The 144,179-nt window shown below is 40.9% G+C and overlaps 3 protein-coding genes and 1 pseudogene across 7 annotated transcripts; 3 read left to right on the top strand and 1 right to left on the bottom strand.

The window, feature by feature from the left end:
• Positions 1-14,682: 14,682 nt before the first annotated feature.
• LOC124961107 (ATP synthase subunit ATP5MJ, mitochondrial-like) lies at positions 14,683-14,925 on the bottom strand. Its single transcript, XM_047519865.1, has one exon. It carries the CDS (start codon positions 14,923-14,925, stop codon positions 14,743-14,745), a length of 183 nt encoding a protein of 60 aa, XP_047375821.1. The 3' UTR covers positions 14,683-14,742.
• A 37,356-nt stretch (positions 14,926-52,281) lies between these two features.
• Npl (N-acetylneuraminate pyruvate lyase) lies at positions 52,282-91,830 on the top strand. 3 transcript variants are annotated; one of them, XM_047521467.1, is made up of 12 exons: positions 52,285-52,423; positions 55,961-56,044; positions 66,060-66,133; positions 68,145-68,232; positions 76,717-76,774; positions 77,509-77,584; positions 78,306-78,398; positions 80,050-80,198; positions 80,329-80,375; positions 84,072-84,156; positions 88,329-88,368; positions 91,080-91,830. In XM_047521467.1, exons 2-12 carry the CDS (start codon positions 55,977-55,979, stop codon positions 91,262-91,264), a joined length of 963 nt encoding a protein of 320 aa, XP_047377423.1. In that variant the 5' UTR covers positions 52,285-52,423; positions 55,961-55,976; the 3' UTR covers positions 91,265-91,830. The 3 variants fall into 3 exon arrangements, with proteins under 3 accessions (XP_047377425.1, XP_047377423.1, XP_047377424.1); XM_047521468.1 differs by having other exon boundaries at positions 52,286-52,538; XM_047521469.1 differs by lacking the exon at positions 84,072-84,156 and having other exon boundaries at positions 52,282-52,423; positions 91,080-91,215.
• Positions 91,831-93,167: 1,337 nt separating this feature from the next.
• Positions 93,168-93,612, top strand: LOC124962265 (60S ribosomal protein L38-like; annotated as a pseudogene).
• A 5,505-nt stretch (positions 93,613-99,117) lies between these two features.
• Dhx9 (DExH-box helicase 9) lies at positions 99,118-140,299 on the top strand. 3 transcript variants are annotated; one of them, XM_047521037.1, is made up of 28 exons: positions 99,118-99,249; positions 102,278-102,410; positions 102,997-103,137; positions 107,997-108,120; positions 109,543-109,652; positions 110,200-110,348; positions 112,749-112,795; positions 115,238-115,374; positions 115,901-115,990; positions 116,116-116,277; positions 116,381-116,458; positions 116,956-117,147; positions 120,756-120,897; positions 121,253-121,335; positions 124,082-124,238; positions 126,302-126,402; positions 128,360-128,573; positions 128,741-128,835; positions 129,114-129,187; positions 130,678-130,830; positions 132,377-132,537; positions 133,528-133,639; positions 134,207-134,368; positions 134,480-134,607; positions 136,233-136,462; positions 136,588-136,703; positions 137,495-137,695; positions 139,461-140,299. In XM_047521037.1, exons 2-28 carry the CDS (start codon positions 102,300-102,302, stop codon positions 139,966-139,968), a joined length of 3,978 nt encoding a protein of 1,325 aa, XP_047376993.1. In that variant the 5' UTR covers positions 99,118-99,249; positions 102,278-102,299; the 3' UTR covers positions 139,969-140,299. The 3 variants fall into 3 exon arrangements, with proteins under 3 accessions (XP_047376993.1, XP_047376994.1, XP_047376995.1); XM_047521038.1 differs by lacking the exon at positions 139,461-140,299 and adding an exon at positions 138,612-139,423; XM_047521039.1 differs by lacking the exons at positions 99,118-99,249; positions 102,278-102,410; positions 102,997-103,137; ... (1 more) ...; positions 109,543-109,652; positions 110,200-110,348 and adding an exon at positions 111,788-111,924.
• Positions 140,300-144,179: the final 3,880 nt, after the last annotated feature.

The following is a 144,179-nucleotide window of genomic DNA, read 5'->3' as shown; positions in this document are numbered from 1 at the left end:
CATGACAGTGAGCACAGCACACATCCTGAGCTTGTGTTGGGATCCTTGGCAATCAAAGGTCATTCAAGTAGCATAGAACACACAGGCATTGGTGAGCGAGTGGGTGCTTTCCCAGATTACATTCCTAGGATGTTAACCAGTGTTCTGCAAAATTGATGGTTTCCAATTTCAAAGAAATTTGGGGAATTTTGCTGTAATTTGAGCAGAGCAAATTCTCTGTGTGTATCTCTCTGTCTCTCTGTGTCACACACACGCATGCAGACACACACACACACACACACACACACACACACACACGCAATAGAGGAAGCTAGGTTGCCTTTAATGCCCTGAGTCGTGCCCTGAATCCTCTTTTAGTCTGTTGCATTTCCAGGACCTTGAACAAAATCTGTCCAGCAGTAAGCACTAAATAAATACTTGTTAAATGAATAAATGAGCAGTGAGCAAATAAGGAAACAACTAGATGGTAAGATTTTAAAAACCTAGGACAGACTCATACCCTTCACTCCAAATTCTTTCTCTTGCTGGCTAATGTTAAAACTTCAGTAGAATTTAAATCCTTTGGCCACTGACAAGGTGACAGAGAACTTAAGAGTGATGCTGGTCATTGTGAAGCATCTGGACTAGAAATAATTTTATTATTAGAAACTGAATGCTATGTGTGATGTTGGTAACAACTGAAAAATAAGGATGTACTATGGTAAGACAAAGTAAGGCCACCTGAGTAGAGGCTCCTAGAGAATTCTTTGAATCAAAAGCAAGATGGCAGCCACACTAGAAAGGAGCAAGAGTCTGGGCAACTTTGAAGATGCTTTCCTATGGCACATGCCTCAGGTAGAGTCTTGGCTAGACAACCAGATTCCATTATGACTTCCAAAGATCTCAAGGTGAACTCATCATAGCACTACCGAGTTGAATGGTCACTCCAGGAACTTAATGTCCAAAGCATGAGATACACAGGAACACTGAACATGGGGCAAGCACAACTCATGGTTTCATAGTCTGTATGAAAAGGTATTTAAATGCCAAAAGCTGTGAGTGAGGTGAATAGACTTCACAACAGAGTGCTCAGGTATCTACATGATGTCTGACACCCATGTTATATAGTCAGCCCTCCACATCTGTGGCTTGTGTATCTATGAAAGGAATCAACCAAGGTCGGAAAACATCTTTTTAATTATCTGTCCTGAGCATGTACAGACTTTTTTTCATATCATTATTCCCTAAACAATAAAGTATAACTACTGTTTCTATTACATAATATTGTGTTCAGTATAAGTGATCTAGTGATGGTTTAAAGTATATGGGAGAATGTGCATAGGTTATATGCAAATACTAAGGAAATAGTATCTGAGGATTTGGATATCTGTGGGAGATCTTGTCTCAAGCAGACATTGAGGAACAACTGTACAGTTTTTTCTGTTAATTAAATCTCAATTTTGAGGAAAAAGTATTGGTCTTGTGTTTCAACTATTCCCAGGAGTGTTGAATAAGAAATCATATGCCATGCTCAATATTCCAGGAAATTATACAGGAGAGTTCATGAAGGATTGCAAAGATTGTGATTCTGCATTTTAATATCCATTTTCTATTTGTTCAAAGGTTTTGTCAACTGCTAAAACTCATTAGCCATCAAGAGGCATCAGATATCAAATGACTAAGAAATTTGACAGGGTAGGACAAATACAGCCTGCAGGTAGGAATTATGCTAGGACTGGAATTCTGGCCCCGGCACAAGATTGGGTCAGGAAAGGACTGGAACAATGCCTTAGAGTGTCTCTCACATGTCTCAAATCTGATGCTACCCTGGAGGACCAGCCAGGTTCAAGGTAAGGAGGACAATAATGAAAAGAGACACAGGCAGATTCACCTTCAGTGTCTACACTGTTCAGTTGAATTAGGAAGACAGGCAGGCACCTTTGAAGCCTGTGTAATGGCATGGCCAGAAGAACACAATCCTCAATGCCAAATTATTTATTTTGACTTTAGGTTTGGGCAAACAAAAAACAAATCAGTCATGATATGATCTGACTCTCTATGTTCTCCATTGGATTATTTATTAACTGAAGCTAAAAAACTCAACCACATGGCAATAGTTATGATTTTGAATGTGTCACATATGGTGAAGCAGCAGAAAACATCATTATGAGAAAACATCCCACCTGAAGAGATGGTAATACTTACCCAGATAAAAATATCAAAACAGCCAGGTGCAGCAGTGCATGCCTGTAATCCCAGTGACTTGGGAGGCTGAGGCAGGAAGATCGTGAGTTCAAAGCCAGCCTCAGCAACTTAGCAAAGCCCTAAGCAATTTAGCAAGACCCTGTCTCAAAACATCAAAAGGGCTAGGGATGTGGTTTAGTGGTTAAGTATCCCTGGGTTCCATCCCTGGTACCAAAAATTAAAAAATAAAAAAATAAAACCAAACAATTAAATTAAAAGATTCTCATCAACAAGCTCTAGAAAAAGTAATTGGAACTGTCTTGGCATTGCTGTAAACACATTTTAAAGACTGATTCTTCCATGTCCTTCTCTGACTTTGCAGCTGATCCCAAAATTTTTCTGTGTGTTTTTATATTGTCTCATTGTAAGGTATGATTGTATAAGAATAAGACTTGACCACGACAACCTTCCTGTAATAGAATCTACTAATATTAACCCAGGAGTTGAGGGAATTGACCTAAATACCCAAGTTAGGAACCAAGGCGTTGTAACTTCATGTTGTCAGCACTGGGAAGATATTGGGAGGTTCAGAGCCTGTGATCTCTTAGTGTCCAGTCAATAAAAGTTCATCATTTACTACAAGCTGAACTTGAGTATTTTCTAAGGCAATACTGTCCTTAGAAATGTATGTGAGCCACATATGTAATTCTAACTTTTCTAGTGACCACATCGAAACAGGTAAAAAGGAACAAGAGAAATTAATTTTATGGTATATCTTAACACAATGTAACCAAAACAGTACCATTTCAACATATAATCAACATTTGAAATCATTAATACATTTGCATTCTCTTTTTTTATATTGAGATTCAATATCGCAATATAAAATTGTATGTATGGTCCCTTTCAACACATCTCATTTCAAACTAGTCCCATTTCCTGTGCTCGGCCGCCCCATGCACTAGTGGCTACCACACTGAGAAGCTCAGTCCTAAAATCTCAAATGCGCAGCGAACCTCAAATACATAAAAGCCTTTACTGAATATATTTTATGACAAATCAAATTTTCAAAAACATCAAACTGTTTTAACATATGTCTCATTGAATTATTTAGAGAGTTTTACCATCATAAATAACTACGGAAAAGTCACTGCTACATTTCTTTTAAGGAAATTTGATTTTAGACTGAAAAAAAAATGGGGGGGAGGGTAGTTAAAGATATCCATTAGCTAATTTTTGTGGTAGAATGATTCAGCCCCACAGAATCTGAAGACTAATGCTTTGGGATAACATGGGTCATTTATAGCTCTGAAAAATGAAAGCCCTAAGAGCAAGATTTGATGGAGTCAGGGTGGGAGGAAAGGACATAGGAAGGGAGAGTTTCGGGGAGTAACAGGAAGCTACGCTGGTGACACAGAGGACCCTGGTGAGGGAAGGAGAAACACGGCTTCGTCGCCATTGTGTTTTTGCCCAAACCAGTTCTGCTATTAAGTTTGTGCCTCTAGAGAGCCTGGTCGCACCCCTTTGTCATTATTTATTGCTCTGGCCCTTTCTGTTGCTGTTGTTTTCATATTTCCAAGAGACGGAGTAGAAGACACGGCTCACCTGCTCATCTGACTGCCGTCATGACTGACACGGACCCCAGGGTCATGCCCACCCACAGGCACAGGTGATAACCTCCCTAACCTATGGCAGGCCTTTCTCCCCCAAACTGCCTCATTTAGGGTTCCCAGTGACGACTTCTTCTGGGTTAAGACAGCAATTTTCAAACTTCAACCATCCGATTTTGTCCACCGTCATGGCTTTGGCCATATCTATATACCACCTGTACTACAGATCAGATATTTTCTTTAATTGAACTCCCCCTCTTTTACAAAAACACATATAAAAGAAACTTGATATCACTAGTGAAGAGTAAAACCATGCAATTTATCACAAGTAGAAAGTTACCCTAAAGATAAACTTGTTAGAATTTTAAATTCATGGGACACCTGAATTCATTTTCCACTTCCAGTGATTCAGTAATAAATAGTTATTAATGCTTAACAATTAACCAATGTTCAGTTTAATAATTTAACTAATACTTTTAATCCAGTAATAATGCTGGATTAAGATTCTATCTCCCAGGGTTGGGGTTGTGGCTCAGTGGTACAGCGCTTGCCTGGCATGTGTGGGGCCCTGGGTTTGACTTTCAGCACCACGTATAAATAAATTAATAAAAATAAAGGTCCGTCAACATCTAAAAAAATTTTTTTAAATAAGAAAAAAATTTTAAAGATACTATCTCCCTTCAAAAGAGTAACAGCTAAAATGTGAATGTCAGAGAGCAGTTACGAAGCATTCGCAAATACTTTGCTATAAAAATTGCTCCGACAAGGAATAGAGTTTGGGTCAGAGTTCTTATCTTTACTGCTCGTAAGAATCACTTGGGAAACTTATTTAAAATATAGATTTCTGGGTTCCACTCCAGAATGGGGTTGGGGCTGGTTATCTGCAGGTTCATCGAGCTCTTCTGGTGACTAGGATTAGTGGGTCAGCAAAACACACGTCAAGAAGCCCTGGGACACCGAATGACATCCAGTAGGAGACATGGGAAATTATGTCCTAGATTATAGCCCTGGGAGAGCAATGGGACTGGAAGGAGAGGGAAGAGAAGAGGGCACGGGTCTGAAGAGCAACCCTATCAACTCCCCTGTTCTGTGGACTGTACCTCTGCAGATGCAGTAATCTATTCACTTCACATAAAACCCAGAAACAAAGTCACTTCTCTGAGGATAATCATAAATGAACCACACATGTCAGCCCTAGACGTAATATTTCCACGGGGATCTTTTTGTATTTTCTCCTCTTTCAGAGAAGATAAAGATCATATCTTTTTATGGTTAGGATACTGAAAATCTACATAAAACTTCCACTTAATCATGAAAGTCCATGTAAAATATGTGAAATTTCATATTGGTATAAAAAAGAGAAGAAGTATAAAAATGAACTCCTTTCCACAAAATGGAGTGAATCAGAATGGATCCTACAGGAAATAAGCCCATTCCTAACCAAAGTCCTTCAGGTAAATACTCCTCTACCAACGGAAAAAGCCAAAGGCAGAAAATCCTCATTAGAGGTCTTTCTACAATTTAAGATGCTTTCTGGTTTCCCTTACTTCATACCAAATATTGTAGATTGCTGCGTAGACAGCTTCTAAGACAGCCTTCAATGATCCTTGCCTATGTTAGTCAGCTTTCTGTCACTTTTTTTTTTTTTTTTTTGCAGTGCTGGGGCTCGAACCCAGGGCCTTGTGCTTGCGAGGCGGGGAGGTGAGCACTCTGCTGATTGAGCTATCTCTCCAGCCCTGGCAGCTTTCTGTTACTGTAACAAAATCATGAGATGATCAAGTTGCAAAGAGAAAAAATTTATTTTGGCTCATAGTTTTGGAAGTTCCAGTCCATGACTGACTGGCCCATTGCTTTGGATCTGTGATGGCACATCATGGCAAAAACACATGATGGAGAAAAACAGCTCATCTCATGTTTGGCAAACAAAACAGAAAATAATGAAAAGGCCCACAGTGTCCTTGGGTACACATCTTCAATGACCTGAGGAACTCCCATTAGGCTCCACCTCCTAAAGACTCCACCTCTTCCCAGTAACGTCCCACCAGTGTTAACATATGAACCTTTGGAGGACGCTTAAGATCCAACTATAGCAATGTGCTTGTGCATGGGCGGAGCCTAGGGACTTGCTTCTAACTTACAGAACACAGCAGAAGGGATGGGACATTACTTCTGAGGTCAAGTTCTGAAGCTGACTTCTATCTTGCTCACACTCTCTCGGATTCTTCCCACTTGCTCACGCCATGAACCCAGCTGCCATGTTGTGACATGCCCTATGAAGAAGCCCCTGTGGTGAGGGACTAGGGTGGCATGTTATTTCCCCAATCTACTGTAACAAAATATTGCAAACGTGATAGAACAACTGGATACATTTCAAACCATGGAATTGTATTCTTTCAGTTCTGGAGGCCCAAGTCAGAAATTCATTTCCCTGGGCCAAAATCAAGGTGCTGGCAAGACTGTGTTTCCGTCGGATATCTTGCTTCTTCCAGTTTCCAGCGCCATTGGCATCCCTGGACTCGGCAGCATCACTCCAGAATCTGACTCTGCGTCAAGTTGCTGCCTCCTCTTCTCTGTCTAATCCCCCTCTGCCTCTTTCATAAAGACACTTCGGATGGTGTTAGGGGGTCCTCCCAGATAGTCCAGCATAATCTCCTCACCTCAAAAACCTTACCCTAATCTCCTGGTGAAAATGTAAGTCTTAACATGGTAAAATTTATGTTTTTTCCCATGATTTTTAAACAATCTCTCCTTTAACTTTACCACTTAAGATAACACCCACATATTCCAGAAATTCAGACCTGATATCTTTGAGAGCCATCGTTCAGTCACCTGTGGCCCCTGCTAGTGAGGAACAGCCCTGGAGGAACTGAGCCCCACCAACAACTACATGAGTGAGCTTGGAAGCAGATCCTTCCCCAGCCCAGCCTTAAGATGACCACAGCCCAGTTGAAGGCCTGATTGCAGCCTTTTGAGAGACCCAGCTAAGCAAGATTCAGATTCTTAACCCCAAGAAACTGTGAAAAAATAAATGCTATTTTAAGCAACTAAGTTCTGGGAAAATTTGTTACATAGCCACTGATAATTATCAGTTGCTTTGCTCAAGGCTCTTAAAATGATAATTTATTATACTGTAGTCATGGTTAGTTAAGATGACAATCCAGTCAAAATTATTTTATTAATAGAGGCAATCTGATAAGGTGACAAGAGTATAAGCTATAGAGTTCAAAAAAAACTCACTTATTGAGTGACCTTGAGCAAGTTATTCAACTTCCTGAGATTATGGTTTTCTCTTGTGTTGGATGGAGACAATACTTGCCCAATTGTATTGTTTATAATATTTAATAAAATGACATATGTAAAGTGTCTACTTCAGAATCTGCCATATAGTGTGTGTTCAACAAAGAATAACCTCTGTTATTATGTAAGTTGAGAAAATACATATTTTAAAATAAAGTAGCATTAAATATAAGCTTATCAGTTTAACATTTTCAGTGAAATTATAATATCTCTAAGGTCAATTATTTGGTGTTATTTCAAAAGATTAAAAGAATCTAACTTCTTCTCCTAGGGACATTGTCTCAATGGGCTCTGCCAGCTGCACAGCGGGTACCCTTCTTATGGTTAAAACTGTAATTAAGGTATGAAGTCAGAAAATAAAGAAACCAAATTATTTAAGTTAGAATCCATGAAACATTTATTGATGGAAAAGGATGATGTAATCACTTAATAAGAGAAAACCAAAAAAGGACCTTAAGATGGAGTATGAGTCTGGGAAAGTTTAGAGATTAATGGCAGGTCCATTTATGTCTGGGCAGAGTGAAGAGGCCCAACCACCTGGCGGGCCATGGAGAACACCTCAGAAACACTTTGTGGGCCTGAAGCTGAAGGGAATGCTGAGGATATTGAAAGATGTAAGAGCTAGAGAGGTAAAAGGACATTGTCTCTCTTATGGAATGTGAACTGAGTCTCCTCCCTGCGTTTGAAAGGCACCTGTGTGCTCCCTCATCCCTGAAGAAAAGAATGTTGCCAGGTGAGGTGCACCTGTAATCCCAGTTACTTGGGAGGCTGATGTGGGAGGATCACCAGTTAAAGGCCAGCCTGGACAACTTAGCAAGACCCTGCCTGAACTAAACAAAGAGGGCTGTAAATGTAGCTCAGATGTAGCCCTTGCCTAGCGTGTGCGAGGCCCCAGGTTCAATCCCTAGTACTGGGAGGGGAATCTTATCGGATCATCTCCCAGGTCTCTTCTAACTGACATTCATCACTTATGTCCATAGAAAAATGGATTATTCACTCGCAAGTGTGCTGGGAGATGCTCAGCTTCCAGGTGAACCGCGAAACATGCTGGCTACAGGCAGCTGCTGTTGGGCTACACTCTCCGCTCTTTCATCAGCAAGCTACTCCTCAATGAGGAAGAGAGTCAGTGCTTCGTGTGTGAGAGAAAAAGAACATAAAAGATGGCTTTCTGGGGAATCTGTACAGTCTGCTAAGACAATTTAATTTCTCTCTAATGCTGACAGTAAATGTCATTGGGGCATCTAACCTTGAGCACTAGATGGAGGAACTGAGGTTCTTTGGATAGGGGATTTAAAGGCACGCCAGCAGTCACATACACACCCGAGCATTTTCTGGGATGTATAAGGGGTTAAGGTTTCTTTTTAAAGGAATAAGAAAGAACAAATCAAATTCCTCATTCCTTTCCCAGGTATTATACCTTTGCTGGCTTTCGGCTTGAGGATTTTCTTACTATATTCATGTTTTCAGAACTTCCACAGCCTAGAGGAGATCTCAATGGCCCTAATTTGTGTGTATAGACATTGCTGTTTCCATTTCTTTCCTTGACCTCTGCTTCCCCACACCTCCCTCCACTCACTGAGCCAGCAGAGGGCTGACCCAGAAGCCCTTGCACCAGTTGTTACCTGGCAACAGTGACGATCATTCTAACAGGGACAAGATAGCAGTGGAGACCAGAGAGCTCCCTCTTCCAGAATCTAAGAGGGAAAGGGAAGGGGGGGCAGATGGCTCCTTATAAATGGCTTTTCGTTCCCACGCATGGCATGGTATTCTTCTGAATCACATCTTCCCTGCTCCAACCCAATCCCCAATCTCTACCATCATGTGGTAAAAATAGCCCCCAAATGCATCCCAGAGATGCGAATAGACTCATGCATTTGGAACCTCAGTAATTGCCCTTCCCTTAGCCCAGTGTAGAAAACCCAAGAGCTAATCAACCCTAGTTTCCTCCTGTGCACGTGTGGTGGTCCACTCCAGGGATGATGACCCAACTGTCCAGCCGTGACAGAGTCCTAAGTGCTGAAAAGCACTGACAAGCAGTCGCCTTGCTTCTTGTCTCCCAAGTCACAATTTCTACAGCAAGTGCTACCAACAGGGGAGCATAATCACACCAGCTGGTGACTCCCCATGGAGGACTCTATTCACAGTATCTAATCATATCGGCCTCGGCCTCTGGGCTCTGCACAGAGTCCTGTAGAGACACAGCCAATTTTCAAAACTGCCCTATAAAGTCAATAAGATTCTTATCTCCATTGTTCAGATGAAGAAAATTCAGGCTCAAGGTGACTAATTGCCAAAGGTCACGTATCTGTTAAGATATAGGCCAAGATTTGAACTCATACTCTTAACCCCTTTTTTTTTTTTTTTTTTTTTTTTTTTTTTTGCAGTACTGGGGATCGAACCCAGGGCCTTGTGCTTGCAAGGCAAGCACGCTACCAACTGAGCTATCTCCCCAGCCCTCCCTTTTTTATGTAGTTAAAGATGAAAAATGTTAGGATTAGCTAAGAGGGAACATGGAAGGTAAGGAAGAGATGAAAATTGCCAAAATGTAAGAATCAGAAGGTCAAAATTAATTACATTTACATTATCAAATGGAATGTGCTAAAAAAAAGAAAGAAAGAAAGAAAGAAAGAAAGAAAGAAAGAAAGAAAGAAAGAAAAAAACTTACTCCTAAGGTAAAGTGAGATCGTATAATAAACGCTGATTGATCTCCTTTAGTAGAATCCTGGAAAACTATGAAAACACCACGGGTCCTGGAGTATGTTGGTGCAAACTAAGGGAAATGTGACCCCTGAGGACTGGCCATCCTAAGTAGAAGGGGAAAGTCCCCTGGCCATGCGAGTCAGCACGAACAGCATGGGATGTGGAGTAAGACAACCAGAAACAAGCCAAGCTTGGCCGTCTGCTCACTCTGTGACCCCAAAGAGGTTAATGGAATAAACACATATTAGGCTGTCTTGCACAAAAATCTGACTTAGAATTTGGAGAAATAAGATGGGGCCTGAACTTTGGCCTGAAGCAGGTCATGGGCTCATGGAGCAGGAAGACTTGTAGACAATTTCCTACATTTTCCTTTTCTGGAAGACTAGTGGCAACTTCTTAGAGTTGTTGTGAGCATCGATAAGACAGTGATTGTAAAATGACTCGTGGACAGCATTAAAAATAATGTGAAATAGTAGGCATGACCCCTGCCAAGCTCACCAGCTTTGTTTCCCACGGCCTCCCTGCCTTTCTTCTTGGCTGAACAAGGCCACCTGTATTCCTGTCTCAGTCTTGGCACTGCCTCCAGTGAACTCACCCCAGTGTCTGCATGGCTAATTATTTTGTTTCCCTCAGATTTCAAAAAGTTGTAAAAAGTCGAAAATAAATGTTGGAGGTGATGAGAATAGGCCAGTTGTCCTGATGATCACACATTGTATACATGTGTTAAAATATCACAATGTACCCCATAGGTATGTACAATGATTGTGTGTTGCTTACAATAGGAATACATTTAAAAATAAAAAAAGTTATACTCCCCATAGAGGATCCCTCTTCTCATACTATCTAAACACATGCATGCACACATATACACAATGTGCACACACAGGGCACCATATCCATGTGTACATATAAATATGCTATATACACATATTCGTATGCACAAACACACACTCACATACAGGCACATGCGTCATTCTCAATTCCTTATCCTGCTTTCCTTTTCAGATTGCTACCTCTTCCTGAAGCTGTGTTTTTATATGCCGGCTCACATGCTTGTCGCCTGACTCCCCCACTAGCCTGTAAGCTCTGTGAGGGTGTTTTAATCAGCTTTTTTGCTGCTGTGACTAGAAGACCTGACCAGAACAATTGTAAGGGAGAAGTTTAATTGGGGGCTCATGGTTTCGGAGGTCTCAGTTCATAGACAGCAGGCTCTATTCTGTGGTGAAGGGAAGAAGCTCACAGGATGATCATAAAGCAAAGAGAGAAAGATCTCACCAGATATAAAATTTATGCCCCAAGGCCACGCCCTCAGGAGCCACCTCTTCCAGCCACACCCTACCTGCCTTCAGTTACCATCAGGGGATTAATTCCCTGATTGGATTAAGGATCTTGCAACCCAGGACTGGGGATATAGCTCAGTTGGTAGAGTGCTTGCCTTGTAAGCACAAAGCCCTGGGTTCAAATCCCCAGCACTGAAAAAAAAAAAAAAATGGATCTTACAACCCAATCAATTCGCCTCTAAATCTTCTTGCACTATCTCATGCGTGAACTTTTGGGGGACACCTCACATCCAAACCATAACAGAGGATAAGGACTTTGTGTCATTCAACATTATATTCCCAATGTCCACAACCATTCCTGACTCTTAACACTCTTGATAATTGTTGAGGTACAATCATGTGCCAAAAAATTCAACTATTTAAAGTGTACAATTCAATGACTTTTTTATATTCTGAGTTGGGCAACCATCATCATGATCACCAATAGCATGTTATCATCATCCCAAGAAGAGAAACTTTCTTAGCCATCCCTGATTGCTCCCCTGCAATCCGCCCTCCCTCTCCCTGTCCGAGGTTCAGCAACCACTCATCTTCTTTCTGTCCATGTAGATTTTCCTATTTTTCTATTCTGGCCATTTCATATAAATAGAATCAATTGTTCAATATAGGATCTCTTGAATATTAAATTTAACAAATGAACAAATTGTTAGATCCAGTCCCCTGCCACGCCCTCTAAATATAAATGGCCCTTCGGAGTTTCCTACCATGGGTCTTGAGCAACCTAACATTTCATCTAGGGGACAGAAAATCAGTCTCACAAAAACAGCAAAAATCACATTTATTCATGGTGCATTTTGTTTGTTTTTTAATTGTGACATTTTTGACAGGAGCTGAATAGAAGCTTCCTTTTGCCCTATCATCAGAAAAAAGGCAGAGTTGACAGAACAAATAAATACTTAAAATGAAATTCTGAAGGGCCTATTTATTTACTTAAGAGAATCAACTGTTTTCAGACACGGAATTAGAAATTATTTCATTCTAATCTAAGCAGAGACCAGCCAGTCTGGTGCTCTGGGGTACTGATTACAAATCACTCTGTTCATTAAAGCAGAACCTTGAGCAGGCAACTTTGGTAGACATGAGTCCCTGAATCCACGGTCTTGAAAAAAGTAAAACGGTCTCCTATGATTTTCAAACATTTCAGAGTCAACTCCACCAACCAAACTGCTTTCTGCCTTCAGGTATTTTAAATTAACAAGGTTTTAAGTGCATAGATACGCCTTTTTCCAACAAACACTGTTAAGCTACTTGCCATATTTAATTCACATAAGAACAACTGATATCAGTGTATGAGTTAAACCATGACCTAAGTTCTTAGAATTGGACTGGAACTTCAGGTCATTGGTCTAACTTCTCAGCTAGTGCTGGAATCCCTGCCACAGCTTCCCTGGCTGGAACACACCCAGGGACAGGGACAGCATCACTGCAGAAACAGCTCCCTGCATCATTCCAAACAGCGTCCATGCCCAAATATTAGTCCTGATAATAAATTCCCTGAGGGTCCTAAAGATTCTTCCCACATCCACACCACAGTCTCTCTGCACTGACCTTCTTGGAGTTCAAGTTCTGTCCTGTAGGATGAAAGAGAGGAAGACTATTTCTTCTTATTCAGGGCAAGCGAGCCCCTCAAATATCTGAAGACCATTTCCCTATCCCAAATTATTCCCTAGGTCAAACAACCCCCGAGTCATCTCGTAGCCTCTTTCTTGTACTTCACACTATTGCCTTTCCCACTTCCACTTTGAGATAATCTACTGTTCTCGGTACAAACCTGCAACATGGTCATTTAACTGTGAACCTTCGCCCAATGTGTTTCAATAAAAACAGGACGATCCATGCTTTTTGTTAATTACATAAAATAAATGCAAGCACAATATGATGTTGTTGAGAGGATATAAATGAAAACTTCCTTGGTTAGCACTCTCTGTGGGCTTTCCACATTCATTTGTGGTCAAAGGCTGCTTTGAGTTAAAATGAACAGATCCCATTCAAACAAAGGACAATAGCCATTCAGGAGCTCTGACCTGCATCTCCTATCTTTAGATACATGTAATTTTAACTGAGGTTATCATGCATTGAACCAGGAGAGCCAGAACAATTTCAACAGCTGTGAAAACAAAAGAAACAATACCAAGCTACTTTCATTCAATTTGGAGCTTTCTCAAAAAGAAAAAAGTAAATTTCAGTATGCTTTCCATTTAAAGATTCCACACAGAGAATGTTTCGTGTCTTTACAAGTCCGGTGGTCAATGTAAGGGGTAGAATTGACAGTGTGTTTTTGTCAAAGCCTCTGGGGTTTTGGGGGCTTGGGTCTCACCAACTGTGGCAGCTACTTAATTTCTAACCTAAGAGACATCTCTGATGCAAGAGTGAAACAAGAGCAGAAATCAGTTCCCTTCCAACAAGCAACAGCATGCAGAAAAGCAAGCAAGCATTGAAAGGTAGTCCACACAGAGTCTACATTTACAGTCCTACTATTTTCCTGTGTTAGTCAGCTTTCTGTCACTGTGACAAAATACCTGAGAAAATCAATTTATGGAGGAAAGATTGATTTGTATTATGGTTTCAGAGGTTTCAGTCCATGTTTAGCTGACTCCTCTGTTTCTGGGCCTGTGGAGAAGCAGTACATCATGGCAGAAGGGCATGGCACAGCAAAGCTGCTCAACTCATGGCAGCCAGGAAACACAGAGAGAGAGAGAGAGGGAGGAAGGGTCCAGGGACAAAATATACTCTTCAAACACATACCCCCAGCAACCCTCCTCTTCTAAACAGGCCTCCTAAAGTTTCCATCACCTCCAGATAGTGTCACCAGCTAAGGACCAAAACTTCAAACACGAGCTTTCTACACATTCCAGATTCAAACTCCAGCAGTGACTTAGGAGGATTTATATAACCACCCTTGGCTGCTTTTTCATCTAAATATGGGGTTTTTAATACCTACCTCAGAAGGTTGCTGTGAGGAGTTAGGTAGGAAAATACACATAAAATGCTCTAAACAGGGCCAGACACAGTAGGTGTTCATTAGCAGCAATTAACAAACGATAGCTCAGAAAATTGGTGAATACATAGGATTAGAGCAGAGTGTGGGATGTGTTCAAGGACTCGCTCTCACTCTCTCTCTCTCACTCTCTCTCTCTCTCTCTCTCCCTTCCTCCCTCCTTCCCTCCCTCGGGTTAAAGCATTGTCTCTTTCTACTCTATCTACACAATAGGGACCAGTCAGTGAGAGTAGACTGTCCCCTTTCCTTGAGGACAGCAAAGATATGGTGACAGTTCCCATTTTCCTATTTCCAGGCTCCATGGGAACCAATATCCTTCCCTGTCTCTTGTCATTGTAACTCTATCCATTTTTACACCAAGGAAAGTTCAGATCCTTGACTTTATAGATGATTTCTGTTCCTGTCTGAGAAGACAAGCCTACTGGCAACTGTTCCCCATGTCTTAGACTGAATTGCTTCTGAAGGTTTTCTTTTCTTTTCTTTTCTTTTTGGCAGTGGTGCATCTCAGATCATTTATTCACGCCACGTAGTAAGTGGTGCTTATATGAGGGCATGGCGACATTCTGTGTTCCCATCTAACAAAGTCCGCTTACATTTACAGGCAGACAGATGATTCTCTACTCAAGCAAGCTGGCTAATGATGACCATGAGCAGGTGCAGGACTTGAACCTTTCAAAGCTTTACTTCTTTTATCAGCACTCCTGATTTTAGAAACAATGAAGCTCATCAACCCCATTCCTATCCAAATCTCTTGGTAAACCTGGGTATAGTAGGGCTTCAAGGGGATCCGGTATTTTTTAAAAATGGTTTGAAGCATCTCGGGAGAACCAAGGGCTCAGACCACACAAGACCACGAAGTCAATTGCAAAGGTCCTTCTGAAGGTTTTCTATGTTTTTTTTTGTTTGTTGGTTGGTTTGTTTTTTACAAAATTCAGTCACAAAAGGTGACACTTTTTCCTTGGAGTGTCTTGTTCTGTCACACTAAACTCATATGCTTGATGGCTCCTTTGATTGTGGATCTACAGCCCCCCAATTTCCTCCATTGGTGAACAATTAACTAATAAGTGGTACTTTTCAGTATTATCATTCAAAATAAATGCATTGAATGTCTTAGGTTTGTGAAAGAGGCAAAGAACAATGACTAGTCCATGCTTTCAAGAAGTTTACCAGCTAGAGGAAAATGGCACATGCATAAAAATGGCAACAACTCAAGGCAGAATGTAATACTGTAACTGAGATAGGCAGAAAGAGCACAGGAAAAAAAAGAAATCATTTCTGATTTGGTTCCAGTCGAAAGAAAGATTTCCTGGAGAGAGGACATCTGCATCTTGAAAGATGAATGAAATTTGGATGGAGAGAAAGAAGGGGTGAGCATTCCAGAGGGGACACCGGGAAACTGATAGAGCTGTTTGGAGAACAACCAGTAGTTGAGCCGAGCTAAGAATATTGGAGGGAGTGGGGGTAGAGAGCAGGGTCATTTGGGGAAATAACTAAACAGAAAGAAGAAATCAGAACATGGAGAGAAATGAAGTTCATGCCAAGAAGCTTGAGATCTGAGTAGGCAATGTGGAGTCTGTGAAAGATATTGAGCAAAGGGTTGGCATGATTACATTTATACTTTTAAAATAAATTGCACAACCACCAACTTATTGGACGATTTTTAAAAAGAAAAGACCGAACCCTAGAGGCCTACTACTATTTTTATTCATTCATTCATCATATATTTATTGAGTTCCTATTATGTGTCAGGCACCAGGGTCAAATCCAGTGTTTAACAAGACAAACAGTGCAAATGGGGTGGAGGACAATCAGGATCATCAGGGGACTGAAAAAAAGCTTGTTTTCCCTGTCTTCCTAGAGCTGTGATCCAAAGGAACTCAAATGACTTCAGAGTAACATCCTACCACCACATAGATAGCAGGTAAAATATTTTTCTAACGTAACTTTGAATCAACCATTTTCCCTATGATTTAGCCTACAAAAGCCTATATTGGGGGGCTGGGGTTGTGGCTCAGTGGTAAAGCACTTGCCTAGCATGTGTGAGGCACTGGGTTTGATTCTCAGCACCACATATAAATAAATGAATAAAATAAAAGTTTATCAACATCTAAAAACAAAAACATTTTTTAAAAAAAAACCCTATATTGGTCTGCATTTCCCATGAATTTTGTTCCCAGCATTAGATACCTATACTTTCTCACATTCAAAAAGATATATCATTGAATTAGGAATTCAGATATAGAAGAATACATGCTTCCAGCAACAGGCTAGATTATTAAAACTAGGAGCAACTGTCACCAAACCAGGCCCATCTTCCGTGCCACACAGTATGCCAGCCACTGAGACAACAAGTTTTGCCAAAGAAAAAGAATTTCTTCTCAAGGTTGCAAAGCATGGAGGTGGGAGACCCAAGCCCACCTCTTCCATGATAAGGTCTGGGGAAACTTATGGGGTAAAGAAGAAGGGAAAGAGGTGAAGGAAGTGACATTATCAGGGGTCTGTGTGTTATCTCAATCATCGTGACTCCTCATGGGATGCATGTCCAAACAGTGGAGGTGTTAGAATGACCTGAGGGTGACATTTTCAGCCTTCTGACAGCAAAAAATTACCCATGGGACATTTGTGCAGGCCCAAGAGTTCATGGTTTCAACAAAAGTGCCCTTGGAGTCACTGAAAAGTAACATTAGCAGCCATCATCATCATCATGACCTGCACATCAAAGGTGTTGTCAGTCACCAAGTCTTTTACTAAAGACTAAGAATATATTTCTCAACTGCAGCACCTCCAGTATTAGTGATTTTTAAGGTCAGCGGGAAAGCAAGTAACCAAAAGCAAGTGAAGCTAGAGAATTTATTCAGGTTTTCCCTCAGTTTTACAACCTTGAAGAACAGATTAGAAAATGCCTCTTGGCATGCTGTTCACCCTACCTCGCCCCGCCCTTCCTATTGTCTGTCATCCAGACAATCCATTTAGTTAAATTACCTGACCAATTCTTGCCCATCTCCTCACTGAGTCTTTAACCTCCAGAAAACTCAGATCCACAGAGATTCTAACCCATCTAATGTCACAGCCAGTTAAGGACAGAGACAAGACTTCCAAGCCCAAACCCCTCCACTCCATCCCACCCACTGCCATGACAGCAGAAAGGACTGAGCCACCTGATGGGACATTCCCAAGGGATTACCTTGCAACTCTGAAGTGGACTGGCCACAGGTGGTTCCTCTCAGGAACAGCTTTTCCTGGCGCAGGCAGCCTGTTCTCTCTGGGGATGTCTGGTCAGATGGGACAGTGGCAGCTTTGTCCCTTCAGTAGAATTTCCTCCTATTGTGCATCTACAGAAGGGAACTGGCTGTGCGGTAGAGTGACTAAAGAAAGATGCTAAAGTTGGAACTGGGGACAATCCAAGTTGGCGGCGGCTGAATCATGAGGAGATTCTGTGCTGCCTCTCATGTTCTTCCATCCAGCTGGGTGACTCAGTGGTTGAAATTCTGTGGCAAGACACCTGGAAGGCACTTGTCCTTTTTACTAAGGACTCATTCACTGGGTAAAAATGCAGTAATATTCATTGGCCATCACTCCATTATCCTGAGCACCAGATTGCTGCTAATTCAGTGTGGTGTTGATTCAGTCATCACATCACTGAGGCGACATTCTTCTGTGAGAGCTATTTATGTCCCACACCCTTTGAAAGGCCCTGGAGATCCTTTCTGCAATATTCAAGTCCCAGAGAGCCAGCCCAATTTGATAGGAACTGCACAGGATGTGGATCTGAGGACAGCCACATCTGAAAGATGGCCAGCCAACTGGGCAGTCATGACTTCCAGCTCAGCATCCATCCCTTTTATCCTCAAACTGGCCTCAGGACAAATTTCCTCAGATTAAGAGACTCACAGCCCACTTTGGCTCTGGAACCTTCCCTGCTCACTGCAGGTGGGAAGAAAGTAAAAGACAAATGTGTCAGGAGCTGGATGTTTGTGAACACTTGCTCCTGGTTCCCCAGTAGCCCCCGCGTGATAACTTCCTCACGTGCACGGCTTCTCTGGGCCTCAGTTTCCTCAACCAAAATGAGGGTATTTGCCCCAGATTGGAATAAGGCAAATGAATGATGGAAAGAGGATAATTACCTAGTGCTGGGTAGTTGGACACCCAGCATGAAGCCTGTAGAGAGACAATTCTGTAAGTCACTTTGACCGAAAGTAAGTCCTTGGTTTTGCTTCCACCCACTGTCTCCTTCAAAGGGGCAGAGGTCTCAGATAAAAGAGCAACCACCCAAAAGGAAATAATGCAAATATTGTCCTTACTTCCCTCCCTCCCAGCTTCTGGAGAACTTTGAGCTCCTGGGACATCAACACTATGTGAATAGAAAGTGTCATTACACTGCAAAACACTGGAAAATGATTCCCCCTGAGGACGTCATGCACCAGTCAGAGAAGAGATGAAATAATTTCCTTCCCTTTCTTCTGATCTCTGGCTAAAAGCTTCTTAGTCACTTAAGGAGGATTTAATCCACTAGTGGACTGTCCCCATTTGAAGACTGCAGGGCTAAAGTTAGTACTGACCTGAACACAATAACCACAAGGTGGGGGTGGGCCAGAGTTCCTGTCTATGGCTGCAAACTAGTCACCTGCCAGTTTGCACACTGTTCCTTCCCCAGAGGGGAAGGGGAGACACAGTCTTGCACCAGGATGTCTCTTTTGAAATGCAGTCAAGCCAGGTCAGGCTTGGGAAAAATCCCTCCATCCCTCCTTCCCAGCCCTGATTCCTGCTGCATCGCTTCAAGGGGCTACTCCTACCTATTTGCACAGTCTTGCTCTCAGCCATTAGTCATAACCCTCTTGTAAACAGACCAATTTTAAGACTTCTGGGAAGAGTCTTGCCAGGTGCAGAAGAAGAAATTTTGAGTCTGGCAGGCCCACTCTGTACCCATCAAATTATTCCATAAAAGTACCAACCCCCATATTAGCCCATTTCTGAAGACAATGACTGCACCGCCCAGAGAGGAAGGACCAAGAGAGGTAGCAAACACATTGGCATGAATAACTGAAAGAACAGGGTTGCTCCCTTAAGAAAAGGGGGAGCTTAGGGAGATGCACAGGTGCTTTGAAATACGTGGACGCATGTTCTTATCGTTTGGCTTTTATGGTAACAAACAGAAACCCACTTGAGCTCGCTCGAGAAAAGTGAGGTCGTTGTAAGGCTGCTCATGGTACAATAAGGACTCCTGGGGAAATTCAAAAGATGGAGCCATAAGAGTCTTGGGAATCCTGGAGAAATGAGTGGGAGAGAGGATTTGATAAAGAGAACTCTAGACACTAAAGTAGCAGAAGCTCAATCTTTTGTGTAGATAAGTCACTTGAGCATGACTCACCTGCAGGCCACCCCTCCACTTCATCCTGCTCCCTTAACAATGAGCAAATTCTTTCCAAGTTGCCTCATTTAAAAACAATCCAGTGAGAGTCCAAATGACTAGGCTTACTATTTCTTTAGCAGACCACCTGAGTGATAAGTTGCAAAATAACTTACAGAATGCCGTTCACGAGGAATCTGCCAGTTGTTCAATCTGCTGTGACAACAGTATGGAGTTAAGAGATGTGAACAAATCGCTCCCGCCCTGGCCATCGAAGCTAGGCGAGGCAGCAGCAACTTCTCAGAAGAAATGAGCACAGGAGGACATGGAGAAAGAAAGATATTGCAGAAGCCTCGGAAGGAGAAAGTTCCAAGGAGGCATTGAATGGTTTGGCTTTGGAGGCTTCAACAGAAATGGAGAAATACAGAGATGGGAAAAGGTCCTTCAGCACTGGGGGAACACTGGTGACTTCAGTGAGAATTATGACTCTGGGCCATGAAGGGAAAAACCATATTACAATAGATTTCTTACCCTTAAATACCAATATTTGAGGGCTCATAAAATTGAGACACGGATCAAAGATAAAGAAATGGGTTGGGAATAGAGACTTTAAAAGAGGGACTTTAATCTAAGGTCCTCAGATTCCTGCCCCAACACAAACCACCAAGGGAGCTATAGATAAAAGTCAGGGGATCTCTGAACTTGAAGGGGGGGATTACATCTCAATTTCCACCCCCACCTCTAACTGAAATTGTGCCTTTCCTTCAATATGACTGTAGGCTTCTACTTCAACAGTAGTCACCTGTGACTGACACCTATAATAATCACAGCTGCTTTAAAATCACAATATATTGACACAATGTTGCAAAGTACTATTTACAATCATTACTATTTTGAAATTAGAGGCATTATTAGACCCACCTCAAGATCAAGTTATTTAATACATTAATTTAAAAAATACAATTATTAAAAAAAAAAAAAAAAAAAAAAAAACCTGTGCCAGCATGGATGCCCAACTTCACTGATAGAAACTTCTGGAAACTTTTGCCCTGAGCCCTCAGTCATAAAACAGATGATGTCTCATTCCTAATGTACCCAAATGAGGATGGCAAATTTGATCCCTTGCCTCCTAGTCCTTGAAAGTATGAACCAGAAGCAGAGGAGCAAGAGAAGAGACACTGGAAGATGGAAGAAGGAGGAGGAGGAGGAGAAGGTGAAGGAAGAGGAGGTAGAGGATAGAGGAGGAGGAGGAGGTGGAAGAGGAGAAGGAGGAAGAGGAGGAGGAGGGGGAGCAGGCAGAAGTATTGAACAAGGAACTATGGAGTACAGAAGAAGAGGAATCAAAGGTACCTAAAAAATTGCAAAAGGGGACTAAATAAATGGGCCCCCGCCCCTTCCCACCCCACTCCTGCTCCATTCCTTTGCACAAGCACTTTCCCTGCTCACAGGTTTTTGTCATTTAAAACAAAGCCACTGGACCATGGAGCATGGCACTGTAACCAGCCACAGATGTGGGTGGTTATGGGCAGATCTTACACAAGACCCTGTGAACTGGGGAAAGTAATGACAAGCAACAGAGTACGCTGCAAACCTAGCACATTCAATGCCAAAGAATGTTTTTTTGTTTTTTTTTTTCTGAGACTATGACTTTCCCCTTTTCTATTAAACGGTCATTTCTTGTATGAAACAGTATTGATGTTAGATAACGTTGTTTTTATATTTCAATATCCTTACTTGGTCTCTATAAGCTTCATCTCTGGTTCCCAGTTTTTTCATTGCTCTGTGAAATCCAAAATGATGGAAGTTCTAACTCACCCACTCTGCTTTATTCACTCCTCTGTTTTTTAGAGGTGAATTCCCATGAGCACTGTGACTTTCACCAACATATTGGTTTAGCAGCTCAAGCTTCGGAGTCTGGTTTAAGACCTAGGTTTGACTCTTGGCTCTGCCACTTCCCACCTGTGTGACCCTGGGCCCAGTATTGAACTCCCTCCTTATCCATAAAGTCTCATTTTAACTCTTGAGATAACAGAAGGATTTTATGGAAGAATGCATGTAAAAGCACTTTGTATGTTGCTAAAGTGATTATTATCATTATCAACGTCATTCTCTTATTGCAGCTCAATATGGAATAGCTAAGGGCAGAATCTTGTTGGCTTCCACAAGGGGCTGACTCCCCATCCAAGTGTTCTTAAAACTACCACTGAGTGAACCAACCTAGGGTTATGTTTCCTATTTAGCTCAAGAAACATTAACTGCAGATTTAATATTCCTACCAAAATTACATAATCTGACTCTAATCATGAGGGAACATTGGACAAAACCCAATTTGACTGACATTATAAAAAATAACTGGCCTAAATTCTTTAAAAATGTCAAGGTCATGAAAATCAAAGAAAGTCCACAAAACCGTTCCAGGTATATGATTCTGGATTGGATACTGGATGGAAAAAAAAAACAAAAACAAAAAGCATTGCTGGGAAAAAATTATGGGGACAGTTAGCAAAATGTGGGTAAGGTCTGTGGATTAGATAATAGTTTATTAATATTAAATATCCTGAGTGAATACTCGTCTTAGAAAATATACACTAAGTATTCAGAGAAAAAGGGCATGATTTATAAAGCTTGTTATCAAATGGTTCAGGAAAAAAAAAATACAGTCATCCCTGGGTATTCATGTGGAGTTGGTTCCAGGGCATCCCCCATGCCTCCCCATGAATTCCAAATTCTGAGGGTGCTCAGGTCCCTTATACAGAATGGCATAGCATTCACATATAATGTACACAAATTCCCATATACCTCTCTAGATAACTTATGATACTTAATACAATGAAAATGGGCTATAAAGAGTTGTTATATGTATTATTTAGAAAATGATAAGAAAAAAAGTCAGTACCTGCAATTTTTTAAAAAATATTTCCAATCAGCAGTTGGTTGAAGGCAAGGACACAGAACCCCAGATACAGAGACTGACGCTGTGTGTGTGTGTGTGTGTAGAGAAAGGGAGAGAAATGATAAAGCAAATTTAGCAAAGGTTAAAAGCATCCATTACATGTAAGGCACTGTGTATAATAATATTACCTGAGATTATGTAGGACTTTACAATATCTTTTCACATACTGCTCATTTGCTTTGATTCTTAATGATTCTCTGTGAATTACACTGAAGTTAGATCTTATGGAAGGGCAGGGAGGAAGGTTCTAGAATTTTAGCCAACAAGCCAAAAATTCATAAATAGTTTTTTGTTGTTTTTTTTTTTTAATTTACCCTTCTAGAGCGTCCTTTGGCCTACTGTGTCATCTTGTAAACAGGAAGAGGTGTGGCCCTGTGTTGGGGGGTCATATATAGCTCTTTAATCACTCTAATCACTCTATTCAGATTACAGACTAAGAGAAGCAGGACCCTCATATTATGAGGTGGACTCAGGGACTGAGACAGCAGAGGAGGAAGCCGGTTGGCATCTCTCCTCTCCTCGTACTCAAGTCCTGGTGACCAGCTCCTTCCGTGGGACACCAACAGAATTGCACCATGTTTAAATACCTCTCTTTCTCTCTCCGTCCCTCTCTCTCTCCACCCCACCTCCATCACTCAATGAATTGGTTTGGTTTTGACGAATACTCACAGTCGAATTAGAGACTGTCCACTGTTCAATGATGGGACTCAGGTAGGGCAGCGTGCAGGCCTTGATAGATTGTGGCTCAGTGTCCCCTCTCACCTTTTCCCAGGTGCCTTCCAATGCTACAAAACCTGGAAACAGCAAACCACATTTTCCAGACTCCAGTTAGGGCACTAAACATGAGTGACCTAGGTCCTAGATGCACTCCTCGGAGATTGGGAAGGAGGAAAGGGGGCCGAAGCTGTCTTCCTGCTGCTTTCTCTATTTTCTCTGGGCAGGGAAGACTTGGTGCTGTCAGTCTCCAGTCTGTCCTCATAGGTGCCAAGGGTCAGGTGGGCAATGGAGCTAGCCAGGCTACATACTCCGCTCTTCACACAGTTTGGAGAGGAGCAGCAGCTTCCTGAGCTGCCTTCCTGGTTTTTTTGTTGTTGTTGTTTTTCTTCTTCTTTTTTTGCAGTGCTGGGGATTGAACCCAGGGCCTATGCTTGCAAGGCAAGCACTCTACCAACTGAGCTATCTCCCCAGCCCTGAGCTGCCTTCTTATCTCTAGATCACTGTCATGCCATGTGTCACTGTAGTCACTGGTGCCAGCAGAAGCCTCAACTGCCCTTCCCATTCGAGGCACCTGGAGTCATTTCTCTGGCAGATCTGTTCTCAATGTCCTAGGGATCAGGGCTGGGGAGATAGCTCAGCTGGTAGAGTGCTTGCCTCGAAAGCACAAGGTCCTGAGTTCGATCCCCAGTACCGCAAAAAAAAAAAAAAAAAAAAAAAAATGTCCTAGGGATCATTCCTAGAGGCCCAGCCTAGAGCCCACTCATCCTTAACCCTTCCAAAACTTTTCTCAGCACCTAACCTCCTACATTCATCTGATTTAAATACCAGGAAGAGTTTCTGCTTCCTGGACTAGATAAACACTGCCTCTACTGTTTTCTAGATATGGAAAGCAGTCAGGCTACAAGAAGTTCAAGTTTTGTGGCACTTAGATGAAGTTCTCACATGATAGCTGAGCCAGGCACAGTGGCACACAATTTTAGTCCCAGAACCCAAGGAGGCTGAAGCAGGAGGATGGCAAGTTCAAGTCCAGCCTCAGCAACTTAGCAAGACCCTGTCTCAAAACAAAAAATGAAAGGACTGGGATTGTAACTCAGTGGTAGAGCACCCGCCACACACACACACACACACACACACACACACACACACACACACACTTCAAGTCCCAGTACCAAAACAAACAAAAAACCCACAATAGCTGAGATGCCGGCAGACGTACCTCACCGACAAACACAAAGCTGACTTTGTGCATCTATAATAATCTTCTCCTTTATAGTACACGGTCCTCAGACAGAGATGTCACCTCTGCACAACCTACAGTCCCCAACATTGACCAGGCCCGACAAATAACAAGTATTCAAATTATTTTTCCACAGCTTCTCCTCAGGAAATTAAAGCAAACTTCCCTTCATTATCAGTTCATTTTAACTTCTTAAGGCAAGACAGAGAGGGGAATGCTTCAGACAGAATGAATGGATGTGATGTTAACTCTCCAGATTCAATAAGGATGAGTAGGAGTTCCCAAAACAGCAGGAAATTTAACTAAAAGCAGAGGCTTGAATCCCAAGTGCCCATAGACACATATCTTCTCTATCTTACTTCTGGTAAGAGGAAAGGAAAAAAATAAATGTAGATAATGAAAAGAATTAACATTTATCCAACATTTACTACACACAGGGCTCTTGCTTAATTTTCACAACAAACTTAAGAAGCAAGAACTATTATTACTGTTATCACTTTTTCCTGACAGGGGACCAGAACCACTAAGGTCAACAGCTATTAATATCCCGCCCCAGGTAGAGGAGCTCGGATCCCAGCACTGGATTCTTGAATGCCGAAGTCTGTTCTTTCAACCACTTGTAAAATAATACAGGCTCTCCACAAGGTGAATGATTGCCAATATTGTTTCCACTCCCCAAAATAGTGTTTTCTAAGCTGAAATAGACAACCATTGATTAAACCCAGCAGCCCTCATTAATCAGTTTCTTGAATGAAAAATAAAACAGCAGGTTCCAGCATTTTTATTCTCAGCTTACTTACCAGGAGAAAAAAGAAGGAAGGGGAAAGGAGGGAAATTAGCTTCAAAACCCAAGATGACAGATTCAAATTCATCTTTCTGCGTCCCCTAGCCGCTGCCCCCGGGCCCCCGCCCATACCGCTACTGCCCTTCACCAGTTCCATGACGCCAGAGCTTCTGCATCTCACTCCTGGGCCCAAGTAGGGCTTCCCTGCCCTGTAACCATTCATTCCTCCCTGGTGATTGAGGGCCACGGAATTTCCTTTCCATAATATTAACAATGTGTTTTCCCTCAACAGCCACTGGTTACGATTCTCAGGTCAGAATGACAAATGGATCTGCAGCTCCGGTCCCCTTAAATTGCACTCAGCCCTCTGTCCAGATGCCCTGGTACTCTTGGCAACAGCTCCAAGGTTCTGACACTTCCCGGCGAACCACACAAATGCCCAGTGATTCATTGATGACTGACACCAGACCTTGACTACTGTGTTGCAAAGAGCATTTGGGAACCTCTGGGAGTTACAGCCTTTCCCCATTTTTCTTTTCTGCTAATAAATTCTGGAGAGTAGTAGGGATAACAGGAAGACATCCATCATCTTCTGGAGCTTACAAGCAGCTGGCGTGACAGTCCCAGCCAGTATACCTGCAAGCTGACTTTAATCATGGTCTCTTGGTCTCCGCTTTTGAGAATATTGCCTTGATGCAGCATCCCTTGCCTTCTCTAAGCCGAATTCTCTAGGGAAGTCTTTCAAAGCCTCACCATCTAAACCCAGGGGCAAGGGAAGGGGAAAGAATGAACTCTTATTTCATTGGCAAAAGCGACTGAAAACACTTGAATCTTAGAAGTCCATGGGCCTTGGAAGAAAACAATTTAAACTGAAATCTGAGGATGTTAAAGTAGTTGGAAATGTGAGCAAAATCTGTGCCAAACAAATGTTCTAGCTCGCTGAATTTCACTAATGTTTTCCAATAATGTTCATCGAATATTCCCACATTTTCCAAGACGACCCTTGGATGAAGCCTAGTTGCTTTTTATAATTAATGATAATCCAAATGTGTGAGTCTTCCTAAATATTTCACTATTTTCAGTTCTACCAAAACGAAACTCAGCCAGCTTAAACACCATTCCATGACATTGACGCTTTCAGTTACATGAAGGGAGAAATGAGCTGCTGTCCCCCGGGTCTGATAAGACAAGACAACGCTGACCATTCACTTACTTCTGGCAAGTGCTCAGACCGGTAACCTCCAAAGAGTTTGCATGGTGTTCAGCCAACAGAAAAATGTTAAGCATGTTTCTCGTAAGCTAGGACAAAGACAGCTCAACATATAAAGGGTCGAACTCACAAAAGTTTATTTATTCCTCGTAAAGTAGTGTGATGTGAAATTTCCCAGTAATGACCCAGGAGTGAAGGCTCCTTCCATCTCAGGCCTCCAACATTCCAGGAACTGGCCATTGTCTGCGTTCAATCCAGCAGAAGAGGAAGAGTGTGGAGGAGGCCTGCCTGCTTCTCCAAAGTCTTGGTCCAAACTGACAGAAGTCACTCCCACTCTCCAGATGAGGAAAACTGGTTATAATGACTACAAGAGATCTGCGCAAAGCTGCCTCTGGCTGGGCGGCGATTACCAGTAAACACCGCATATTCTGAAATGAAAAGCAGCTTTTGACATACAGCTAACTAGCCATCTGCCCCGACGCTCAGTTCATTCGTTTCTTTATTCAATCATTATTTATTTATAAATGATGTATATAAGAATATGTATTAAAAAAAACCACTATACTAGTATATATATATGGCCAGGCATGAACAGAAATGTAAGTTTAAAAGAATGAGAAAAAAAATTAAATAGAAGCTTTATTTTATTTTATTAGACTTGCCTTTCTTTTTGATTAATTTTTATGGGTACATCATAATTAGACATAACAATGAAATTCATTGTGACATATTTGTACATGCACATAACAATTTGGTCAATTTCATTCCCCAGTGCCTTCCTTCCCCTCTCCTCCTCCCTTCCTCTGGTCCCCTAGGAGGACTCTAGGAGGTCCTGGGAGTTAGGAAGTACTTTTCCAGAGCAGAAATTTAAGAAATCAAGAACATCACCCTCCCCTAAACTTTTCCATCTTTGTAGATGACACTGCCCACAAAATTACTCAAGCTTCAAATCCAGAAATCATCTTCAATTCTGCACCACCCATGACCTCCACATCCAGCATCCTGCCTGCCTGTCCACATGTTCTCCAGCCAGATCCAGGATCCCCGCCCCTCTCTCCTTCTTCCTGATTACAGCTCTACCCCATGCTCTGCCATCTCTTAAATGGATGGGGTAGCAATCTCTCGTCCTTCTAATCCATTCTTCAAGGGATAGCCACTGTGACCTCTAAAACGTGTAGATCTCCAGTAGGTTGACATATCAAATAAAATCTAACCTCCTACTCCTTTCAAACTTACAAGGCACAGTAAGCATTCTACAAATAGTTCTTGAATGTTGTCAATATGTGCATAAACAAAGGGTCTGGGGATGGTGATATAGCTCAGGGGTAAAGTGCTTGCCTAGCCAATGCAAAGTCCAGGGTTTGATCTCCCATGCAGAAAAAAAATGTCCAAAAATATAGATATACCAAATTACAGTTATCTAACTCACTCAACTGCATCTTTTATAATTGAAAGCAAGGTTACATATTTGTAAAGAAGGAAAAGGAGGAAGAGAGGGAGAAAAGAAGAAATGAAGGATATTTGTTTTCAGATAAATTCCATTCTAAAGACCATTTATTACTATTTTATTGCTATTTTTCTCTCCTAATCCAAGCAGATTTTTGCTTTCTCACTTTGTAAGAGATTTGTAGCAAGAAAAAGAAAGATACTTTATACCATGATTTGATTTCTTTTTCCCAAAGAGCAAAACCCATTGAGGAGAATAGAACTTGATGAGAAGAAAGTACCTAAAAGGGGAAAAGAAGAGATTTCTGTGTGAGAAAAAGACCTGCCTATGGTAGAGGGATGAGAAACTTAAGACACATTGGAGGACAGGCCATGTACAGCCTCAGGGAGTTGGGTTCTGGGCCCAGGGCTCCAAAGGCCAAAGAAATTCTTGGGCACAGTGACTCACACCTGTAACCCCAGCAACACAGGAGGCTGAGGCAGGAGATTGCAAGTCCAAAGCCAACTTCAACAACTTAGCAAGACCCGGCCTCAAAATGAAATAAAAAAGACTGGGGATGTAGACTGATAGAGCACCTGCCTAGCATGTGTGAAACCCTGGGTTCAATCCCCTGTACTACCAAAAAAAAAGACAACTTAACTTTCAGTGGACCCAGTATTGAACACAACAGGTTGGCCTACAAAAGACTCTAGATCTTGGCACAAGTTTGTAGGGCAGGAAGGGATTAGAGTAGAATGATGAAGGTTAAATTCCCTACCAACACAAAAGTCTGGGTATCTAGAGTCAAAATTAGGTTGATTTATGTAAACAAACAAACAAAAAAAACATCTCTTGGATACCTTCATTTGTGTCCTAAGATTTATACCCACCATTCTCTTGTACAAAAAGATGCAAAAGATCTTCACTTTCATAAATTAGCACTGATTCAATGTTATTCCTCTAATAATGTTACTCTTAGTCACATGCATTCCGATATACTTCCTAGGTCAGGAAGCAGAGTGAAAGGGGTAGAAAGATGGTAAGGTTGATGTTGTCCCAGAGGCTGCATCTCTGCAGGCAGATCAGCTGGTACAAGTGTCAGTGGCACCAGTCTGAGATCCAGTGTCCTATACCTGTTTCATTCTGACTTGATTAGTGTTTGTTGCTTCTGCTGTATCATGCCTACTGCAGAACCTGATCCATAAGGAGACAAGCTGTTGAGAGCACAGATCCTGGGCTGAGATGTCTGGGATGGAAATCAAGCTCTGCCAGTTCAACCAGCTCTATGATATGGAACAAGTTTCCTAACCACTCCATTTTCTCTTCTGGGAATTATGTTATTCTTACTTCATAGTGTTATTGTGAGGATTAAATATGAACATCCAAAGGTGCTTCATATGGTGCCTGTCACATAGTAAGCTCTCTATTAAACATGAACTGCTATTATCAGTTTTTATTATGGTGGGCACCTAGAAAATGCTGAAGGAGTAAATGAATGAATGACCCTCGGATACATTAGAAACAGAAAATTATGCAAGAAACATGGTCATCCTTCATTTAGGATGGGCTGAATTTGAGCTGTTTCTGAGCTGAATTCTGCCTTGCTTTGTTTTAGTTATTACTACCTAATAATATTTTTGCACATATATTGGGTCCTTGTCATATACCCTGAGTCAGTTTGCACATCATCCCACTTGGTGATCAATAACTGACATTGCCAAAAACCTCAGCTGTGATCAGGAATAGACTGTGGTTATATTAAATAATTGTCTTCAGGAAACATCTTCTCTGAAAATCAATCTTGTAATATTGCCCTCAAGCAGTCAAATTTCAGGAATCCTGGGGAATCAACATATTTTGTGGTCTTTCTTCTGGGGATGTATTTAAAATAACCCTCAGCCAATGACTCGGCAGGATGATCAGGAAACAGTACAATTATAAGAACTGGTGGTGATAAATCACTTTCCAAATGTTCTCTAGGAAAACTTCTATGATGAAAGAAAAACATGATGCATGTATGATAGATGCCCGTATGTTGCTTTCCCACAGCAATTGCAGACAAACCACAAACATGTCATGCTTTCTCACATATTTGGGCCCTTGCCTACACTGTTCCCTCAGCCTGGAATAGCCTCTGAACCTCCCTCCCCCACTGTCCTTACACAATCCCAGCAAGTCAGAGCCCTGGAGTGCAGAGGTTAGTGGTTGTATTCAAATCTCAGCTCTGTTTCCCAGGCTGAGTGACATAGGGCATGTTATTTAACTTCTCCATGACTCAGGTTCCTATAAGGATGACAGTTATATCCTTGTGGGGGTTTTGGAAATTAAACAAGTCAATATATGGAAAATACATAGAAGGAGACAGACAGTTCCTGGCACATGGTATTGCATAATTGGTACAATATTATGCACCAGTAATATTATTACTTATTGTCCTTTAAGTCCTGGCACTATCTTTATGCCCTTACAGAGTTTCCTTCACTCCCCTGGGCAGTTGCCCACCATCCCCCTCATGCTTCCTGAATCTACCCTGTGGTGTGTATCACATTCAGTTATGACTGTCAGTGCATGTGTCTGCCTACCACTCCGAAAAAGTACGAGGAAGGCAAAGACAGACACTTTACCCTAAGAGACTTCAGGTCTTCCAATGGAGCCATGATGGGGGGCTGGGAATATAGCTCAGTTGGTAGAATGCTTGCCTTGCATGCACAAGGCCCTGGGTTCAATTCCCAGCACCACAAAAAGAAAATTTCCAATGGAGCTGTGAATATGACAAGTGCACAATAAATACTTGGTTAATTATGAATGCATTAATTAAATGCTGCTCAGCCACTGTTTTCCCCTCCTGTTGAGCAATGACTATTGCTGTGACTGCTTCTAAAGCAAATGGGTTAAGTTTTGCACCATCCCAAGCCTGTATGATAATCACTGGAATCAGAAAAATTCATTATTAGCCCTGTTAACAGAGTAGATAAATGTTATCCTTGGGAGAACAGCAAGTCTTGGCCCAGCACACGTTACCTATAGAGATGAAGCTTAAAGTTTCCTTGGGCAGTTCTCAAGCATCCCTGGAGATGTCCCAGTTGGACATGTCCCAGCTCCCAGAAGAGATCTGTGAGTGGTCAGAGTCAATCTGCAAGAGGAGAAGGGCCTTAGCAAGAATGTGATCCAAGGAGACACTGAAAATAGCAAGTCCATCCAAGGACAAGGAACTTCCCCTTGCAAAAGTGAGAAAGGGTTGATGAAATCAGAGGCTTCCTGGCAGTGAGAAGAAAACACCCTGTCAGAGTAGAATTGTGAGGGCGAGACCAGAGAGGACTCCAGCTGCCATGGGAAGGCATGGGAAGCAGTGGGGAAAGCACCAGGCTTGGAATCCGAAGAATCCAATCTCACTTCCTCCAGGCCTGAGCTCACTTCCCCCTCTTTATAATGGAGATTCAAATGAAGAAAACTGTACAGCACTGTATAAACTTAAGAAATTATCCTAATGAATGAGACAGGCCCTTTCGCATATGGATTCACACACAGAAAGAGTTCCCACCCTGACAGGCCTCTCCACCTTCTTCACTGGAGGGCTGAAAGGGATGTCTCTGCCTCCTTTTCATTTAAATTAGCAAGTTCTTAAGAAGTTGAGGGGGACAACAACCTTGAAGGTTTCCATGGGACAAAATGTTATAGTAGAAATCTGCTTTGGGGATACTCCAACTTTGAAACGTATGAAACTCTACGGTGTGACTTATGGCCTATGTGTGTTCTTAAGGTCCAACATTTAAGATGCATACTGCCAGTGTGGACTGATGTCATAGCTGCCTGGCCTCCGGTTAGCATGAACTGACTGTACACATCTCTTTCCAACTCCATGTTCAGTGATACCACCTTAGTGATTTGAAATTGACCATAGAAGGAATATTTACACCATGGTAATTGACAGATTCTACAAATCAGAGTGTTTTATTTTCTCTCCTGAAGCCGGTTCACCAGCACAGCACTGACTGAGCTCCAAGGGTGTGACGATCCCTCCAGTTCTCTACTCTGGATGCTATGGAAAGGAAGTGTTGACCACACATATCAGTATTAGATGGGGAAACATAGCAAAGATCAACAGTATGAGGATAAGGAAAAAATACAAAGAACCCTGCCTGGTGCATCAAATGCACATTCCTGTCACATAAAGATCTGGCAGCAAAGTGTCTTTTGAGTTTCTTTGTTGTTGTTGTTTTGTTTTTTTTTTAAACTGAGAGAAACTGTAATATGCCAGAGAATGAATCAGCCTTATCTGCAGCATCAAATGAATATATTCAGAAGTTATATTATGACTGAAATCAAGCATCTCAATTGCACATTGAGCATAATGTAATGATGGAAAAACCAACTCGTCAAAATAGGTGATAGGGATGGAATAAAATTGTGTCCTTGCCTGTCATGTATCCCAATGAGCTTATGTAGTTCTGCCCTTACAACCTTTCAATACATAACGGTCAGATGGATGAATGGTCTTTGTTACCTCTTACATGTTTTATTTATGCTCTTATGAATTAAATGGATTGTTCCTTTTCTTCTGGAACTCCAAACATCATGCTGTGTTCTTATGGCTTGTGCTTGTGATAGGGGAGAGAATGATGGACTGCGTGTGTAAGGGGTTTGATGTTTCCCAGAAGCCTTTCTTGTATGTGATTCTCCTTTAATCCTGTACACACCCTCTAAAGTGCACCCATTTTCAGGTAAGAAAAAAAGATGCTCAGCATGCTAACCAGAGCTGCTGGATCCTGGGTTCTGGATCTGCAATTGTTATTGCTACAGATATTGAGTCTGGTTGTCATAGCCGTCAATATTGCTGCTCCTGTGCAGTGACTATCAAGCTGCCCTTGCTTCTTTCATCACCTTTATAGCCATAAAGCTCAGGACGAGAACATTGGCTCACTGGGCTGAGGTCTCACGTCCATATGCTAGCTGGCTGGATTGCAACCCAACTAGTATCTGTTCTTTTTTGGTTTCTCCTGTGGGATGAAGATCCTCCACTCAACAAGACTCACAGCAGGGCAGATTCTTGAAATATAGGGATGAGTTTAAATTCTGAACAGCAGATGTTATTATTATTATTATTGTGGGCATCTCTCCTATGGCAGCTTAATCTAGCCTATTCATGGAAGCCTATCATCTTTTTGAGACTTCTCTCTTTATCTGGGGAAATATCCAAATTATGAGTCATAACCATTCCAACATAAAAGTCAGAATGCAAATTTCTAGCCTCTCTTGGAGCTAGGATTTAGGCACATATATTTGTTGCTGCCAGTTAAGGACATCACCATGCCATCCTAAGATTTTGATTCAGAAAGAAGCAACAAGAGAAAAGAGGCTTTACATAGACTTTCCATCTTTGCTGGTGACGGGAAGACAGAGGTCTCTTGGTTTTTGCGATGACATTTCCTGAGCATGACAATAGGGTATTTCTGACACAGAAGGTGCAGTTTGTGGCAACAGTAGTTTTTTCGTTAGATCTGTGGTTTGGTTTGGTTAGGTTAGGTTAATTTTGGTTAGTTTTGGTTAGGTTTGGTTACGCTAGGTTTAGTTAGGTTAGGTTTGGTTAGGTTTGGTTGGGTTGGGTTAGGTTTGGTTAAGTTTGGTTAGGTTTGGTTGGGTTAGGTTAGGTTTGGTTAAGTTTGGTTAGGTTTGGTTGGGTTAGGTTGGGTTAGGTTAGGTTTGGTTAAGTTTGGTTAGGTTTGGTTGGGTTAGGTTGGGTTAGGTTTGGGTTGGGTTAGGTTTGGTTAGGTTTGGTTGGGTTAGTTTTGGGTAGGTTTGGTTGGGTTGGGTTAGTTTTGGTTAGGTTTGGTTGGGTTTGGTTAGGTTAGGTTAGGTTAGGTTTGGTAATTTGATCCTCAAGGTTTATCCTTAAGTCATTTCATTCCACTCAACAGTTCTGTGATCCACCAAGAAACGTTTTTAATAAACTCCCCCCCTCAATTTATTCAAGAAGAATCAGCTGCTTCTTTGGAGTCAAGAACTTTTACTGATACAATTAGAGTTCTTATTTCTGAAATGTGAACCTGGATGCTTTGAAATGTTAAATTGCTCAAAATCACAGAGGTAGCCAATGACAGAGCAAGAATTTAAACTCAGGTTGTCATAATTCAACCCACATTGCAAATTGGTAAGAATATATCACATGATCACACGAATAGAAAGTTGGAGATGAGTTTTTCATCTTTTAAGTCAGAATAAATTGTGGAAGTGTCTTGTCTAACCTGAAGCTCTGAGTAATAGTGTCAAAGTGAAGGCCATAGCCCAAATCTTCTGATTTATAATTTGATGTGCTTTTCATGACATCTCTTATCCTAATAATACTGTCACATTTTGCCTTATATATTTTGAAACTAATTTTAAAGTGCATTTGGGTTCAAAAATAGTAAATAGATAGGATGTTATCATTGTTTCTTGCATCCCACATCTTTCTGCATTCAATTTCTGTCTTACTGAAGCATATCCTTTAATAATTCCTTTAGCAAGTCTATTTTTAAAATTATTTATCAGAAAAATGCTTTTATTTCTCCCACATTCTTGAATGATGGTTTAGCTGGATATAAATTTTAGCCTGAAAATCACTTTTATCAATAATTTTAAAATATTATTTTATTGTTTTCCTGACTCTGTTGTAGGTGATAAGTATGCCATTTGTCTACCTGTCCTTCCTTTGTGGTTAATCTGTTCATTCTCTAGTTGTTTTAATATTTTTATTTTGCTTTGATAATTTGCTGTATCAGTCCCATGTGAAGTTTGTTCCCATCTATTCTGCTTGAAACATGCTCTGATTCATTCTTAGGACCCTTCTCTTACGTTAATCTGGAAACTTCCAGTCATGCTGTCTCTTAATATTGCCACACCTCTAGGGGGATAAACTACTAGAAGTTCTCTAATATCCATTTTTCTCTATTTCCTTTCCTCAGTTCTTGCCACTCTCCCTCTCCTTCCCTTCCTTAATGTGTGTTTGTGGGTGTGTGTGGGTGTGGGTGTGTGTGTGTGTGTGTTTGGGCACACATGTGAACTTCTCATGTGAACCTCCACTTCCCCCACTCCTGTTCATATTTTTGTATTTCTCTGTGCTACATTCCGGGTGATCAGTTCTTTCTTCCAGTTCACTTCCATCCATCTGCGGATGTCTAACATGCTATTTAAAATGAGTTTCCTTTAGCATTTCTGATACCAACAAGCTTGTTTTTTTACATCTATGCTTTACATTGGTTCTAACCCCGGTCTTTTTCAGAATGAACGATTTTTCATTCTCTGCCTTCCTTTGCATCTCTGACATTTAAAAGATTCTTGCCATACTCTGAATATTTCAGCCCCACCACCCAAATTTACATGCTGACATCACAACCCCAAAGTGAAGTGACTGCTGCGGGAGAGCCCTCATGAATGGGACTACTGTCTTTGTAAAAGTGACCCCAGAGAGCTCCGTCATCCCTTCTGTCCTGTGAGGACACAGTGAGAAGATGACTGTCTATGAAAAAACAGGAAGCACACCCTCCACCAGACTCCAAATCTACCAGCACCTTGCTCTTAGATTTCTCCAGCCTCTAGAACTGAGAAATAAATTTCCATTGTTGATAAACCACTCAAATCCATGATATTCTATTATAGCAGCCCCCAAATACACTAAAGCAATACCTACTTTATAGTCCCTTTCAGATTTTTTTAATTAACCAGTTCTTGAGTTCCTAGTTCTCCTGTTTATCTATCTTCAGGTTCCCCTCCAGGGTGATTCATTCCCTCATTTGGTTTATTTATTTTTTTTATAAAGAGTTCACTTTAGAACTGCTTAAGTGTGGCTACTCCTGCCATCTTTTTTCCCTTGCTTTTCTCTCCCCCTGACTCACTTTCTTTCTCCTTACTTTCCACTCTCTCTAGCATGTGCCCTTTCTCTTTCCTTTCTCTTTTCTTCTCATTTTCTCTCTTACCCTGCAGGGAGACACTCTTTGCTTAATAAACTCCTTTATGTTATTTCCTGTGTCCAGCGTGGTTTCCGTGGAATTCCTTACATTGGTGCCATGACTCGTGATGGGTCCTTCCACTGTCTCTTAAGCAAGTGGAAAGCCATCTGACGCCCCAATGACCCCTGGACACAGCCCTACCAGCCATTCGCCTGGATGCTCAGCTTTTTGCATGCAACACCAGACTTCAGATTGTACGCATGGCTTTTTGTTCTTCTCTCATAGAAGCACTCACCCCCAGATGCCTTTACAACCTGCTCTTCCCCAACCAGACTTCAACCATGGACCCTCCTCAATTAACCTGATTTCTAAAAAGGGAACTCCAAACTGCTTGCCCCATTTCCACCTCAAAGAAGCCAGAGCGGTCATCGACCCTCTTTCCCAACAGCAGTAAAGGAGATCCTAAAATTAGAGGGGTGAATGAAGCCAGAATTGGGGACAAGCAGTTAGTGTATAAATAGGGGATCAGTCAAATCGAGGAAATGAAGTTCATGAAAACATCTGCCTCTGGAAGTATGGAAGTTGAAGACTGCCCCTGGGAGAATGGACTTTTTACATCTCGCCTGCACAACCAGCCCTAGTCACTTAGGTAGGAAGGAGAGATAAGGCGGGAAAGAATTGGAGAACAAAAGATTTTCTTATAAAAACAAATGGGAGAATGTAATGTACAAAGCTGCTCTCCCCACCCTTTCTGATGCAGCCATTTCCCCGCCTCCCAACTACTGTCAGTCTGTGAACATCCTAGCTAGCCATTGGTTCATCAGTGAGTTTGCAAGTATCCTCCTCGGATATTGGTCCCGTTAGCCCGGCGGGATTCTTAAAGATAGCTTCACCGACATCATTTCTCTCTTGCCTTTCTCCTCCTCGCTTTTCTGCTCTCTAGTGTGTACCCTTTCTCTTTCCCTTTCTTTTCCTCTCATTTTCTCTCTTACCCTGCAGGGAGACACTATTTGCTTAATAAACTCCCTCATGTGAAAAAAAAAAAAAAAAAAAGAGTTCACTTTAGCAGGAATTATTATTCCACTAGATAACCATGGGCTTCAGTTGTAGAAATACCCCCAACACAGCAGTTTGTTTGCTTCTGGACCTGAGGGTTCAAAAGTCTTGGACTGGTTTTTATGGTAATTTCTCAGGTTGAGGCTTCTCTGTCTCCCAGGTAGTATAAATTTCAATAATACATCTACTCATGTTAAGGCCTGAGGGATGCTTACATTACACACACACACACACACACATACACACATATGCTCCCCCACACACACACATACACACACACACACACGTACACACATATACCCCCCACACACATACACATACACACACACACGTACACACATATACCCCCCACACACATACACATACACACACGCATACACACACACACACATATGCCCCACACACACATACACATACACATACCCCCCCACACACACACACACTCACACACACACAGCCCCAATACAGCTCAAGTTCCTTCCTGCTTCCCTGCACTTGCCAGTGTTTCCTCTACTCTCTTCTCCATGGATGAGGCACCCATGCTGGACCCCAGTTAGTGACCAGATAAAAATCAGGATACCCAGTCAAATATGAATTTCTAAGAACAGCAAATCATTCTTTAGTATTATGATGTCCTGTTCGACTTGTAGGTCATACTATGAAATGATTTGCTACTTACCTGAACTTCAGATTGAACTTGGGATCCTGTATCTAAGCTTGCTAAATCTAAAAACCCTAGTCAATGTGATCTGTCCACAGTGGGCCTAAGGTTCTGTGTTGCGTTCCCACATAGTCAACATGACAACCCCCAGATCTGAGGACCTATCCAGCAACATCAGCTAAAATACTCTGGTTCTGAGTTCCCTTTGCACATTGAGAACAAGAATGGTCCTCTTACCTTTTTCAATACTGGTTGTACATAGATATTTTAAGTTGCTGCCACATTTTATCTCGACTTTCTATGCGACAATAGTGAGAGAAAAGACTTCTCCACGTCAGTTTGTCTGCCGTGTTGTCAAAAATACCTTCATTAGTTTGCATATGTCCTTCATTCTCCAGGTGAGCACTGTACTATGCCATCCAATGATAAAAACTGGAGCATTGACAGTCAACCTACCCGAATTAATGGGAAGAGAAGGGAATGTCCAGGATGTCCTCACAAGCATCCTCCAGGAATGCTGCCAATCTCAGCAGAAGGAAATTTTCCAAAGGACCAGTGGATGTTCAGAGATAGGCAAGCATGTCCCTGTGTTAGCTGAAGTTTGACTTCAAAACCCGGGTATCCCAGGATTTCCTCTATATTCTCCAGGCACAGGAGAGGAGGTAGAATTCTGACTTCCTACCTTGTGTTTTCACTGAGCCAATTGAAAGATGAAAAGTTAGGTGGGGAAGTTAAAATAGAAAATTATCAACTAAAAGGAGTTGAAACATGTATATTTTAAGACCTTAAATTAGTCAAAATCTGGGAAAAGGAAGACACCGAGTCATAGGATGAGAAAATAACATGGTTTTGTATTGGAATGTTTCAGAGAAAGGCCTCTTTCAGGACAGCACTAGACAAAGTTATTAGAACAGAAGACTGATTTATTCTTATTTTAGACATGGAAAATCCTCTGGACCAAAAATTTCCAAATCTTCTCCACAATCTTCAGATTTGTTCCCCCAATAATTCTACATTCTCCACATGGTTTCCAGGCAGGGCCTCTTTGGCCCGGATCTTACATTCACCAAGGATCTCAAATTTAGACCTTTGGCATAATATCACAAGGAAGTGGTACTTCCTGTTCTGATATTCTGTGTTAAAGTTATCAATTCGTTCAAGATAAACATTTAAAATACGTCACAATTTTTGAAACTCTCTTTTTGGCACATCTACCTTTTTTAAAAATACTTTAGAAGTCTTAAAAATTGTTCCATGCCCTGAGCTTTCCGCCCCCTCTGGCACGCTGTGCTCCTAAAAAGTCACGTTGTACAAGTCTTACAGTGCACATTCCTCCCAAACAGCTCCTACATGGATGTGAGTTCAAGACAAGAAGGCAGACATCCTGCTAATAGGAATGATTTCTAATTCAAGAGTATGGAATAGTGCCTCTGATGATTATATCTTGGACTCAGAACTTACTTGTCCCATGAGAACTCTGCCTACCCATTTCTCCCTCTTGAACGTCCCCTCTGGAACAGATCTCCCGCCCTTCTTCTTTTTTTTTCTTTTCTTTTTTCTGTCTTTTTTTTTTTCAGAGGAGGAAATTTTTATTTTGGCTCATGGTTTCAGCCCTCTCAGTCCATAGACGGCCAACTCCATTACTCTGGGCCTGAGATGAGGCAGAACCTCATGGTGGAAGGGTATGGAGGAGGAAAGCAGCTCAGAACATGACCATCAGGAAGCACAGAGCTAGAACAGGTCTAACTCCAAGAAAACTTGCTGGATAATAGTTCAAATTACGACCATCCAAACTTTCAAAACACATTAAATCAGAGAACTATAGGATTTTAATGTGTGTTCTATTACCAACTAAACCATGACACATAGAAAACATTTGGAAATTTTGCAGAACATAAAAGCGTACAAAGTACATTTAACCTTGACACTCAGATATGTTGCTCTTCTCTGCATAAAATGTATTTTTAACAAAAGTGAAATCATCTTCTATGAGTTTCAAAATTTGCTTTTTTCACCTCTCAATATTGTAAACAGGTTCCACCACAGTAAATATTCTTTCATAGTACCATTTTAGTGACTATACAATGCATTTTATAAATATGTCAAGTCATCTCACCTTTCCTCTATTTGGGGGCTTTGAGACTGACCCCAGTTTCTCTTAAATCTGATAATTATTGCTGTGGAAGAGTTATTCTTGCAGTCAGTCATACTTCTTACGTCCTTAGGTTAGATTCCTGGAAGTGGAACTGATAGGTTGAAGAAGAAGCAGATAGTCTGGATTTGAGACATCCATTGCAGAACTATCTTACAGAAGGTTTCCCCACCCTACCGGTGACATACAAAAGCCAGTTTACCGAACTGCTTTAAGGAATAACAAGTACCTATATACTATCTGCTTTGGGGAATTACGTTTAAAGGTAAACTAGTAAACAACTGTAATGAAAAACGGTCTCCATTTAGGGGAAGGATTTACACTGTGGTTCCTTTAAACACAGAGTTCTCCTAGTACATTTAAGACATTATTGGACTTCTAATATGATTCTAGGTTTCTGCAGAAATATTCAAGATAACAGATAACAAAAATAAAGTATTTCTCTGATGATCTTTTTTTTTTTTTAATGGAGACTGCCACTCTCGGAGGACAGTCCCTGCCCCTGTCCTCATCCAGACTGAGAAGAGCGGCCCTGGGGGGCACCGCTGTTCTGCTCTCAATCCGCCTTCTGTTTCACGCTCCCGCTCCCGGCATGCTCTGGGTAAACGCGGCAGCACTGACTGACGAGAAGCCTCCTCTGAAGACTGCAGCCCACACTCATCCATCCCTGCGCTGAACTCCTCTTAGACTTATTGTCTGCACCACACAATTAGCACTTTATTATATACTGCCTTGTTCTCTAATTGTCTGCACCACACAATTTAGCACTTTATTACATTCTGTCAGATTCTGGAACTGTGTCATGTATTTTTATCTTATCTCTCCATCTAGATTACAAGCCCAGGGTAGCAGGCACCCCGTCTGGTCCTGCTCTGCCATTCCCCACCACCCTTCGCCCTGGGCCAAGCACAAACCAGCAGTCCTTCCTCAAATGCTGGCGTTTCTCAGTTGGAGCTAAGTGGGTGAGTTGGGAGATTGCTTGATTGACTTTCGGATGGACTTGAAATAGATGGAGTTATCTCAGCTTTGAGTGGAAACAGATAAGGTGCTGGGTAACAGAGGAAGGGCACCATGGTCTTTCCCACTGCTGTTTCTACCCAACTTTCACTGTCTGCACAACAGGGAAACCGAAACAGGTGACCAGACAATACCATTCTTTTTTTTAACTATATACATTCCAGTTGTAGGTGGACACAATACCTTTATTTTATTTTTATGTGGTTCCGAGGATCGAACCCAGTGCCTCATGCGTTCCAGGCGAGCACTCCACCACTGAGCTGCAACCCCCACCCCCAGACAATACCATTCTTAAAATCACAGATTTTTCATCTGAAGATCCTACGTGATCACATTCTCTACTTGAAGAGGCACTGCCGTGCCCCGGACAGATGTTGTGCTTGGAATTAGAGAGACTTGTCCAGCTGTGTGGTCATCAACTAATTCATCCCTTCCTCCCCCTTCTGAAGCTAAGCTCTGATTCCTCATTTCTGAAATCATTCCAGTAACCGCGGTTGTCTGTGAGATTGCTGCTGTGCCCATAAGCTGCTGCAGTGCTCTTATTTTTCCCAATTTGTCACTATCATGCCTTGAAGGAAGTGTAAGTATTATTATTAACATGATAAATATAATTCATACCTCTGTTGGGTCTGCCCAGGCTGTGATCAGGGGGCTGCTTTGCAGCATGTGCAGAAACTAAAGTCAGAGTTACACAATCCATCTTCCCAGGATAAAGTCATTTATGCTTAGTGGTCTATCACATGACACCTGATTCACCTTTAGTAAATAATAAGAGAAGAAACACCCAGTATCCAGTGCTAACAAATCCCTTCCACAGCCTCTCACTTTTACCCCTGCTGTAAACATTTAGGTGAATCGAGAATTGGGTTAACTGTATTTCTCTGAACTGGGGATGATGTAAATAAAACGTTCTGTCCCTGTGTGTCACCTGCTTTTCCCCCTTTATGATCAATATGTTTTGCCATGCTATATCCTTCTAGGCTTTTGTCCTTGTGTTTTCAACTGGCAGGTGCACAATAAAATGTAACTAGTCAAATAATTGTTCAACCTGTGATTCTCTCAAAACAAGATAATTAAGCCTCTCCAGGAAGTGCCACTTTCACCCTGGGTTTTCCCCACTCCTGAGGACCTAAGCTGCTTCGAGAGCTCTGAGTGGCCACTTTAAGAATAGCTTCTTATAATCCCAGCGACTCAGGAGGCTGAGACTGAAGGATCGCAAGTTCAAAGACAGCCTCGACAAAAGCAAGGTGCTAAGCAACTCAGTGAGACCCGATCTCTAAATAAATTACAAAATAGGGCTGGAGACGTGACTCAGTGATTGAGTGCCCCTGAGTTCAATCCCCAGTACCCCCCCAAAAATATAGCTTCTCTTCCTCTTCAGGTGTCACCGAAGTTTCCCTTTGGTAGAGATGGGCTGTTTCCTTTCTCTCTGTCTGTGCTAACTGGCTGTGTTCATTCTTTCAAAAATATTTATCGAAGGTGGCCATGTCACAAGTAGGGGTTGTACACTAGAGACACAACAATGACCACCACCCAGCTGGAGACTCCCACTCAAGGAATCACCATCTTCTGGGACACAGACAGGTCAACAGACAAGTCCTACCCAGTGAGATAAGTGTGAACAGAGTATTTGTGGCCAGGCTACCAACTTGAGCCCACCCGCACCCACTACTAAAAACCAACTCTGTCTGATACACCTAAGGAACAACTGTCCCAACCGCAGGCACTGATTGGTAAAGGCAGGGGAGTCTCAAAGACTGTTTCGCAGTATTTAGGACAGAGAAAGGATGGGGGCAGGGAGAAAAGTTTTGCCTCCAATTGGATTCCCTGTCCTAGCTCCTTAGACTCCTGTCTGAGTCCTACAGAGAGAGACCCTGCAGTGGGAAGGAGTCAGCTGCTCTGGGGCCCAGAGGGGAAAATGTGAGACAGAGAAGAGAAGGAGCTTCTCTCCACAAGCTTAGGGACGTCGTGCTGATGGCCTTGTGAGCACCGGAGAGAACAGCCTAGGCTGAGATGAGACAGGGCCCTCCACCAGGCTTCAGGGCAGGGACGTCAGCAAGGAGCTCCACCCTGAAGAACAGGAAAAGATGGCAGGGAGCACATGCAGGTACCACCGTGTGGTGAGAGACTTGCAGGGAGGGCTGGCTGTGCACTGGGCAGGTGGAGGCACGAACCTGTGCAATGCAAGTGAGCAGCACGAATTGTTTTCGAGTATCCCTCAATGTTTTTATTGGTGCATTATAGTTGTTCATAAAGGTAGGATTTGTTGTTACATATTCATCTGTGCACACAATATAACAATGGAATTTGGCCAACACCATTCTCTAGTATTTCCCCCCTCCCTCCCCGCCTCCCTCCCCTGGTCCCTTTCTTCAACTCTACTGATTGCTCTTCCATCTTCATGGACCCCCCCACTCATCACCTTTTTTTCTTTTCTCCTCTCTATCTTCCACATATGAAAAAAAACATGCAACCTTTGATCTTCTGAGTCTGGTTTAGTTCACTTAACATAATGGCCTCAAATTTCATCCATTTTCTTGAAAATGAATAATTTCATTTTTATTTATGGATGAACAAAACTGTGTGTGTGTGTGTGTGTGTGTGTGTGTGTGTGTGTGTGTTGCCACAGTAAGATGACTTTAGGGTAAATACCAAGGAGTTATATATCTGGGTCATATGGTGGTTCCATTCCTAGTATTTTGAGAAACCTCCATACTGATTTTCAAGCAGTTGTACTAATTTACAATCCCAACAACCGTGTAAAGAGTTCCTTTTTCTCCATATACTCTCCAGCATTTATTATTTTTTTGTATTATTGGCTACCGTTCTGAGACCAGAATGAGATGAAATCTCAGTGTAGTTTTGATTTGCATTTCCCTAATTGCTAATGATGTTAGTAGCACTAATTAACATCTATTCCCATCAGTGCTAGTGTATATATAGAACCTAAGGTCACACAGGTTCTACATACATAAAACTTGTGGGAAGATACACGCATCCATATTCTGGTCACAGGATTAAGGAAAGCGATGCCTAAACAGGTAATAATAGAATGAAGGTCTGGTAGGTAGATAAGTAACAAAAAGAGGGTTGGGGGAACTAAGGGATGGTGAGAGGGAGTTCAGCCAGGTTTCTCCTTCCCGCAGAAGTAGAGGAGCTTGAGGAAAGCTCTGGGTGAAGGATCGGATCTGATGGAATCAAAGGAATCAGCCCTGAGACTGGAGACAGGCTGACATCAAGTCACTGGACAGAAACATCCAGAGCCAGATACGAAAAAAGAGACATCTGCTGAACTGAACACAATGAATTCTACCACGTGCACATGGTTAAACAGAATTCAAACAAGAAGCATTTCAGATAGTTCTCTGCCTCTATCCCCTTTCCCGGAAAAACAGCTGATGACAGCAGGCACTTACCAGTTTGGGCCCAGGTGGTTGGTAAAATAACTCAGTACTTCCCTACAGGTGGGTTAAGACCCACTGTTTCAAACCCTGGAGTGCAGCCCCTAGGGCTTCCACCCATCATTAAAGGGTCTAAACATGGGCATTACAGGACCTCTAGGATCCTAAGGGCCAGTTAACCAATGCTGGACCAGTTGGTGTGTATATATATATATATATATATATATATATATATATATATAAATTTAGTTGTAGATGGACACAATACCTTTATTTTATTTACTTTTATCTGGTGCTGAGGATTGAACCCAGTGTCTCACACATGCTAGGCAAGCGCTCTACCACTGAGCTACACTCTCAGCCCTGTTATTAATATATTAGTGCATAGCCAGGTGTATTCCTATATATATCCCCCCCTTTTTTTTCTTTTAATACACATGGAGGAAATGAATAAATGTTATTCTGCATCTTGCTTTTTTATACCTACTTGGCCCAACTTCCAATGCCTAACTAAATACAGATTGCGTGTTTCTCTTGAAGATTACATAATTTAGGCTATAGCTAAGACAACTAAGCCGAGAACTGGAGCTCAGGAAGGAAGCGTGAGATTTTAGCACAGCTTCTGCAAGCATTCCATTAGGCCCAGATTGAACGTGGCCGAAGGAGGCCGTGAAATACTCTGAACACTGGAATCTGAGTGTGCACGCCAGGATGACCAAGTCCTAAAGGTTTACGCAGAAGAAATAAGAGGAACGAGATCAACAAAATCTCCTCGAATTCTCAGGAAGGACCTAAGTCTCCCAGATCCTGGACAATTAGCTCTCAAATTCAATTGTTAGCCAGCATCAAGTCAGCCTTGGGTGGAAGCAAATTAAATTTCAAATTTCACTTACCTCACCAGATTCTTTCCAGTGAATTTTTCCTCCATTCAAAACATACATAACATAAAATGAAGTTCTTCATTTAAGAGCTAGAGTACATTTCTTGGGCTGGGGTTGTGGCTCAGTGGTAGAGTGCTTGCCTAGCACCACCTAAAAATGAAATAAAGGTACTGTGTCCACCTACAACTAAAAACTAAAATGTCCCATTTCACCTCAATTTGCTGAAGATGGTAGAGAGCTTTGTTCATGAAAAAGAATATACTTACAAACTAAAGTTGAACAAGTTTTTAAAGCATCCTCTACATAGCAAAAAGTCAAGGCTGGCTGGGCTGACTAGGCACAGTGGTGCAGGTCTGTGAGTCCAGCAATTCATGAGACTGAATCAGGAGAATTGCAAGTTCAAGTTTAGCCTGAAAAATTTAGTGAGACCCCTGTCTCAAAATAAAAAATAGGCGGGCTGGCACACCTGTAATTTCAGCAGCTCAGGAGGCTGAGGCCAGATGATTACAAGTTCAAAGTCAGCCTCAGCAACTTAGCGAGGCCCTCAGCAACTTAGATCTGTATCAAAAGAAGAAATAAAAAGGGCTGGGGAAGTGGCTCAGTAGTTAAGCATCCCTGGGTTCAATCCCTGGTACAAAAAAATAATAACAAAATATAAAAAGGTGGTGGATGTAGCTCTGGGGAAAAGAACTCCTAGGTTCTGTCCCCAGCTCATAAATAAATAAATAAGCAGCCAAGTTATAGTCACCTTTATCTTCAAAACTCAGAGAAGAGGGGGGTAACTTAATTGGCTCATAATTTTTTTGTTTTCATGTGTCCTTTTTTTTTTTTTTTCCTGTACTGGGGATTGAACCCAGGCCTTGAGCATGCTAGGCATCCCCAGTCCTTCTTTATTTTAATATTAATGAGAAAAAAGATAAATTGAAGAATGTGACAAATTGAAGATGTAAACTACATATATTATTTTGGAGGAGGAAGGCAGAGAATGGCAACAGGAAATATCATCTATTTGTTATTGATTGCTGATAGTCCCAGAAACTTCCAGTCTGGAAGATATTCACCAAGGAAAAAGCAATTTCTGCTGATCGACTGCCACCTAGTGGTGAATTTTTAACAGCGCATTTGTTATGGGAGAGCTTGAGTTTGGGGATACTTTTAGAAGGCAAGCTTATCTAGTTCTTTGAGATTTGTAGGAAACCTTTACAGTGTTGTCACAAGTACAATACAGCTCACTTGTGCTTCCCAAGTGCCAGTGTCCTTGCAGCCAATAGCTGATAAAGGCTGAACATCCTTCAAAAGGAAGATTTGCTTCTGTGATGATCTGAATATTGTCAAGCTCTGCCAAGCAAAATTAATATTGACTTTCTCTTCTCTTTACAACCGATGGTACCCTCATAGTTCCCTGTACTCACAGTCAAACCGGACCTGCATTTTCAGTTTTTCTCTTCTCTTCAGAGGTGACCAAAAAATGTATGTGGCCCCTTGGCCGCAAATATCGAGGGTCGCAATTCAGGAAGCATGGGTCGCAAAGTCAGCAAGGAGGCAATGTTCCCCAGATTTAATTCTTTCCAGGAATCAGTCCTTGCTCTCAAAGAGGCATTACAGTCTTCTGTGTCCTTGCATATTCCCTAGCTCCCCACTCGGTACAACAGTTACAACACCATCTCTCTGGGCCACCACGGTTCCTACTGTAGCATTAACACCAATCAACAGGGAGGCCCGCTCCTCTGGGGGCACTGCAGTCTACATTCAGGTCACAGGCTGACACCGCCCTAGGTCACCCTCAGACTTTTTATTTTCCATACTAATTCTACCATTTGTAGAGTGTAAGCACTAAGGGCGTCACATGGAACAGAACAGAAAAACCAAACACACTAATACGTTGTGATCGGAAGGGAAAGCACCGGGTGCGGGGGTAGACCCGAACCGGGAGGATCTGAACACAGGACCCTCTCAGGAAGGTTGCATTTGAACCAGGATCTGAAGAAGGAGAATCCGGGAGACAAAGAGCATCCTGGGCACGGGGAAAAGCCCTGATCTTGAAAAGGACTTCAGGTCTCTGAGAAACTGAATAGGGACCCAAATACTGTCTACTAACTCCAAAGGAAAAGGACATCAGAAAATGGCAGGGGTTTAAAACCTGCAGTCACAATCGTCATAAAAGTCATAATAACCAAAAAATAGAAACGACTCAAATGTCCATCGCCTGAAGAATGGGTAAATACAATGTGGTCTATCCAAACAGTGGGGTATTATTTGGCCACAAAAAGGAATGAAGTACTGTTTCCTGCTGTGATATATATGGACAAACCTTGAAAACATTATGCTACATGAGAAAAGCCAGTCAGACATGGTGTATGGTCCCAGTGGTTTGAAATTTCCAGAATAAGCAAATCTATACCAGCAGAAAGATTAGAGGTTGCTTAGGGCTGGGGGTCGGCAGGGGGCCTGGAAAAGGGAGAGCTGCTAACTGCTGTGTGGTATTTTGGGAGGAGTGATGAAAATTTCCAAAATCAATTGTGACAATGGTTACATAATTCTGAACATACTGAAGACCACTGGACTATTGTATACTTAAATAGATGAATTGTACAGTACGTAAGTTATATTTCAATTAAGCTGTTATTTAAAAAAAATCTAGAGTCACAGACCCCAGGCTAAGAATTCCATATATGGAAACTCATCTCTTTTGTTCGACTCATTGTTTTCCTTCAAGTTCTTTCTCCTTGGGAAACTGGTGTAAATCTCACAGGGCTAAACCAGAAGACAGGAGAGTACTGCTGCAAGATGCTGCCCTCAAAACTGTCCCTCCACGTGACCCTACAGGGTGCTCTGAAACCAGCTTATGCACAGGACTTCCAACCCCTCAAGAGATGCCTCTTGCCTGGCGCAGTGGTGCACACCTGTAATCCCAGTAGTTTGGGAGGCTGAGACTGAAGGACCACAAGTTCAAAGCCAGCCTCAGCAATTTAGTGAGGCCCTAAGCAACTCAGTGAGACCCTGTCTCTAAATAAAATACAAAAAAGAGCCGGGGATGTGGCTCAGTGTTTAAGTGCTCCTGAGTTCAATGCCCAGTACTGGGACAGGGGGAACGAGGCGGGGCGCACAGTTGGTGCTCATCCTCAGAAGACAGGCCCTGAAGGATAAGGGTTTTTGTCCCTGAGGCCAGCAATCAATTCAACTTCTATTCAGGGCCTGATCCCTTCTCTGAACATAGCGCACCTTTTCCACCAGCCCCACTGATACCCACAAACCAGAACTTCCAGAACTAACTCTCACACCTGTGACCTGGTTACACATTCTGTACCCTGAATAGAAAGGACTTGCTCACCAATGGACAGGGCTTCTGCTGTCTACAACAGAGAGCAACCCTTCAAGACCCAACTTAGGTCTCCTTCCTTCACGCAGGGTCCAGTTTTCAGCTGACTAAATCCATTTCCTCCTTTCTGGTAAGGGCATCCCTACTAGAAAGTAAGGGGAATCTTTTTGGCAGGACCACCTGGGACCAGCCAGAGCAAGAACCTGTGATGAGCTCCACCTGCTGATCAATTGCAGTTCACCAGATCCCCCAAGCTCTTCCCCTAGCTGGTGGGGTTCTTACTTGAATTGTAACAAACAAACTCTGATGTGGAACCCCAATACACTTTGTTCAAACACAGAAAAGTGGAAGGGCGTAAATATCTCCAAATCTCACCTTGGCTGCCTGCAGGTAAACAGGCACTCTGCCCAGCACTGAACATGAAGAAATAGAACACAGTGCTTGCCTGGAGTCCCTTGTGGTAGAGTAGGGGGCAGGAAATACAAGCATGAGAGGTTAAGGACTGATGATGAGATGACACTGGATAACCACAGAGGAAAGGTCACAGAGCCCTTGCCACTTATGAGGAAAGCAGCTGCTCCCTAGTTCTGAGCCCCCTGCTATCTAGCTGTCCCTTCTAAGCCCTGCTGACCTACCCATTGTCTGAGACTTAGGGGGTTGTCACCTGCCCCAGGAAGACTTTTCTCAAACACTCTGCACACACACACACACCTCAGTCCAGATGTGATCCCACTGAGTGTTCTCATAACCTTAGCCCAGGTTTGTCACGACATTTGCCATATTTTTAAGGCTCAATGTCTCCCCCACAATTCACACAAAGGCCCTGAGTTTGTCAGTACACTGAATGGACGCTGTGTGCACCTCTACATGGTTCTGGTGAGATTCTTTCTACCCCAGCCTTTCCTTCCCTCCTCTTTCCTTCCATCTCTCCTTCCACAGAGGTCAGTCCTGCATCTCAGTCTGGAGGATGTCCCTGCTTTGTCCAGCTCCTTTCCCCAGGAAATCTCTTGCCCATCTAATCCCATTTTAGCATCTGCTTCTTAGCAAATTCTAACACCTGACTATAAGGAATTGCTTTATATTATATTTATACAAACAGTAGTTCCTTTATGCATTTAGAATATGGGTTTATTGGTTGACAATGTTAAGCCTAATACCTATACCCTTTAGGTACAGAAGTACTTAATTGTGTGCATATTGAAGTGTGACTTAAAAAAAAAAGTCAGATTGTCCTGTTCAGATGATATTCTTATCGACATTATAAACAGATAAAAAAAAAAAAAAAAAAAAAAAAACTATGCTACATCCTTAGGAGAAGTCATTTCACATAATCAGAGCTTTTTCCCCTCTCTCACTTTCTGCTTTCCTTCCTTCCACAGAATAACATAGAGGAGTGATTAAAAGTGTAAGCTCCTAGGCACTTGGGAGGCTGAGGCAGAAGGATTACAAGTTTGAGGCCAGCCTCAGCAATTTAGTAAGACCCTGTCTCAAAATAAAAAATAAAAAAGGCTGGAGATGTAGCTTAGTAACAAAGTGCCCCAGGGTTCAACTCCCAGTTTCTCAAGAAAAGAAAAAGTATAAACTATTTTGTTGATACTTTGCGAAATCAAATCTCCACTCAACTTTACCCAACTATGCTCTCTGGCATTACCTAAGCTCTTTAAACGTCTCTTTGTGCTCTGAAATGGAATGATGCCTCCTCATCTAAAATATATAAATTTTCTCAAAAGTACCTACTACATGAGATTGCTTTATGAATTAAATGTTAAATAGCTAGAACTGTGCAGGCAGAGTAAGCACCGAATGCGGTACTTAAAATTATTAGCAATTATCTCTGGTGCTGTGTGCGTGGAAAGAACCATCATAATGCATTTAAAAGCACTTTGCAAACTATAAATACTTTTGGAAAATTTATTTTCGCTAAATGAAATAATAAGCATCCATTTGCATCAACAACAAAAAAAAGCTGAGGACCTATTTATGGCTGTTTTCCTCCTGATTTATGAATACAGTGCAAAATATTAGAAAGTAGACTACAGGCTGCCCAAGTGGCACATGCCTGTAATCCAAGCTACCTGGGAGGCTGAGGCAGGTGGACTTGCAACTTAGAAAGACCCTGTCTCAAATTTATTTAAAAAATTAAAGAGTACTTGGGAACAAAATTATGTTATACCCATGTACAAATATACCACAGTAAATCCCATTTGTATATATAATTATGATGCACTGATTAAAATGATAATAGAAGGGAGATTAGTAGGGCAAGTGGATGAGGGGGAGGGAGGAAGGGAAGGAATAGGAAGTGTAAGGAAAGAAGCTAATGAAGGAAATAGAGGGGAGGCAGCTCAACAGTAGAAGGTTTATTTGGGACAAACCTGGAGAGGAGGGCTCAATGGAGACTGGGGTTTTTCCTCCCAGATTACAGCCTGGGGTTAGATTTAGGGGCATGAGGGAGTGGGGTAATTTTTGCAATTAGGCGGTTGCTAGGGGTTGTCAGGAAAGTGTCCTTTTTGGTCACTAACTTGAGTGGTCACTGTCCCATGTGGAACCAGGTGTTTTCAGCATTCAGTCCCAGATGTCAATTTCCTTTCTTTGCATGATGGTGAAGTATTGTCTGGGGTTTAAGGTCAGGCTGCATCAGAGTGACTGTGAAGTGACTCTTTTGCTAAGATCGAGGATATGTTTCAAAACGGGACTGCCTGTGTCAAGTTCTACCTAACTGGAAGATACTGGGGAATGAGGTTCATCAAATTATATTATGTGCATATGCAGATATGACATAATGGATCCCACTAATAGGTATAATTGTGATGGCAAAACCAGACTAGGTTGTGAAATGAAATGACAAAAACATTATGGAAAGAGACCAATGCCTGGGGAAGGGGTCAGTTCCACTCTCTCTGCCTTTCTCGAGGAAGCCTAAATTACCATGGTTCCCTATCTCTTGGATTGTCAATAACTGGCCTGAGTCTGACTACTCCCTCCGGAAATGTAATAGATGCCTGTGAAGAAAGCCGTTTCTTCTTATCTGTTTCTGTGAACATGTTTTGTGTTCGAGACCCTGCACAGGCCTTTAGCCTGCATAGATTAGGAATTTTTTTTTTTTTTTTAAAGAGGAAATAACCCCAATGATAGGACGGGTCTAAGGTGACATTAAATAACCTATAATATTGTGAGAAACTGTCCATCAGGGCTCAGAATTTGGAGTTTTTGTTTTCCTCTGGGTCACAGGCGTAAAATAAAGTTTGGAGTTCTCTCCGAGTGCTGCTTGCTGCTTCTCGACCAGTCTGTCTCCCGCAACATAATTATAACCTACTATTAAAAAAAAAAAAAAAAAAAAAAAAAAGTGCTGAAGCTGTAGCTCAGTGGTTAAGAGCTGTTTAGCAAGGTGGGGTCTTAGGTTCTGTCCCCAGTGGTGATTGCATTCACAAGTACTCTTCCTGACATTTCTGCAAGTAGAGACATTTTATTTAAAAAAAAAAAAAAAGTTTCCCTTTCAAAACTCTTTCAATTGTTCTCCAGACTACACCAGAAAAGCTCCTGCATTAGTAGCTAATCCATTTTTTAAATCCGGTCATCTTTTTTCCCCAGGACAGCCGCTGCCAGGCTGGGGCGGCGGCGGGGACTGAAGAGCCAGGCCCGACAGGCAGTGGGGTTCTGGGCAGGCCGGGTAAACAGCAGCCAGGACCTCGCACCCGAGGCCCGCAACACCGGTTCCTGCAGAAACTGAGTTGGGGAAGGAAAGCTAAGCCCCTGGAGCCCCAGAGGCGTCGGCGGGGGCACGGGCCGGGTGCCGAGGTGCAGGCAGAGGATCGGTGCGCCCCGCGCCCCCCCACCCCGGTCGCAGGTCGGAGGCTTCCCCTCCCGGCGCCCAGCTGGGCGCTGACGGCATTTCAGGACCCGGTTCAGGCCACCCGCGCGGAGGAGGCGACCCAGGCGCCACACCGTCTCGCGGTTTCGCGCCCCCGGGCTGCTGGCCGCGGGCGAGGGCGTGGAACTACAACCCCCAGGCGCCCGGGCGCGGCACGTGGCCCTGCGCCCGCGGCCTTAAAGAGCGCGTCCGGGGCGGCGCGGCTGCAAGACCGGCGGGCGCAGGGCGGCAAGCAGCTCGTGTTCCTGCCCGGGAGCGCGGGGGTCGGCGAGACCTGGCCACCCCCGAGCCCAGGAGGAAGCAGATACGCTGGGGGATGCAGCGGAGGAAGTGTGAATGCGACACCCTCCCGGCCCGGGCAAGTGTCACTCCCCCAGGCTTCTGTAAGGACCGCGTAGTCGGGTCCCCAAGGATCCTTGTCGCCAGATGATCAGTTAGCCATTGCACGGAAGGGATTTTGACGATTATATGTGGTACATGAAAAATTGATTTTATTTCTGTCTTTTGTTTTGTTTTTCCAAGTATCTCTATTTCTTCTTCTCCAAGTATTTTATTTCTCTCGAGTCATCCTTGGGCAAAGCTAGATTCTCTCCCCTTCCTCTTTTTAAAATCTTTTTTTTTTTTTTTTTTTGGAAACTTTGCCTTTCTCTAGAAAATTTTGACTTAAGAAGCTTGAGTTCTTGGCGGCGTTCTTAACTGTGGATACAGGTGTAAGATTTCAACTGCCTACCCCCTCCCCAGTGTTTCAATAATTATATTCTCAATTCACATTAAGCCTTGGCTGGAAGACATTTTTACCATTTGCTCTTGATAAAAAACTGTGAAGAATTTGAAAGGATAACATTCCCAAGTGTATTTTGAAAATATTGATCATCCTGTGTTCAAACTCTTTCTATAGGATTTTAACCCTTCACAGAGCCAGCAAACTTTCTTTCTTTAGTGCATTGCTCTCTGCAAAGATAAAAAGTTTTGAAGCTGTTCCTACACCCACATGGCTTGCAGTGGAGAAGAGGAACCCAAACTACCCGGCTTGTAACTCTGTCAGGGGGTTTTTGTGAAAAGCAAGTGTTGGGGAAAGTTCTGAAGCTTAAGAAATAATTTTCAGCTGGCAGGATCAGGGAGTTCGCTGGCTTTGAAAGTAAGTTTTCAAGGTAGCTAAACTGAGGGAATTGCAGTGGCAGTACCTTGGGGAAAGGCTAGCAGGACAGACCTCAGGAAGCCGGGTCCAGGGGAGCCACAGGGAGCAGTTCATTCATTTGACTGTTTACTGCACTGTAGGGACAGGCCAGGGTGTCGCCCCAGAAATGTCCCCATTACTGGAGGATCAATCTGGCAGCCCCTGTGGGGTGAAGGAGACAGTGGAGGTTAGGACTCCCAAAGCCCCATGTTTTGAACTCGTCAAACTGTATTTAAGTGACAATTAGATTTCTTTCAACCAAAGATGGAACTGCCAATCAAGCTTCTGACCATCCCAAGAATTTTAGTATTACTAAGTAAGAAATAAATGCAGCCCTAAGCAGATCCTGGAAGTCAGTTTAACCTGAACCTACTGGTAGTGCTTGACTTAAGAGACTTTTGATGCTGACTTAAGCTCTCCGCCCTCCTATCACTTGAACCTCGTTGCTCTCCAATGGGCCCCGTGGGCCCAGGGTTATGACCACTGGTCTAGATAAGAGGTAACAAGGGGTAAATCATAAGAAGGGCAGTGAAGGAGAGAAAGAATTGCCAAAGGAAAAGCAAAACTAAAATGCCTTAGTTCCTGAATAGACAGGAGTAGAGAGGCTTGAAGAGGAGACGCCAGCAGAGTGGACGTAACTGGGAAAGATGGTTTGCTGCCATCTTATGCCCATCAGGTAAGACTTCTGGAGGGCACAGAACATGTACTAGCTGTGTGCCTGGCACTGTTGTCAAGCATGTTACAAGAATTAACAGTTAATTTCTCAACTACCCTCTGAAACATATCCCCCTTTACAGAAGGGTAACTAAGCCCAGAGAGGTGATGTAAAAGGTCAAAGGTCACCCAGCTGTTAAGTGGTGGCACCAGGGTGTAGATCCACGAAGTTTCACTCCAATGCTGGCCCTGTAACCCCTCTACTAAAAGGAACAGAGGAGGAAAGTGTTTAGGGGACAAATGGCAGGCCCACTCTGAGAATCTTGAGTTAATAAGCTCGTAGGAGTGCCCGGTGGAGATATACAGCAGGCATGGTGTCTCACTCATGTGATTCTTGATGTTTCTCTAGCGTAGATGGGGCCTCCCAGGTTCAGAGGTCAAATGACCTGCCCATAGTAACAAAGATGGTCATAGGAGGCCCAAGGATTAGAGCCACATCTTGTGATTCCTTGTCTTGTGTTTTCCCTGTGGATCAGGTGATTATGTTTATCTTTATAAACTTCCAACATGATTTAGTCTCAGATTTTAACTAGGAAATGTCAGAGAAGCCTAGTATCCTGTCAGTCATTGCCCTTCAGCACTGAGGAGCTCTGCATGCAGGCTTTATGCGTGGTGTCAGGAGCAAGTCTCACTGGAAACATGTCAGTTTGCAAGGAAAGGTATGTTGGCTTGTCACAAAAGCAGTAGTGTTTCTCAAGAGCTCACCTGAAGTAGGACTCTTGAGGGGTAGAGAAAAAGTAGATGCAGTCTCTTCCAGGAATTTATTGTCATACATGGGGAGATGAAGTTCACAGTTACAAGATCAGCAGACATAATGGGTTTATTCAGAATTAAGTACTATATTATCTGGGCCAGATCTCAGTGTAGTGGCATTGGATTTTTAATGTGCCTGAAATGTCAGAACTATAACATGTCTCCTCTTGTCGATCACTTGTATGTATCACTGTATTTACTATAAGCCCACTTGTGTAATTGTCACAAAATACTATATGATTATTGTTTATTTTTTTTCTTTGATTTTAGACATTGTGTGTGTGGCTTCAAATTGTATTTGTGACTTTTCATGTCTTATACCTCAAAAAAATAATGTGTCTGTAACTAGCAAGAGGCAGAGCTTAGGGTTGAAGCCAGCAGTCTACCTGCAGAATCCGAGCAGTAGGCTCCGTCTCCTACACCCATTACAGACAGCTGCACTCTGCCAATGGAAGGGTCCTTTGGCTGCCAAGAGTGTGGGGTTGACTCAGCAGGGAGCATCCCCTCCAGGAAGCCATCCTCCTGCTGCAGTCTGAGCACCTCGTTCATTCATTCACCCACGTAGTTATCACTTGGAAATGGGTGTCAAGCAGAGGACTCAAGGCAGCGGGGCGGGGGACGGGACACACGACACAAAGGCCAATGGAACATTCCATTCCATGGAAGTCTGCTGCAGCTGGAAAGAGAGAGGTGAATATGTGGTTTACTGTCTTATTAAAACTCGGAAGACTGGGCAAGACTGGTCAAAATTGGAATCCGAAAGGATAGTTAAGCAAATCTAACTGAAGAGAGTTAAATCATACTGAAACCTAAAGACCAGAAGTGCTGGTTTTAGGTGAGACTCCAGTTTAAAAAAATGAAGACACAGAGAAAGAAAAGAGGATTCTTTTTTCTGAACATATTTCAATTTTAGTAATATAATTCTTTTTAGGTTTTTCGTACCTGAGTTGGGTTGCAGTTCTCCCTTGGGTCTGTTGTTATTGACCCGAGCCACTGAGGTTTTGGATTGCCTGGGTCATCTAGAGTCAGGCACCTTCCAGGCAGGATCTTCCCAAGCCCACCGCCCTCTCCTTGACTTTGAAGTTTTCTCCTCACTAGAACTAATCTCTAAAATTTTACATTCTGTCACTTGCTTGGTGTGCTTGTAAGCATATTTTACAGCTCTAAACCAGGAATGGACTTTGCCTGGGAGTCTTGTCATTAATTGACATTCCTTGAAGAAAGAGAGGAATGACATTGTGTGTTTTCCAGACATTCCAACTGCTCAATGGCCTCCCCAAAGAAGAAACTTCAGGGTCTCGTGGCTGCAACGATCACACCAATGACTGAGAACGGGTAACTATCTTTCGGGACCTATCGGGGATCTGCTTTCATCCAACTGAAAAGGAGGGAAACTCTCTTCAACGACCGTGACTTAGGCCCTGCGCCCCTGGGGGTGCCCTTGCCAAATGGCAGCTTCTGTGAGTTGTCCCTCTTCACTGTTTCTGACCCCCAAGTCAGGAAAGGGCTTTCGATATCACTGTGCAGAAAGGGAGAAGCAAAGAAATGGCAGCTTGCTTGCCCCCAAGGTCTGTAGCTCCACTAAGCAGTCTCCTACAAGTTCACCACAGCCCTGGCTTTCCCACGTTGGGCCAGGAGAACTGGATGGGAAGAATCCCATTTCAGCACGATTTGGCATCAAGCACTTTTCTGGCCACTCGGGGGGTCCTGTCCCTAGATACCTGCGTGGTGCACGATTCAGCCAGGCTGTTTAGGGAGGTGGGCGTCACCCAGCGACAGAGAACACGTTTGGCAAGGCAAGCGTGAGGCCCTGGGTTGGAGCTCCAGCAGCTCAGACTTGATGAAATAACCTTCCCTGTGGAAGGTGGGAGGGTGTCGTGGGCAGGCTTACAGTCTCATCAGTATCGATTAAATACTGGGAGGGAGGGAGCAGGAGCAGGAGCACACGATTGGGGCACAATCATCTCCAAGCCAGCATTTCGCTTCCAGGTGAATATGGTAGCAGTCCCTTTGCAAGATCCTGCGATGACCTTGTGCCACAGGTGACCGACCATTCACTATATACATCCTCTTTTTGATCTGTCTGAGGTGGCCAGCACCAAAACAGTCAGAATTCTGGCTTTTTCTTTTTTAATTCCTCCTTCCTTCCTCTATAAAAAATAATAATAACAGACATTAGAGAGTGATGAGCATTAAATGAGATAATCCATACAACAGTGCCTAGCACAGGGTCAGTAATTTGAACTTTTATTACAAAAGAAGATAAGGGCCAGAGGAAGACAAGCTGTTTAGAATACCTTTTTTTTTTTTTTTTTTTTTTTTAAAAAAGCCTTCATCCCTGGTGTTTTCTTGCTGAATTTGTGGACCTTAACTTTACCCCTTTAAAGTGGATGACATCTCTTACGACTTTTACTATCCTCAAAGTTGGCCACATCACATTTCTCCCTGAGATCACTGTATCCCAAAATATTTGGCCTCTAGATCCATAACAACAACAACAAAAAATCCATCCTCACTGGATCTAACTTGCTGAGGTGGCTTTTAGATTAGTCAGCCAGTGAATAATAGTTTCCCCCCATTACTTCTCCCTTTCCACAAGTCCTCAGAAAGACTGAAGTCAGCTGTTTGTCAGTGCATCAGCCATTTGCTGGGCAGATAAAGCAGAAGGCACATGACGCGTGAGTTTCCTGTAAAGAGCAGGATCCTCTCTGTAAGCCGAAAACACTCTATCTGGTCTGTGCTACTTTAACCTTTGAAAAAGAACCTGGTTAGCCTGGAAGTGGCTTCTTGAAACAGTCTTCCTTGCTTATCTCAGTCCCCTGCGTGTGTCGCTGTGTGCTCCTGCCTATTCAGCTGTTTGCCTGGAAGCCGGGTCCCCTGTGTTAGAGATAACTAAAACGACTCTGCTTTTCCGGATCCTTTCCCATTTCTCAAAGTCTTCTGACCCTGTTACCTCTGTTTCACCATTTCTTCTTCTTTTTTTTTTTTTAATCAGGTCTTCTTTTCTCTACCAGGAACCTCACTTTCCTGAAATGAAAAAAGAATGCTTTCTTTGTAGGAGACGTCTAAGAATTAAATAAGTTTCAAGCCAGACTTGGTGACTCAGAAGGCAGAGAGAGGAGGGTCACAAACTCCAGGCCAGCCTCAAGTCACTTAGCAAGACCCTGTCTTAAACTAAAAAAATAGGAGAGACTGGGGTGTGACTCTGTAGGTTCAATCCCCAGTGCCTGGGGGGGTGTGGGGGGAGGAGTTCAACCACATTATCTCTAAGACCCATTCTGACTCTTGAGTCCACCCTGTGGGCAGTACTCGGAATACGTCATTAGCCATATTGTGAGTATCGCCCTTTAGTAAGACTATAAAGCAGCTGTGACCCCAGTCCATTCTCCTCCCTGCAGCCCAGTGAGCTTCCTAGTACATAAATCTGAGGTCTTCTTTTTAGGAATCTGTTGACTTCCTTTTGTTGAAGCCCTACCTTTCATTCTGTGGCCCAGGGACCAGTTGCTCCAGTGTCACATAGGAACTTGGTCAGAAGGCAGGATCTCAGAACCTACCACCTACCACTGAACCAGGACCTGCATTTTACCAAGTGGTCCCAGATGATTCTGTAGTGCCTTGAAGTCTGAGATGAACTGGTCTAAAGGTTAAAGCCCAGACTCCCTGGAATGCAGAGGAGGTCCTTCATAATCTACCTGTCATTTCTTATTTCGTCATGACTGTTGCCCTAAACACATCAGAGCCTTTCTTCCCTTCCAGGCTTCCTGCCTTTGTGCATCTGCTTCCTGTCCTTCTCCTCTCTCTACTCTGCTTGAGTGTTTCCATTTATGCATCGAAAACATGGAGGGGCTGCCAGACAAAGCACATGCCTGTAATCCCAGCGACTCAGGAGGCTGAGGCAGGAGGATCATGAGTTCAAAGCCAGCCTCAGCAAAAGTGAGGCACTAAGCAACTCAGTGAGACCTTGTCTCTAAATAAAATACAAGATAGGGCTGGGGATGTGGCTCAGTGGTTGAGTGCCCCTAAGTTCAAAATCCCCAGCACCCCCCAAAATAAATAAATAAATAAAACATCGCAGGGCAAAAGAAAATTTTCCCCTCTTCCCTGAAGGTTTGAGTCTTTATTTCTGTCGAAATAAACTGGCAACAGATTTAAAAAAAGAAAAGCATGCAAATTTGTTTAATGTGCACACATGCACAGGAGTCATACCAAATATGAAAGTCAAAGAAAGGCCAAGTGACTGGAGGTCGAAATACCCTCTTCACAGTGGAGAGGGAATTGGGATTGCAGGCACTTTTAGAGGAAGAGTAAGTTTTTTTTTTGTTTGTTTGTTTGTTTCTGAGAAATAAATGGGCCCCAAAAGTGGACAGTAGTTCATAAATGGTTTTGGGGGTTTAGTTTTGTTTTCTGGAAACTGAATGACAGAGAAGAACAGACAGGAGCTTGTGACTGTGTTTTGGTGTGGTGATGTTCCCACTTTTTCTTCTGGCAGTGTGAGCTTAATATTCCCTGGTCAGTAAGGTTTCACACAGGAGATGAAAGTGGAGTTAGGGGCTGGGAAGATAGCTCAGCTGGTAGAGTGCTTGCCTCGCAAGCACAAGGCCCTGAGTTCGATCCCCAGTAACACCAAAAAAAAGAAAATGGAGTTAGGTTCCTTCTGGTAAGAAGGTCAGAGTGCCCCCTGGTGCCTGGGGAAGGAGCAGGAGGTCAGAAAGTCCATGGTTGTGAGCCTGGTCCTACGTGCCTTTAGCCTCCTTCAGTTCAGAGTACTCAGCACACCAAAGCTCATACGCTGGGCCTGTTTCCCAGCCCAACACTGTTGATACCCCCGTTTACCGGTGACGAGTTCTGCTCCTTCTAATGTTGAAGATTGAACACTAGGGAAGCACGCCAAGGCAAGCATATTAAGCAGGTTTATTTAAAGGTAATAATATAGACTTCTCCCGGCAGGAAGAAGGGGGCCATGGCTGATGTTCTAAAGTCCCAAGAAGTGAGCACACCCTACATCTTTTATAGGTTAAAGTCTCTTTTGTTCTCCAGTTTTCTCCCCCCTTATCTCTCCTTCCTGCCTACGTGACTAGGCCTGGTTTTGCATTAAGTGAGAAGCCATGGGCAGGGGGAGGGCCAGGGTGATTCAGGCAGGCAAGGGCCCAAGGGGCATTAATTAGCAGCTCCATGCTTGCAGTCCTTGATGAAGGCAGGTAAATTTGGTAATCAATGGGCTCTGGAGCTCCTTGACATTCCATTCTTCCAGGGGCAGTCTCCAACTTCCAGAGGCAGATGGCTTCATGGCTTCATTTCCTTGAATTGACCCGATTTCCTATTTCTACACTAACTACCTGTCCTTAATTCTGGCTTCACTGTCCTTGGGGAATTCTTCTCCGCTCCCCTAGAAGGACCTAGAGGATCCTCCCTAGTATCCTCTGCAACCCTGGGCACACCTTTCTGCATAGCATCAGAGATACATCCTGCTGTTGTGCCTTACTCAACAGGTATTTACTGAGTGCCACACAACAGGTAAGAACTGGGCATGTGTCTTATTTATTTTGTATCTCCAGCATCTAGTGGCATCGGGGTAGGTGTTGTTTCGTGAGTGAACATGCTTTGGAAATGACTAATACCAATAGTCAAGAGAAAGAAAGAGAAGCAGCTCACGTTGATTGAGTAGATCCCCTGTGTCTTTCTTCATCCTGGGTATTTTTATTTATGTGTTGTAGTGTAATCCTGACAACGAATCTGTGAGGGATCTCTCTCTCTCTCTCTCTCTCTCTCTCTCTCTCTCTCTCTCTCTCTCTCTCTCTCTTTCTTTCTCTCTCTTTCTTTCTCTTCCCCCCTCCCCCCCTTTTCTTTTGTACCAGGGATTGAATCCAGGGGTCCGAAACCACTGAGCCACATCCCCAGCCCTTTTTATTTTTTATTTTGAGACAGGGTCTCACTAAGTTGCTTATTGCCTCACTAAATTGCTGAGACTGGCTTTGAACTTGTATTCCTCCTGCCTCAGCCTCCTGACCTTCTGGGAATACAGGCACGCACCAGCACACTGACTTATATTTTATTCAGAGACAGGGTCTCGATAAATTGCTTAGGGCCTCACAAAGTTGAAGAAGCCAGCTTTGAACTCACAATCCTCCTACCTCTGGCTCCCGAGCTGCTGGGATTATTGGCTTGTGCCACTGTATCTCTATTTTTGAGGTTAAAGATGCTGCAGACTTTAAAAATGAAAGACGAGCGTGCTTGCCCAAGCCACATAGCTGAAAATCAGGTCTTTCTCCCCCATCCCACCCATTATCCAAACATTTCTTTTTCTTTCTTTCTTTTTTTTTTTTTTTTTTTTTTCACTGCTAGCGATTGAACCCAGGATTTTGCACATGCCGGACAAGTGTTCCACCACTGAGCTGCATCCTCAGGCCCCAGCTTCATTTTTAACAGGAGGAAAAAGACACTTGCCTTCCTTAGTTGCTTCAAGAAATCACCTTTTGGGCTGAGGTTGTGGCTCAGTGGTAGAGCACTTGCCTCACATGTGTGAGGCACGGGGTTCAATTCTCAGCACCACATATGAATAAATAAAGGTCCATTAACAACTAAAAAAATTAAAAAAAAAAAAAAAACACCTTTTCCTTTGGGCACGTACACAATCATTAGAACAAAAAGTCCATTTCAGATTGGCAAAACTCTCAAGAAAAAAGTTGTGTTTCTCCCTCAGATGCCCTTGGCAACACCGTGGGAATCTGTGTAGCACCCTCTCGGAAGACAAACCTGTTAGCCCTATCGGAAAAGGCCTGGCCTCCTGGGGTTGGAGTCGCATCCGTTACTGTCTTTTTAAAGTGTTGGGGAGGCCAAATGACCAACGTGCCAGAACAGAACATTTCCCACCTCCTGCAGGGTGGAACAGCTTGGTCCCTGCGTGCTTCTCTGCCTAGGAAGTTGTGAAGCAGCCACGTCGTTATTTTGCCAAGGGCTCATGTAACTTCTCTCTGTTCTTGAATGCGAGAGTTATGTATAAAAGCAAAAGAAAATGGAAAGTCCAGTTTTCTGATAGGCATGCCCCATCATACCAGTTCTATTGATTCTGTCATGTCCAGGTGACCATCTTTCATGGTGTGTCATATGCCAGAGAGGAAGCAAACGCCATCAGGGATTTCACTGTAAAAAGCTGCTTCAGAACAATTGTCCTAACCCTTATGCCCTGAGAGTAAAGCTGTGTAGCATCTGCATGCAATTTCACACTCGGCCATTCTGGGCCTCAGTTTGTGGTGAGAATAATTCGATAGGAGTTCCTTCCTCGTGTATAGTTTGGATAAACTCAGTGTCTAAGAATAGAATATTAAATAAATTACGTTCATCCATGAAATGGAATGTTGTATAGCCAGGATAGTAACAGAATATCTAAAAATTCGGAGACTGCTCCATTTAGAATGTTAAGTGAAAAATATTATAAAATGATTTATAATAAGGTTATATAAGAAAATAATACGCTGTGTATATGTGAATATAAAAATGACAAACTAAGAGGAATTATCTCCAGGAAAATGCCAGGTAGGGTTTCTTTTTTCCTTTTTGATTGCATGTGCTTTCTAAAATAATCTATATAACCTCTGGACTAGGGGGGGAAAATTAAGCACTTTTATTTTTTAAAAAATATCATGGAGGGGCTGGGGAGATAGCTCAGTGGGTTCAATCCCTAGCACCGCAAAAAAAAAAAAAAAATCAATCATGGAGCCAGCTGTGGTAGTGCACACCTATAATCCCAGAGACTTGGGAGGCTAAGGCAGGAGGATCACAGGTTTGAGGCCAGCCTCAGTAACTTAGCAAGACCCTATCTCAAAATAAAATATTAGAAAAGGACCGGGGATGTAGCCTAGTGGTAAAATGCCACTGTGTTCAATCCCCAGTACCACTAAGTAATCAATCAATCAATCAATCATGGACCTAAAGCAAAGAATCTGCAACCACAGGGATTGAAAGACGGCAACCTGGGGTTGAGAATGAGAATGGAACAGCAAGCATGGGTTCAGGTCTGGGCCGCTGTCCCCCAGGTGTCTAGCGATAAGGTGTATTTTCAGGTGCACAGTCTGAGAAGGGGCATCACAGCCTTCTCAGGTGCACTGACATGCCTCACTTCTTTGAGCACCTCGCTCCAAATGCCCAGAAGTTAGGAAGAAAAATCAGTCTCATTTCTACTCTCTCTGGTGATTTCCTGATACTTGATAACAGACCAGTGCCTTCAGCCATGAAATTAGGCCTGGGTACCATAAGAAGGTAGTATAGAGAGGAAAACAGGGGAGGGGCAGTGTCCCCACAGAGAATGATTACCCTCATCCTGCCATTTGGGGCACCTCTGTGACAGATGTGAAAACAGCCCAGGGATGATTTCACCGGGTCCTCTGGTGACTTGAACTGCTGAGGCTCTGCCAAGGGCTGCACCTGCTGAGTCAGGCAGGGATTTGAAAGGACTGAGGTGGCCTGGGGCACATCCAGGCCTCTGTTGACCCAGCACTGCTCTTCCCAGCTATGTGGAAATATAGACCTGGCATTGTCCGATACCCTGGCTTTTACAGATTGTCATTTTTTTTTAATATGCAAAAAAAAAAAAATTTAACATTGTGTAAGTCATAGAACACATTTAGAGGTCTCCCCTTTTCAACCTGTGGTCTCTCTTAGGACATTTGGTAGTTTCAAAAGGCCACAGGTCCAAGGATATTCTCTGGGCACTTCTGCCACTGCCTCAGAAATTCTAACATTGATCCCCTCCCTGTAGGTTAGGGACATTTTGTAAGAAATAAAGTGTGCTTTCTACTTTCTCAATGGACCAGATAATGCATCATCCATTAGCATCCCTAGCCTGAGGGAAATGTCAGGTGACATTGCCTCCAGCAAGGCCAGATGGACTGTGGCGAGGAGCTGGGTGAATGTACGGGACGCCTGATTCACTCGGACCATAACACAGTATGAAGTTCACTGAGGAAAGAGACTTGGAGTTTCACTTGCTGGCCTAGATCTGCCCAAAGGTACAACCAACTCCCTAGAAAGAGGAAGACATCAGAGTAGGGTCAGACAGATAGCAGCTCTCAAGAATGTTCAAGGAAGCCGGATGCTGTGGTGCACAGCTATAATCCTAGCCATTCGGGAGGCTGAGTCAGGAGGATCACAAATTCAAGGCCAGACTCAGCAACTTGGCAAGGTCCCGAGAAACTTGGTTTAACCCTGTCTCAAAATAAAAAGGGTTGGACACCAGGCGTGGTGGTGCATGCCTCTAATCCCAGTGACTTGGGAGGCTGAAGCAGGAGGATCGCAGGTTGGAAGCCAGCTTCAGCAACTTAGCAAAGCTGTAAGCAAGACCCTGTCTCAATAAAAAAATAGAAATGACTGGGAATGTAAACGAGTGGCATAGCCCCACTGGGTTCAGTTTCCAGCACTAGGGGTGGGGGACTAGTTAGAGGGAAGGAAGAGCATCAGGTTTTGTCCTCATTCTTCTTCCAGACCCACTTCCTTCCCAGCCTCCCTCCTGGGGATTAATCAGCTCTTTTCTGAACACCCCTACACTTAATTTTTGACTTGGTGTTTTTGTTTTCTTATTTTAATTAATTGTGTACACTATCTCCTTGAAATTTGAAAGCATCATGCAAATGGAAGTGTCCACGTGGCCACTTCTGTGCCCAGCCTGGCTTGAGCACCACCTTGGGTCAGGCACAGACGAGGGCAGGGAGGGGTACACAGGTACAGGCCAACCCCTGTGACCTTGAAACTGCGCTGAAGCACCAGTTTTCTGAGTAACAGGCTCAGCTCGGCCTCGCTCTCCGCTCTCGGTGGTCTCCGTGGGCAGTAGCTGCCTCTGCATTCTTTGCCTTTCCTATCTTTCCCTTTAATCTCACAGTCGGCGATTTTCTATTCAATCTCGTTCCTATTTCCTTTGACAAATACTATCCTTTGATGTCCAATTCCTAGATGCTTCAGATTTTTGTTCATTGCTCTTAAGGAATACAATAAGTAAAGATGAAAAGAATGTTAACAAGGCTAAAATTAAATTAGGATTCTCTGGCCCTACTAACAAGTACAAATGGTAGCCAGCTAGTACTTGGTGTTCTTGGCAACATGACATTAACCCAGACCTGCCGTAGCTTTCCTTTGAATTTCTGTCCATCATCCGTCCTCCCCACCTGCCCTTTGACTGGGGATAGGCGCTTAATATAAGTTGTTTATGAGTCTGTTTGTAGATTTTAAAATCAATATGACTTTATGGAAAAAAAAAAAAGCAAGGAGTTCGAGGCATAATCAGTTAACACAAGTACTTATAAGAACACACTCATCACCTTAGGCGTGGATCCTTCCGAGGTCATTTTGCCACAGACTGCAAAGTTCATGGGTATCTTGTGAAAATGCAGGTTCTGACTGGGTAGGCCTGTGTGTGACTGGGATTCTTCATACTCATCTGCTCCACCAGATGCTACTGTTCCCTGGACCTCACTTTGAGAGACAAAGTGACAGCAAAGTTCCTTTCCATTTAAAACAAATGCAGACTGGTTTAAGCCTTCATTCATTGTCAGAAGTATTAAGTGCTAAAATTCTTAAATTCTCAGACTGAATTTTCCTGTCTCATAAGCCTAAGGAATTCCTAACAGGTAGAAAGATTCTCATATCACCATGTGCCCAACCATCACTCTTCCCAAAAGAGGACAAGAGAGGATTAGGTGAACTGTGTTTTTTTTATTTATTTATTTATTTATTTATTTATTTATTTATTTATTTTTTGCGGTACTGGGGATTTGAACCCAGGGCCTTGTGCTTGCGAGGCAAGCACTCAACCAACTGAGCTATATCCCCAGCCCATGAACTGTGTTTTAAATATTACTTGTGATGAAATTTAAATGTAAAGCCTCTGTTTACAATCAATAGTGTTGGGGAATTTTGTTTTGTTTTAGTTTTTTGTTATTGTGTTTTTTGCATGACTGGGGTCAGAACCCAGGGCCTCCAGTGAGCTGGGCAAGTCCTCTCCAGCCCTTTCATTGTCATTTTTGAGACAGGGTCTCAGTAAGTCTCCCATGTTGGCCTCAAATTTGCAATCCTCCTTTTCTTAGCCTCCCAAGTCCCTGAGATTATAGGCATGCACCACCTAATAGCATTTCGCTTATGTAAATGAGACACATTAGTTGAGTGGAGAAATCACCAGATTCAGAAAAACAAGAACAAAAAAAATTCCAGCCATTATTCAGAACAGGCTAAGAATTTCACACACTGGCCAGTGGGTTTTTAATAACTAGTAATAAGAGAGTAGTTTATAGACCTGGGAATGGGCTGAATAATCATCTAAAAATACTAAGCATTCTTTCCCATTTTTTTTCCCCATATCTTTTAGAGAAATCAACTTTTCAGTAATTGGTCAGTATGTGGATTATCTGGTGAAAGAACAGGGAGTGAAGAACATTTTTGGTAAGTCACCTTGGAATTTCTGTGTCTCTAGCTCAGTCCTCAGAAGGTAGATCTCTGACCAGGAGGTCCCAGAATCACTGTATCATGTCATGGGTCTTTGTGAAACCTGGCTAAGCTAACTCAAAGCTGCGAATTTGTAGTCTTCCTTTAAACCTATAGGACCCCTTGATAGTTTATCTCATTTGGTGGTACCAACTGATAGGGCATTGCTCTTATCCCAGTTTAGGGTTGAAAATCTGTGGCTCCATTACACTCTTTTGATGAGGTTATTCAACTAAGAAGTGGGAGAATAGCCACTAAGCCCTCTTAAATCTCAACTAAACCCTCTTAGCTCTCTTAAGAGTGGGCTCTGCTCTGTCTGCACCTGTGCTTTCAGATTGTGAATGGAAGAAAGACTCCAAGTATAGCACACAAAAGAACCAACAGGAATAGCATTTATCCCCATTTATTGCAGAGAGAGTGAAGGTTTAAAAAAAAAAAATCAGACCTTTTAAGCCTAAAAACTGCTTTTGAGCTGTGTGTTGTTCTGGGTGCTCCAACCCTTGACTGGGTTTTCATTCTGAGGACACTATGCTTGGGCCCTACAGGCACCTCAGGTTCAAACTTGTGAAAAACTGACCCAAGCCACATGTCAAACCAAGACCTGATTACAGAACCACTCGGTGTCCCCTGCAGCTCCAAGTCAGATTCTTACTCCTCAGAGGGCCCCAGGACTACCCTGGACATCAGGATGGGCAGGAGCACCTCTAGGCAGAGCACACCTGAGCACCTCAAGCCCCCAAGGAAGGGATAAAAACATTTCTCCTCCCTGCCTGGCCTGCCCTATTCCAGCCCAGTGCTCAGGCTTGGAGGTCAAGATCCAGAGTGTGCTGCCTGCACACGAGGCCTCCGTCTCGCACAGGACTCATTGGCTCTTCCTCTGATCACAGAGAGATGATTGTATGGAAGCGGAAGAGGAAGGAGGATGAGTTCCAGAATCAAGCAGTTCTGGGTTTGAGGTTAAATCGTTTCATGTTTCTTTAGTCAGCTTTTTTTTTTGCTGCTGTGACTAAATGATGTGACCAGCACAATTATAGAGGAGAAGTTTATTTGTGGGCTCATGGTTTCAGAGGTCTGAGTCCATAGAAGGCCGACTCCTTTCCTCGGGGCTCAAGGTGAGACTGAACATCGTGACAGGAGAGGGTGGCAGAGGGAAGCAGCTTACATTGTGGTGATCAGGAAACAGAGAGAGACTCTACTCTCCAGATACAAAATATGTACCCCATAGCCACGCCCCAATTCCCACCTCCTCCAAGCACACCCTACCACTTCAGTTAATCCCATCAGGGATTAATTCACTGATTGGGTTAAGACTCTTACAACCCAATCGTTTCTCCTCTGAACCTTCCTGCATTTTTTTATATGTGAGCTTTTGGGGAACACCTCACATCCAAACCATAACACTGACCTCATATTTTCTACTGTAAATGAATTTCTGCTTTGCTGGGTTGTGAAAATAAGGGAATATTGAGTTCTTGATACAAAAAATTATTAGTACCCCTTGTGCTCAGTGTCAGACTGTGGACAGGTCGCTTGGGATCTGCAGCGTGCAAAAGCACCCATGTAGGTTCCCCACCCATGACCTGCCAGGACTGGATGGGGTTGATGTTCCTGCCCTGTAAGCCCAGATATAGAACTGGGTGATGTGTTTGGAGATTGGCCTCAATGTGGGCAGATATCTGTCTCTATTCAAAATATTTGGCATCTGTCCCTGATAACAAGGACAGACTTGTAATCGCAAGTCTCAATTAACCTTCCCACTGCTCTGGATAAAGTGAAGGAAGGAAAAACACGGAGCCTGAAGTGAAAATGGGCACGTGGCATCTTCCCCACCGCGCTTGAGCTCCATCCTCTGATCATTCCTGTGTCCCTCCCCTGAGGGCGGGGATCTGTGACCCTCACTTCCGTCCGTGGGGTTGGAGGAGCAGAAGGCAGGAGCTGGTCCCACTGACCCACTCTTTGTTTGGAACAGTGAATGGCACTACTGGAGAAGGCCTGTCCCTGAGCGTCTCCGAACGTCGCCGGGTCGCAGAGGAGTGGGTGACACAAGGAAGGAACAAGTAAGTGACTCCGTGGAGATAAAACACTGTATACCGGCCAGAGCTGTGCTGGCTGAGGCTCCTCCCCAGGGATGCTGCCTCCCCACTGTCTGTCAGAAGAGGTCAGAAGCCAGCTGGAGGTCTGCTGGCGGGAAGATGAGCAGGGGCCCAGGACATCCTGCACCTCAGTGAGGGGAACCCTTCCTGTCTTGTGGAAGGGCATCCAGTCTGCTTGGCATACCACTGGAAAATTGCCTCTTTCCAGCCACAAGGCCAGTCCTCTCAGGGCTGCCTGTCCCTGGGATGAAGGGTAAGTGGACAAGGAGGTGGTGACTGACAGGCTGGCCGCCCAGCTCTTCTGCTGAGTAGTTCATAGTTCACATTCCTTCCCTCCTCAGGGAGGGAGCCCCCAGCTGGCAAGGACTGGGGATGTGGCTCAGTGGTAGATGCCAAGCAAGTGTGAGGCCCTGGGTTCAATCCCCAGCACTGCCATAAAAGAAGAAAAGCTGCCTGTGGGGACAGAACAGCCTGTCAGCCCTCCTTTCTTCACTTTGAAGTCTTATTATCCTTTCAAAATGCAAACCTGATCCTGTCACTTCCCAGCAAGACCCCAGTTAGCCCAGGATTCAGTGAGCCAAGGAGCACTGAGGATTCAGTAATGGGCATAAACGGGCATGTGGTGATGGAATTCACAACCGAGCTTGGCTAATCCTGCCCGAGAAGACCAGTTTCTATCGCACTCCCTGCCCGCAGAGAGATAAGACACAGGCCTGGTTCTTTTGAGCTCTTTATTTTGCGCGCTTCTTCCTCATAGTTCTTTCTTTGTTCTCCTTCTTTGTGGAACTTACACTCCAATATATACAGTACTTGTAACCAATCAGCATTTTCGCACGAGGGGAGAGCATTAACAGATACAGGCAGCGAAGGCAGGCATATAGTGGACCTGTACTGTCCATCAGGGAACTTAGCCAATCCCTGGAACTTCCTCAAAATAATGTCAGTTGTTTGTGCAAAAGTTAACTGCTCTGGCTCACTGCCAGGCGCCATCTTAGCCTTGCCACACCTAGGGCCAGGGGTCCGGCCGAAACCCCGACAGTTCCCCCTTTTCTCTTTTAAAAAGAAAAGGAAAGCTCGGGACCGTGCCTGTCTTAGGCGGAGTGGTCAACCACCGTCCTTACCCGTCATTGGATAACTGTAGAGCATGCTACAGCTCCTGTCTTAGGTCGGTACAGTGGTCACCTCCTTCCTTACCCGTCTGGCTAGCGATCCAGCCTCGTGAGCCATACTTGTGGGGAACTGCCGGCCTCTAGGGCAGCCATGGCCTGATGGAAAATGATACGATCTCTAGCTTGATCTCGGCGCATGCGCATGATAAAGCGTGTGAGGAAGACAACAGCAACAACCATGAACATACAAAAGGCTCCCATACCTGCCCATTGTTTTACAAAACTGAAAGAAGAGGATAGCCAACTTAGCACTTCGGACATAGGGGCTACATTAACTCTAGTAGCATTGAGACTAACAATTTGAGATCTAAGAATAGCAGTAAGATTATCAAATGTATAAGACCAGTTTGTTTGTAGCTGAGCAGACAAGATTCTAGACAAGTTTGCTGCATAGCTAAGGTTATGGTAAGCTACAGGTGTAACGCACAGTCCCGTCAGACGATAAATACATCCCACGTTTAACAGTTCCTGTAGAATGTCCATTTGTTCTTGAAGTAAGTCCACTCGCTGGTTCATAAGGAGTATGCCTGCTGTTAGATGTTGGTTTAGGGTCTCTTTAGTCTGTAAGGCTGCAGCTATATTTTCGGTCAAGTGATTGACTGCTGTTGCTGTAGGTATGGCAGTTGCTAGTGCTGCTGTTGCAGAAACCACTATTGCAGTGACCATAGCCGCTGTGATGTCAGATTCTCTCCTGTTTCTTGATAGTAACACTGGCAATTTTGCATCTGTAACAGAGACTGGGACTGGTAGGAAGGTAGGAACACACATTAAGTCTGCCAGCAGGAACCTAGAAGCATTTTAGCACAAATCTAAAGTACAATTGAAAGAAGCAGTTGTTTTGTTACATAGTTGAACTGTTCCTCCTAAGAGACTAAAAAGAGGTAGTAAGTTAGTTTATTCCGTGGAAACACACAAACTGAGCCGTAGCTCCAGTAAAGCACCGAGTTACCCTTATTACCCAGAGTTAAAAAACCCCAAACAAAGAGACAAAGAGAAAGTTTATCTTTAGGGGACCTGAAGGTCTCCTCTATTCCCCCTTTTTGTTTTTAAAGAGCATTTTTGAGGGTGAGATGTGTATGTTCAATAATACCTTGTTTTTGTGGGTTATAAGGTACATCTGTGGTTAGAGTTATTTTAATTTTAGTGAGGAATTGGTTCTTACCAATTTTAGTTTTTAAAGAAAAATTTAGACTTTATAATGTAGTACAATCTTTAACAGTTGTTTAACCATAATTGTATAAACCCCTATTTTTAAGACAATTGTTTTAAAGAATAAAGCTTAAGAGACACAAAGTTAAGAATGAATTGGTGTTTTTAAGAAAACTTTGTTATTTTACCATGTCATTTTACCATATAGATTAAACTTTGGCTTATATCAGAACATTAGTATTTCACCTTAGGAAAAACCTTAAATAGCTTTAGCTGTTTTACATACACACCACCAACTTAGTTACACACAGACTTGTTGAAACTTGCCCTTTGTTACACACAGACTTTTTTATCCAGAAACATTTTCTTTTCCTTTTTATTAAATACATTTTTAAACCCAGAACCTTTTATTTTCTCTTCCCTATTTGTTGACCCCTTTTTGTTCACATTCTGAAACAACTCTTATGAAATTTCTGAATTTAGATAAATCACCCTATTTTAATAAGATTAAATATTTTGTTGTTTATAGTACTCTTAATTGAAACACAGTTGAAACTTTTGGGACCCTTTGTATATAGAATATCACTTGTTAGGACATAACTCTTAGTAACCTTGTTTCTAGTTTAGTGAGGACATAAAGTAATTGTAAACCCTTTTTATTTACCAACCTATGAAAACACCAATAATGTTTAAGTATGTTACCCCATGTAATTTAAGGAGTTAAAAGTACTTGATGTTATTTAACAATTAGCATTTCAACTTTGTAAATAAACCAGACGTCTCTACAAACACATTTGAGTAATCCCATACATGTTAACTCCAATTTATTTATTTTATAAAAACCAAGATATCAGACAAGTGTCCTGAACAGGATCCGTTGCCTCTTTCCTGCTGAAGAAAAGTCCTAGAAGCAATTGATATTAGACATTGTTTAACATTAACATTTCATTAGTTTGACCACCTGGAGACTTGTAAGTTATTTTTAAAAATATTTTACTTTTATTAGTTTACTCAATTTGAATTGAACCCTTTTAAATCACGTGAATAAAAGTATTTGGATCCATTTTTAAATTTTAATTTAAGAGCTCTCAGTTTTGACGCAGACAAAACATGACATTAGACAGCACAACATAACATATAACACAAAATTAAAGGCCTTGTAATTTATAGGTGAATGTTCATTGCAATGAAACAGCTGTTTAAAAAACTTCAGTTGAATAAAAAATAGAACTGATCAAAAATAAAATCATTAACCTAGGTATGTAGGATTAAAATTATGAGCTCAAAAATACAGCATTAAAGAAAAAAAACAAAACAAAACAAGAATCCTGAAGAATAAGTCAGTTTTATGCAGCGGCCCAGGAATTTAAAACGGACACTTTTTTTCTTCTTTTCTTCTTATCTTTAGGTTACCCCCCTTTTCTCCTTGAGACGCTGTAGTTACATTCCATTGTGGCAGGGGGAGGGAGGATCACCTAGGACTTTTTAACCCTTTTTTTCCTGGTTGAGAAATCAGGTTAGGTTTGAATGCAGAAAACCACAAAACATTATTTTTTACTACTTTCAAGGAATGGAGCTGCTGAGCTCTCTGCCTAGGGGGACCCTCCCCTAAACTGATTTCCCTCTTTCTAACAAGTTGTTCCTTACACCCACTTTCATTTTTATTTTTGTTTGTCCCTGATCTTATTGACGCCCTTTTTGATGTTTTAGACCTTTTCTCTTATATTTTCTCCAAAACCTGACTGCCCTCAGTCAGAGGCTCCACAAAAGAGTGTTTTTTTTTTTTTTTTTTAACTATTGCCCACAGGTCTCGAGTCTTCACCGGTGTCAATGTCATCATTAATAGGGCGCTTAGACTGCATTGTTAGCTTCCCAAATGTCCTTTCTAGCTCCTCCCCTGAAAGTTCCTCTTTTGAATCTTCTCCTTCTGAGTTATTATTTCTTTCTGAGTTCTGAGAACAGAACCGTTTCTCTTTAATCTCTTCTAAAACCTGACTTCCCTCTTCCAGGGGTCCCTTTAGATTTTGTTTATCTTTATGTTGTAAGCAAGATTTAATCAGGGACCAAATGGCTAAAGTTCCAACAGGTAACAGCTTTTGCTTTTTTGTTATGCGTAGATCCTCTCCCAGGTGCTTCCACTGAGGAATATATTTAACAACCCTTTATCTAAAAACCACGGAGAGACCTTTTTTATGGTATCAAGGAATGCTCAAGCTGTTCTGCCTTCAGCGGCATTCCGTGATTCCCCAACAACTCCCTAAAAGGCTGCTTCATTCCAGTCCCAGACAGTTCTGTTCCTATGATTAAATCTTACAGCACTAAGAGCTCCAAGCACACAAACAAGCCACACAACAAACACAAAAATAACACACACCACACAAACAATCTGGTACCACTGCATCTATCTATGAAGTTTTAATTTTTTTTTTTTTTCTGGGTTCTTTACCCTTCACTGCCGGCTACCAATGACGGACTCAAGGTCATAAATGAACTACCAATGACGGACTCAAGGTCATAAATGAAATACCAATGACGGACTCAAGGTCATAAATGAACTACCAATGACGGACTCAAGGTCATAAATGAACTACCAATGACGGACTCAAGGTCATAAATGAAATACCAATGACGGACTCAAGGTCATAAATGAAAATAAATAATTACCTCTTACTTTATCTGTAGATTCCCGGGTTTCGGCGCCACCTATCGCACTCCCTGCCCGCAGAGAGATAAGACACAGGCCTGGTTCTTTTGAGCTCTTTATTTTGCGCGCTTCTTCCTCATAGTTCTTTCTTTGTTCTCCTTCTTTGTGGAACTTACACTCCAATATATACAGTACTTGTAACCAATCAGCATTTTCGCACGAGGGGAGAGCATTAACAGATACAGGCAGCGAAGGCAGGCATATAGTGGACCTGTACTGTCCATCAGGGAACTTAGCCAATCCCTGGAACTTCCTCAAAATAATGTCAGTTGTTTGTGCAAAAGTTAACTGCTCTGGCTCACTGCCAGGCGCCATCTTAGCCTTGCCACACCTAGGGCCAGGGGTCCGGCCGAAACCCCGACAAGTTTCACTGTGACTGTCTGCCAGGGTCACGTGGAGCACCCCCAAAGATGAACATTGGGATCTCAGAGCAAACGTCCTTTCTGGCCAAATTCTGAGACTTAACATTTAAAAACGGCTTTTAACAGTGAATTCGTTTCTCATTAGACTGATTCCTAGTTGTGCTCTTGGAAAGAGCCTCTTCACCAAACAAAAATACAAATATTATACTTATCAACTTCCTTGTGACACTGTCAAATACGAGGCTAGGCTTGATCAGAATAAGTCCTCAAGTGCTGATTAATCGGTTTTTAATTTTCAAAATTCTATTACTTGACTAACCCTTAAAATTTATTCCCTGGACATTTTTTTTTTTTAATTCTTCAGATTCCTATCTTTACTATTTTCCTTGTTTTTAAAACATTTGAGAGCTTTATCCACCAGTGAGCTGCATCCCCAGTTCTTTTTATTTTTTTATCTTTTGGGGTACTGGGGATTGAACTTAGGGGCACTCGACCACTGAGCCACATCCCCAGCCCTATTTTGTGTTTTATTTAGATTACAGGCATGTGTCACCGGGCCCGGCCCTTTTAATTTTTTTAATTTTGAGACAGGGTCTCACCAAGTTGCTGAGGCCACCTCAAGCTTATGATCCTCCTAATTCAGCCTCCCAAGTTGCTGGATTACAGGCTTGCACCACCACACCAGGCTCAAGGGCTGTATTCTGAAGGCCTTACAGTGGTAACTGATGTCAAGAGACACTTCCCCTTCCTCCCTCCCTCATTCTTATCCTCTTAGTTCAGAGCTACTATTTCTGGATATTGGCGTGTCACCCTTGAGTGGTTGTAACTACAGTATCTTTGGATGAAATTCCTCTTTCAGTCTTGGGGAACATTCTTTGGCAGAGAGGAAGCTGGGAGGTCAGAGCTACTGACCAGTAAGGTGGCAGCTTGCAGCCGAGGCTTCCTTTGTGTGCCAGGGCAGGATGGGGGATTAGCTCCCTGTGTCTCAGCACTGAGATTGAGGTCAACCTTCCTGCTTCCTATGGGAGGATGGTTTTTTTTCCCCTGTAGTTGGCCTCATTTTTTCATTTTTAATAAAAATCAAAAGTCTCCTTTCTCCCCCGCCGCCTTTCCCCTTTTAAAACCAATAGAAAATGTTTCAAAGGAGAAATGAAACATTTCTTGGCCTCCTGAGCACTTAGTGCAGTAAAGTCATAGGGAGCCTCTGAACAGGGCTCTCTTTAGTCTACAGCTGAGTGCTGTGAAGTGCCTCTTGTTAGGTAAAGATACAGTAAGACCATCCCACCAACTCGAGTCCCAGTCTTGAAATTAACCAATTGTTTATTTATTATTATATGTGGTCCTAGAGATTGAACCCAATCCTTGCACCTGGTAGGCAAGCGCTCTACCACCAAGCTATGTCCCCAGGCCCCTGGTCTGGAATTTCTTTTTTTTTTTTTTTTTTTTTTCGGTACTGGGGATCGAACTGAGGGCCTTGTGCTATCAAGGCAAGCACTCTACCAACTGAGCTATCTCCCCAGCCCTTGGAATTTCTTAATTCTCAGCTTTTCTTATCTGTAACATGAGCATACACACCTACCTTCGGTACTTTGTAGTTTGTTGAAAGGATCAAATACAGGTGAACAACTTTAAAATCTATTATTACCTTGTGTGTTAGTCAGCTTTCTGTCACTCTGAAAAAATGCCTGAGAAAATCAAGGGACAAAAGATCTATTTTGGCTCATAGTTTTAGAGGTTTCAGCCCACTGTCACCTAGTTTCATTGCTTCTGGGCCCATGGTGAGATAGGACATTGTAGCCAGGAGCATACGGTTGAGCAAACTGCTCACTTCATCGCAGTCAGGAGACCTTGAGGAAGAAAGGGATATACTCTCCCATCTGAGGCACACCCCCAGTGACCTACTTCCTATAGGAGGCCCACCTTCTACAGATTCTACCACATCCCAATGGTCTATTCAGTGAACCCATTAATAGACTAATCCATTGATGAGCTCAGAGTCCTCATGACCCAATCACTTCCCAAAAGCCCCACCTCTGAACATGGCTGCATTGAGCACTAAGCCTCTATCATGTAAGACTTTGGGGACATTCCAGATCTAAACTATAACACCTTAAAGAAGATATTAGAAGCTGATATGCTCTTGTTAGACCAAGCTCTGGGGTGTCCAGGATACTAATCACAAGTTGTTCTTCTGCCTGCTTAGCAGAGCCTGTATTGCTTTCCATAAGCCCTTTTTCGGAACTTTCTATCCTGTCCTTAATGTGAAGCTCTTGACTAGGAAAGTGTTCTGTTTCCAAGTGTCTTGATTGAAGTGTGAGTTAGTTTAGATGGCACATTCTATCCTGAGAGAACTGCTTTGCTGTAGCTGGTCTTGATATACAAAAATTCTCATTCTAAATACACTTGAATAGGTAGCTTAAATCTGTCAGTATACAGAAAACTTAAAAATTGCTAGGTGCTTCTGATCAGATAGTCAGAATCAACAGCAGCATCTAATGAGGTTCCATAAAATGGGAAGAAAAAGGCAATTAAAAATAACTTTAAATAGTGACCAGCTTGTTTACTATTTGAGGACACAAATATTGTAAATTCTTGCCTAGTTTTCATAAATACTGTTAATAGCTCTGTAACCTTTTAGTGCTTCCACTTTGTAATGCTTTTAATACCTTTTAATTTTATTATGACTTTTGTATATTAAATATTTTTTATTTAAAAAAAGATCACCATAATGACTCGAGAGATGGAGGCAAGAGGATTGCAAGTTCAAAGCCAGACTCAGCAACTTAGCAAGACCCTAACTCAAAAAAAAAAAAAAAAAAAAAGGAATGGGAATATGGTTCAGTGGTTAAACGCCCATGGGTTCAATCCTTGGTACCCCTTCCCGACAAAAAAGAACACCATAAGCCTTTTAATAAGATTAATATGAAATAGATCACTATAGAACTTAATAGTCTTGATATTGAGACTAGTGAGGCATTAACTGCTAAAACTAGCACAAACCAGATTAGTGCAGCCCTCTGTGTTCTAAACTTCAAATGACGCATCAGTGTTTTCTCCCTTGCAGGTTAGACCAGGTGGTGATTCACGTAGGTGCACTAAGCTTGAAGGAGTCCCAAGAACTGGTATGTATGCAGATCCACCTGGGAGAGACCACTCAAGGGACCTCCATTTCTATGATGAAATTAATTGCAGTTCCGGTACGTGGTGGATGCTGTGCTGGAGGAGATAGGTGTGGCACCTCATGAAGCCACCATTGAGTCGCAGGCTATGCACCATATAAAGTGACCATACTCAGTTGTCTTACAGTATGGTGGGTTTAAGATAGATTAAAAATGTCACAAAGGCCCAGTGAGAAAAATTTGAGGAAATATTTGAGGAAGCTTGGTGCAATGTATCTTTTGTGGAGTGGGTAATCTTTTTCTTTTAACCTTTCTCAACTGCACTCCCACTGTGTAAAATAAATGTTAAACTGTGACTGCCATGCCATTAGATGGGAGAGATAATATGATTCAGGAGGCTGAACAGAAGAAATTACATACCCAAATTTCTCTCTTAACAGTTATAACTTATTATAATGAACCACTCATGTCTTCTTGGCAAAGTGTTTTGTACTAAAAAAAAATCCAAAAAAGTGTAAGATCAAGTACACAGCTTATCTCTACCAGGCATCTCTACTTTGCATCCTGGGATTTTCCTAGTTGACATTATTGTTACATTTGGCCAATTTTTTCACACACAATTGGTGCACTAGTTGGCAAATTTGAAGAGTTTGTTGCTGAACTCTAGCATCTAAGCTGTAGGTGACGGTAAGAAATCACTGATGGTCACTAGCACGGTCTTCTCTCTTGTTACAAAGGCCCAGCATGCAGCAGAAATTGGAGCCGATGGCATTGCTGTCATTGCACCTTTCTTTCTCAAGCCGTGGAACAAAGGTCAGTAGCTGCTTCTGATTGCCCAGGGCCTCACACTGTCTAATTCTAGCTTCCATTCAGAATAACTGTGTTTAACTCATAAAGGTCAAGTCCCACAGACGGGAGGCATGAAGTGGCAAAGGCACGGTGGTTCGCTGGGATACTTTCTACCCCTAGATCCATAGCAGAGATTGTTTTAAAGCGCTTCAGTTGTCTGACCGAGTAATCTGATTGAGTCATCTACTGAGCCCCAGTTGGTAGGTGCCTGTGTTTGGGTCAGGTGTCCACTTCAGACAGTTGCCTAGGGTAACAGACATAGGGCAAAGCATGGGACTGTTTTTCTCAAGAGAGAGGCGTATAAGTGATGGACACCTTATTTTTATAAGAATTTGTCTTTTCAGTCTCTTAAGCGTGGGGAAGTTTGCACTGATATTTTACTTTGGTGTGTTGTGCATGTGCTGGGGATCAGTCCCGTGCCAGGTATACACTTTACCACTGAGTTACACCTCCAGCCCCAATTTTTTAATAGTGGTTTAGTATGGTAAGAAAAGAATTGTCTTATTTCAGCCTTTCTTCAGAAAGGAAAATCAAATGCAGTAGCAACGTCAGGAATGTTCAGGGCAGTCCAGACTGCTCCACTTCTGTGAAGGATGGTCGCGTTCATCAGACGATTCTTTTGTGTCCAGGGAAAGTCGCTGTTCTCCATTCGTTCACACCGAAACTTTTCCTCCTGTACTTTCAGATGTCCTGATTAATTTTCTAAAAGAGGTGGCCGCGGCTGCCCCTGCATTGCCATTTTATTACTATCACATTCCTTCCTTGACGGGAGTAAAGAGTAAGTACCGGTTCTCTTGACCCTTCCTCCCACCTGCACATCTTACCCTGTTTTACCAGGAAAGCCCCACTCCATCCCACCCTCCCCCACAAACGCGCACCATCGATGAGGCAGCTCCGGTTGCTCCAAAGTGAGTCCCCCTAACGTCCCAGCCCTTTGCCCTCATTCACACCACCTCATGGTGCCAGCTCTCAGGCGTGAAAGAAGGACTGGCCTCTAAGCCCTTTCAGCAAATGCACGCCTTACTTCTCAACGAGAAGACCCAAGACCGTAAGCCCCGCGGGGCAGGACTGGGTCTGCCTTGTACCTACTACATTCTCAGTGCCTCCCCGGAGCACGGTACTGTACCCTCTTCTGGCTTTTCTTCTAGCTTTCTTTCATTTCTGCGGTACTTCTCCCTTGGGAAGACTTTTACAATTAGATGAAATTTGTTAGGAGATTAGTTTTTAAATCCCTTCTTTTTCTGAATTCCATAAGAGAAAAAAAAAGAAAAATGGAAGACTATGTATTATAGATATTCAGAGGAAATAAACACTTTTTCCTACTCTCAAACTTACCACTCAAAACAAAACATGTCACATCTAGTCACAACATGAATTGGAGAGGGGGGAATTTCTCCCTACCAACAGCAGGTGCTCCCCTGGAGCCTAACTGGGTGTCCAGTAGCCCAATTAAATTCTGACACTGACCGCCTCACATTAGCATCAGATCTCCCGGGTTAAGGGCTCAGTCCCAAGACTGTCCCCACTTCAGATGCTGTCTCATGTCCTAGCTTGTGACCTGTGATTCTGACCAACTTGCAGTAAGCCAGGGGTCCCACAATCCCCTCCTCAGGTGTGATTAATTTGCTAGAGCAACTCACAGAACTCAAGGAAGCCTTTTACCTACTCCTATCTACTTACTACAAAGGGACTTACAAAGGATGCAGATGAAGAGATGCACAGGATAAGGTATGTGGGAAGGGGAGGCAGACTTCCATGTCCTTTGGAAGTGCCACCCTCCAGGAACCGCCACATGTTCTGTAATTCAGAAAAACTCTGCTGAACCTTGTCCTTTGACTTTATTATAAAGGCATGGTTGATTTCATTGTTGACCATTGGTGTTCAGTTACACCTCCCTCTGTCCCCTACCCAGAGACTAAGGAATAGGACTGAAAGTCCCGACCCACTAATCACATCCAGCGTCTAAGAGCCTGTCAAGAGTCAACTCATTAAAACAAATGCTCCTATTAGCCAGGAAATTCTAAGGGATTTAGAAACTGTCAGATGCACCTATCACTCAGGAAATTCCAAACATCTTAGGAGCTACGTGTAAGAAACCAAGGTCAAAGATGAAATCCTGGAACAATAGATCCTCCTAGTACCTCTGTCTATGAGGGTTTCAGGAGCTCCATTTCAGGAACTGGGAGCAGATATATATATTCAAATATATATTCACAATATCACAAATTATCTATCTACTGGAAAGGAATGGAAAGCTAAGGCTTATAATTTGAAAGGTACATAGGTACATAGGAGCTACCAGACAGGGGCAAGCCATTATGCCATCTGCGGTCACTTTTGGCTGACATGAGCCAGTGGCAGCTCACGAGATGTTATTTGATATATTTTGAGGCTGTGTAGATTAAGGAGGTATTCATTGTTTTGAGCAGTTCGTGCAGAGGAGTTGTTGGATGGAATTCAGGATAAGATCCCCACCTTCCAAGGGCTGAAATTCAGTGACACAGATCTCTTAGACTTCGGCCAGTGTGTTGATCAGAATCACCAACGACAGTTTGCTCTCCTCTTTGGGGTGGATGAGGTAAGTCACCCCTGGCACATCTCAGCAAGTCAGCTCCCCCCAAAGCAGTTCATGTAACTATTTATGTCGTAGTATCTCTCTTCTTTTTCTCTTTCATAAGAGTGAATTCTTTTTTTCCTTTTCTCATTAGCAACTGTTGAGTGGTCTGGTGATGGGAGCAACCGGAGCAGTGGGCAGGTAAGCATGACTCATTTGTCCTGGTGATCGTACGTTTTAAGTCCCACAGGAAGGCCCTCATCACTGGAATAGTTTTCTTTCTTTCATGCGCATCCTTTCTAAGAGAAGTTACCTTTTGTTCCCATGTTCCTTCAGTAAAAGGGAATTAAATAGGGCCTAGCAGAAACTAGGTCATCATTACGTAGAAGCATCCATTGCAGTTGGAGGCAAGACACGTGATCTGAGGCACGCGCAGGGGCTAGAACTGAGTGGGTTCAGCCATTAGTCCTATAGACCCTGACGATCGGTATCTTAAGGATGTACTCACACTTCAGAAATTGAATTACAAATAACAGAAACCCACTCCAACTAGCTATACAGGAGAAGGAAAATTAACATAAAATCATGAGAAATTAGATAAAACCATGAGGAGGAAGAACCAGGCCTCAGAGAGGAGCCAGGAACTGCAGAGCTGTCAACAGCTGAGGCAAGTCATCTTCCATCTGTGTTCTTCCCAAGACCCTCATCTGCATTCTCTCTACCTCTTTATTTCTCTTCTCATTCTCTCTCTCTCTCTCTCTCTCTCTCTTTTTTAATTTTGTGGTGCTGGCGATTGAACCCACTGCCTTGAACTTGCAAGCCAAGCACTCTACCAATTGAGCTATATCCCCAGCCCTTGTTCTCTCTCTCCAAGTGGGCTTTCACTACTTCAGCATTGGCCAGTCGTGGCTGCCCAAAAATGGCCTCTCAGGATATCATTAAATAGCACTGCCTGCTCTAGTAAGTGTCCCCCAAAGGTTCAGCCTTGGCTACAAAACCAGAATCATGTGACCCAGTGCCTGCCCAGCAGAAGGCAGGCAATTCATAAGCATGTCCCCTGCTCTGTTAACCTAATTCACTAAAATATGCCTGCAAGCAAATTGACTGAAATGTACACATTAACAAAGTGCATTGTAGGAAAAGTAAAGTAACATTCACCACGTTTTGGTGAGCATGGCTTTGATAAAAGTAATTGACTTGGATACTTTTTTTTTTTTTTTTTTTTTTTTTTTTTTTGGCCATGCTGGGGATGGAACCCAATGGCCTCACCTCGCACATACTAAGCACTTGCTCTATCACTGAGCTACACACCCCCAGCCCAACTCGGATACTCTCAATGGCTTGTTCTCCAAGCCTGGATGGCCTGGGACATCTATCATAACTTAAGGGATGTTTATTCCTAAGAAACCTGAATGCTAGATTTGCTGACCATGAAATGCTTTTTTCCCCTGGAAATTCTTGCTCTTTTGATTCCTATTTGGCCTCCCCACTAGGGGTTTCAATTCTGTCAACATAATCTTGAAGCAAAGTACATTTGGTTAGACTTCGTTTCTTTTTAATATAATTAAGGATGCACTTAAGACTGCTGAGATTTGCATTTTGGTATTTTGAAATGCCTCGGATGTTATTCTTTTTTTTGGGTGCTGGGGATCAAACCCAGGGCCTTGTGCTTACAAAGCAAGCACTCTACAGACTGAGCTATCTCTCCAGCTGTGGATGTTTTTCTTTTTACCCAAAGATAAAGCACGCATTCTTAGAATTCCTTGATTTTGACTCAGCCTCTACTTATACCAGGGCCAAAGACACTTCTGTTTGTGGTACATCAAGATCAGTTTGTTTATGATACAAACTTACTATGTGAGAAGCCATTTGACTTGCTTTCGTTTCACCTTTAAAGAAACTGGAGAGCCAAGCACAGTGCTCACCTGTAATCCCAGTGTCTTCGGAGGCTAAAGCAGAAGGATCACAAGTTTATAGCCAGCCTCAGCAATTTAAGGAGGCCTTAAGCAACTTAGCAAGACCCTGTCTCAAAATAACAAATAAAAAGGGCTGAGGATATGGCTCAGTGGTTAGGTCCCCCTGGGTTTAATCCCTCATACCAAAAAAAGAAAGAAAGAAAAGAGAAATTAGGAAAATATGCTTATTATAAATTTCTATGACCTTTTTCTATCTTACTGGTTTCTCTGGGAATTCAGTAATTAAGTATTTGTCTCTATTGGTAGAGTTAGAGATTATTTTTCCTCAAGAACATTTCATCGAGTTATATAACTATTTTCACCTTCATTTTTACTCAGTGTTATAGAAGGTAGCATTGAGTGATAGCAAGTCCCTGTGTTACAGGGCCGGGACTTTCCAGGAAACTGAGGCAGCACAAAGCTCCCCATCCCCAAACCCCAGTTCTTTTTTTTTTTTTAACTATTTATATTTTAATAACTTTATTTATTTTATATGTGGTGCTGAGGATTGAACCTAGTGTCTCACATGTACTAGGCAAATGCTCTACATTCTGAGCCACAACCCCAGCCCCAAACCTCAGTTCTTGTGATCAAGTCAGAAAGATTTCAGACGTGTCACTGAGAGTAACAGATGTAAGTTTATCGAAGGGTAGGGAAAAGGAAAGGGACACTCCCTAGGGAGAGAGTGGGTCCCCTCAGAGAGGAAAGAGACAGCACACCTCTTCTGCCCTAGTTTTATTGGGGACCCAGGGAAGTTTGCAGGGAGTCCCACCCTGATCCTCCTCTTCACTCTTGACTGGCAACAGGATAACCTCAGGCTTTCAAGTCTCCGCTGCCATGACACCTCTGAGTCACTTTGGCCCAGTCTGATCAGTTCTAATTAGAACCCGCTCTGTTGTTGTTGTTGTTCTTGTTCTTTTTAGATAGACATGACAGTAGAGTGTATTTTGACATATTCAGAACCTGTTCTTATAGGTTTTACAGTTCAGGGAAATTATCCTTATCTCCTCAAGTTCTGGGATTTGGTCTGTAAGGGTCACAGAAATCCTTCTCTTCGGGGTCTGGTCTGTAAGGGTCACAGAAATCCTTCTCTTCGGGGTAACTTGTGCTCTTATCTGCATTTCGGGGCCTGCCTTTCTCCAGCAGATAACGGAATTTTGCTAAGGAAGGTAACATATCAAGTGGACTTACACCAGGCAGGGCCGCAGGTAAATTGCTTTTCAAAAGTGAAAACCTGTGAGGGTCAGCCCAGTGGGCCCATTTTGTAGGTTTATTCCCTTAACCTTGTGTTCCTGCCACTTCTGTGGTGACTCAGCAGTCCTTTTTTGAGCAAAATAGAAACCAGAATTAACCTTCCAGGGCTCTGATCTGTGCGAAGCCCCTGGAATATGATAGGCACTTAATAAATGGTTCTTGGCTTTATTATGATATCACCCACCCTCCAGAGTCCTGTCTCCAAATAACATGTGAGTTGGAGAGGAATTTAGATACTTTGTTGGGATTTGCCTCTTACTGTGGTGCTGCACACACCAGGCTCTGGGCAGGTGGCTTTTAGGACTCTTTCAAATGCTACATTTTGTCCACAGTTCTCTAGTATCTCCAGGCCTCCGCCTCAGTCATTCCCAACCAAGTACACCTCCATCTTTTACTTTCTGTTGTTTTGTTTTTCCTGATTTTAACCTTTCTCCATTTTTCTTTATCCCTTTTGGTGTTCTCTGCCTTCTCCGACAGCTCTGCTTCATGCTCCTAGAGAACTCAGAACTAAAGACAGCCTGGTCCCCTATAGATTGGGACCTAAAAATAGACGTACGGGCAGTCTGGGTTTTGGGGTTTCTTTTTTTTTTTTTTTTTTTTTCCTCTTTTTAAACAGCAGAGGGCTGTGGAGATCTCTACCTTTCCCGTTGAGTTATTGACCCTGCAGTATTTGCTGTTGTCTTGCCAGCACCTATAACTACCTAGGGAAAAAGACAAACCAGATGTTGGAGGCTTTTGAGCGGAAGGACTTCTCTTCAGCCCTGAACTACCAGGTATACTGTTTATCGATAGATTTCATTGGTGCGTGTTAATTAATTATACAGAAGAGTGGGATTCCGAACCTTTTCTCCCCTTCACATGACCCACAGCCTTTTTCCTTCCCTACTTGAGGACCTTTTTTCTCCTCCTTCATCAGCATGACTGGCACACCTGCCCCCACTGAAACTGCCTGGCTCCCTGTTGCTTTACTTTCCTTGTTTCAAACAGAACCTGTCCCCATGGTCGGTGTCAGATCAAGACAGGCCTCTTAGGGAATGCCTCCTCTGTTCCTTCTGGAAAGGATCTTATTTTCACTCTACCTTCAAAGTAGTTTTGTGACTGTAAAGAAAACAGTCATAGATGTGTGGGGAAATAACCGCAGGCAACCCCCTTGAGGACTCATTTGAGCCACCAGAGAATCGGAGGAAGCTATGAAGCTGGGGGTCCTAAAACTGGGAAGGCTTAAACCAAGGCAGGGCAGGTCAGCACCCTGGAAATGTGCCGAGAACAGGAAGCGGCCACCAGGCAGGAAACAAGGGCCTAGCGGGGAACCACAGGGAGACACTGACTTTGAAATAGGAAGAGACAAGCAGCTGCCTGATGTGTTGCAGAGAAGGCCCTGGAGACAAAAGTGGCTGCTATAGGGGCTGGGGAGATAGCTCAGTCGGTAGAGTGCGTGTGCAAGCACAAGAGCCTGGGTTCGATCCCCAGCACCCCCCCCCCCAAAAAAAAAAAAAAAAAAAAAAAGTGGCTGCTGTGAATGCTGCCGGGAGGACAGCCCCGCTGCCCAGGGAAAGAAGAGCATCGCGGAAGGGCAGGGCGGAAGGGCGGAACAGTGGAGAGACCCGGGGGTGGGTGCATTGCAGGTAAACGGGCGGGCGAAACCGGGTGGAGCCCAGGCATGGGTTTTCAGCACAGTGGTCAGGCTGAGAGGAGCAGCCCGAGAAAATAAGTGACAATGAAAGGGAATAAGCAAAGTCAGAGCCAGCGATTCTCCTCATGAGGCTCGGCTGAGGGATCTGTTTGGAAGGGCAGGCCGCCATCAGGGTAATCAGAGATTACAGAGCAAAGTACAAAGCATCCGAGCAGCTAGAGTAACCTGCAGCTGCAGCAGGGGGAGAACCAGAGGAATCCGCGCCCAGGAGTCTTCCCCACCCTTAGGCCTCCAAGTTGGGCCAGCACAAATCGACTTCCTCCTTAGAGTTTAAATAGTTGAATAGTCACCTGTGATCCAGACTAGGTGAAGCTAACAGCAGGAACCAGGCAGGACTCGGGAATCTGTGCCATCTAAACTAAACATGCCAAGACTTTGGTTTAAAATAGGGTTAGGAAGTCTGAATTGTGCAGATTCTGCCATCTCTTTGCATTCGTGTTTTCTTTTTTTTCCTTTAGTTCCATAGAAGTTATTTATGAAAATTCCAGCCTGTTCTGAGCTGACAAATGACAGGGAAACCAAAAATGGAGCAAACTCTGAAGCAGCCGTGATACTGACCCTGCATTTAAACTTCTCTCCTGGCTGACTCGGGTTCCATCTTTGTTTCCCTTTAGTCCCCAAATAAATCATCCCATTCAAAGCAGCGTTAGGGCCAGACACAGTGGCATACGTCTGTGATCCCAAAGGCTCAGGAGGCTGAGGCAAGAGGATCATGAGTTCAAAGCCATCCTCAACAACTTAGCAAGGCCTTAAGCAACTCAGTGAGACCCTGTCTCTAAATAAAATAGAAAAAGAAAAAGCAGCTTTCATAGGAATTCAGCTTAGCACATCCTCTGATTCTTACCAAAGGCAAGTGCCACAGGTAAATTTACTCATTTACTCATATGCCAGGGACTGAGCTAGCATATGGATAATTCATGCCAGGTGCAGAATTTCAATAAGGCTGGTTATCACCCTCCAGGAGCTTACACTTAGGTGCAGAAGCAGACAAGTTAAAAGCTAAGTGTCAGTTTATCTCATTCACTCTCATGGGCTTAAATGCCATCTGTTGTTATTATTTGGGGGAGGGAGAGGGTACCAGGGCTTGAATTCAGGGGCACTCGACCACTGAGCCACATCCCCAGCCCTATTTTGTATTTTATTTAGAGACAGGGTGTTACTAAGTTGCTTAGTGCCTCACTTTTTGCTGAGACTGACTTTTCCTGTCTTAGCCTCCAGAGTCACTGGGATTATAGGCATGTGCCACTGGGCCTGGCCATCTGGTATTATTTACATGAGTGAAATGACAGGGGTATAAAGTTATCCCTTGCAGCTCTGTTTATAATAACAAAAGATAGGAACAGCCCAACTAACCATCCATAAGGCAGTGGTTAAATATAGTATGCCCAATTTATGCAATGGAATTATATACAGACCTTTCAAAGAATGAGATAAAGGCGGGCATGATAGTCTATAATCCCAGCTACATGGGAGGCTAAGGCAGGAGGATCCCAAGTGTAAGGCTAACTTTAGCAATTCAGCAAGACCCTGTAGCAAAATAAATAAAAGACTGGGAATGTAACTCAATGGTAGAGCATTTGCCTAGCATGCATGAGGCCCTGGGTTCAATCCCCAGTACTGCCAAAAAAAAAAGAAAGAAAGAAAAATGAAAACTCTGATACTCAAGAGGACTTACTATCCATTAATCAAAACAATTAGTTTATCTCCTTATCAATATCAATACTGGTCTTTCTTTTTTTTTGAGCTACATCCCTAGCCCTTTTTATTTTTTATTTTGAGATAGGGTCTCACTAAATTGCCAAGACTGTCCTTGAACTTGTGATCCTCCTATCTCAGCCTTCCAGGTATCTGGGATTACAGGTGGGTGTGGACTATCACGCCCAGCTAATGCTAACACTTTGATTAGTTCCTATATTTGGTGCCCCAAAGGCATCCCAAGGCAGTGATAATGGAGATCTGTCTTCATTTTTTCAAAATTGAGACAAGGACTTTAAAAGAGAAGATAGAAAAGGATTATCTGGACCTTCATGACATGCAAATACTTTTGCTAATCCATTTAGATGCACTTCTGGCAGTTGGATAACTAGAAGTTAATTCTCATGAAACTGTAATAGTGGTCCACTTTATGCTTTGAAGATAGCCCTTGCTTCCCTGCCACTGTGACTTAATTTTAAAAGGACATGTTTCTTTCTCTTTTTCTCTCCCTCCTTCTCCCTAATCCCTCCCCCTCCTAATCTCAGGGAAACAGATTACCTTTCTTCTCCATCCTAGGCAGAGCTATCCGTCCTTGAGCACACACCCACCACAGGAACAAAATAATTCAGACTCTGGGGATGGCACAGAAGATCTCAGAAATGACTATCTCCCAAATTAACAAGTGAATTACAACTCCAGACAGAACGCATAGAATGTAGCCTTTGAATCGCCTCTTTAAAAATCCCATTCCCCCTGATGGGCAGAATCACAGCCTCTGGGACAGACTAGAGTCCCCTGTGCTTCCCCTTTGCTAGCAAAGCAATAAACCTTTTTTTTTTCCCTTTTTCTCAAAACTTTGTCCTTGTTATTGGGTTGGCATCAGCAACAAGGACCAAGCTTTCTGCAACAAAACAGTCTTGTCCAAGCACCATGTGGGTGTCTTGAAGGTACTCAGAGGTCCCAGTTTAAAAACCACTGCACTAGCTGCTAGGTGTCCCTTGTAAACTAGATGGATCGGGGCGCATTCCCATCTCACCACCTGTAATATTCTGCTGTTTCCCTTTCTTCTGCATGGGCCCATTCCATAAAGCGTGTATGCTTGGAAAGATCCGACCTCATCCTGGTTGGATCTCCACTGTCCCTTTGCTGTTCTTTTTCCAACTATGATAGAACTTTAGAAAACTTAGATGTACACACTTTTTAGAATTTCTATAAGTTGCCGAATTCCTTAAGTTGTGTCTGAAAGCAAATGAAAGAGAATACAAAAAGAAAAAGAAACGGAGACAGACCACAGAACAGTGATGCTTTATTAAGGAAGTGGCACATTTTCAAGGGGAAAATGGTGACTGGTTACAACACAGGTCTGAGTTTTATAGGGTTTAGCAGAGCCACATCACGGGAGGAGTTTGTCAGGTACTCGGCTTGCTTTTTAGCCAGCAGGAGAACTTTGGCAGATAAGGGAAATTGCAAAAGGTCAGAGTCCTCAGTTTCCCTTTTCCCCTCCTTCAGTTTTCACAGTTCACTAATATTGATTGTAGACTTATTTGTTCCCTCTAGTTTTGCATCCAGAGATTTATCAACTTTGTGGTCAAACTAGGTAAGTGCCACATCTGTTTTCTGCCTTGTCTCTTGTTGGCAAGTGTAAAGGGCATAGTCTCATGGCTTTCTCTGAGGGTTCTACAAGAACACTTTTCACTGCTCTTTTGCAAGCAGAATTGTTTTTAATACTACCCTCCAGGGCCGACCATATACAACAGTGAAGTGAACCTGATTGGGAGGTCTTTGCCAGTCTTCTACAAATCTTTCTCTATTTTAGCATGTTGCTTCCTGGTCCTTCTCCCTCACGGTCAGCACTCTCCCTCCTTTCACTTGTCTCTGCTCTTTAAAATTCTGCTACTGGACTGTGGCTGACTTCAGCCTAAGTACTTGGGGAAGGCGGTCTGAATACAGATTTTTACTAACTTGTGAATGACTGACAGCTCTCCCAAGAGTATTTAAATTTTTTAAAAAGAGTTTAATAACACAGGTAAGCTTAAATAGATGGAGGTTTGGATAATATGACAAAATAAAGTTGGGGGAAAATACAGTGAATTTGAGCAGAATGTCTTAAATTGTGTCTCACAACAAATGACAAATGCTACCATTCACTCGTCTTCTGCAAGGGACTGGCCCTTGGGCCAAATGAACCTGGGTCAAGTCCAGGAAGAGTTTCAAGTGTGTTCTTGGCAGAGCTCCCACTTCCCATGCAGAAGAGCCTTTCTGCCTCATCCTGGAAACTCTCCTCTCCCCAGGCACCTATCATGTGTCCTGCGCCTCCTTCCCACAGGCTTCTCAACTAGCTCTCTTAACCCTCCCAGGACCCTGTTTCCATTTGCTTTTGCACTTCCAGGACTTTTGTCATGTTTCAGTGCTGCCCATGCTATTAATTACCTATTGTAATCCCCTTGTCCTGGGCATTACTTTTCACAAAATCGTGGTTTGGTATAATAATTACATGTTCCTAAAGTACATTTAAATTGATACTGAAATTTTAACTAGAAGTTGACCTGTGTGCTACATAATATCATCTTACCACAGTGATACTTCAACAGTTTTGGAAAACATAAATCTAAGATATTAAGAGAAAGGATTTACTCTTTTGCCAGAATTTTTGCATTTTAAGGGGGAGGGTACTCTTGAAGATAGTTTTCATGACCTAAAAAACATATCTTTAAGAAGCTCGTCTCAGTCATTTCATGGGGGTTGAGGTTTTCATGACTTAGTCAGAAGGAGACTTATTAAAGAAACTTGTTGGGCTGGGGATATAGCTCAGTTGGTAAAGTACTTGCCTCGCAAGCACAAGGCCCTGGGTTTAATCCCCAGCACCGCCAAAAAAAAAAAAAAAAAAAGGGCAGCTCCTTGATCTACCTACTCATAATAAATCTGGAAGGCCATTTGTGTCTGCCAAAGATTATTCCATATACTTAATCTTGCTAAGTAATTTCCTTCCCAATGCTCAGTTGTTACTATAACTAAGTTAACTTACTAAAAGAAAGTTACTTCTTTTATTTTGAATTCAAAACAATAGGCAGCTAAGAAAACAAGTGACAGATATTTTAGAAGATGGGGGTTGGGGATTGTGATACATGATTGTTTATTGGTTGTGTTTTTGCATATTAATAGTGTACCCATTACTTCATCAGCTTCTTCGGTCCAAAGTCTTTGTCCTTCCTCAGTTCTGAAAAGTCCCTATTATCATCCGTGAATATTGTCTTGACTGCATTCACTGAAGGCTGTCATTCTGAAACGTATTAGATGAATTTTGGATCTTTTCAAATCTGTGCCTTAATTTAAAAAATATTTAACACATCTTTCTGCGCTGTTTTCTGAATTGTTTCCTTCGACTTGCCTTCAAAATCACTAATTCTTTCTTTAGCTATGTTTTCTTTTTTTTTTTTTAATTTTTTATTATTGTATACAAATGGGATACATGTTGTTTCTCTATTTGTACAGGGAGTCAAGGCATACCATTTGTGTAATCATACGTTTACATAGGGCAATGATGTTTGATTCATTATTTTTTTTCCCTTCCCCCCCACCCCTCCCACCCCTCTTTTCCCTCTATACAGTCCTTCTTTCCTTCATTCTTACCACATTTAGCTGTTTTCTACAGTTTAGTTTCCCTGAACGTACAGTACGTATTTAATTTCCAGTATTATCTTTTTGGCATTTTTTCCAAGTATACCTGGCTTTATTTGTTTTTCTGTTACTGGGAATTGAACCCAGGGCCTCACAGATGCTTGGTAAGCACTGTGCCACAGAGCTACTTGGGAGCCTAACGCAGAAGGATTGCAAGTTTGAGAACCGCCTCAGCAACTTAGTGAGACACTATCTCAAAATAAAAAATAAAAAGCACTGGGTATCTCAGTTCAATCTGATGTACCACAAAAAAAAAAAAAAAAAAAAAAAAAAAAAAAATTATATACCTAAGTCAGATTATCCTCAAGGGCTACTTGGTTTCAGCTCTTTCTTACCCATCTGACCTCTTTATTCCCGACAGCTTTGGTCCTTCTCCTTTGCTTGCAAAGGTTGACTTTGAGCCTTACTTTGTTTTGTTTTATAGTTTGTTAACCTTTTCCAGCATTGGTTTGTGTTTGCGGCAGGAAAAGTATTTCCTTTGTCTACCCAGTCACTATGACAGTATTGTGCCTTTCACTCACACCTTGTCCGACTGCAGTAGTCATTGTTGGCATAAGATCTCTTCTTCAGGATGTTTTCATGGACATGGACAGTGCCAGATGTATTTCCTCATTTATTTTTCTTATCTAGGTTTTGGAGTGTCACAGACCAAAGCCATCATGACTCTGGTCTCTGGGATCCCAATGGGCCCACCCCGACTTCCACTGCAGAAAGCCACCAGGGAGTTTACTGATAATGCTGAAGCTAAACTGAAGAGCCTGGATATCCTCTCTTTCACTGGTGTGAAAGATGGAAACTTGGAAGCCTGTAGCTAGTGCCTCTCTATCTAATCAGGATGTGTATCTTGAGACCTCATCCATCTTGAATAGTTCTTCTTTTCTCAGGGACTTTTTAGATGAAATTGAACTAAACTTTCTTGTAGCAAATGAAATCTCACATCAATCAGCAAATAAATATCTACTATGAGAGTTAGGTACAGTGGGATGCACCCTCAATAGCAGCAACTTGGGAGGCTGAAGCAGAAGGATCACAAGTTCAAGGCCAGCCTCACAACTTGGTGAGACCCTCTCTCAAAATAAAATTAAAAGGGCTTGGGAATGTGGCTCAGTGATTAAGTGCTTCTGACCTCAATTCCCAGTACCTGTGCCTGCCACACACAAAATTTAAAAAATAAATCATGGACCCTAAGTCATTCGTATTCCACTTTTTGGTAGAGAAGTTACTGTTTATTGGATGGAATGGAGTCAAGGGAAATTTGTAATTGATTAATCCACTTTTGGGAATTCCCATTAATTTCTGGTTCTCAATCCTATTTTAAAGTCTTCTAATTTTTAACCACTATAATGTAATTTCATTTTAATAAATATTCATTTGGAATCTAGGAAAACTCTCAGCTGTTGCGTTTATTACCAAATTACAACATGACTCAACTACAAATATGAATACACCAACTGGCTCACTTGGCTGCTCAGTTTGACTCTAAAATGTCTGTTTTCAGGTTAATTTGGATGTCATAATTTTCTCCCAAAGCGTTGGGTCAGGTGTAGATTCATGTCAGTTCCTATAACTAACGAGTCCTTTAGAGTGGTGCTGTGGTGTGGATGTAGTGTATGCCCCAAGGGTTCATATGGGGGAAACTTGGTCCCCAGGGTGGTGATGTGGGAAGGGATGGAGCCTTTAAGAGGTGGAGCTAGGCTGGGGGTGTAGCTCAGTTGGTAGAATGCTTGCCTCAGAAGCATAAGGCCCTGGGTTTAATTCCCAGCACCAAAAAAAAAAAAAGAGGTGGGAGCTAGCAGGAGGGGCTGAAGTCACTGGGGGCTGCCGTTGGGAGGGAATGTTGGGTTCCAGTTATTTCCAGAGTGACTCCTTACAAAGCCTAAGCCTGAATGCTGAAGGGCTGGTTGGGTTCCTCTCTGGTGAGGTGACCTCTCCCTCTCATGTATGTTCCTGCCACCGTGACACCATCCACCGTGGAGCAGAGCCAGCACCATACCCTTGAGCTCCAGAACCGCAAGCTAAATAAACCCTTTTCACCGGGCACAGTCGCACATGCCTGTAATCCAGCCAGTTGGGAGGCGGAGGCAGAAAGATCACAGATTCCAGGCCAACTCAGCAACTTAGCGAGATCCTGTCTCTCAAAAAATAAAGGCTGGGGATGTAGCTTCAGTGGTAATGTGCTCCTGAGTTCAATCCCCAGTATCAATAAAAGACAAATCTTTTCTTTAAAAAGTTACTCAGCCTCATAGGGCAGGGATTGTGACTCAGTAGTTGAGCAGCGAGGCACTGGGTTTGATTCTCAGCACTGCATATAAATAAATGAATAAAATAAAAGCCCAAAAACTAAAAAATACTAAAAAAAAAAAAAAAAAAAAAAATTATCGATTCTCTCCCTTCCTCCCTCCCTCTCTCCTTTTTGGCTGCCATGAACTGACAGCTTTCCTCCACCATGGTCTTCTGCCACTATTTCTGCTTCATCTTGGGTCCAGAGCAATGGAATCACTGACCATGGACTGAAACCTCTAAAACCAGGAACCCAAAATAAACTTTTCCTCCTTTAAAAAAAAAAAAAAGTTACTGAACCTCAAGTATTTTGTTATAGTAATAAAAAACTGATTTCTGACTAGGGTAAAACAAAGTAGTCCACTCACAGGGTTAGAGTGAGTGGGCACTTCTAAAGCATCTGTTGCTATTCTTTGGTTCTCTGTGTGCCTTGTCACCATGCTTCAAAAAGTGAAGAAAATTAAGGATTTTCTGCTCACAGCTGGTGAAAGGATACCAAGTCTGTCAAGATAAAAATAGCCAAAGATAGCCAGGCGTAGTGGCACACACCTGTAATCCCAAAGACTTGGAAGACTGAGGCAGCAGGACAAGTTTGAGGACAACCTCAACAACTTACTGAGGTCCTGAGCAACTTGGCGAGACCATCTCAAAATAAATTGAAGAAAAGGGCTAGGAATGTGACTCAGTGCTTAAGCATCCCTACGTTCAATCCCTGGAACGCCCCCCTCCCCAAATTAATAAGTGAAAGAAAAATGAAGGTAATGTCAAATTTAAAAAGTTTGATCCAGCAGATACTTTTATACCTTGATCATCTCAGACAAGGAGAAAGCAGAGAAACTGAAGCAGTCTGTACCCAGGTTTGGCAATGAAGGAGCTGAAATGAACCACACGGGCTTATTTGAATTGTAGGTAGGTAGGAAGGAAGGAAATTAGGAAGTTTTACTTAGATCAGCAAATATTCACAGACTTTCTTTCTCATATAGTCTCATATAGAAGGAAAGGCCTTCCCCAAAGGTGAATCCGTGTCTCTGCTTCCTGCTATACAAAGAACTTTCAAAGCTGAAAGTGTCAAAGCACCAAAGGACTTTTGCTCTGGGCACCACAATTTCCCCTGTGTCACCAAGAAGACACAGTGCCCTAAGTTATTGTCATGCGGGCCAGCTTCCCTTCCATGGTGAGCCCAGCAGTCTGCTGTTTCCCTCCCTGCCACACTTTCCAACAGTTGCTTTTCTTTAACAATGGATTTGGGTAGGACCCAAAAATCTCACTTTGACTTTATATATATCTTTTTTTTTTTTTTTAATTTGGTGGTACTAAGGATAGAACCCAGGGATGCTCTACCACTGAGCAGCATCCCTGGTTCTTTATTGTTAGACAGGGTCTCATTAAATTCCCAAGGCTGACCTCAATCAAATCTGCAATCCTCTTGCCTCAGCCTCCCCAAGTTGCTGAGATCACAGGCATGTGCCACTGTACCAGGCACACTTTAGCAGTTAAGTTAAAGGACCAAAAGAAAAAACTTAAAAGAATTTTCTGAACTTTTTTTTCACACAACTAGTAAACAAGGGAATCGAATCCACCAATGACATAAGGAAACTTTCCAGTAGGACTAGTTCCCTGTATCTGCATATCAGCTACCAGAGTCTTCAAGTTCATGCCAGATGAACCACCTGAGGATACTGTCCATCCTGACTGACCTCTACACATCCTGACTGACCTCTATATTTTCTACACAGCAGCTAGAATGCCCTTTATAAATGTCAATGTCCTACATTTGAGCCATTTGTTGGCTGAGGCCCTGTAAGCACAGAGGCATGTGCAAATGTTAACCTTTGATGTGAGGGACAAGCTTTCTCACATGTGCATCAGTAAGCGTGTGATCTGGTTAGCTTTGCGGCCCTGGAAATGACTTCCCATAAGTGGGCAAGTGTGTCAGCATCTTGGAACCTCTAGTCCAAGTCCAGTTTGCCCCATGTGAGACACCTTGTCTCAAATCGGGGGAAGTGCTAAAATCAAATGCTTTTTTCTTGGGAGTCCTTCCTTGGACTATGGCAAAACCAAGTGATTTATTGTTAGCGCTTGAGTATACGGGCACCCCTAAAGCATGTTACTGAGTAAATAACACTCGCAGGAGTATTACCGAAAATGGGGTCCTTGTCCTTGATGCCAATCCAATAACAAGGACATGGTTTTGAGAAAAAGGAGAAAGGTGTCTTATTGCTTTGCTAGCAAAGGAGAAGAACAGACTACAAAGAAGAACAGTCCCAAAGGCTGTGATTCTGTTCCTCCAAGGGAGCAGGGGGCTTTTAAAGAGGGGATTCAAAGGCAATATTCCACATGTGCTCTGTTAGAGTTGCAATTCACTTGTTAATTTGGAGATGGTCATTTCTGAAATCTGTGCCATCCCCGAAGTCTGAATTACTTTGTTCCTGTTGCAGGGTGGGTATGCTCAAGGACAGATAACTCTGCCTAAGATTAGGAAGGAGAAATTAGAGGAGGGAGAAAAAGAAATATGTACATTTTTTAAAAAGTCACAGTGACAGGGGAGCAAGAGCTATGTTCAGACCATAAAGTGGACCAGTGTTACAGTAAAGGCCCCTGGCCTCAATCCCCGGTGCCAAAAAAATTTTAAAAATTTTAGAAATTTTAAAAAGGGAAGCAAAATTTAACAGTGACTACTGATACAGTAGTTTACCGGTGACAAGTTCTGCTTCCTCAAATGCTGAAGTATAACATCAGAGAAGCACGCCAAGGCAAGCATTTAAGCAGGTTTTATTTAAAGGTAATGATACAGACTTCTCCCGGGAGGGAGAAGGGGGCCATGGCTGATGTTCTAGGATCCCAAGAAGTGAGCGCACCCTACATCTGATACCGCCATTTACCGGTGACGAGTTCTGCTCCCTCTAATGTTGAAGTCTGAACACTAGAGAAGCACGCCAAGGCAAGCATATTAAGCAGGTTTTATTTAAAGGTAATAATACAGACTTCTCCCGGCAGGAAGAAGGGGGCCATGGCTGATGTTCTAAAGTCCCCAGAAGTGAGCGCACCCTCCATCTTTCATAGGTTAGGGTCTCTTTCGTTGTCCAGTTCTCTCCCCCTTATCTCTCCTTCCTGTCTACGTGACTAGGCCTGGTTTTGTATTAAGTGAGAAGCCATGGGCAGGGGGAGGGCCAAGGGGGCATTAATTAGCAGCTCCATGCTTGCAGTCCTTGATAAAGGCAGGTAAATTTGGTAATCAATGGGCTCTGGAGCTCCTTGACATTCCATTCTTCCAGGGGCAGTCTCCAACTTCCAGAGGCAGATGGCTTCATGGCTTCATTTCCTCGAATTGACCCGATTTCCTATTTCTACACTAACTACCTGTCCTTAATTCTGGCTTCACATCTTTTACAGATTAGGGTCTTCTTTGCTCTGTTCTCTGCCCCCTTATCTTTCTCCTTCCTGCCTACATGACTAGGCCCAGGAGTTGCCGGTGACATGGCAAAAAAGGTGAGAAGCAGATGGGCAGGGGGAGGGCCAAAGTGATTAGGTAGATAAAGGTCCAGTGGGTGTTAGTTAGCAATTCCCTGCCTGCAGCTTTTTTGGGAGGGGTAATTAGGCAGGTAATCTTGGTGATCAAAAAGGCACTGGAGACACTGACATTCCAATGTCCCAGGGGTGGTCTCCAACTTCCCAGACTCAGATGGCCTCAGATTTCTTATTCTACCTTAACTGCCTGTCCTCAATTCTGGCTTCACTACTACAATAGTTACAGATACAAATTATTCCAAATACTCCGAAGACAAAAGATACCCAATTTAAGCAAAAAACAACCTTGCAGTTTTTATTTATACATTAAACAAGAATTTATTGAGAATTTAGAGTTCCAGGCACTGCAGTGAGTGACCCTGGCTAGCCAAGAATGTCTTTGCCATCACTTGTGCTTAATTCTTTCAAGAGACCTTGGTTTTTAGAGTATTTGAATGACTACAAAACACATATTGAACACCTAATGTGTGCCAGGTACTGAATTAAATCCCCTTTGTATGCCATTCTGCTACCCTGTCCTAATCTTGGACTGTCTAGGCCATTTAGCTAAACTTCTATCTGGCTTACTCTTGCCAATTTTGAGTCAGGAAGTCTGAAGTCCAGAAGTTCCTCTTCAGGTGGGCTAGCCGAAACTGGTTGGATACAAGATGTTTCCCACCCACATGCTAAGTAAGCACCATGACAGTTAACAATTACCATATGGATGACAGGAAATAACCACAAAAGGAGCAAAAAGAGGTGGTGCAGAAATTAATGGGAAACATCCTCCCATTCCCAGAAAAGATATCAATATTCCTCATTTCTTTTATTCTAATATCTATGCACTCTCAACATCCCAAGGGTGGGAGATTAGTGTGCAATTTTATCTCCTACTTCCCCTAGACTTAACCAAGAATAAGTCCCTTTCACTCCTCAATCGGTACTCTTAAGTGTATTTATTTAGCTGGAATTTGAACCCAGGTTCCCTATGTTAGCACAAAAACACCAGGCAGGATGCAAACCTCATGAATCATCTCAGCTGCTTATTCAGGAAGGGGATGCAGGGATGAAATAGCTCTGGTGAACCCACTTTCCTGGTGGAAAATGAGCCATTGAAGAAAGAAAGGGACTGGGTTTTATATAGGTTATTTTTGAGGGGTGGTCTAATGAACATATCAATTTGAGCACTTAGGAAACAGGTTTGTGAGAATTTAAAAATTTTTTACCAGGCAATATTTTTACTTGTAGAAGAATGGAGGATCTGGGGTCTGTGTTCAGTGTTTCTCCCTTTCCCTTCAGGGTCCCATTGTGCTGTCACTGGGAAAGGATTTATTTGGGGAGGAATCAATGCTTTAGCTTCCTTTCTAGGGACTGTTCTATCATTGGGAAGGAATGCACTGAGAAAGCTATCAATGTATGGCTTTCTTTTTCACTCCCTTTTCTCAGGCCTTACTGTGTTGCGTTTTTTCACTTTCCATATGTAATACCCTGCATGCTAACCAGTCTCTCTACCACTGCACTACACTTCCAGTGAGTTATCTCATTTAATCATCTCAACAACCCTAGGCAGTTAGCAGATTTCCAGTCTGAAAGCACCCAGGAACCACTCCAGGGCTGGGAACTCACACAAGAAACTTTATTAGCAAACAAAGTGTCTGCTCTTAAGGGTGAAAGGGAAAGAAAGAGCGAGAGAGTGTGAGTGATCGGGAAAGTGAAGGTGAGAGAGAGGAGTGAGCAAGTAGCAGGGGAATTACCCTTAAATAGTGAAAGCCTGCGGGCTAATTGGACCAATGAGTGACAAAAAAGTTAACAATCTAGATTACAAAATGGTGTGTGGACAGGCGGCAGAATCAGGAGAGAAATGGCTGTAGCCTTGTTCCTTACAGTCTGCCTTCCAAGGGCAGCTACCTGATCTCATAGGGGTAAGGAAGTTTTATCTTTTGTCCTACTGAAGGTATATATACATATATATGTATATATACACACTCATACATATATAAAAATCATATACATATATAAATATACATATATATATATTTTAAACCAGTACTGGGTATAGAACCCAGGGCCTCGCGGATTCCCAGATGCTCTACTACTGAGCCACACACTTCTAGTCCCTTGATAATTTTAATCTGTGAAATAAATTGACGATAGATTAACCCGAGTTTGGAGGAGGGAACATAACAAATTTAAGTGCAAAAACATCTTAATAAATTGCAAACTGGGACCCAAAGGAAGGCTTCGCAGTTGACATTTAGATAGCGCTGAACAAAGGGCTGGGGGCACCGGGCAGCCAGGAAGCGTGCAAGCCCACGGGGGCGGGGGGCACCTGCGCTGCGGCGCCTTGTTACGCAAATGAGTCTCCCAGGCAACCGGTCGGGTGGTGATCTGCGGGCCGGGGATCAAACCCCCGCCTCTTCCTTCTCTGAAAAGGTCTTTCTTAGGCAGAAAGGGGTTTCAAAGGGGAAAGCCTGTTTACATCCGTTTACTTCACTAATGTCGACTTCCTTTAGAGATGTAAAGTTCTTTACAAAAGGGCGGCCTTTCGGAATCATTCCGGCCAGCAGTTTTTCGGAATAGCCATCTTGAAACGCGCCCAATAAATATATTCCAGGGTAGCTTATTGTGAGGTGCCGCGGGCGCCTGGGATAGAAGTTGGGAAACACAATGGCATCAAAACGCTTAGGCCCTCAATTCCCCACAAGGCTCGGGGCGGGGCGCTTGTTCCCGGAAGTAGCCCAGGGCGCGCGCGCACCGATCTCCAGGCAGGCCGCGGCCTCGAGGCGCCAGGGGCGCCCGCCCCGCCCCCTCCCGCGGGGCGCCCTCGCGGTCGACATCGCCTTTTGCGCATGCGTGCGCGCGCTGGCTCCGCCCCCTGTGCGCCGCGGTCGGAGCCATTTCGCCGCTGCCTGGGTGCAAGGGGCCGCGTGCTTTTTAGCGGTCTCTGAGGGAGGCCGGAGACGCAGACGGTCTTAAGAGGGCCGTGCTCTCGGGCACCGGGAAGCGGAGGCTGGTAAGAGAGAGACTCTGGCTGCCGGGTGGGGCGGCGGGCAGGCGGACAGGCGGAGGGGCCGCGACTCTGCGGCGGCTTTGTGTGGAGCTCGGGCGGCGGCGGCGGCGGCGGGGGAGGGGCGGCCGGCGCCCGGATCGCGGGTGTGCGCGCGCCCGCCGTGGCGCACTTGGGCAGCGCGGGCCGCGGGCGCCCTGGGGTCCCCGCTTTCGCCCTCTCCCTCTCTCCTGTTCCTTGCACGCCGAGCCCTCTGCGTTTACCCACGGGCCTGCTGGGGCGCGGCCGCGGGAGGGGAGGGGGTGAAGCGCCTGTGGCGGTTGTTGCCGGAGCTCCGCACGTGCCTAGGGCCCGTGGGAGGTTCGTTCATCCACGCGACAATCCCGCGCTGTCCCGCAGGCCCAGTGTGTCAGATGCGGCCGCTGCCCTTTCCTCGGGGCGGCGGAGGGGTGCGGGGAGGGCAGGCGGCCGGGAAACAAAGGTCTCCGCGCGCCGGCGGAGGGGGATGGCGTGTGCGCGGGAACGCCGCCGTCGGCGGGGCGGAGGGGCCCTGGGCCGGGGGGCGTCCGCCTCCGCGCGGCGGCGCTGCGGGCGAGCGCTGAACCCCAGACCTGGGCCTGCAGGGGCCCGAGGGCGATTTCCGAGACCGGGTTCAGGGGGCTAGAGTCGGCGGGTCAGCTGGTGCTCTCTGTGTGCGGTGGTGGTGGAGCCTGGCGGACGACCGTGGCGAAATTGTGGGTTTTCCGATTGGGGTCTCTTTGCTGGCACAAATTATCCTTGGTATCAGTTCTCTCGTCTTTCTAAAGGGAATCGTAATGCTTATTGCAATGGTGGAATCTTAAAAGATTTTTTAAAAAATTATTTTAAGAATATTTTTAGCTGTAGATGAACACATTATCTATATTTTATTTGTGTGTGTGTGGTGCTGAGAATCGAACTCAGTGCCTCACACATGCTAGGTGAGTGCTCTACCACTGAGCCACAGCCCCAGCCCTAAAAGTAGTTCTATAAGATGATGCCCTAAGGCATCTAGTGAGGCCTCAGTAAAGGCTCTAGGTTAAGGATTTTCAGGGAGTGGAAGCTCATTCCCGAATTGTGACTCGGGTAATTTAGTGGGGGGTCGTGCTATTAATGGATATGGGAATGGAGGGGAGGGGTTTGGAACAGGTTTGAGGAAGAAATTTAAAGTTCCCTTTTGACTGAGATGCCATGCAGGTGGATGTGTTAGCGCTTCTGTTGAATGAATTTGATTTTAAAGACGAAGTAGATTAAACTTTCGTTTTATATTTTGCACTATATACAGTTAGATAAGACTACCGAAGAAATAAGAAATGATTTAGTATTGAGTCTCTAGCGCTTCATATTTTGTTACTCATTGAGTTTGTTTTTTGAACTAAATACTCGGATCGAGTTTACAGGTGGAAGCTATTAGTGTACCATTACTAACACACAATACTGGAGATAATTAACTCAAAAAGAAAGCATTATTTTGCTTCAGGGTTTCAGTCCATGGTGGATTAGATTAGCCCCACTGCATTTGGGCCTGTGGTGATTTAGCACATCATGGTGGAGCGAACAAATTAAGCTCTTAGTAGGGTATGTATGTGGGGGGGGGGTGGAGTTCCAAAACTCTTTCTAGTGCTTGCTCCTTCTCCCCCTAGTACTGGAAGGCTTTTCCCTAGGCTCCACCTCTTAAAGTTTCCACCACTTTCAAGTAGTACCATGGACTGGGGATTAAGCCAATAACAGGTGGGTCTTTGGACATTTAGCTGAACCATAGCAGACCTCTTTAATTCTCCACAGTATTTTTAATAATAGGACATTCCATTTTCTTCACAGATGACTTTAGACACATACCCTCTGTCTTTTTTAATGTTTTATAGTCTGAGTTATAGGCAGAGTGCCAACAAGTGTTATACATTGCATTTCAAGGAAACATTTCCTACAGGGTTTTTTGTTTTGTTTTATTTTTGTACCAAAGATTGAACCTAGGAGTATTCAACTCCTGAACAACATAACATACTGAACCTTAGGGCCTCTATGGATTGCAGCGTCTGTCTTTGAACTTTTAATCCTCCTGCCTCTCCTCAGTCACTGGGATTACAGGCATGCCCCACCATGCCTGCAATTTCTTTTTATTTATTTATTTAATTTTGGTACTGGGGATTGAACTCGGGGACTTGATCACTGAGCCACATTACTAGCCCTATTTTGTATTTTTATTTAGAGACAGGGTTTCCCTGAATTGCTTAGCACCTCGCTTTTGCTGAGGCTGGCTTTGACCTCCCAATCCTGCCTCAGCTTCCCAATCCGCTGGTATTTCACCCAGCACGCCTGGCAATGTCTATAGGCTGCTCCTAAAGGAGAGTTTTGGTGACTAACATTTAATGAAGATAGTGACCTTACTTTCTTCAAGAAAGAAATGCTTAATGTGTTTGGACTTTATCCAGTGTAATATCTAGTTTGCAGCATAAAGGATAGCCCTCCTAGTAGTCACAGTCAGAATGAAAGGAGACCATTGGACTTGTACACAAAATGATTGATGGCCATTTCTTCCCTTTTTTTTTTTTTTTTTTTTTTTTTTTTTTTTTTTTTTTTTTTTTTTTTTTTTTTGCGGTGCTGGGGATTGAACCCAGGGCCTTGTGCTTGCAAGGCAAGCACTCTACCAACTGAGCTATCTCCCCATCCCCCGTTTCTTAATATAATAGTTGGTATTTGAATTTATGCCTCCACCATGAATGACTGTTAAATTTTCTAAGCCTTAGTTTGTTCTCTGTAGACGGTAATAGAATGTACCATAACTTCCCTTGTTAAGATCAGTAAATGAATTAAAACACATAAGATGCTCATTGTAGTATGTGGAACATTGTATAAAATATTTAGGAAAAGAGAAAAATCAGACCCCAAAGATAGCCATTGTGGGGAAATTTCTTTCCAGTCTTGATCTATTAACCGAGATTTCAGTAATTTCCAGGTAATGTTTTATCTCCAGGTTTTGCTATGATGCTATTTTTAACCAACTTTGTTTTTTTAGGTCCAAAGAAGACTTTTGAATCATGGGTGACGTTAAAAATTTTCTGTATGCCTGGTGTGGCAAAAGGAAGATGACTCCATCGTATGAAATTAGAGCAGTAGGGAACAAAAACAGGCAGAAATTCATGTGTGAGGTACCGTAGAATACAGTTCCTTTATTTGAATTATAAAGTTATTTTGAAGTTAAAAGAATATTTTTGTTTGGAAATGTGTAAGTCATTTGCACAGTGGGGAAGAATAGTTCTTTGTTGTGACTGTGACTGCTGTTTCATTATAAATCATTTTCAAGAAAGCATAACTTATAGAACAATGTGATAGGTAAATAATTGTAACTAGAGCTTAAATCTTCCTCATCAGAAAAATTAGATAAACTTTGCAATTTTACTAACACCTTTAGAATCAAAGTGTTTGAAAGAATAATTGAAGAGCTTGTTTTTATAAAATCAGATTTTTAATGTGGAACATAGTTACATGAAAATATCTGAGCCACTTAAATGAATATTTTTATTATAATTAAGCTTAGTATAATTTTAGCTTAGTACAAATTTTTTCATAAGGTAGTCTGTATGTTCTCGGTGTTATTTTTAGTGTTCTTTTAGAATACTTCTCTAAAAATTAGCTGTTTGATAGCTCTTAATGGACTGTTTTGTTGAATTGTGAGTTTTTTAAGTCCCAGAATTATCCAGCTTTAATACACTTTTTTCTTCTTGATTCTTAAAGGTTCGGGTAGAAGGATATAATTACACGGGCATGGGCAACTCCACCAATAAAAAAGATGCACAGAGCAATGCTGCCAGAGACTTTGTTAACTATTTGGTTCGAATAAATGAAGTAAAGAGTGAAGAAGTCCCAGCTATGGGGGTAAGTACTTAATGGCAAGTACTTGATATGTATTTGTAAGGGATTGATAAATGGTTTCCTTTCATGCTTCTAGGTTCTTGGGGTAAAAATTAAAATAACAGATTACCAGAAAAAGTACCAATTTATTATGTGTGCAGGGACATCACAGAAGAACAGCACATATGCTAAAATTGGAATGAAATAACAGTGAATACCTCAAAATTCAATGAGTTCTGAAAGTCATACAGATGATCCCTAGCTTTTGACCATGTCTACCTGAATGGTGCAAAAGTAATAGGCAGTCAGTAGAAATGTACTTCAAATTTTGAATTTTAACTTTTCTCCAGACTACCAATAATACAGGATAAGAATCTTATAGCTTCTGCTCAGCTCTGTGATAACAAGGGTAAACAGCCAATATTCTACAGTGTACTGTTGCTGAGCTATGATGTTTGGTAGGTTAGATGTATATGCATTTTTGACTTTTTGCCTTATAATATAGCATAAGAACATCATAAATTGAGAAGCCTCTGTTTACCTTCCTGCATTCTCAGAAGAATAGGTGATCTGTCTGGACCTGTTGCCAACCTCTTATTTCTTCTCCTAGAACATTGTTAAATCTTACCAGATTGAGGAGAGGATTCAAGATAATTGAGTTCCTTTTCGAAGGTCCCTCTTTAGGCAGATTAAGAGAAAGCTCATTCTTGGAATTTACAGTTCCCCTCCAAAGCTGCATATTTTGGGGTGGCACTTCCTGAACTCCTTCAATTATAAGATTATGTACTCTTAATATGTATGGAGACCTAGGGTGATAATTTTTCCCTCCTCAAATATGTTGTGTTTTTTAGTGAACCTTGCAATCTTCACGTTGAACAAGTTTCTGAAGATTCTCAGACATTTTTGAAGTTTCATTTAATCTGTTTCTTATGGCTTCATATATTCATTCATACAGCAGAATTTTCAGAGGAGCAGTTATAAGCAGTTATGGCACTTTAACATTTTAAATAAAATATACAAAATCTAACTTTTTAAGTAGTTTTTTTCCCATTTTTAGAGGGAAAAGTGTTTTGTGCAGTGGAATATCATTTTGTTTTTGATATGGTAGTTATGTGAGAGTACAACAAATAACCCTAATACTGTTTTTAAGTGTAGTTCAATGCTTATTTAATTAAAAAATGAAGATGTGCATTTTCAAAAAAAAAATTTTGAAAAATTGTTGACCTAAAAATATTCGTGTGGTTTAAGTAAATATCTTGGGTAATAAAATGCAAGATGTTTTTATAAAAGGATTAGGCAGTCTGGTGCAATGGGGCAGACCTGTGATTCCCAGGATTCCAGAGGCTGAAGCAGGAGAATAACAAGTTCAAGGGCAGCCTCCAACAACTTAGCAAGACCTATCTCAAAAATTGAAAAGGGCTGGTATATAGCTCAGTGGAAGAGTGCACCTGGGTTAAATTCCAGTACTACAAAATATACAATGTTAAGGAATATTGTGTATACTAGCTTTAATGGAGTTCTTGCTTTCCCTGAATTTATGTATTTTAATCTGTTTATGAAAGTAAAAATTCATGTTTCACGTCTTCCTATTGCTTGACCTAAAAGTCAAGAAATTTACTTTCTGACTTAGGTTTACTTAAAAGTTTTTGATTTAATTGGTTTTCCTATCTGTGAAGAGACAAAATTAAGGAAGATATTGGAAGATTTCATTCTGGCTAAGGAAAAAACGTTTTAGCAAATACCCTTCAAATATTTGAAATCATTTGCTAATGCTACATTTGTTAAAATCCATTGTGTATCCTTTAGCCTCTTCCTTTCTATTGCCTTACAGTGTAGATATGCTGGTGGCAGATTGTGTTTCTGAAGACCTTTCTATTTTGTCTTCTGGAAGAATATTTTTACTGGATATAGAACACTGAGATGCTAACCCCTGCCCCTTTCTACATGTTAAAGATAACACACTCTTGTTGTCTTCCATTGTTTTTTTGATGCTATGGATTGAGTACATACTCAGCAAGACATGTTCTTACGTGGATGCTAAACTTGACCTGAAACTTTCAATTCTTTTGCTTGGACTTGCAGTTTGATTGTATTTCCCTGAGTTGGTATCACATTTTTCTTTTCTTTTCTTTTTTTTTTTCCAGTGCTGGGGATTGAGCCCAGGGTTTTGTGCTTGAGAGGCAAGCACTCTACCAACTGAGCCATCTCCCCAGCCCCTCACATTTTTCTCTCTCAGAAAATTTTGGATTGTATCCCAGGCATTGGAATATTATGTTGTAGAGATGATGAATAATGTTATGTTCCTACAAAGTTTTTTTGCTTTTTATTTTTTTATTTTTGGTACCAGGGATTGAATTTAGGAGTACTTAACCACTGAGCAACATCCCCAGTCCTTTTTTTTTGTATTTATAGAGACAGGGTCTCCCTGAAGTGCTTAGGGCCTTGCTAAGTTGCTGAAGCTGGCTTTGAACTCACAGTTCTCCTGCCTCAGCCTCCCAAGTCACTGGAATTACAGGTTTGCACACCACACCCAGCTACAAAGAGTATTTATTTGGTAGTTTTATAAAGCAATTAAATCACCTACATTCTGACTCTTTAGGCTGGAGAGAAGCCGTCTTGTGTGGCTTCCCTCTAAAAATAGTAACAAATAGGAATTAGACCCTTGTTATTCCCTGATTCCCAATTTCAACTGTCCTCCAGGATCTGCCTACTTTGTTCACTCTTCAGTGCCTGCATGTTGTTAGGGTGGTTTTGTGTTTTTGCATTTTCTGGGTGTGTTTACTACTGGAGAGAGTGTCTTTTAGCGTACCTAGATTTTTCCTTTTTGCATTTCCTACTTTCTCTCATTTCTTTTGTTTCTACTACACTGGTCTTGTAATTCCTATAATGTGCCATTACATAGATCTCAAAACTTTTGTACTTCTTTTCCTTCTACCTGGAGAACTATTCTTTTAACTATCCCATTTAAAATTATAAGCCAGGCATGGTGGCTCACACCTGTAATCCCAGTGGTTTGAGAAGCTGAGGTAGGAGGATCTCGAGTTCAAAGTCAGCCTCAGTAATTTAGTGAGTCCCTAAGCAACTCAGACACTGTCTCTAAATAAAATACAAAAAAGGGCTGGGGATGTGCCACAGTGATTGAGCGCCCCTGGGATCAGTTCCCAGTAAAAACTAAAAATTTAGTTCACAAGTCCATTTCTATTTTAGCTGTTGTCTTTCTCTTCCCCATCCAAGGCATTATTTACATCTCCATTTTTATTCATGGTATTTATTAACTCAACCCACTACTGCTCAGACTGTTTTGTCCTGGAGGACATTTGGTGATAAGTGGGGAGGTATTTGTTATAATTGGAGGGAGCCACTCTTGGATAGTAGGTAGAGATCAGGGGTGCTGCTAATATCCTACACTACTTGACAGCTTCCTACAGTAGTTAGCCAGCCTAAAATGTCAATCAAACCAAAGTAAGAAACCCTGTGTAACTTCCCCATTCCAGGCAAATCCTATTCACATCCCTTTTTTGCTCTGCACTTGTCCTTTTCATCCCACAAATTACGCAGTATAAAAGATCATTTAAACTTTTTTTGCTGGGGAAAATTTTCAGATGTGTATAAAAGAATAACATAATAAACCACCATGTTGACTTTTCCGTATAGGCACACTTGTCCTTTTATTATTTGAAGCAAATTCCAGACATCCTATCGCTATTGTTAATATTTGTTTACACCTCTAAAAGATCATTCCTTGTTTAAGCATAACATATCAAAACTAGAATAAAAGGCTAAAAATAGTTTAAAGGCATCAAATATGCAATTAATATCTGGATTTCTAATTGTGCTATAACCTTTTCTCCTTATGGTTTTAACTTGTACTCCAAATGGTATCCGTTGGTATTTCTTAAGTTACCCCATCCTCTCACGCAGTGATTATTGAACCTAGGGACACTGTACCACTGACCTGTATCCCCACTTCTTTATTTTTTGAGCCAGGGTCTCCCTAGTTGCCCAGACTAGCCTCTAACTTGGAATCCTCCTGCCTCAATTTTCTGAGTAGATGGCATTACAAGTGTGTGCTGCCACTTTTAAATCCAGGAATTTCATCTTCATGAATTTTTTTTTCTGAAGAAGGTAGACGGAAGTTCAAAAGTTCATGGCAGTGTTATTTTCTTGTTTGTTTAAAATTGGCAACATGCTGTTGGTTGAGCTATATATAGTACATCCATATAACAGACCAGTAAGTCATTAAAATTCACATAAATAAGTATTTAAAGAAGTAGAAAACTCGCAATACTGTATGTAATGCTGTTCTTCTTCCCTGGAATGTTTTTCCCCTCACATAAGCCTAGTTGATTCCTTTGTATCTTTTCTCAGATCTAACCTCACTAGCATGGCTTTCTCTATTCACTTAAAATAGTGATCTTTAACACTCCCTATGTCTTTTCTCTATAGTATTCATCACCCCCAACTTACATGTTTCTGTATTTTATAGTTCTTCCCATTAGAATGTAGTTTGGTGGGGATAAAACATGCCCTTGTTTTCATATTTTCCCTCTAGAATGATATTTAGTTCGTGGGAGCTCCTATAAAAGATACCTAACTGATTGATAGTTCATGAAGATACCAAATTTAAAAAGTAACTAACGGTATAAGCTGACACCACTATTTGTGGGGAAATTACATTTGTATACACATTGCATATATATTTAAATGTTTTATATATATACTCTGAGGTGAAAAGTTATGCATGATTATTACTACATGAAATGAGAACTGAAAGATGGGGAAAATATTGTGGGAAAAGGAGGTATGTGCCTCTGATATATTAAAAGAATTTTCTAATTCCTGTGAACATAAAAACACTAAATCTAGTTTCACTTTTCTTGCAGATTGCTCCTCCTCCACCTACAGTTACTGCTGAGACATCTGACACCACCACAACAAGTACTGGAGGAGATTTGCCAACAACCATGGGAGGACCTCTTCCTCCACATTTGGCTCTCAAGGCAGCAGGTAAGGGACTTGAATGAGTGCATGTGCCTGAAGGTGTACTGTCTTTGTTATCAGCTTTCTCATTTGGAGAGAAAAAACTGGATGTTAAGAGACGTGACCCATGATCATGTTAAGTCTGTCAGTTACTACCAGATCATTTTATTTTTCTTAGAAAATATTCTGTAGCATAATTGTTAGCTTTTTACTAAATTTTTGCCTCTGAAGAGATTTTGCACAGACTAAAGCATTTGTTTAAGGGTCTTAGAATTAATTTTTTCAAGTGGAAGGTGCTCTAAATCAAACCTAACATTGAACTCAACCCTTAGCTTTCTTTTTCTTGTTTTTCATTCCTACTAGCTATATTGTAGACTTTTTGTTTACTTATGAATCAGCCATAAAGTAAGCAAACATTGCCAAATTCAGCATATACTCAAAACTTTTATTGGAATGTCTACTGTAGGGGAGAATAAGTAGGATTTTGGTCAGATTAAGACTCAGATATTCTTTTTTTTTTTTTTTAAACAGTGCTGGGGGTGGAACCCAGGGCCTCACATACTAGGCAAGCACTCTTATATTGGGCTGCATGTCCAACCCTACAGATCCAATATTTAGGAAATAATAGCATCTACTTAATATAATTGCTTTGAGGAGTAAATGAAGAGAAAAAAATGACTAAAGTAGTCAGCTTTAGTAATCAGCATTGTTGCTGTGCTTTCTCTTAAGAGCTCCACTTTCTTAGCTGGGCATGGTGGAGGCAGGAGAATTGCAAGTTCAAGCCAGTCTCAGCAAATTAGCAAGGTCCTAAGTAACTTAGACACTGGATTAAAATTGTAAAAGGTAGGTAAGGGCCTCACTGGTGACTTAGGTCAATGGTAAAGCATCCCTGGGTACAATCCCCAATACCAAAAAAACCAAAAAGGTTATCACTTTCTTAAACTTCTTGAACTCCTTATTTCTGAAAGTCCTAGTTGTCTTTTTTTTTTTTTTTTTTTTTTTTTAGTTGTCAATGGGATCTTTAATTTATTTATGTGGTGCTGAGTATTGAACCCAGGGCCTCGCACATGCCAGGCAAGCACTCTACCAGTGAGCCACAGCTCCAGCCTAATACAGTTGACTTTCTTTTTAGGTTTTTTTAGTAAAGAACAATCATTACATATGTTACATATGGAACAAGTCTAAAACAAATCTTAATATGCTGAATTATCAGTCACAAACTGTTGTAGCCTCATCGACCTTGAAATTTGCGATTTAGATGTATACTTAAATGATACAACACTTTTCAAGTAAAAGTCATGAAGATTTCAGGCCTCTTTACAAATTATTGAAACTTGGGATATTTAATTAAATATGAAGTAACTAAATCTACATTAGGAAAACTCTTTAAAATATTTAGCATTTTTTTATACTTTGATTCATCAAGAGAACAATCATTTTCTTTAACAGAAAATAATTCTGGAGGAGCATCTGGCTATGGTGCTCCTGTACCCACCTGGGACCGGGGAGCCAACTTGAAAGATTACTACTCAAGAAAGGAGGAACAAGAAGTACAAGCGGTAAGGCTCCCACTATTTTCACCTCTGGAAATGTAATTTGGGACTTAATTCACAGCAAGGTTTAGGATGTTAAGTAAATAATTCAGTGAATCTTTTAAGTGCTGACTTGACTTTGTTTACATAAATTACCATAAACCTAAATCTGGTTAATTTGCCTTTGAGAAAAACAGTACTTATCCTGGGGATAATATAAAGATCTCATCTGCTTTATAGGAATTGTAGTCACCTTAGAAATCTCACTTCATAATCATATAGTTAAAATGTCTAAACGGTACTTTTTATATCTTTTAATATACTTAAAGTAGTGAGCACAAAAAATTGTCAGATATCTTTGGAACAGTTCAAATACAGTATACAATACTATACAATAGCTTGTTTAGACAGTAGGACCTTCAGGTGCATTAACAATTGATTCTGATTGTTTTGAGTAAGGGTAGAAACTTAAAAAGATGGTACAAAGGAGATACTGTTAAAATTTTTATGTCTTAAGTATGCATAACTGCACTAAAATTGGTGCAGCCAAATTTAATTATCACCAATTCCACAGACTCTAGAGTCAGAAGAAGTAGATTTAAATGCTGGACTTCATGGAAACTGGACCTTGGAAAATGCTAAGGCTCGTCTGAACCAGTATTTCCAGAAAGAAAAGATCCAAGGAGAATATAAATACACCCAAGTGGGTCCCGATCACAACAGGTTTGCTTGTTTCGCTCTTTCTTTCTATAGCAAGTTAAGATTGTTTTGAATATTTGTTGTTGAATGTGTTCTATTTTGTTAATTGGTTGTGTGGATCAGCAGTGAGTTGTGGAAAGAAATTACTTCATACAAAAAAAATGATTATTGGTTTGCAATTTGCATTTTACTGTGGTGTAGTTTAGCTCTGTCAGAAGTTCTGCAAAATCTTTGTGATGCTAGACTTTCAAGGTTCTCATTTAAGTCTGAGGCCAAAGTTACAGCTACTAGTAGTAGTAAGTAGTTCATTTGTATTGTTTGTGCTGCTAGACTTCTAAGGTTTGCATTTAAATCTGAGTGGCCAAAGTTACAGGCACTAGTAGTGGCTTGTTGTTAATTGAGTTAAAAACCAGCCAGAGGTGCCAATTTTGTTCACTGTGGTATCCTTAGAAGTAGTTCTAAGTACTAAGTATTTAACTGGTCACGTTACCTTACCTGTGTTTCATACTTGAGTCAATTGTATTGCATCTCGATCCACATTTCATTTCAGTTTGAAAGTCGCCAGCTTTCTTTGAGAGTTTTGTTGTTGGCATTTAAGGGCTGTATGTGGTTTAGCATACTTTTTTGTTGTTAAATGTATAAAACTGAACATAAAGGAAAGTTGTTAATGTGACAGTATGTTTCTCAGCCTGCTTGCTGTTCTTCCTAAGAGCATTCCAGGGTGTAGTAATTATTACTCCCAGGAAGGCTCATATGGATTAGTCTCTTCTGGGGGCACTATTTTTATTGGAAGAGAGGGGAAGTTGTAATGGAAACTTTCCGGATGATTCGATTTGCTGTCCTTAATTATGTGAAATAAATTACCAAAATAAATTACAAATATTTCCTTGAAAATCAATGTTTTTTTTTTCTTGGATGCATTTAGCAACCCTAAAATAATTACTACTAAATTGAAATTTTGACTCAATCCAAATGATAAGAGCATGGCTCCTCCTGCTTCCCACTGTTTATTCAGTCCTGAATTCTCAGATACTATATTTCTGTTTCTGCTGTCAGATATTCTGAAACCCTAAGGGTGTAAATGATACATAACACTTGTCAATGATTCGTTTTCTTTAATAAATTGTCCTGAACAGATTGGGCTTAGTAGCACTTGGTGATTTTAAGAATAAGATACCTAAGTGTGCCTGAAGCTCATTATTTGCAAATATTTTTTAATATTAAAATCTTATTAAATTCTGATCCAGAGAAGCAAAGAATTCAGGACCTGACAATGTAGGAGGCAGAGACAGTTGGGGGAGCTGGGACAGCATTGCTCTTTGTATGTCCTTTATTAAAAGGCATAACAGACAGCAACACCAGAGGTCTGTGTTCATACACACATGTGCTGCTGCTTAGGCTGAACTAAGCAATCACATGGGATACTATTGTAAACTGATTTCTGGTGTCGCTGTTCCCCCTAGGTGGAGGAGAATGAGATTGAGTGCTGACTTTAAGCCTGGCTGAGAAACATACTGTCATCGGTGTCATTAATGAAAGGGTGGATGTTGTTCCCCTGAAAGCCAGTGGCCTTTGATCCCTGAAGCCGCTGTGCCTGAAGGTCAGTTCACAAGAGATATAGGAAGGAGTCTAACAGTTTTTCTTAAGCCTTACCTAACCTTTTATTCACAGCACAGTCAAGTTTAGAATGTGCCTGATCAGTGAAAGGACTAGAATGCTTAGTTTTCAAAGGGCAGTTTTTTCCCTTGTGTAAAAATCTAATTTAATTACATAGAATCCCTTGACATTTTAGCTATAATGTAAAAAAGCTTTATTTTCTAGGACCTGATTTAAGAAAATGTCATGTAAATAGGCTAAATTTTTGTTACTAAGGCTGCTTACAACTGCAGGAAGATATTGGAACCCTGCCTTAGTGTATGTGCACGTGCGAATTTGCATGTTAGTGTAGTCTTTAAAGGGTGGTTTGCCTATGGTCCCAGCACCACCACCCCACATTCCACCCTCCAAAAAAAGTGGCCTATACATAGGAATTGTAAGTTAATCATAACTATAATTTGAAGAGTTTGGGACCTACTCTATTTCTTGGGGCTCCAACTTAAGTGGAAAATTCCTTTTCATTGAATGTGTTCTAGCTATTCAGACTCCAGCTTTTGGAATAAGAGTAAGTAAATACAGAATCTGAAACCCTAACGTTTTCTTTCCATGAACCATTGGCTCATCAACTTTGATTATAAATACCTTATGCCATGTATATTATTTGAAGTTTACATACTTTGTTCTAGGATTGGACAGAAATAAATGTTTAGAATGTTCCTTTGCTAAGATTTGCCTAAAGCAGTTGGAAAGCCTGCCTGACTTGGGAGACCTGGATTTAGTTATTTCTGATTGTGAAAATCCTAACCATGTTTGTATGTGTTGTTACAGGAGCTTTATTGCAGAAATGACCATTTATATCAAGCAGCTGGGCAGAAGTAAGTGTTACTGTTTCTTCAGTGTTTTTAAGTATTTGTATATAGGAGAAATCTTCACATTAAAAACTTGAAAGCCACATATATGTGAGTTGTATTATTGAAAGAGCACATAATATAGGATAACATTATAGGGAAGTTTTATTTTTACTTTTTCTCTATGAAGGTTTAATTTTGAGTCTATAAAACTAGACTCATTAACAGGAAAAGAACTGACAAATTTAGTTACATGCAGAAGCATAGGAGCAATACATGGAGCAAGTACTACACTCAAAGGAGGACTAGATTACTGAAGCTTAGATTAAAGGAGAGGATGTGGATGAGGGAAGGAGACTCATAGTATGAGAGTTGTCTTGTCATGGAGATGAACTCCTAGATAACAGCTACCCATGGTAGTGGCGGGGCCAGGTGTTAGACTCAAATATCTTCTTCCAGGGAAAATAGAAATATGTTTTTAAAAAAGGCTAATGTAATGCTTAAAAGGTAAGATAATGATAGAATGAATAGGAGTCTTTGTATTTCTGCATACAAACATTCTTCAGTTCATGTAAAATAGCTTGGTGAAATTTTAGGAGTAAGGCACATGATTGGATCACAAGCCCAATAGTTACTACCTAGAATATAAGAGTCGGAAATTGGAGAAGTAAATGTGATCCAGCCACTTACTTTGAGACCCTTTGTCAATATAAAAAGGGCTGGTGTAGCTCAGTGGTAGAGCTCCGGGAGTTCAATACCAAGTACCAAGAAAAAGAAGAAAATGTGAGTTACCCAGAGAAGTAGATTGAGGTTATTCATTAAGGAAGTTTAAAAAGGCAAAAATATGATGCACTATATTCTTGATTCTTAGAAATGAAGTTTAAGGCTGACAGTGTGCAAGGCTTGAAAGATAACATGAAGTAGTAACCCCATGTACCTGGTTTTGTTACTAGTAGGTATTGTGTGACCTTGAATAAATTACACCTGACATCATTGGGGTTCAATTTACTTACCTGCAAATTGACAGAAATGGTTTAAGATTTGATTGTTCCAGCTTAAGAATTCTCAACTTACACTATTGATATAAATTTCGGAGAAGATAACCTTACTGATAGTGTCAACTTTCGAGTGGTTCATCAGATGTTAAATTTCTTATCCTAGATGTGGGAAATAAATTATTTTGAGTAGATGGAGCTTTGTTAAAGAAAAGAGGATAAAAGCATTCTAAATTTTGTCAGCATATGGACCAGGATTAAGTCAGGTGAATAGAAAGCAATCATTGTGCCCCTTTGATTTGTAGTCATCTGTCTAAAAACTAAATGATACTAGAGAAGAAACTTCTATTGTCTATTGGTATTTTCTTTAACAGTGTGACATATTTTCAGTCTAATGCTGTGGTCAGTTGCTATTTCAGACCAAATCCAACACACTAGTAGTTGGAACACCTCAGCAGCCATTCATTTACATCAGGGCACATGAAACGCTTTCAGCTTCCCAGGTTACATACTTTATACATTGTTATTTTACAGCTGTTTAAAACACTTAGTTATCAGGCCTATTTTGTCAAACACTAACTTAAATATTGTCCGTGGCTGCTTTCACATGTTAAAGACAGGCTGAGGTAGTTTTTTTTTTGGTTTTTTTTGTTGTTGTTTTTTTGCAGTGGTGGGAATTGAACCCAGGGCCTTGTGCTTGCAAGGCAAGCACTCTCCCAACTGAACTATATCCCTAGCCCCAGACTGAGGTAGTTTTGATACAAAGCTAGCTACAAAGCCTAAAATATTTTATTCCTACAGGGTCTCTATGTTGCCCATCCAGGGCTCAAGCAATCCTCCTCAGTCTTTGGAGGACTGTGACTATACAGTACCCCCTGTACCCATCAGCTATTAGACCTGGAGTCTAAATAACCAATTCTTTGGTGTTTGTTGTTGTTGTTGGGTTTTTTTTTTTTTTTTTTTTTTTTTTTTTTAATGTAGTGATTGATTTAATTTGGAGGGTGGCAGTGCTGGGGATTGAACCCAGGGCATTCTACCACAGAGCTTCATCCCTCAGCATTTTGTGTGTGTGCTCCAGCAGGCCTCAAACTTGCTATCCTCCTGCCTCAACAACCTAATTTCCCTGTGATTATAGGCCAGCACCACAATGCCTAGTGGTTGTTTAATATTTATTCTTTTCAAATGTTAAAAGTGGTGACTTACCTTGTTTAATGCCTCATGGTGGTAATAATGACAGCTTTGTTAAAATAGGTTGTTTACTTTCATAATGTTGACTTACATGTGTCTTAATAAGCCTGTGATTAATGGTTGTTTACTTAGTTCATAAGTAGTTGTGTGGAATTAACATTTGGTTAGGAATTAAAGTAATTGAGAACCTATGGCCTATGTGCTCTTTGATTTTTAAGTGCTGGGTTGCTTGTATTTTCTTTCATTTTATATTTTTGCCTTTTTTAATCCTGACCTTATATTACAGGGATTTTTGCACGTGAACACGGATCAAATAAGAAATTGGCAGCACAATCCTGTGCCCTATCACTTGTCCGACAGCTGTATCATCTTGGAGTGATTGAAGCTTACTCTGGACTTACAAAGAAGAAAGAAGGAGAGACAGTGAGTCTTTAGACTTAATAGCCCAGTGAGATGTAGGAGGATCAAATATGGCTTACATTTAATGTTTGCCTAAGAAGTTAATCTTTTTAATTTCATAGTTCTTGAAATCTTATTATATCAGTAAATTAAAGTGGTCATGCTAATCTATGTATGACCTTTATTCATAGTGAACAATGATCTAATAATTATTGAAGCAATTTGGGGTATGTGATAACCAGGGCTTGAACCCAGGGGTGCCTGACCACAGACTTATCTCCAATCTCCCCAATCTTATTTTTTTTGGAGACAAGGTCTCACTAAGTTTCTGAGTCTCCCTTTGAACCTGAGATCCTCCTGAGCCATTGACAATGCAGGTGTGCACCCTGGTGCACAGCTGAACCAATTCTCTTTACTAAAGAGAAACTGGCTGTTGGTTTAGAGGATATTGTAGGACCTATTATTAGTTTCATAGTCTCATTCCCACTGTTGTAGGTTTGTGTTGTGTTCCTGTATATGTTAAATCATTTTCATGATCATCTTCCTGTAGGTGGAGCCTTATAGAGTTAACATCTCTCAAGATTTAGAGCATCAACTGCAAAATGTGATCCAAGAGCTAAACCTTGAAATAGTGCCCCCAGTAAGCATACTTTCAACTTTATATTTTATATTGTGTGGAACAGCTCAATAGACTAGTGGACTCATGCAGCTTTTCTCTATCCCCCCCCCCTCTTTTTTGGGGTGGGGGCTTTATTTCTTTAATAGCCTATTGATCCTTCTATGCCAGTTATGCTCAACATTGGAAAATTGGCTCACTTTGAACCTTCTCAGCGTCAAAATCAAGTGGGTGTGGTTCCTTGGTCACCTCCACAATCCAACTGGAATCCTTGGACTAGTAGCAACATTGATGAGGGTCCCCTGGCTTACGTGAGTACAGAATTGTTTTTGAGAGGTCTTTAATATATTTCATTAGACTGTGTGTAGGTCAGAAAATAAATTGTTTTTTGAGTATTGCCTTCCAATTTTATAGGCTACTCCAGAACAAATAAGCTTGGATCTGAAGAATGAATTAATGTACCAGCTGGAACAGGATCATGATTTGCAAGCAGTAAGTTTAAAGTATTTAGACATGATGCTTAAAGGTTCATAACATTCTGAGTAAAGTAGATCAAAGATATGCATCAGACTGCTAATATTAGCTACCTCTGCAGATAATTGCTGTAAATAATAGGTCTAGAAACAGATCTCACTCCTCAGTGGAATTTAATATAAAACAAAAATAATTTCTTTAAATTGTTGTCAGTATTTTAAAAAGAAAAACAACATTGTGTTGCCAATTATATAACAAGTGGTAAGGGGAAATGCTTCTTGAATATTCATGAACTAGTAAAATAAATGTAGAAAATATCACAAGATAGATTATTTGGAAAGATAGGAAAAAGAGACCATTCTAGATGAAAATATTAGTTCATGGAAAAAGTATTTTGAGTACTAAGCCATTGGAAGTAAATATTTTTATAGAGATGTAAGTTTGTTAAAGAATTAAAAATATTTGTTCCTAATGTAAAAGTGGAGTTTCACTGACTTGTAACTTTTGTAAAATAGGTCTTGCAGGAGAGAGAATTACTTCCTGTGAAGAAATTTGAAAGTGAAATTCTGGAAGCAATTAGTCAAAATTCAGTTGTCATTATCCGAGGGGCTACTGGATGTGGTAAAACTACACAGGTTCCACAGTTCATTCTGGATGACTTTATCCAGAATGACCGAGCAGCAGAGTGTAATATCGTAGTAACTCAAGTAAGTAGTAAGTCACTTCTTAAACCTAGTGAAGTGTGTTGATAAATTAAGTAAGAAATTAAAGTACCTGGAGGCCAGCTTTTTGCTATTTCATTATTTGATCATCTCCCTTTTGTAGTCTCATAAAGTTCTGAGGGTGCTAGGATAATAGGCTAGCTGTGTATTTAATTTTTTAACAAGACAGGGTCTTGTTAAGTTGCTGAGGTCTCCTGCCTCATCCTCCCCCCGCAATGGGATTGTAAGTGTGGGCCACTCCACCTGGCAGTTTTAGTTTTTTACTAATTATTTATTTTCTTACTAATGCTTGAATCCAGTGATGCCTCCACCACTGAGCTTGCACTCCAGCCCTTTATTTTATTTTGAGACAAGGTCTCAATAAATCACAACCTTGAACTTGTGATCTTCCTGCCTCAGCCACAGAATTGCAGGCATGTGCCCAGCTTAGGTCCTTTAAAAGTAAACATACACAAAACCAAAAAAGAACTTAAAAGTGTTTTTCTAATTTCCTGTCTCCTACATGGTAAGTTATCATGGACCACATGCTGAAGGAAGGTTTCGACCATGGAAATAAACGTATAGTTTTTTTCCTTAACCCCTATTAAATAATAGACCTACCAAGTTCATTTTATGATTGAGTAAAAACTACTCTGAACAAGAATAGGCAGGCCAGTAAACCAAGTAATGGCCAACTTTAATTGAATGCTTTCTTGTCTGTATTCTAGAATCTATTCTAAACAGTAGAGTGTCCCGTCCGTCCCTCCCACCCCCCAGTACTGGAGATTAAACCCAGGGTCTTAGGCTTGCAAGATAAGCACTCTACCAACTAAGCTATATCCCCAGCCCAATAGTAGAGTTTTTAAAAACCTCATTTGAAGTTCATAATGTCCTTAGGGTGTGAATAGTCTTATGTAATATTTCTTGTTAAATGAATTAAGGCCCGTAAAAATTAACTAGATCCAAAACTGACAAAGAATAAAACTAGATTCAAAACAAAATGCCTTTAGGATTCTTTTAATAATTGTTTTTATAATAACCTTGCTTGCAATGACCAGTGCTGACTTCATATATCTCTGACCCTGTACTTCTGAGACTTAGATGGAGGCCATTGCAAATGTTAGGTACTGCTCCTCAAAAAGGTTCAGACTTGATTTAGGGATTCTTAACCAGTGGACCCTTATGAAGTTTGAAAAAACAAAAATATTCATTTTACATTTTGTGTGCATTTACAAAGCATTTTTCTGAAAAATACCCAGTGTCCATATTTAATGAGAGTTGAGTCTTTACCCCCGACCCCCGAAAATGAATGTTGTGTTTTAAGCCTTCATGTGCATTTTAAGTTCCTTTTTCTTTTGGGGGGTATTTGGGATTGAACCCAGGGGCCTTAACCCCACAGAACCACATCTTTGGTTTTTTAAAAATATTTTATTTAGAAACAGGGTCTCACTGAGTTGTCTAGCGCTTCACTAAATTGCTGAGGCTGGCTTTGAACTTGAGATCCTACTGCCTCAGCCTCCCAAGCCACTGGGATTATAGGCGTGTACCACTGCTGCCCAACTGCATGTTACCACGTTTCTCTTAAGAAATTTTACATGCTCCAAAATACGAAACACTTAGCACCATCATGACTTCACAGTAGAAATATTTGTCCTACTTTGTGACGGATCATGGTCAAAATGCAGGTCCACCAAAACTACATAAAATTATCAGTCTTTGTTTAAGGTGTAGAAAACACATGTAAGTATTGAATTCCATCCCTAAATTTTCTCATTATGTATATATAAACATTCTAAAATCTAAAATATTCCTGATCCCAAATATTTCTAATAATTGATACTCATACATTTTGTTTTTAGGGAAAGGATCCCAGGCCTTTTGTCTAAAAGTGATTTTTGATTCCCCTTCTCATCTGAATACTGACTGAATCTTTTACCTCATGGTAAAAGTTCAAGGCACCCAGTATCTTGATGCAATAAAAGATTTCATGCCCTTAATCCTTACCAAGTCTTTTCTTGTTCTTTTCCGGAGGGTACCACTTTACAGAAGGAGGAACATTGAGTTTTGCCCTGTTTTTAGTCAGTTCAGTCATATAGGGACAAACAGAATATTACCAATAAGCTTAAGTCAGATGTTTTATTTGAGTTGTTTGCATGTGACAGGAAGCATAAAACCAAGTCATACACATACACTTTTTCATTACCTAGATAGCATGTCAAAACAGTTTTTCAAACAAAAATGAATTTTTTTTTGTTTGCTAATTGCCCCTTCCCACATATGGTTTTATTTGTAAAATGCAAGTAACAAAGTTTATATGAATGTATTTGTAACGTATAGCCGTGAGCTACAAGGTGTACTGGTGGATCAAGTTGTTTTACATTTCATTTATGAAAACAGGTTGGAAGATACACTGATTTATTCTCTTTTTACCTGATGTAATGTTTTTAGTATCATTTAAAAAAAAAAAAAAAACTTAACAGTGCCTAGTGAGGTGGCACACACCTATAAATTCCAGCTTCTGAGAACAGCCTGAAAAATTTAGTGAGATGTTTAGTGTTCTCAGTGCTACAGCGTTCATATGTTTAATCCATATTAGTGCCAAAAAGAGTTGGGACAAGTGACAAAATTATACAAAATAAGTGCTACAAAATTAAATGGTTACTATCTTCTGTCCTATTTTAAAATAATTAGGGAGTTTATACGATATCATTGCCTTTTGTTTCTTCAAAAAATTTTTTATTTTTCATTTTTTTGACTGATAGTCTTTAAAGAATTTTTTTTTCATACATGTATATAGGGTGATAATATCTGTCCTATTCTTCTATCCCTCTCAACCACACCACTCTTCCCCTTACTCCAAGCTCTGTACAGTCCAAAGTTTCTTCATTCTTCCCTACCCACCCCCGTCTCTTGAGTCAGCATCCACATATCAGAGGAAACATTCAGGCTTTGGTTTTTTGGGTTTGGCTTATTTCACTTAGCATGATAGTGTCCAGTTTCATCATTTACCTGCAAATGCCATAATTTAATTCTTCTGTATGGCTGAGTAATATTCCATCGTGTATATACCATGTTTTCATCTGTTGAATGGCATGTAGGTTGTCTCATACTTTTGCTATTGTGAATTGAGCTGCTATAAAAATTGATGTGGCCGTGTCACTGTAGTTTGCTGATTTAAGGCCTTTGGGTATATACCAAGAACTGGGATAGCCGGGTCAAATGATGGTTCTATCCCATGTTTTCTTTGGAATCTCCATGCTGCCTTCCAAAGTGGTTGCACCAATCTGCAGTGCCACCAGTGTATGAGTGTACCTTTTTCCCCACATCCTCACCAACACTTATTATTGCTTGTATATTTGATAATTGCCGTTCTGACTGGAGTGAGATGAAATCTTAACGGCAGTTTTGATTTGCATCTCTCTTAATTACTAGAGATGGTGAACATTTTTTCATATATTCAATTGTATTTCTACTTCTGTGAAGTATCTGTTCACTTATTGCTTATGTTTCAATTACTAAGTTGGTAGAATTTTATTCTGATAATTTAAAAGCCTTAAGTGTGACCAATTTTGTAGGTTTTAATTTTTTTTTTTTTTTCTCTGTGTCTCCCCCAGCCCAGGAGAATCAGTGCAGTTTCTGTGGCAGAGCGAGTTGCATATGAGAGAGGAGAAGAGCCTGGAAAAAGCTGTGGCTATAGTGTTCGATTTGAGTCTATACTTCCCCGTCCTCATGCCAGTATAATGTTTTGTACTGTAGGTGAGTAATGTGTTTTGATTTCTTGATTGGCGTTTATATTGTTAAATTTGTCAATAAAAATTTAAGTAACCAAATAATATAACTAGAAATAATGAGCCAGTCTCAGTTCTTCAAATAAAACTTTGGACATGTATTTTCTTGTGAATAATGTATCTGCTGTTTGTTGTAATGGAAATTAATGAAGTCAATGAAAAATATATTTCATAGTATACTATCACCTTTTTACTAAGCTAATTATATAGTAAGCAGAATATTGAAGTATAGTTGTCTTAAAATTTGCTTCTTTAATTCAGTACTTAACTACTTTTCTGTAACAGAACGACATCTCTGATTGTTGATTTCATTTTCTTTCAAGGTGTGCTTCTCAGAAAGTTAGAAGCAGGCATTCGAGGAATCAGTCATGTAATTGTAGACGAAATACACGAACGAGACATTAATGTAAGTAAATTGTGAGGAACCATAAGGTGCTAAAGCTTTTTCTAAAGGCTAAGAAATCAAAATACAATGCCTTGCTTTTATTTTCTCTTTTCATGTTACTTATATCTTTTACCTACTTTGAAAACACTACGATGATCTTTTTAGCAATTCCATTGTTCGTTTTTTTGTTAATCTCACAGCAGTTATTCTAGAAATAAAAGCTTTTTTAATTTTTAAATTGATTCTAAAAAGGCATTTTATTTTGAAATAATTATATCTACATTGATCTTTAAAAACCTGGCATAATTAAACACCCAAGCTAATAATTAATGGCTTACATAGGTGATAGAATTTTATAATTAATTTTCATTAGAAGTTTATATGTTGCGTAATTTTTAATTTCAGCATAATGATCATTTGGGATGTTTATAGATCTGATATTTTCAGCTATTAAGGATAGGCCAGAATTAGGTAGAAACAATTTCTTCCTTGCCTCTGTTGGACCTTAATGAAAAGCATATGAAGTTGACTTCAAATTATTTTATAATTTGAAGTTTGATAACCATATGAAGTGTCATCTCTGAAAGATTTCAGTGTGTAGTTTATTCAAATTCTCACCATCCTGCAGCTACTTAAAACAAGATGACTGGATAAACACATCATTTACATCCTTTGTATTTTTAAGCAAATAGAAAATAACTGCTAATATTGCCGTAGGGTTTGAAGTACTTAAGAACAAATCCTGGCAAAAAGACTTGTGAGATCTCTATAGGAAAGATTTGCTATAGAGTGCTAAAAGAACAGAACATACAGAAAGTCTTTATCAATTATCAAGTTCTCTCAAAACCAGTCTAATCAAAATTCCAGCAGGATTCTCCACAAAACGTTATTAACTGGTTGTAAATACTTATGAGGACTATTTGTGGCCAAAAACAACTGGTCTTTTTAAAGCAAAACAAAATGGAGTGTCTTTCCTTGGCAGTATTAGGGCTTATTCTGAAGCTACAATAATTCATTGTGGTATATGAGTTAACAGTTGGACATAGTACAGGTAGAAAAGCAAACTTGTGTATTCTCTGCAATTTTGGTTTAACACTGGTGTGCGTCACATTATTGGGAAAAGCAATGGATTATTCAATGGAGTACTGAAAACCAGTGGGGATAAGTAGATAAAATTGGAACTCTGCCTCGGACAGATACAGAAATCAATTCCAGATAGATTGAGGACTTAACATGGCAATGCAGTTTGAAAATTCTTAGTTCAAAAATGGTAAACATCTTTTAGATAGTAGTACCCAATAGAAAGACAATCTGAACTGCATGAGTAATTTTGTTTTTAACATTTTAGAAAGTATGGAGGAACTAGTGAAATTAATTTTAACATATTTTATACAGTATGTCTAAAATATTTTTAGCATAGGGCAGGTTTTGCAATAGATTGTTTTAATCCCCTCCCCCCAAAGAATTCTTCAAAAGTCTGGTGTATGTCATATTTAGAGGACGTTTTAAATTAGCCACATTTTATGTGATTGGTCCATATGAACCAATGGCTGTTACTCTAGCAGCATAGTTCTGGACTCTGATTTAAGACAACAGTCACAAACATTTTAATTTTTTTTTTAAGTCGATGATTCAGTAGAATAATCAGCAAAATATAAAAACAAGGCTGGATGTGGTAGTACATGACTGTAATCCCACCAACATAGGAGATTATGGCAGGAGGATGACCCGTTGAAAGCCAGTCTGGGCAACTTTGAGGTTCAGTCTCCAGTAGTATAAAAAGAAGAAGAAGAAAAAAAAAAGATATGAACAGGCATTTGATAGAAGCGGACAGATTTTACTAATCCATATGCCAAGTTGTTCAGTCTTAACTGGGACGTAGAAAAGTATAGATTTATACTATAATAAGGTACTGCTTTATGCATTTGAGTAATAAAATTTGAATGAAAATTTCAAGTGTTGGTGATTATGTGGATTAGCAGAATTTCTTCCTTCTGGCTTGTGGAGATGTGTGAATATCATTTAGGATTATAGTTTAGCTCTGTTTTGTGAAGTTCAACTTTTACATAACATAGCCCAGCATTTCTCTAAGCACAGTTGGATATGTATAACAGGAGACACAAAGAAGACGGCAAGATTAAATGCATTAGTATACTCACGTGCTGAGATTTTAAAAACTTGTCAGAGTGACTAGCTGCATATGTGTGTGAGTGAATTTTAGCAGTGCTGTAGTAAGTCAAAAAAATGGCAAAAGATAGGAAAATACACATGAAGTTAAAGTTAACTTTACAAATAATTGTAACTAGAGTTTAGGCTTACCATGACTTCTCCCTTGTTCCTAGTTAAAGTTACATATCTTCTAATTTAAATTTCCCTAAAAAATTTTAGTTATTTGCTTTCCATAATATTTTCCCCTAACCAAATAACACTTGTTCTTCTTTTTTTCCCCTTTTTTAAAATTTTGAAACGGTGTCTCATACCTCCAGTGAATCCTAATGTTTTAGCATCCTGAATTGTTGGGATTATAGGTGTGTGCTACTACACTAGGGCATAAGGCACTCATTTCTAATCCCCACAACTTTTAGGATGTGGTTTCTTAAAATTGTTAGCCCCAGCTCACTGCAACTTTTTCCTCGTGCATTTCTGCCAGCGTCTGAGAAACTGAATTTTACCAATATCCTATGGTTTTAAAACAAGAAATCTTTTAGGTGTATATTTCATTACCCAAATGTCTTACATAATTTTTTTTTTATTTGTATTTTAATAGACTGACTTCCTTTTGGTAGTATTGCGTGATGTGGTTTTGGCTTATCCTGAAGTTCGCATTGTTCTTATGTCTGCTACTATTGATACCAGCATGTTCTGTGAATATTTCTTCAATTGCCCCATAATTGAAGTTTATGGGAGGACTTACCCAGTTCAAGGTAAATTTATTGAAATTGGGTAGGAAGGTGAGCATCTTTTGTCCAGTAGAGTTTGGATTTTTTAAATCCCAGAGATTGAATTAATAGTTTATACAGGCCAAATTAGAGTATTAGATGCATCACAGCTTTCTTGGAAAAGTTCTTGTGTGATTATATGCTGACATTGCTAGGATTTACCATGAAGTTGAATTTTCTATTCTGTGAAATTACAAAGAAGGGAAAGGAAATTATTGTATTTGTCATACCACAAACTGCAAAAGCTATGGCTATAGTACACTTATCATAAGTGCTTAAAGTGAAAAGGACATTGTATATATTATACAGGAAAAAGCATAGTTAATATTACTGGTACTATCCAGTTTTAGATGTCCACCCATGTCTTGGTGGAGAGTGCTGTTTGTAAAGTATAAATCAGAGTATAGTATAAAGTTACTCCTGTGAACCTCTTATTCAAAGTTTAAGCAGTCAGGGTTACATTGAGAACAGAGTCCTCCTTAGAGTCAGAGTGAGAGGTTTTGAAGTGAAATTGAGTATGTTAAAGTATTTTTGATAAACTGGAAATTTTATCACCACCATTTTCTAGGATGATCATCTAGTAGATTTGTTAAAATGAATTACAGCACAGTAATTAAAGACATGAAAATAGATTAACAATTTAGGTATGAAATGGTGGCTGTGTCAGGGTACTGAGTTTTTTAAATTGAAAAATAGGTATAACTCTGAAATAAATTAGTATAGTTGTTTTTACGTGGGTTTGTGTTATGTACTCTACAATTATTGTGTTTGTGTACTGAGATTAAAAAAACAAGCAAGTGAATGGCAATGATGAAGGTGCCAGGTTTCTTACTGTTAGAGTGAAAAGTTGCAGGTGACTAAGGGTAAGGGCTAGAGTGAGCCATGTGGTATTGGATTACAGTTATAGACATCAATGTGATTCACATTTAGCCTAAATACAGATAGAAATGAATAGGTATAGATGTGATTTATGTGTGGATTTATGCAATTAGTATACTTAGATATTTTTCCTGACCTTTGCATAGAAGCAGTTATAACTTGGTAACAAAGAATATGCACAGCAATTTGATTTTTTTTTTTTTCAAATGTCATTCTCAAGGGAACCAGATATCTCTAGAGAAATAATGAACTCTAGTGCCAAGGCAGGAAATGTATAAGATGAACCTGGAACATCTTATACCCTGAAGTAAGGAATTTCTGTACAAAAAGCCCAGGACAGTGGAATAAAGGGACACAGTAGCCAACCTGAAACAACTGTAGATGGCCAAAGCTGGAACTGTTTGAGCAGAAAAATAAATAGTAATGGATTAAATCCAAAGTATACAATGAATATATATATATATATATATATATTAAATACTGATTAGAAATATTAAATAGTAAATGAAGAAGAGTGACAAGTGTCTAGATCCTCTTCCATTCTAAGTGGAACTTGATTTTATATCCTTTGTTTAGGGCCGTGCTCAGTAACTTGTTGGAGAGGTTTGAAAACTAGTGGGGATACTTAGTAATTTAGTAAACATTACTTCGTGTATCCTTGATAAGTAGGGCAATATGTGGGCGTTAGGGTATATAGGGAAGGAGACACTTCTGGACACATCAGGCATAATTAATTGATAGATCTTCCGATCTTTGCATTGGAACAGCTAAAAAGAGCCTATTGTGCATATTTATCTGAAAGAGGAAGAATAGATTATGGATACTGCTGTACTGAGGTTATTTCCATAAATAACCCTCATACCATGAGAGGTATAACCCAGTGCATATGCACAGTGGGCATTCCATAAATGTTTGGATGGATGTTTGGTGCAGAAACAACCTCAATTGGCTTTGTGAGAACTTGCATAATATATGATTTCCAGGATGTAAGGGGAGGGGCGCACTGCGGTCTATTAAGATAAAAGGTTATAAGAATATCTTGGAAGTTGGGAAGAGTCATATTGGAAGGATATTAAGGTACTTTCAGCTAGGAATTAAACATTTAATGCAACTACATTCTGAAAGTTGATAGATCATGTGTACATAACTAACTGGATTACCCCTTGTAGAATATTTTCTGGAAGATTGTATTCAGATGACCCAGTTTGTTCCTCCACCAAAGGACAAGAAAAAGAAGGACAAGGAGGATGATGGTGGTGAGGATGATGATGTAAGTGGATTTCATGAGAAATTTTTCAGTGGGGGCAAATTTAATGCAGAAAAACAATTTTAATAAAAACATAGTGGTTAGTAATTACAGAAAACTATGAAAAACTGACTTTAATGTTTATTTCTGCATTATTTGATGTAGGTTCAATGACAGGCTCTTTTCTATTGTATGTTAATTAAGGCCAAAAGAAAAAAGTGATATTTAAAACCACACGTGGTTAGAGATGACTCATTTTATATGGTGGTGTTTCTCAAAGTGCACCAGAATATCTGGGGAACTGGTAGAAAGGCAGAATTTATGCCCTGCCCTAGGTCTACTGAATTAGAATCTTGTTGTAACATGATCACTAGGTGATCCACTGTACTAACTTTAAACACAGTAACTGTGGTCACAGATTAAAGAGGCAATGGGGCAATGGATACTACTGGGTGAAGAGAGTGCTAAACTTGGAATAATGATAATTTCCTAGGAAGGAACAGGAAAGGAGACATTTTGTGTTTCATAGGTGGACAAATGTACAGAAATCCATGTTTTATCCAAAAATCTAATGGAATTAGATTTTTGTAATGTATACATCACAATGCTTGCTGACTCAGAAATATTGAAAGTCAAATTGGTAGGAAAATAGGTTTTATTCAAAGCTGACTTTGAAGAAAGATTGAAGAAAATTCATTATTATATAAAGTTCCCTGCCCAAGAGTATCTCAAAAGATCTGGGATAAAACAAGGTTTTAAGAAGGAAGGTAAAGCCATATATTAGGACAAAGACACTAGCTTCACAGTTTTTATCTTCTTTCCTAGTCACTATGAACAAAAGGAATTTTACAGGATTTCAATCCTTATGACTTGCTTGACATTTTTTAGGTTCTGCTTCCCTGTCACATCAAATAACTTGGGGGAATTCTGAGGCCATAATCTGTTATCTTCCTTTTAGATAAAACATATTACTGTTTAACTTTAGAGAGGAAAAGGCATTTTGTAGAAAGGACTTTCTTTTCCAAAATTTAGAGGACCAGAGTTGAATTTTAGAGATGGAGGATTAAATTGGGGATATAGAAAGGAAAATAGTTTTTAACAAATGATGCCATATTTCTGAGGAAATGGCTCTTGTTAATTGCTGTTACAGAATTCATAACAGCCAGCATTTAAAATTTCATAGAAAATGAGACTAGATGTCTTATTAGCAGAAGATTTTACTATAAATAAATAGGGAATTAGGAGAGGTGGCTCATGGCTCAGATTGAGGAGGGACGATTGCAAGTTGGAGAGCAGCTTCAGCAACATAGTGAGACTGTCTCAAAGAGGACTAGAGATGCTGCTCAGTAGTAAAGTGCCCCTGGTTTCAATTCCTAGTACCAAAACAGAAGGAACAAATTAGAAAACAGCAGGAGGAAAAAAAAAAAAAAAAGAAAAGAGGAGAGAAAAACCGAGTACAACAACTTTATTTCTCATTATTGAGGTTTTGGTTTACCAATGATTTTTAAAGCACATATTTTAGAAAAGACAGATCATAGTATTTCAACAGATAAAGGGAATCAGACATCATTGTAGTTTGTAAATTGGTAAGGGATGTATTTTTGAAAACTAGAGTTAATTGTTATAGGAAAGAAATACACTTGAAGGTAGCTTTTGAACTCATATAAAAGTACGTGCTTAAGTTTAGTGTCCTTAGAAAAATTTAGTTTATCAGTTTAGGCTTTATGTTAATGAAAGCACATTTTTTCTAATGTTAGTAATACAACTATTCATTTGGGATTAATAGTAATAACTTGAGGTATTCTTTGAACATAAAAAACAAATCTAGAGCCGGGGGTATAGCTCCGTTGGTAGAGTGTTTGTCTCACAAGCACAAGGCCCCAGCACCAAAAAACGTAAAAGAACAAATCTAGATGATTTATCTCATGAGCTGTAGTTACTGAAACAATCCAAAATATGCCATCCCTATGCTTTTCTTCAGGCAAACTGCAACCTGATCTGTGGTGATGAATATGGTCCAGAAACAAAAATGAGCATGTCTCAGTTGAATGAAAAGGAAACTCCTTTTGAACTCATTGAAGCTCTTCTTAAGTACATTGAAACCCTTAATGTTCCTGGCGCTGTGCTGGTTTTTTTACCTGGCTGGAATTTGATTTATACTATGCAAAAGCATTTGGAAATGAATCCACATTTTGGTATGAATTTTGTGAATTTTTCACATATTTCAGAATGAAAATGTACTTGTGCCTTAGGCCAATATTTAGAAACAGAAAACTTAGTGTTACCCTGTTGTGTTAAAAATATAATGAAGTTTTACAACAGCTACTATTACTAGTCCTTAAAAGTTTCTGTATTGTTACAGGAACTCATAGGTATCAGATTCTACCTCTGCACTCTCAGATACCTCGAGAGGAACAGCGCAAAGTATTTGATCCTGTACCAGTTGGTGTAACCAAGGTAAACACTAAACATTAGTAATGGAATTAAAGGATAGAAATATTAAATAAATGTTAAAAGCCAACAAAATAATTGTAAACCATCTAAGTTGAGCAGGAAAAATGTAGTAGTCTCCTAAGCTTAGTAGGTTTCTCCATCTATTCAGTAGGTATTTTTTGTTTTTTAAGATTACTGGAGATTTTTTTTTTTCTTTAAAGATTACAGCATTTGCTTTGTAAACATATGATTGCTTCAGGTATGTCTGTTTTTTGAAGTACGGTTTTTTGAATCTTTTGCAGGTCATTTTGTCCACAAATATTGCTGAGACAAGCATTACTATTAATGATGTTGTTTATGTTATTGACTCTTGCAAGTAAGTTTCCAAGGAACCTATTTGTGTACAGAATCAAAAATACCTTATTTTTGAACACCTGTCTTCTTGTATTTTGAAAATTATTGTACATCTGTGCATGCTGGTTAGAGGTAAATGATTCTTTATGTTGATCATCACAAATTGGTTATGGCAGAAAGTTACAAAGCCTGACATTAAAATTGCATCCCATTGCTTGTTTTCATTGACCTCTGCCAAGCTAATAGTATCCTGTTTGCTGTATGAAAGTGACCAATAATTAGCACATAACATACTCTACCTATGAAGTACATACTCATTTTAAGAATCAAAAGGGAGGTCTGGGGATGTAGCTTGGTTGGTAGAGGCTCTGGGTTCAATGCCCAGCACCGCATTGAAAAAAGAAAAAAAAAAAAAAGACTTCTTGTGTGATGGCACATGCATGTAAACTCAGATACTTAGGAGCCTAGCTAAGCAAGAAAATCACAAGTTCAAAGCCCACCTTAGAAACTTTGTAAGAGAACTCAAAATCAAAATAGCAAGGGACATATTTTAGTGGTAGAGTGCTTGCTTATATGCACAAGGCCCTAGACTTAACGCAGTACTGTGGGTCAAAACAAAGGATTTTGTTTCATATGAGTTAAGCCTGGGAAATGTGGAGGAAGACTTTTTGCGTAGGATCCTAACAAAGTTAAAACCTGATTGTCTTGCCAACCTTGTGTTCCTTCTGTATATGGAGTGCATCAGTCTATCATGGCAATTAAAAATGATTTGCCAGTGCACGTTTTACAGAATGGTGAATAGCATTTCTATACCAATCCCAGTCATTTAGTTATTGACTTACCTACAGGTGTAAGTCAGGTTCACATACACTCCATAGGCACCACTTTATGGTATGGTATGAGACGTTCCACGTACTGTCTCAGTTTATGAACTTTAGATCATAGAAACCCTAATAATTGGATTAAATATTGGAATAGAGTTAACTTGTATAATTATCACTTAACTTTTATGTATGTATCAGATCTCATTTATATGCTTTAAATTTTTGCAGGTAAGTTTTAATGGGGGTGGGAGGATACTGGGGTTTGAACCGAGGGTCACTGTACTTTGAGCTACATCCCTAGTCCTTTTTAATTTAAAGACTGGGTTCTTACTAGTTGCCAAGTCCTTTTGCCTCAGTCATCTAAACTGGGACTACAGAAGAAATGTACTACTACAGCTAGCTTCACTTAATGTTTATAAATAACCTTGTAAGTAGGTAGTAATATCATACTAATTTTTGATGAGCTAACAATATGTAACTGAAAGCAATCCTGGTGATAAATGGTGCGTGTGTTAGCCTTTTTCTAGATTGATAGCTAGGAGAGTATAGTTCAAATTGCTGGGTCTTACTTGTGCTGTCACAAATAGATACGAGCAGGCATCATTATTTGAAAAGCATCTTCTACCTAACGAATATAGTCTTTAGTAGTGGTTGTGGATCTTAGAATTAACTTGTCTCTCCTATTTAGGCAGAAAGTGAAACTCTTCACTGCTCACAACAATATGACCAACTATGCTACAGTATGGGCATCCAAAACAAACCTTGAACAACGGAAAGGCCGAGCTGGCCGGGTACGGCCTGGATTCTGTTTTCACCTCTGTAGTCGAGCTCGATTTGAGAGGTAAGACAAGATTAACTTTTTAATGAAAATTAAAGAATACTTCCTCTTTCCATGAACTTAAAGCATAAATGCCTATAGTTAACGTATTGAAGGAAGCTTACCTTGATTAATTAAATTGTAAGAATGAAAAGACAAAAATTGACGTTGGCTTATTTGACAAAAAGAGCATGTATACATATAACTGTCACTTTGGAATTACTGATATGAAGTGGTTAACTTTCTAAAGTTAAAATATGTATTTTTTCAGTATTACAATTCAGTTTGTGTTTTCATTTCATGTTCCTGAGAAATACAGGATGTTATTCTGATAAGGCAATTAAAGCTTAGGGAGTTCAGCTGACTTCACAAAGACTGGAGAATCAGGACTCAAATTCAACCCTTAATTCTTGGTCCATTTCCATTTATATTACACAACCACACTCCCACCCCGGAACAGTATTATTTAAGAAATCCTGGGTGAATAAGTGTACATGATTGGTGAAGAAAAGTCAGACATTTTTATTTTAATTTTATTTTATATTAGTAACTTTATAAATTTATAAATGAGCATTAGAAGTGGACCAATGAGTGGTTAGTGTTTGGAGAACATGTAGTTCTTTTTTTAAACTTTAAATTGTCCTTGGAACTAAATATAAATGTAGTTATTCTTGAAAATCTTAAACAACCTATCAATAATGACATAAATTTACCTTTGAGGGATTTTTTGCTCTTTGCTCAGCATGGTGAATGATACTGTATGCATTTATGTAAACTTAATTTAAGCTGATCTAATTCTTACCAGATACTTAGATCAGCAGTGTTAGAATTACTTATAAATGGTTCCCCTGAATCTTTTAGGACCAGTTTATAAGGAGTGTACCTAAGTTAGAAATGCAGAGACATGAAACTCAGTAGTATCTGTTCCTATCCATTGAATAATCCTACACATTTATACTGATTTAAGCCTTTGTTTCTCTCATTCTATAAACTGAGATTAAGATGGTACTTTGCATCCTTAGTGGAGGATATTATGTCATCTCAGTTTGGTTTATTGATTACATGAATTGATATAAGATGCTTAAAACAGTGTATTTTACACTGTAATCTCACAGTCAACATTTGCTATTTGCATTATTAATTTATATTAATAACTTATTAGAAATTTAAGGCTAATTTGTATGACCTTTTCCAGGGATACTAGAATTATATGTATTAGATCTTGGGGAAGATGTGTAGAAAGGTTGTGTTTCCCCCATCTCCCAGAAAGGGGGGGGGGGGAGTCTTGCGACTATTTTTTAACCCTCATGGGGAGTAATAAGGAATTTGGTATAGCTTTATCATCCTCTCTTCACTCCTCAGTTGAAAAAAACTCATGCAGCTGTAAAGAGTGAGGTCAGAAATCACTACTACCTTTCCACATAGGGTTTGTAGTGGATTATAAAAGACTTGATGACAATTGAAAATAAGAAAAAGGGCAGCTTTATATTCTCGGTTATATCTCTGCAAAGATTTTGGTAGACTAACCTCTGTGCACAAGGATAGTTATTATATATTTTTTTTCTCTTAGACTTGAAACCCACATGACACCAGAGATGTTCCGAACACCATTGCATGAAATTGCTTTGAGCATAAAACTTCTGCGTCTAGGAGGAATTGGCCAATTCCTGGCAAAGGCAATTGAACCTCCGCCTTTGGATGCTGTGATTGAAGCAGAGCACACTCTTAGAGGTATCTGTGAATACAGACTTACTCGCACACATTAATTAGATCATCAGTCTTCTAGCAGATAATGCTTAAACAAATGAATTAGAATGAAGATAAAGACCTTGAATGGGATGTGACTCAGTGGTAGGGCACTTACCTAGCATGTGTGAGGAACTGGCTTCTGTCCTCGGCACCACATAAAAATAAATATAAGTGGTATTTTACCTATCTACAACTGAAAAAAATTTTTAGAAAGAATGAATATAAAGTCATTAAGCACTGTGGTGATTAGACTTTTGTAGTATTACCTTTTTAGTAGAGTTAGTATTATAATGAACAATGTGGGGAGTGAAGGGGGGATAATGGAAGTCTCCTTTCAGAAAATAAGAAAGATAGGATTTCATCTCTCAGTAAGACCAGAACATGAATTACTCATGACATAATATCATATGTATATGCCTTAGAACATGTGTTTCCTTTTCAAGTATATTAGAAAGGTATTATAGTTTGGTGCAAAATAAGGGTCTTGGAGCCAGAAGGATCTGCATTCAACTTTTGAATCTAACATTCACCTGTTGTGTGAAATTCAGGCTAATTCTATTATGTCATTCATGTAAGGCACTCCACAATTTAGTTTTGTTCTATTTTTGAGTGAAAGGAATTATTGACTCCAAGGGGCATGTATTGGCTGTGCACCTATAATCCTAGCTACTTGGGAGTCTGAGACAAGAGGGATCACAAGTTCCAGCTCACCTTGGCAATTTAGCAACAACCTGTCTCCAAAAAAAAAAAAAAAAAAAAGACCGGGATGTGTAGTTCAGTATTCTGTGTTCAATCCACAGTACTGGGCCACATTGGGGATTGTTGGCTATGGACATGGTCCTGTCAGTTGACTTGAAAAATAATGGAGTCTTAAATTCCCTATCCTAGCCTTATTGTACAAAGAAAATCTTATCTTTGCTTATGTTTAAGGGTATTCATTATCATTTCTGCTCACTAATAATCTTTCTACAGAGCTTGATGCATTGGATGTCAATGATGAGTTGACTCCTTTGGGACGAATCCTGGCTAAGCTCCCCATTGAGCCTCGCTTTGGCAAAATGATGATAATGGGGTGTATTTTCTAGTAAGTATTTTGTATTGTTGATAGTGGTGGAATGACATACTCAGAATCATAATTCACTCCCCATGAAAGCAAGATGGTCTCTAAGGGAAAAAAATAAGTATTTTTAAGGAAAAAGACATGACATAATCTAGATACTAAGAGAACTATTAAACCAGTGATTTTTCTTCCAGTGCTTTTCTCCAGGGTGGGGAGGGGGGATAAGTACTCAAAAGTGAAGGGCACTTCCCAGGACTTTAATTTAGTTGTCCCTTGAAAGAACACAGTATTGTGAAAAGGGATGTGTTTTATCATAAAGTTAGGAAGAGTTAGGTATGTTTCTTGGGGAAGAAAGAATGGGGGTAAAATGTGATTTTTGGTTATAATTTGTCATAGCTGTGCAGTCATTGTTGTCACAAGTAATTTATTTTCTTATGAAGGGTTGTATAAATGCTCTTTGTTAAAACCAGTTTCAGTGCTAATAAACGCACCATTGTGGCCAATAAAGACTCAAATCCATAGCTAACAATATTATCTATTTGCACCAAGGTTGTGATCTAGTCTCAATTTAACTGTCAATTTGTTTTTCAGTGTGGGCGATGCTGTGTGTACCATCTCTGCAGCCACCTGCTTTCCTGAGCCTTTCATTAGTGAGGGGAAGCGCCTAGGCTATATCCATCGGAACTTTGCTGGAAACAGATTTTCTGATCATGTGGCCCTTTTGTCAGTGTTCCAAGCCTGGGATGATGCGAGGTGTGGGCTTGAAAGATGTTTTGTAAAATTCGGGTGAACTGTTTATTTTCTGATCTGTGTGGAGTTCTCTGTTCTTTGAAAATGACTTCTTATCATTCTAATTTATCTTAGAATGAGTGGAGAAGAAGCAGAGATACGGTTTTGTGAACACAAACGTCTCAATATGGCTACACTGAGAATGACTTGGGAAGCTAAAGTTCAGCTTAAAGAAATTCTGATTAATTCTGGATTTCCAGAAGGTAAGACTTCTGTTAAAATAATTTGTGAAGTGATGTTGATATACTCACTTCATACACACTTACAGTACAGAATATTTAACCTTCAGACTTCAGATTATGTGCTTTTTTCTGTGTTCCCAGTTCAGTTCCCAGTTAACTATTTCTTAGTTCTTTGAACGTGGAGATGACCTTTTAAAGAAACAAAAATCATGGTGTTAAAAGCATGTTGAGTAGTGATTAATTAGTTCAGTGTGTGTTCATTTTTAAATTCAAAGTGTGTGTTTGTTTATTTGTCAGGGTCTTTCTGAGTTGCTTTTTCTTACCCTCAAGCTTGGAATCCTCCTGCCATACTTGCTGGGGTTACAGATGTATACCACCATGGGTAGCTGAGATTTAAAATAAAATTTAAATTTACATTTTCTAGCTAGGCTAAATGTTGAGAAGTAGTAAAAGGATATGTTTAGTGGAAAGAAACAAGGTTGTTGGGCAAAAGTACATTAATGAAATGGTATCTGTTGTAAACTGAATTATTTCTTTTCAACAGAAGGTGAAAAGGCATTTTTATGCACTAGATTCATTGCAAAAATTCCTGAGGAGCACCTGTTATTGCCCCATTTTGTAGATAATTAACTGACACCAGAGTTGGAATTATTTGTCCAGATTTATTTAATTAGGAGGTTGTGAGATTACAACTCTGATTTAGTCAGAACAAAATATATCTATGACCTTAGCCCTTTACTGCCAGGCTTTCTATTAGTGATCAAGTACTCAAAAAGTGTAGTCTGGGTGAAAACAAGCCCTCATTCCAGTGGGTGCCTTTATCCTCTTAGATTTTCACTAAGTCCATCTTCTCTATTAGTAATAGCTACCTAATAATAGCCAATAAATACTTTGATCTTATCAGTTTAATGCTAATTCAGAGAGTAGACTATTGATTTTGTTTTCAGCAATCATCCTAGCATCTGTTGTGGTTTTGTCTAGAAGAGAATGCAGACATTTTGGTTTTCTTGTGGGGACTTAGCAGAATTTCTCCTTGAACTTAATCTTTTTTTCCCACCTCCCTAAATTTTTTTTGTTTATTCTATGCATCTTTTTTTTTTTTTAATTGTGAACAATGGGGTACATCTTGTTTCTCTGTTTGTACATGAAGTAGAGGCATACCATTTGTGTAATCATACATTTACATAGGGTAATGGTGTTTGATTCATTCTGTTATTTTTTCCCTTCCCTCCCACCCCTCCCATCCCTCTTTTCCCTCTATGCAGTCTCTCCTTCCTCCATTTTTGCCTTCCTCCCACCCCCCATTATGTATCATCATCCACTTATCAGCTAGATCATTTGTCCTTTGTGTTTTTTTTTTTTTTTTTTTTTTTTTTTTTGGGCTTATCTCACTTAGCATTAAATTATTTTTTAAACTGGTGCACTACAGTTGTACATATTGATGAAATTTGTTGTTTACATATTTGTACTTGTCCATGATATAACTTGGCCTTCTTGAACCTGATTATAAGATGCGATGAAGAAAGTTTTTTAACCAGGTTATTCGTAAAGTGGACTTGGGAAGTATCACTCTTTAGTTTGCATGTTGATAGGAGGATTTGCCAGTTATCTGACTTTTCTTTTTGTTGAACCATTCTTTTTAACAGATTGTTTGTTGACACAAGTTTTTACTAACACTGGACCAGATAATAATTTGGATGTTGTTATTTCTCTCCTGGCCTTTGGCGTGTACCCTAACGTATGCTATCATAAGGAAAAGAGAAAGATTCTTACTACTGAAGGGCGTAATGCACTCATCCACAAATCTTCGGTTAATTGTCCTTTTAGTAGCCAAGACATGAAGTACCCTTCTCCATTCTTTGTATTTGGTGAAAAAGTAAGTAAAACTAATTTAGAAAAGTTAAAAATTTTGTGAACATGAATTTTAATATTCACAGCATAGGTTGTTAATATCATAAGGGATAATCAACCATTTCCTCTTGCCTCTTTTTCCATTTGCAGATTCGAACCCGAGCCATTTCTGCTAAAGGCATGACCTTAGTCACCCCCTTGCAGTTGCTTCTCTTTGCTTCTAAGAGAGTCCAGTCTGATGGGCAGATTGTGTTTGTAGATGACTGGTATGGCTTTTCAGATATGACCTCCAGACTGAATTCTTAGACTTGAGATGTGCCATAACTCAGCTCTGTTTTGACTTAAATGTGAAGTAAACTTTTCAAGATTTAGTTGACCAAATTTGCTGCTTTTTTTTTTTTTTTTTTTTTGGTGCTGGGGATCCAACGACTGAGCTATCTCCCAGCCCCCCAAATTTGCTTCTTTACAACATTATCTTTTCGTGGGGAATGGTAAATGTTGATAGTATAGTTCTATGTATATTTTAAATTGACTGTCCCAGTAGAAGTAAATTATACATTTGTGACTTCTCTTCTGTCACCATGAATACTGTCATTACCAAAGCAGCCTCTAATTGGAGGTTGAGTACTGTGTTCTCTGTTGAGTAAGAGATTGTGTGCATTTGGCAAAAATGGAGTGGAGCTTGATGGACAGTCATTCTCAAACTCTTTTCTGTTTTTCTTTTTTATGGTGCTGAAGGTTGAACCTATGGTCTCATGCATGCTAAGCAGTCACTCTTACTACTGATCTCCTTCCTCAACGTCAACTTTTTTTTTTTTTTTTGGAGAAAAGTTCTGCCTAATAGACTCCCAATAGCTAGCAGTGATTTTTAAGAAGTTAATACTGATTACTATTACTCCTCATACCTGTGTTTGCCTATGCCTGGGTCTGCACCGTTGTAGCATTTAACTTGTTAAGCAGTTAGATTTATTCCATGACTAGGTGTTTGTGGATTTGAGGAATACTAGTCTTTTGTTGTTTGTACTCCTTTGTCTTAATTTTTGTTTTTCTATTTTAGGATCAGGCTGCAAATATCCCATGAAGCTGCTGCCTGCATCACTGCCCTCCGGGCAGCAATGGAAGCTCTGGTTGTTGAAGTAAGCAAACAACCTAATATCATCAGCCAGTTGGACCCTGTAAATGAACATATGCTTAACATGATTCGCCAGATCTCTAGGCCATCAGCTGCCGGTATAAACCTTATGATTGGCAGTGCACGGTGAGTAGCATATTCATTTCTCTTTGACTTAAGCAGAGGCTGAATTTCATTTGTAGACCTAGTATTCCCAGAGTTAGTTGATAGAACTAGGGAAACCCTAAATACAAACATTCATTTTGAGAAAAAGAAAAAAAATAGTTTGACAACACTCTGAACAAAAGAATATTATTCCCTCCCCCCTTTTGGTCTCTTGGAGAGGGAAAAGAACCTTAAGTGTACATACATAGGCCAGAATGAGTCGCCTAATAGGTAAATGACATAACCTAGAAATTCCTCTTATCACAACATTGTTTTGACATTTCTTTCTTTTTTTTTTTTTTAATTTTTTTTTATAGTTGTTGATAGACCTTTATTTTATCAATTGATTGATTTATATTTGGTGCTGAGAATTGAACCCAGTGCCTCACACTTGCTAGGCAAGTGCTCTACCACTGAGCCACAACCCCAGCCCTTGTTTTGGCATTTCTAAAGAAAAAAATATTGGTGGGTTAAATTGTTCCTTCTTTAAAGCATTAGGGTTTATCTACAGGAAATAGAAGAGTATGAAAACATGAAATCATTCTTAAAATGTTTTATTTATCTCCCATTTTTTTTTTTTTTTTACCTTCAGCTTATTTGGGACTATTTGATACCTACAGAAAAGGCACAATATTAAAATGTGGTCTTCATTTAATTTTACTTATTTTGTTCATTGTGTGACATTTTGTAATTTGTATGATTTCTGACTTGGAGAGACATGTTATGTCAGCATACTTCTTGCATATCAGTACTGGGGATTTAACCACTACCTACATCCTCTGCCCTGTATTTAGGGACACTGGGTCTCACTGAGTTGCTTAGTGCATTGCTGAGTTGCTAAAGCTGACTTTGAACCTGGATCCTTTGAGTTCAACCTCCCGATCTGTTGGGATTACAGGAGTGCACCACAGTGCCCATCTTGGGCATATTTTTTCAGTGCTGCTTTGGTTTTCTCTGCTGCAATGGGGATTTTACTGGATTGAACAGATTTGCAACAAGATCAATAAAGTGGAGCAGTGGATTAATATGGATGAACCACGCAGTGAAGGGGGACGAACCGGAAACTGTAGTGGTTACTTGTGAATTGGACAGCTGTTGGATTGCCTGTGCCAGTCTTCAAAATATTCAGAGTGTCTTCGTATGTGTAGTTTTTCTTTAGCCCTCAATTTTATCTTTTGCCCTCTGAAACAGATAGGGAAAACAGATTTCCAAAAGACATTTTTTGAAAACATTTCTGAGTTAATGCAGGAGAATATTTCATAATAAACACCAAATATTTGGTTTATTGCCAGTACTAGGAACAACCTCTTCCTAATACATGTTTTTAATACTTGAATTTCTTAGGACACTGTATTGAACTGAGTAAAAAAAGAGAACTTAAAAGTTGTAAGGTCAAAACTTCTAAAATTCAAGACTTGAGAGGGAGCCAGGAAGAACTTTAGACACTTTCCAGTTGTTACCTGTAGATACTCTCTAAAATTGCACATTAATTTCATTTCAGTTTGTGTTTGTGCATTTGTCTTCTGTTTTTGCATTAAATTTTCAGATACAATTAAATGTGAACATTTGGTTGAGTAGTTCAGAAGTATTGAAAGTATTTTGAGGTTAGGGTGTGGCTCAGTGGTAGAGTGCTTAACATGTATAAAACTTGGTTTGATCCCCCTTTTACAAAATAAACGTGGTTATGTTACCATATGAGAGAAAAAAAATAAGATGTACTAAAATGGTGGTTTTTTGCTTTTCCTAGGTATGGAGATGGTCCACGTCCTCCCAAGATGGCCCGATATGATAATGGCAGTGGATATAGAAGGGGAGTTTCTGGATATGGTGGTGGAGGCTATGGCACTGGAGGCTATGGTAGTGGCTATAGCAGTGGAGGTTTTGGTGGCGGAGGCTATGGAGGTGGTGGAGGTGGCGGTGGTGGTGGCGGCTATGGAGCAGGTGGAGGCTATGGTGGAGGCTCCAACTCCTATCGAGGAGGATACGGTGGAGGTGGTGGTGGTGGTTACAGAGGAGGTTTCCGAGGAGGTTTTAGGGGAAACTTTGGTGGAGACTACAGAGGATCTGGAGGAGACTACAGAGGATCTGGTGGAGACTATAGAGGATCTGGTGGAGACTACAGAGGATGTGGTGGAGATTATAGAGGATCTGGTGGAGGGGGCTACAGAGGATCTGGGGGATTCCAGCGAGGCGGTGGCAGGGGGGGCTATGGAGGTGGCTACTTTGGGCAAGGAAGAGGAGGAGGTGGTTATTAAAACTTGGTTATGTCAATGCCTGTTCATAGACAGTTTTTGGAAAAAAAAGCATGCTGTGTGTTTTCCCAAGATGTTTATTATTTGCACCCAAAAAAAATAAATAAACGCATTTTCCACCCATTCTGTGGTTCATTATAGTTTAAGGAAACCAAGCATATAGACACATTAGTGATTTTTGTTTATATTATGTAAAATATAATGATCTATTATAAAAGTACTACAGTTTGTATTTTTTCTTTAAGGAGTAAAGATTTGCCTTCTAAATTAACTTGATATTTTCTTGGCTTTTGTTTAATACAATAGAAAATAAAGTATTACACTGAATACTGACTATGTGTAATTGATTGGTCATTAGAATAATTTTATAATACCAATTACATTTGTTCGTTGTACTCCGTACTGTTTTAGGCAACATATCCCAAGTGATTTTAGTGCTTGTAATAGAATAATAGTCTTGGAATTGAATTGCTGTTCCACTAAACGTTGACCAAAGACTGCACAAGTCAAATGGACCTGTCTACACTTCAGTGAAACTAGGGCTGAACATTTTGGTTTCCTCTCAAGCTGTGTCTGAGAAGGGGGGAGGGGATTTAATATTGAGGTCAGCATTTTCTTTCTAAATAAAGGCAGACTCTTAGCCACTTATATATAACCTGCTCTGATATGTGGCTAGCCATACTGAATTTCTAGGCCTATCTAGGTTTCTGCTGCTTTTGACCTTTGGATCATGAAAATACCATAAGAGGTATAAAATGAATAATGCTGCACTTGACATAATTTTGCCCCTAAGAGGTTTAGAAAGAAGTGAGAAACTATGTTCAGCTAAAGACATGGGGTCCCATTTGCAGATTTCCAGAGCTTATAATTCGTTCATTCCTGCTGTGCTGTGCCCTGGGAATTTAAGCTGTTGGGTCAAACTTGGGTCTCAGTGAGAAAGTAATGTTCTACTTGGTTCTTTATCCTTTTGTTGTAATCCAAAAAGTGCTTCCATGGTGTATGAGTCTTCCCATGGTTGGCTTTTTTTGTTGTTGTTCTAGTGATTGAACCCAAGGTCTCCCAAATGCTCAAAAAGTGTCATTTGTTTTCCTTATTTGGAGGATCCCTTGCCTTATTGCCCAGTGTCTGAAAATTTTTTCTCACTGGTTTACATGGGATGGCAATTGTGTTCACTCTTAAGTTCAGATGCTTGAGCATGGACCTGAGTTGCAACCTGCTTTGTCCATGATCAGCAACCTTGTGCAGTTGGTACCTTCATTGCACTTCTAAGCTTCATTTTGGTAGTGGAAACACAACTGCTTCCTTGGTGCTGAATGTCTTGTGGAAGGGATTTGTAAATTTCCATTGGTCTGAGACGTGCTCAAAATCTTAACTGGAGGGAAATAAAGCTAATGTGACAGTTCCTCTAAGTTTTCTGGGTCAAGAGAATGTATGGGCAGTATCCTCAACCAGCTACAACCTGATGGGTGAAGCTACTGAAATCTCTTATCTCTGTGCTGTAGGGACAAATGAGAACACAACTGACCAACCTCTAGTTCAGACAACTAGAAACAACATCTGTAGCTAAGCAAATACTTGGATATTTCAGATCCAATAGGATAGGTGTGTGTGTATAAATATGAGATTGTAAAAAGTATTGTGCATTTGGTTTACATGATCAGAAACTGGGTAGTCCACAATGGCCATCTCTCCACTGGAGATTGGGAGGAATTAGTAGCTGTCCAAGAAGCTGGAGCCTCACAGCAAGAGGCACCAATGATGCAACCCCAGTCTGAGAACTGGTCAGAGTCCACCTTGGAAGAGTGAAGGAGTCTAACATCCTTTGACAGTGTTTAAGGTTTGGCGCAGCTGTGGTCACACCACTCAAGAAACGAGCTTCCATTCACCATCTTCCACCTTCTGTTCCATGACGACTGTCCACATTATGCAGGTTGGGTCTCTTTCACATGCCAATAAATCTGGAAGCCCTCATTGACATACCCAGGTTTTTAGAAGAATCTCTAAATTCAATCAAGTAGTTCAGATTAACCGTCTCATCCTCTGAATCTGGAAACAGTTGGAACATGAGGATAGTAAAGAACCAGAAATAGAATTTCTAATTGAATTGAAGCTAAGACATTTTAGCTGGGTGTGGTGGTGCACCCCCATAATAGCATCTCAGGGGACTGAGGCAGGAGGACCAAGTTCCAGGCTACCTTTAGCAATTTAACTAGACACTGAAAAAGGGACGGGTGCTGGGCTGGGAATGTGGCTCAGTGGTTAAGCACCCCTGGATTCAATTCCTGGTGCTAAAATAAAAGGATGAGAAACCTGTACATTTTTATTTTGACTGGGGAAAGCTTCCTGAATTTCACTGTTTTTGCTAGGTTTTTAATTACTGTCCACAGGCTGGAAGTTTTAAGTTAATACCTTTGTTACTTGAGGACTGTCCTATTACAATAAAAGATTTCTGGACCATGTCAGGAAACTTTAGAATTTGAGTTTATCATGGATTATTTTGATAATTTAGGTTTAGAGAAAAGAAGTAGAATCTTTAATTCCTGAAAATTGATTAAGTTGATCAGGTTTCTTAATTTGCTTAGGAGCCTGTGATTTCCTGTGATAACCAGAGTGTTAAAATTAGGAAAGTCCTAGACAAACTGGGATGAGTTGGTCATCCTGGGATTAATCCTAATTGGAAGCACTTTTAGGAATTTTAAAACTTAAGTCCCATATTTCCTTCAAATCTACAATTGAATTTAAAGAATTTGGTTTTATAATCTAGTGTTGTATGTTTCTCAACAGTATACCTGTAAACATAAAGTAATTGTACTTGTTGACTACTTTTTATAGTTCTATAATTTTTAAATGACTAAAATTTATAGTTCTAAAATAATAGGGTACACAATAGGATTAGGTTAACCTATTGATCTACGTTTTTTTGGCATTCATAATTGTCCTAAGGATTTCCAGATTAACCTAGTCTCTTGATGAAATCTTTGATGGTTTCTAAATTTATTGCTAAATGAAGTAAGTAAGCATTTATGTAGCCATAAAATTAATCAAAAAATATATTACCGGGCGGGGCTGAGGCTGTAACTCAGTGGCAGAGCGCTTGCCTAGCATGTGTGAGGCACTGGGTTCGATCCTCAGCACCACGTACAGAAATAAAATCATCTACAACTACAAAAAAAATTTAATAAAATTATCAAAAATAGGATAACTTAAAATACATCATGAGTTACAAATTTTAAATTAGATTGTTGAAAGGAACAAAAATTTTTAAACCAGATTATTTAGAAAAAGCAACACATTTTAAAAGACAAATAACTATTTACATATCAATAATATTACAGAATATTAAAAAGGAAACATTGTCTAGTTCAGTGATCCTAAGCTTCCAAAGGGCAAGACACTTCCTTGGGAATATAATGAAAACTGTAAACTCCCCACCAGGTACACAATTTTTTTTTTTTTTTTTTTTTAATTTCTAGTAGTTACACTCTTGAAGCCTCTGTATAAGGACTTCAAATCTGGTTTTGTCCAGGTACTGAAAACTAAAAATTTATACTTTTTAAAAAATTTTTGCTTTAATATGTTGGGAAAATTAGACCTGTTCGAATTCAGTGCTTTTCAATGGACATAGTTCATTTATGTGATAAAGTGCATGCATCTCTCAACTTGAATGTCTTGAAGAATGGAGACTTGCGAACAAAACGGTTCCCATGATCTCGTGCTCCTGGGCATGCCTTTTAGCACCTGCCACTCTTACTCAGTTTACAAAGAAGCTCTAGGACTGTGGTTTCCACCTGCCCTCCAGTTGCTCCGCCCTAGCTGCTACTGGAATCTAGTAGAGAAGGAAATCTGGGAACCCACTAGGAAGAGATAAAAAGAGGTTCTAATCTGTTTCTTCTCGTGACTGTGCCCCGGTTCTGGGTATTGGAATCCAGTGGTGCTCCACCACTGAGCTACATCTCCAGCCCTTTTAATTTTTTGAGACAAGGTCTCACTAAATTGTTGAGGCTGGCCTCAAACTTATGATCCTTATCTCAGTCTCCCTAGTAACTGGGATTAATATTCACTTCTAGAATTCTAACATTTATATCCCTGGCACCTGTGAAAAATGTTCTTAATTGTAAAATCTCACTTCTGTCTTTTTGCATAGACAGAAACTTAACTGATAGCATTTTAAAAATAAATAATTGAACAGTTCTTAATGCTCAGTACAGTGTAGA

The sequence above is a fragment of the Sciurus carolinensis genome, chromosome 12 (assembly GCF_902686445.1).
Source record: "Sciurus carolinensis chromosome 12, mSciCar1.2, whole genome shotgun sequence".
NCBI classification, from domain to species: Eukaryota; Metazoa; Chordata; class Mammalia; order Rodentia; family Sciuridae; genus Sciurus; species Sciurus carolinensis.
The sequence above is the reverse complement of the archived record's forward strand: the minus strand, read 5'-3'. Positions and strand labels throughout refer to the sequence as shown.

Coding starts and splice junctions, on each gene's coding strand:
- Dhx9 (XM_047521037.1), top strand. CDS start 102,300: ATGGGTGACGTTAAAAATTTTCTGTATGCCTGGTGTGGCAAAAGGAAG. Junction 115,375..115,900: donor AGAAGAAAGAAGGAGAGACA/GTGAGTCTTTAG, acceptor ATCTTCCTGTAG/GTGGAGCCTTATAGAGTTAA. Junction 130,831..132,376: donor AGTCGAGCTCGATTTGAGAG/GTAAGACAAGAT, acceptor TTTTTCTCTTAG/ACTTGAAACCCACATGACAC.
- Npl (XM_047521467.1), top strand. CDS start 55,977: ATGGCCTCCCCAAAGAAGAAACTTCAGGGTCTCGTGGCTGCAACGATC. Junction 76,775..77,508: donor TGAAGGAGTCCCAAGAACTG/GTATGTATGCAG, acceptor CTTGTTACAAAG/GCCCAGCATGCAGCAGAAAT. Junction 80,376..84,071: donor GCAACCGGAGCAGTGGGCAG/GTAAGCATGACT, acceptor TTGTCTTGCCAG/CACCTATAACTACCTAGGGA.
- LOC124961107 (XM_047519865.1), bottom strand. CDS start 14,925: ATGCTTCAAACCATTTTTAAAAAATACCGGATCCCCTTGAAGCCCTAC.